We start from the raw sequence: 144,179 nt of genomic DNA, 5'->3' as shown, positions 1-144,179 counted from the left end.
CTCCCCCTCCTTTGAAATTTCTTTTTATAAGGTATGGCTCTCTTTAAGAGGTAAAGGGAGGGATGCATTGGGAAATGTAGGTGATGTAAAAACAAGAAAAATCACCAAAATAATAAATAATGAAATAAGCCTTATTTCCAGAAAGATGTTTGGGTTCAAAAAAGTATCACACACATCAATGACAATTCAGCTTGTCCTACTGTTACTATTCAATTCTGACCCAGCTCAATTCTCTTCTGCATCTACAGGTTCTGTCCATGCTGTGTGTTCATGGGTCCTGTCTGTGAACTGTTCATTCAACTGCATCACTGTCTGGATGACAGATATTTTTCATCCACTTGGTGTTTCCTGTGTGGATACTAATGAATGTTTCATGATTTCTATTGCCATCAACTCTACATGTTGAGTTAAATTCTGTCTTACATCTAACATATCATTACATCTAACTTTCAACTTATGGAGATAAGGCTTGAATCAGTCTTTCTAATTCCCCTCCTCTCCCTCTTTGAGAGAGATTCAGAAATAAATAAGACATTGTTTCTCCCAATGACAAATATAACCCAAACCCAGATAACTATGAAATAAAAATAACACGGTAATTCCAACAGAAAGATGTCAACAAAGTATTATGAATTCCAAGGCAGGAAAGATCGTTTCTATCTGGGAAATTGGAGTGTGACACTAATGTCTTAAAGCTTAGATTTCAACAAGATACAACTTCCCAGTAGGAGAAAATGTACAGACAAGAAAAAACAGGACATAGAACATAGAACTGAAAGGGACCTCAAAAACCACTAAATCTAGTCCTCTTATGTTACAGGTAAAGAGGCTGAAGCCCAAAGAGGGGAAGGAACTCGCCCACAAACACTGGATAGTGAGTAGTCTATTTTGACTAAGCTTAGAGTATGTGAATAAATAAAGATGCATTTATTAAGCTTTCACAATGGGTCTTACTCTTTTCTAAGTGCTGGGAACACAAATAGAAAAATGAGAGAGTCTCTGTTTTCAAGAAGTGCAAACTCTTAACTGGCAGACACAACACATCTCTAGAGAGGGTTCAGCCCCAGGGCAGATGACAAGGCTCAGAATCCTCAGGATACATTGGCAGATTAGACAATAATGCCCAGGACCTTGGACAGGGGATGGATCTGAAGAGGATAGTGGGGACAAGGCAGGGTGCTGTCAGATTCTGACAAGCCCTGAATGCTAGATCAAAGAACTTGGGGTTTGTTTATATACCACAGGGAGCCATGGAAGGGTGGTATGACCAGCACAGTGCCTTAGGAAAATTGCTCTGACAGCAGATGAAAGATGAATTGGAGCACAGAGATGCTAGAAACAGGGAGATCTGCTAGGAGATTTCTTCAATAGTCCAAGCAGGAGGTAATGAGAGCCAGGATCTGGGCAATGTAGTGGGATTGGAAGAGAATGGATCAATGTGAGAGTACTAACACATATGAAATATTCACAAAGGTGAGATATTGACAGAACTGGAAATATTTGTGTCAAAAGTGATGCCTTTCTGTATTTATCGTGATTTAAACAGAAGCAAAGTTCTGGCTTCCATTTTTAATTCATGGTTATAAGAACATACAGAAGTCAACGGCATGACCATGATGGTCTTGGTATCAGATATTAATCAATTAATCAACTAACAAGCATTCATGAAACACTATATTACAGTGTTTCAGACAAAGGTCAAACAATCCTCACCATCAGCTAAGTGATATTCTACCCTCAAGAAGCTCATTCTTCTTATAATTGTTCAGTTGTTTCAGTCATATCTGACTCTTTGGGAGTCTCTATTCAGAGTTTTCTTGGCAAAGACGATGGAGTGATTTGTCATTTCCTTCTCCAGTTCATTTTACAGATGAAGAAACCAAGTCAAGAAGATTACAAGCAAATGAATATGTAGAAACCAAGACCAATAACCAGTAAGTAATTGACTCCCCTGATCCTCTGTTTCCTCATCTATAAATGGGAATAATATTTGCACTGCCTACAATATGGGGTTGTTTGAAAATCTAGAAATACTATGGAAATGTGGCTACTGGGTTGGGAGAGTTGTAGTTTCAATGATTTAGGGAACTCCCAGGTAAGGAAAATCCCTTCACACATGCGAATCATCAATTTATAATCTTAAATAAAAGTACCAAGAGTAGAGAGAGATGAAGGGAACTATCCTAAGAATGATTTTTATTCCATTTGAAACACAAGTTGGGTGACAAATAAATAGGACAGTATAAAAAGCAGGGCTGAAGTCAAAGAGCCCTAGATAACAGAATCTTGGCTCTGCTAGTGGCTAGCAATATGACCTCAAATAAGTCAGCCTCGCTAGACCTCAGTTTCCTCATCTGTAAAATGAAAGGGTTTGGCCAGATGGCTTTGAAGTTCCTTTCTAATTCTATATCCTATTATTTCATGATCCTATGAGATCACTTTCTGAAACAGTGATTCCTTACGGGAAATGTCACTTCTGGAGTTGGAGAGATCAGTAGAAAAAAGGTAGGTTTACAGAATTCAAAGCTGGCTAAATCTCAGTTGACCAATCAGTTCACAGGAGTATCTCAGAAAGCTGAAAAGCAAATAAGAATTCCAAAAAGAATAAGAAATTGGGCCAAGTCCCCATGGCAGAGCACAAAGAAGTAACATGGGGCTGGAGAAACCAGACCAGAAAGCCAATGTAAGAGCATGGTTGTTCCACTTTTTCACAAGATCAATGGCAGTAAGAAATCGTTTGTAGCTCTTATCCCCTGGTAGGGAGAGAGGAATTTAAAGAGAGGAGGCATGAATTTGTCAAGGGTTTGCTTCCTTCCACCTCTATGAGGCTGCGATGCTGGTCAGGCACGCATTTCCGAAGTCAACAAGCATTTACAGAGCACCTACTACTTATAGGCACTGCACTAAGCCTTGGGGATCCAAGGAAAGGCCCTCAAGGACCCTGGCCTCGTTTTAGTAAGGAAGACAACGTGTAAATCGCTAGGAATGTTTCTAACTTTCCCAAAAAATATCAACTGAGTTAAGATAACATGTGTCATCCAAACTGTCTTATACCATCATGCATGCCTAGTACACCGAGTCCCGTGGCTTCTTATCACCAGCATTTCCCTTCAAATAAGAAAGGAAGAGATCTCAGAAAATAGATCCAATTCTAGTTAAGTGGTAAGAAACCAAATCTGTCTAATAGCCTCTTATTGGAGCTCTTTCTGCTTTGGGCTGGGAGGGGGAAGGGGGGTTGAGGATGGGGGTAGGAAACTAGATTGTGGCCCATGATCTCTCTCCAATTAGGGCTCTGCACAGAGCTAGAGGCTGGCCAGTTCCCAGCTCTGTTCCATACTCTCATTCATTCCCTCTCTCTCTGTCTCTCTCTGTCTCTCTCTGTCTCTCTCTGTCTCTCTCTGTCTCTCTCTCTCTGTCTCTCTCTCTGTCTCTCTCTCTGTCTCTCTCTGTCTCTCTCTCTCTGTCTGTCTCTCTCTCTCTACTTGTCCGTCCCTCCCTCCCCCTTTTCTTCTCTCCCCACCCTGCCCCTGTGGCTCCGAGTCTGTCTGTCTCTCACTACCCCTCACTCTTTCCAAGCTACCTTCACTCTGTCCCTTACACACAAGTAATCAATCCTTCTTGCTTTGAATGGACTTTCCCTCAATATTATTGTTCTGTCTCTGTAAGCCAAAACTCAATCACTTGGACCTTAAAAACTAGCTGCTGTTTTCTTTCTTTTTCGCTTTCTTTCCTTCCTTCTTTCCTCCCTCCCTCCCTTTCTCTTCCTTCTCTGTCCCTTCTTACTTCTTTTCTTTCTTTCATTTTAAAAATTCTGAACTTCAGCACCAAAAAAGCTGTCATTTCTAAACACACAGCTGTGTACAAAAGGATGACTGCACAAAACTCTGCCTCTCTATTTCATACCAAAGGTCCCACTCTGGGCCCCACAGGGGAGCCCTCCACTCTTGCTACCTCCAGACACAAAACCTTGCAGATTCCCCAAGTCCTATCTCTAGTCTCGCTGGGGCACACTGATTATTTCCCCATGTCCCTGCCCCTGAGTGGGACTCATTATAGGCCATCGCTGAGTGAGTCTCCTAATAGCCTTCTGGTATGGAGAGTGGGCTAGGAGTGGTATGGTATGTTGTATGGAGAGAGTCTGGGGCTGAAAGGGACCTCAGGGGCCCTCTCATCCCCTCATTTTACAAATGAGACCCATAGAGGTGAAATGACTTGCCCCACTAAGGGGCACCACAGTGCACTGTGCCAGGTCTGGAGGCAGATAGTTCAAATCCAGTTCCAGATGCTTACTGAGTGACCCATGTAACCACTGCTTGCCTCAGTTTCCCCACCTATATAATGGGAATAATAATACCACCTATCTCCCAGGCTCTTTGTGAGAATCAAATGAGATAATAATTGTAAAGGGCTATAAAACAGAAATAATAACATCTGCTCACCAGGTTTTTGTGAGATTCAAATGAGATATGAGACATAAGACATTCCGTAACCCTTAAAAGTCATTTAAACGTCAGCTGTTGTTCCTATGAAGCAGAGTCTAAAACAGAAGCCAGATCATGACAAAGCTCACCACAAAGTCCTCAATTTAAGGGTTCTTCCCCTGGGGTCCACTGTGGGTAGATTTCCCACAAATTCAGATGAGAAAAACAAAACCCTTACATCTTTATTTTCATTAACATTTGGCTTACTTGGTAATCCTCTGTATTTTATTTCATGCATTTAAAATCCTGACTCTGAGGATGGATCCATGGGCAGAGGGGTCTGGGGCACAGAGGGGAAGAATGCTGGCATTTGCTGGTGAGTAGGAGGTGAGATCCAGGCTTGGCCGCAGCAGCTCAGCAGCACGATGAGTCTCGATCACACCTCTGAGCTCCCTACGCTCAGGTCACCTTGAACCACCTATAGGTGAAAAGGCCATCTGGCTCCATCCAAGTGAGTCTCCAAGACTGGTTCCCTTCTTCTCCCCTCCTCCTAATGGCAAACATTAAGCAGCAGCTGTATGCTTCCACTGAGTTGCTGCCTTAGTACATCCTCTCACTTCATCCTCACAACAGTTCTAAGATGAACAAAGTCCAGTCATTTCCATTTTCCAGATGAGGAGACTGAGGTTTGGACGGATTTGTCCCAGGTCACACAGGTAAAGTTGGGATTATTTCTAGTTCTAAATCTATGAAGCTATGGCCATGGGAGCTTCCTGGCCAGGAACAGAGGCAGGGTGAAATCAGTCCATCAGCCTACATCTATTAAGCACCTACTATGTGCTAGATGTTGTTCTAGCCCCTGGAGATACAAAGACAAGAGTGAAACACTTCCCGCCTTCAAGGACCTTACATTCTATAGGGGAAAGCAATACGTAGATATTTATTCTGCATTAATTCTTTAAATGTTTCTATATAGCAAGGATAAAGAAATACATATGTACTCCTTTAGAGAAAGAATTAGGCAGCTAGGTGGTGCCAAAGCGCTGGGCCTGGAATCAGGAAGACTCCTCTCCCTTGGTTCAAATCTAGCTTCAGACACTTCCTAGCTGTGTGATCCTGGGCAAGTCATTTAACTTTGCCTCACTTTCCTCATCTGAAAAATGAGCTGGAGAAGGAAATGGCAAACCGCTCCATTATCTCTGCCAAGAAAACCCTAAATGGGGTCACAGAGTCAGATACAAGTCAACCAACAGAATGAATATGAGAGATTTTAGGGAGGAAAGGCTTTGTGTGCAAGAGAGTACTGTCTTCTCAAACCACTGGAAGGACAAAGACCTCTGCTCAGAACAGATTATCCGGACCTGAGGGAGCTCGAAATAAGATTTCTCTCTTCGGCCTAATCCCACCTACTCTTTGGAACCTGAAATCCCCTACCTAGATATAGTCTGTGCTCTGATCCATCCTCACACCTGAAGCTCCACGCTCAAGATGAGTAGGCAGGGCTGGAACAGTATTGTTAGAACTGTCTGGTATAAAGGCAGAAGTGGAGGAGGATTACAGCAAACACTGCTGAGGAGGTGACTGAACAAAGTGATGAAGAAAATGTTACTAAAGCAAGTTAAACTTAAAAGTGTGTCTTGGAGAGCAATGTTACATATTACAAGCATATCCTTGCCTATAAGCTTTGCCTAAGCTCTCTGAGAGGACACTTGCCTACAAGCCTTGCCTAAGCTCTCTGAGAGGACACTTGGCTTGTGTAGAGCTAGTCTGGGTCAGAGGCAAAGCTTGAACACAGATCTTCCTGGGTTCCAGGCTGACACTACCACTATACCACACTGCCTCTGATATCCAGAATGGGGGAGGTAATAGCAGCTATTGTGCTCTGCCCTGCCTTTTGGAAAGGCAAAGAGAAAAATACCTAGATGGGTACTCAAGAGTACCCAGAGCCAAGTTCCAACTCTTTGCTGACTTCCTGGGTGACTGAGTCAGCCTGGCCTCAGTTTCCCCCTTTGTAAAATGAGGGGGACTCAATGGCTTCTCCCACCTCAAGGTCTATGATCTGATAATTAGAGGGTTGTTGCTGCTAGATTATCTGTTTCTGTGCACCTTGCTTTCTGGTAAGATTACTGATCTAATGATCCAACCATCAATTTACAGATGTTTGAAAATTCTAAAGTGCCAAGCAGTTACCAGCCTGGGTCTATAAAGAGCCAGTTCTGTCAGGCTATTCCACAGCAGAGTGGTGAGTGAGACAGACAGATAGATAAAATCAGAGTCCGTGTAGGAGGAAAATTTGGTGTGTATAAACATAGTTTATATTTGTGGCTCACAAAGCACTTCCATCCATGTGTTACCTGTCTTCCTTCCTCTGTGGCATTGAAGAAACAGAGACTATAAAAGGGAGCATGGGGTACTAGAGAGAGCTGACCTTGAAGCCAGGAGGATTTGGGATTCAGTCCTACCTACTAGCTGAGTGACTCTGGGCAAGTCACATAACTTCTCCCTGCTCAAGGCAGCTCTCTAAGGTTGAGGTGCTGACCTGTATTGGTAAAGGGGTTTTCCTCACATGAGATTTCCCCACTCCAGTGAAATCACAGGTCCAGTTCCTATTCTTTAGTAGGAGAGGAAACAGAAGCCTAGAGAGGTTAAATGATTGGCTGAAGGTCACAGATTTAGTGAGTGACCATGAGTGGGACCCAAAACCAGTTCCACTATTTTCAAGTCCAAGATTCTTTTCCCTAGAATTTGTAAAAAATAAAAAATAAAAATAAAAAAAAAATCTGTCTGTTATATTCTAAATTCCATATCTGCTATAGACTTGGCTTCCTGATTATGTTTTTCCTAACATAATATTTAAATGCACTTACATCCTCTGGTCACTCAATGGCTGGAGGGGGAAAGGGGAGGAGGTTGGGGAAGAGGGAGAAAACTAACTTTGATTCAGAAGACCAAACCAGCCTGGGAATGACAGCAAGCTGGGGGATTTGCCAGATCCACTGACGCCTGAGAGTTGACGCTACCTCTCCGCCTCTCATTTCCTCAGCCATCTTCCATCTGTTTTCCATTTTGCCTTTGGAATCAGTTTCTCAGGTGATTCTAATTATACACCACCTCTTGTGTCAAATTATTCTTTTGATTTATCTATTTCATATGCTCTCTCTTTCTTTCATGGCTTTCTGTATTTCCCTGGGCATCCCGCCTCGAGTCCTTCCTTCCTCAGATGGTTACTTCTCAAAGGTGTTTGATTTGTGGGTTTCCTTGTAATGGACCTTGCTGCTCATTTAAATCTCCTTGTATGATTTATCCAACACTTAGCACCGTTGCCACATTTTGTTTTGTAGAGGCCTCTTTTCAGGAAGAGGGAGGGAGAGAGAAAAGGAGAGTGCAGCCTCATAATCACATGAAGGCAGTTTAGGACAGCGGAAAGACCAGAGGATGCACCCAAATCCTGGTTCCCAAATCACTCATTCCCTGAACGACCTTCAGCAAATCCTTTTCTCTCTCTTGGATTCTATGCTTTTGATTTCTTCATTGTTGTGAGTTTGTGACCCCATTCGGGATTTTCTTGGCAAAAATACTGGAGTGATTTGCCATTTCCTTCTCCAGCTTATTTTACAGATGAGGAAACCGAGGCAAACAGGGTGAAGTGACTTGCCCAGGGTCGCTCAACTAGTAAGTGTCTGAGGCCGGATTTGAACTCATGAAAATGAGTCTTCTTGATTTCAGGCCAAGCATTCTGTGCTTTATGGCGCCACCTAGTTGCACCCAAATTACACTCATATCAAGCCAAAATCTGCCTTTCTGCCCCTTCTGATGATGGCTCCTAATTCTGTCCTCTGGGACCAAACAGAACAGATCCATTCTTTCTACCACCCAATAGCCTTTTAGATACTTGAAAGTAATTACCATGTCCTTCCTAAGTCTTCTCTAGCCTTCAGTTCTCTTGTAATCAGGCCTGGGGCATTTTGTGCATTGCTCCAGATGGAAAGGGAGTTGAGATTCCTCTTTAGTGGAGAGGACACTTCTCCAGCACCAATGCACCTATGTATCTGCCTAAGGGGTACAATTGGTACCTGAGCTCCGTGGGAGAGAGCCACATGGGGTCTGACACTCTTGGGGAGAGGGAAACTTTCAAAGACTTTTGATGCAGCAGAAATGCAGGGGAAGCCAGCTCCTCAACACAGACTGATTTCCAGCTTACCTCCCTGGCAATGATTGATACTTTCCCCTTGGCTAAAGTCGGAGCTGCTCTCTCCTTTTGAAATGAGATCTCATCTCATTTCTAGCCAAGAGCTCACTCATTCCTATGTACTTTCTGATACATTACAATATATAGAATCTCTCCAATTTCTGTTTGTCGTTTATCCTTGTTTAAGTAGGTTTACTCACTATTACTGTTGGTGAAAGTCTTATACGTAACCAGTTTGGTAGGTGTAAGCTGAGGACTTCTCTCCTCCTTAAGAGTGACCAGGGAAGCAGTTTTTGATTCAAACACCTAAAAATCATACCCTAAGATAAGAGATAATTGAGGAGGCAGAGAAATATAATTCTAGCTCTCAGCCATGAGCTTTCTCCTGTTCCCCTGAGGGTGGACATTGGGATCTCAAGGCAGAAGGATGGACCTGAATCGTCGTCTCCTACCTTGGCCCTTGCCTGGCTTTGTTTAGGCCTTAATTCTTTCGAAGTGCTAGTTAAAAAACAAGCTGGGATAGAAGCCTCTTGCTTTGCTTATTATCGGCCTGTCTGAGTCTTTTATAAAACCTCCTTTGAGTCTGGTAATGGCCAGAACAGACCCTGACCTAAGTGCATAGTTTTACATTGCACCCTATTAAATTTATTAGATTCAGCCCATTATTAGAGCATTAAAAAGACTTTTCTGGATCCCAGTTCAGCTATAGGGCAGGATGCTAGTTCTCTTTCCCAGCTTTGTGTCATTTGCAAACATGATTAGCTGACCAAATGGGGGCAATGGCCCTTCCCCATCCAAGGATCCAATGAAATAATATTCACAAAGGTCACTGTAAACCATAATGCGTCATATGAACATAAGGTAGATGGTCTCTGTCTAAGGGTGTATGTGTGTCCCTCTGTAAATCTTGGGCAAGTTTCACGCTTGCCCTGGGATGGTTCTCAGATGGATGAAGCCATTTTATAGTGATCAGGAGTTCTTAACCCTTCTTGTGTCATGGACCTCTGGTAGCCTGGGGAAGTCTATGGACCCCTCCTCAGAATCATGTTGTTGTTGTTGTTGTTTTATTTTTATTTTTTAAATTTATTTATTTAACTTTTAACATATTTTCACAAAATTTTGGGTTCCAAATTTTCTCCCCATTTCTTCCCTCCCCCCACCCCAAAACACCAAGCATTCTAATTGCCCCTGTCACCAATCTGCCCTCTCTTCTATCATCCCTCCCTTCCCTTGTCCCCATCTTCTCTTTTGTCCTGTAGGGCCAGATAACTTTCTATACCCCTTTACCTGTATTTCTTATTTACTAGTAGCAAGAACAGAACTCGACAGTTGTTCCTAATACTTTGAGTTCCAGCTTCTCTTCCTCCCTTTGAGAAGGCAAGCAATTCAATATAGGCCATATCTGTGTAGTTTTGCAAATGACTTCCATAATAGTCGTGTTGTGTAAGACTAACTATATTTCCCTCCATCCTATCCTGCCCCCCATTGCTTCTATTCTCTCTTTTGATCCTGTCCCTCCCCAAGTGTTGACTTCAAATTGCTCCCTCCTCCTATTGCTGTCCCTTCCATCATCCCCCCTATCATGCTTATCCCCTTCTCCCCCACTTTCCTGTATTGTAAGATAGATTTTCATACCAAAATGTGTGCATTTTATTCCTTCCTTTAGTTGAATGTGATGAGAGTAAGCTTCATGTTTTTTCTCTCACCTCCCCCCTTTTTCCCTCCACTGAAAAGTCTTTTACTTGCCTCTTTTATGAGAGATAATTTGCCCCATTCCATTTCTCACTTTCTTCTCCCACTATATTTCTCTCTCACCCCTTAATTTCATTTTTTAAAGATATGATCCCATCCTATTCAATTCACTCTGTGCTCTTTGTCTCTGCATGTGCATGTGCGTGTGCGTGTGTGTGTGTATGTGCGTGTGTGTGTGTTTGTGTGTGTGTGTGTGTGTGTGTGTGTGTGTAATCCCACCAACTACCCAGATACTGAAAAGTTTCAAGAGTTACAAATATTGTCTTTCCATGTAGGAATGTAAACAGTTCAACTTCAGTAAGTCCCTTATGACTTCTCTTTGCTGTTTACCTTTTCATGCTTCTTTCATTCTTGTGTTTGAAAGTCAAATTTTCTTTTCAGCTCTGGTCTTTTCATCAAGAATGCTTGAAAGTCCCCAATTTCATTGAAAGACCATTTTTTCCCCTGAAGTATTATATTCAGTTTTTCTGGGTAGGTGATTCTCAGTTTTAGTCCTAGTTCCTTTGACTTCTGGAATATCCTATTCCATGCCCTTCAATCCCTTAATGTAGAAGCTGCTAGATCTTGTGTTATCCTGATTGTATTTCCACAATACTTGAATTGTTTCTTTCTAGCTGCTTGCAATATTTTCTCCTTGACCTGGGAACTCTGGAATTTGGCCACAATGTTCCTACGAGTTTCTCTTTTTGGATCTCTTTCAGGTGGTGATCAGTGGATTCCTTGAATACTTATTTTGCCCTCTGGTTTTAGAATCTCAGGGCAGTTTTCCTTGATAATTTCATGAAAGATGATGTCTAAGCTCTTTTTTTGATCATGGCTTTCAGGTAGTCCCATAATTTTTAAATTGTCTCTCCTGGATCTATTCTCCAGGTCAGTTGTTTTTCCAATGAGATATTTCACATTATCTTCCATTTTTTTCATTCTTTTGGTTTTGTTTTGTGATTTCTTGGTTTCTCATAAAGTCATTAGCCTTCATCTGTTCCATTCTAATTTTGAAAGAACTATTTTCTTCAGTGAGCTTTTGAACCTCCTTTTCCATTTGGCTAATTCTGCTTTTGAAAGCATTCTTCTCCTCATTGGCTTTTTGAACCTCTTTTGCCAATTGAGTTAGCCTATTTTTCAAGGTTTTATTTTCTTCAGCATTATTTTGGATCTCCTTTAGCAAGGTGTTGACCTGCTTTTCATGCTTTTCTTGCATCTCTCTCATTTCTCTTCCCAGTTTTTCCTCCACCTCTCTAACTTGATTTTCAAAATCCTTTTTGAGTTCTTCCATGGCCTGAGCCTATAGAATATTTGTTCTGGATGTTTGGGATACAGAAGCCTTGACTTCTGTGTCTTTCCCTGATGGTAAGCATTGTTCTTCCTCATCTGAAAGGAAGGGAGGAGATAACTGTTCACCAAGAAAGTAGCCTTCTGTGGCCTTATTTATTTTCCCCTTTCTGGGCATTGTCCCAGCCAGTGACTTGACTTCTGAATTTTCTTTCCACCCCCAACTCACCTCCAGATCCGCCCAGCCAGAGCTTGGGGTCTGAGATTCAAATGTAGCTCCCCAGCCTCAGGGCTTTGGGCAGGGATGGGACTGCTATTTAGTGTGAGATTAAGTTCAGGTGCTCAGGTGGGGGCAGGGCCACCACACGGGGCTCAGTTCCCTCTGGGGGTTTATGTGGAGACCTTCAATAATGAATCCGAGCTCCTGCCTGCTTGGGGAGCCCCTGTCTGCTGCTGCCTCCCGAGGGGGCCGAGCCATGGAGACACCCCGCTCCCCTCTTGGCAAGCCAAAAAGACTCTCTCACTCACCCCCAGCGCCTGTGGAGGGACCTGCACAGCCGCTCGAGATTCTGTCCCTGAAGCCTGCTCGGATCTGCTCCTCTTGGTGCCACGAGGCCAACGCAGGGCTGGGCTCCACTCTGGGTCCGGTGAGCAATGGACCTTTGGTGTCTGTTTTCGGGGCTCTCTGGAACAGAAATCTCCTCCACTCCATTGTTCTGTGGCTTCCGCTGCTCCAGAATTTGTTGGGAGTTCTTCTTTACAGGTGTTTTATGGGCTGTGGGTTCGGAGCTAGCATATGTGTATCTTTCTACTCCACCATCTTGGCTCCTCCCCCCAGAATCATGTTTTTTAAAGAATTGAAAGAAATGCTATATTTCAACAACAGGTTAGTGAACGTGAAAATTTCATTTTTGTTCATCTAAGTTCACATATCCTCTGAAACGACCCCACAAGAATCCCTGCTGTCAATGAATGAGGACTCTGTTAGTAAATGGAGGAGAATAGGGCAGGGTGAGATGGAGAGACAGAAGCGGGCACAGATGGTGCCCATTCACTAGAGAGAGAAATTCCTGTGGCATGTTCCCACCTTGCTAGCTCTGCTCCAAAGTACTGAAAGGAGAGTCGGTGTTTCTTATACCCTAGTATTTAGATCATTGAAATTAGGGCTGGTACCCATAGGATCCTGAGAACACTGGCTGAGAGTAAGCTGGTCCAGTTGGGCAGGGCTGGTGCTGGTCCAGAGCCTCCACACCGTGGGCATCAGGCCTACAGGAAGAAGAAATGATGAGAGCTGTGGTCAGGTCCATCCCAGTAAGGCAGAGCTGAAGGGGAGCTCGCTCCCCAGGCCTAGACAAGCCCACCCAACATCAGGCCCACCTCATTCTAAGCAATTTTAAACCAGGGAGGAAGGAGACCAGTTCATCTTCATCCAGAAGTACAGAAACTATCTTTGCCTCAAAGCAACAAAACATGAGACATTAGTGGGCTGGTGGCTGACCTTAGTGTCAGAAGACCTGGGTTTGAGTCCTACCTTGGACTTGTACAGGCTGATCAACCACAAGTAAGGTATTTCCCTTCTCAGGTCCCCAGGAAAACCTGTAGAACTGAGTTATTGATCAGCGTTAATGAAGGAGGTTTCCAGTCAGTCAATAAGCATTTATCAAATGCTTACTATTTTCCAAACCCTGTGCTAAGTATTGAGAATACAAAGAAGGCAATAGCAACCCCTGTCCTCAAGGAGTTCACTCCAGTGGGGGAGACATGTACATGGATAGATGTAGACTATAAAACTCTGATCTTTTAGTTACAATGTACAAAGTGCTTTGGAGGGACCAACGGTGTAGAATATTGTATACATTGTCATGTCACACTCAGGTGATGTGTTGCTGTTTTTGATGGCTTATTTTTTATTTTTCTTTAATTCTTTCCCACAAAATCTGTTTTGCTGAGTCGGGGAAGGGGAGAGGTAGATTTGGAAATGAAGAGGATATAAAAGTGATCAATAAATTTTAAAAAAATAAATTCTAAATCAATAAATAATATTTGAATCTTCACAACAACCCCATGATGTCAGCCCTACAGGTACATTTATCCTGATTGTGAGAGTGAAGGAATTATCTTAAGAAAGTCACCAGACTTGCCCATCGTCATAGCTAGTGTCAAGGCAAGATTCAATCTCATATCTTTGCTGATTCCAAGTCTAGAGTTTTCCCCATGACTTGGTGCTCCTCTTCTGTCACATCAGTCAATAGATTGACAAGCATATGGGAAGCTCTTGCCATGTGCCAGTTACTGTGTTAAGTCCTGGGGATACCAAAAACACAGCAAAGACCATCTCTGTCCTCTAGAAGCTTTCAGCATGGTGTAGCAGACAGGGCACTGGACCTACAGTCAGGAGGACCACCTCAGATGCTTCCTGAGTGATCCTGGGCACATCATTTAACTGGTCTAGGTCTCAGTTTCCTCATCTTTAAAATGAGCAGATTAGACTCCATGATCTCCAAGGTCCCCAGCAATGATCCTGTGACCTCTCTGGGCCTCAGTTTCCTCATCAGTAAAACTAGAAGGTTGGACTCCATGGTCTGTCTCTAAGAGCCTTAGCTAGAATGCTATGACTTCTCTGGGTCTTGGTTTCCTCATCTATAAAACAAGAAGGTTGGACTCCATCATCTCTAAAGGCCTTAGCTAGGATGCTATGACTTCTCTGGGCCTCAGTTTCCCCATATGTAAAACAAGGAGTTTGGATTCCATAGCTTTAGATGCATGATTTTATGACCCCACGGTGTATAGCTAGCTGATGTATAGCCAAAGATAGATCCCTCTAAGGACTTTCACTGGTAATGATACCTACAACTAAATATTTCCAAACCCCACCTCAGCTTCCTCTCATTATGAAACTGATCTAGCATGAAAGACTGGGGGTCATCAAATGAGCCCCCAGCCTGAGAGAAGCTGAAAAAGCATTGACTCATCAAACTCTGGCTCTCACTAGAATAAAGCCTGCCCAGGGCATATTGGGGACCCCACTTCCATTTAACCAAAAAGTTCATTGTGCCCCAGCCACAATGATCTCATGTTGGGTTGATGTTATGTCATCCATTTACCTGCAAACCAGAGAATGGAAGGAGATGAACCTGAGGCTGCTGCTGGGACAGAAACCCAGGGGCAGGGGGGAGGGGGGAAAATGATGCTCTTCCAGCTTGGCTCCTTCATCCAAGGTACTTGTTCAAATGTCACAGTGATTCATGATGCTCCTTTTAGTCCCAAGCAGCTCCCAGACTGGTGTGTTCGAGTCAGGAACGCTCAAAGCATTGTTCTCGAGATATCAGCTGCAAGGTCTGAACTCCTCTGGAGAAAAAAAAATGCTTACTTTAAAGATGAGAAAAATCACATTCTCATCTTTGTGTCTGAGGCCTCCAAAATTTCTCCAGCTCAGAATTCTAAAGGGCAGACCAGTGCCTTCCTCTCCTTCTCAGCTCTGACAGAGAGTCAGGAAGATTTGGGCTCAGATCCCACCTCAGATAATTAGTAGCTGTGGGATGCGGGGCTCAGCCTATTTCCCTCTCTGAGCCTCAGTTTACCTTTCAGCTCTATGTTCCATTTTTCTGACCTATAAAATGAAGGGATTGGATTCAAGGGCTTTGGAGTTCTCCTCCAGCTATAGATGTCAGAGCCTGTAACAACATGATGCCTCCAGTTCCATCACTGATTCATTTTATAGACTACTCAGACAAGTCATTTAACCTCTTGGGTGTCATCATTTGTAACATGGTGTTAGTAACAAGCTCTCCCATCCTCCCTCCCATCTTTGTCAGTGAGAGAAGAAGGGAGGGAAGGAGAGAGGGAGGAGAAAGAGACAGAGACAAAGAGAGACAGAGACAGGGAGAAAGACAGAGAGAGAGAGGCAGAAAGAGACAGAGGGAGAGAAGAAAGAAGAAGAAAAGAAGGAGGAGGGAGATACAGAGAGATGGAGATGGAAGGAGAGAGACACAAAGAGAGACAGAGACAAAGAGAAATAGAGAGAGACAGAGACAGAGACATTTACTTGAGCACTTTATAGATCTGTCACTAGTCATATGGATATTTCTTGCACACAGTCCTTCCACGGTAACAAGAGAGACAGCAAAGACATATATAAGTATGTGCATTTGATATATTTGATAGCTAGCTAGCTAGCTGGATGGATAGATAGATAGATAGATAGATAGATAGATAGATAGATAGATAGAGAGATAGATAGAGAGATAGAGAGATAGAGAGATAGGTGGATGGATGGATGAATATAGACAGATGTAGTAAATAGAGAATGAATAGTAATAATTATAAAGTCACAAGGTAGGATAAGAAACAAGGCAGTAGCTGTTGCAGAGATTAGGAAAGGCTCAGGGGTGTGTCTGATTCTTTTAACCATTCACAAGATATTTGCTGTATGGTGTCATCTGCTTTCATCCAATGACCCAAAGCCTCTGTGGTCCTTTTAAATTATTAAAAACCTAGTCAAATCTAGTTTATTTTGTTATTGATTGATGCAATTAAAATTCCTGGACCTTGTATGATTATATTGACTAGAACACATGCCCACCTTTAAACAGGCATCTTTGGGAGCTCTCACCATCTCTGTCAAAAGCAGAGCAGCTGATAGATTCTCTCCTTGCCTTAATGATAATCTCATCCTTCAAAAACTGGAGGAAGAAATGAAGGGAGCAGCTATTCTGGACCTGATTTTCATCAGCCAGGAAGAGCTGATTGCTGAAGTACAAATTATAAGAGACTTTGGAGCAAATGACTTGGAATTTGTGACATCTAATGTTCAGGTAATAGATTTCAAATAGTTCAGAGAGGAATTAGGCCCCCCCAAATTAGCCCAAAACCCCATGGCCTCAAATTCTGCAAGTGAAGTTACCCAGAAGGGATGGGAAGGTCTCACAATTGAAGTTAGAAAGAACAATAATGAAGAAAAGAGGGATGTCTAATGAAACTGATGTGAATTCACAGGAAACCCACTGACTTGTTCAAAGATATGTGTAGCACCCCCTTTGGGGCTACTTTTTATTCCCACCTGAACCTGCCATGACAGGTTGAGTCCCTAGAGATAACTGATTATTTCTCCCCTTAGGGTCCTAGGGGTAACCCTGAGGGATTAGAGTGGTTTTTAAATAGTATTATTCTTCATGAGCCCCCTCCTTCTAATCTCCCCACTAATTATCAAATAGCAAAATTAACTAGCTTTTAGAAGGAGGTATTTATTAACTCAGCACAGCAGGTATACCTGATACAAAAACATCACCCTAAAAGCATAGAAAACATCCTTCCACAAGTAAATACAGAGGAGTCCAAGAGAAATTGGATTTAAGCTTAGGGCATGTAGCAAAAGGGTAGCTCATGGGTCCTGGTGGGATAGATGGACTCTTCTGCCTTCCTAGACTTTTCATAAAGTTCCCCTGAAGTGTGTGTAACTCTGTGCTGGGCCCTGAGGGGAGAAATTGAAGTTGTCTTTTCTTGGCATGTCTAAGATGGCTGCTGTTGGACATGTTGCCCTCATTAGCCTCATTAGCCCTCAGCACCATGGACACTGCTACAGATGCTGACCACATCTTCTGACCTTTCAAAGTTTACCTGGTCAATCATTGTTGGGGGAGTGGAGAAAGGGGTGGAAAAAGAGTTTCTCTTCTCCCTGCCCCGCAAGTTATTTCCTCAAAGGAGCTTGGCTAGAGATAGGCTAATAGGCTGGTCAACTATTGGAATGTAGCATCCTGATCAGGCATACTGTTTTATCCAAGCCCCACAAAACATGATCAATTCTCTTCAACCAATCATAAGACCTTTCCTGTGAGATATCATCTGCTTTAATCAAATTCATACCTAGTTTACACCTTTGAAGGAGTGATTGATTGATTCATTATTATCACCCAACAAAGATATCAGAGGTATGGGGCATCTTGTCAGTTACATTCATTGAGGGTTAAGGGGTGTGGTATTTAATGGAGATGGAAGCAATGACCAGTAATGAAGGATAAATACAAAAGCATGAATCTGTAACAATGGTGTCAAGAGCACTAAAATTCAGGATGAGCTAAAGCGAAGACCAGAAAAAAAGTCTTTTGTGATAACCTTGTCAAGAGGAGTAGTAAGAAAGAAATAGGATGACCACTCTGGATGGATGGGCCACTGATACCGAATGACAGAGAGAAAGCAGAACTATCTCGCTCCTATTTTACTGTGGCTTTGTCTGCCAAAGAAAATGATCTTTGGACTGGACAGGATATAACAAAAATAGTTAATGGGAAGTTCAAACCCAAGATAATTAAGGAAACAGCAAGAGAGCATCTGATGCCCTGAGAAGTTCCCATTATCAGTCCTGGAGGAACATTCCAGGGAACTGAATAGACTGGCAGATGTGAATGATGATCACTTACTACTGTTCAATGACTATCAAAAGACTAAAGAGAAAAAAGGAGCCATAAGACCAGAAAAGGACAAATGTTGTCCCAATTTTCAAAAAGGGAAGAAAATGCTGTCTGAAAGCTAAGGCTGGGCTTTTGAACTTGACTTCAATTTCTGGTACATTTCTAGAAGGCATTGTTAAAGAAATAGCCAAAAACAGCTAAAAGGGGAATCGATGATCACAGAGACAATATGACTTCATCCAGGATAGATTATTATTCCAAACTCACTTTACTCCTTTTTTGACAGGGTTATCAGACTGGCATCTGGGGAGGGGGGAAGAGTCTACAGATAATGTTTTTAAAAACATTTATTCTGAACTTAAATCCTCAAAAATGAGAATTTCTATCTTAATACTATTTTTAAATATTATATATTATATTAAAATTATAATTTAAAAAGTATAAAATATTAATAATGCTACATAATAATAAAATAAACCATAATATAATAAAAGCAAAATTTTACATGTCACTTTCAAAACTATCCTGTTTGTCTGTACTTCCTTTTGAAGTTCCTTCTGTTCTCTTCTGGGCATTTAAAAAATGTTTTCAAAGATAAAGAAACAAATAAGCAAGGTCAAGCAAAGCATGAAGGAACAGTTAACTTAGCTTTTACCAAGCATTTGAGAAAATCTCTCATGCTCTCCTTAGAAACAAGAGGAAAAGATAATGTCTTAGTGAGGTGAGTTCAGAAGTATCTGAACTAAACTTTACTTTTTAGTAAAGTTAAATTGGTCAAGTCTTCTAGTCCTCACAACAACATTGGGAAATAGGTGATATTATTATCCTGATTTTACAGTTGAAGAAAGTGAGGCAGACAGGAGTGGTCACTTGCCCAGGGTCATGCAACTAACATAGGTGAGAGCTGGGAGTCAAACCTGGGTCTCTGATCACAAGTCTAGTTCTCTGGACCACCCTGGCTCTCTATTTTGACTTATAGAGGAATTACCCACACTAATTCAATGAGGGATTTGGGGAGGTATTGAAATTTGAAATTTGAGGGATGAGGGCATTCCTCAGTGGCGTTTTTCTAATTTCTTTACTATGTAGTCAGTCTGTGGCATTGGTGGTTCTATTAGCAGCTGGAAAAAAAAATACTACTAGAAGAACATTAGTGCAGGGAATTTTGTTCCTGGAACTTCCCTACATTAATGAGATCACAGGTCCAGCCTACTCTTCCCCCATCTCACAAAAAGGAAAGAAATGTACTACCAGAGTTTAGGCTCCTCTAACTTGCTTACTGGCACACAATAAATTCTTTTTCATTCATTTATTCATTCATTTTTTTCCACCACCATTCCCTTTAGCAACATGCTGGGGTATACAGTTAAATGTTTAATAACAGGCTCTCTGAAAAAATAATATATGTAGTTCAGACTTTTATGTTTCATCTGCATTATTAACCTTTTTCTCCATCATTTCCTTAAGTCTAGACAATAAACAAAATAATAAATCAAATCCTGATCCGTGGGTTTGCAGATTTTGGAAGCACAAATGCTCACACTGAAAATTTAACAATTGGATCTCAAGGGTGGGCTGCAGCTGTCTCCAAGACACTCCTGGCTCTTTGCCACCCCCATCAGACCTCATTCCTTCTTCCTCTTCTCAAAATGTTTATCAGCCTTGTAGCCCTGGGTGAGTCCCTTGGCTCTCTCAAGCCTCAGTTTTTTCCTCTGTAAAGTGGTGATATAATAGCACCTACCCCACAGGGTTGCTGTGATGGACCTAATGAGATACCATCTAAAAAACACTCGACAAACAACTTAAAGCATTATACAAATGTGAATTTATCATGATTGTCATCAAAATCTGTTTTAAATCAGTCATTTGTCAATTTTGTTGCCTTTACCACAACTAGGACAGGACACCCAAATGGAGTTTTGCCTCAAGGCACCAAAATTTAGTGGGGGGTGAGAATAATTATTTGCAATTTATTATTTTGTTGGATTTTTGGCAACACTACTTCTTCAGCAGCATAAAAACAACTGAGCTTAGCATCTACTAAGAAGGAACAATTACTTAAACTAAAAAACTACCAGATGGTTCACCCTCTCACCCTTGTGCCACTGACCAAGTTTGGCTTCAATTCATCCCCCTCTTCCTCCCAGGTGGCAGCCTCCCCAGCAAGTGTCTCATGGTTTCCTAATTTCTGTCTTCTCCACATTGTCCCCCCATCCCTCCCCATCAAAGCACTGGTGTCATAGTCCTGTCCCACTTCAGGAGGCTAGTACCTCAAGGACTACTACATTCAACTGAATTTGTCTTAATTATTTCTTGTATTGTGTTTATATCATGAACTACAAAGTTTATTGATGAGCCTATTTTACACTATTTTAGGGGGACATCAAAATTCCTAGGTATGTCTCTAGGATATCTCCAGGATATTTTTATTGTTCAACTTCTCTCTACCTGGGAATAAAAGCTTTATTCTTAGTCAAAGGGCTTTCAATCCTCAGCAAAATGGAGGAGACATGGGATCATAGAACCATGCAATCATCAATTTAGAACAAGAAGAGACCACAGAGGTCTAGGCCAGGAATTCTTAGCATGTTTTTGTGTCACAGATACCTTAGACAGTACGGTAAAAACCTACAAGCTCCTTCTCAGAATCATGTTTTTAAAAGCACAAAAATTCATAGGATCCCAAAGGAAACCAGTCTGTAAAAAGGAAGACTTCTAATCACGTGCAGTCTAATGGCAGGTCTGATAGCTAGAGTAATTTCAACATAGCAATAAGCATAAATAGTATTTTGAGATATCCACAACAGCCAGAATGTGATAGGAAAATGTGGGTTCTTTCTGTTGGTGACAAAAAGCACAGGGGCTCCTAATACCCCAAGGTTGTTGCCTGTTTTTGTAATTGGAGGAAATGCTGAATTTCTGTTAGAGGTTGGAGAAAAGGAAGATGTGATTTTTCTTCTTCCCCAAGTTCATGGACCCCCAAGCCAAAAACTCCTGATTTAGTCCAACTGACTGACTATAATAGATGAGGAAAATCAAAGTCCAAGAGGTGAATGGTTCGCCAAGGCCAAGACTGCCTTTGAATAATACATTCATCTGGAGTCACTTGTGTGTTTTTTGGGTGGGGGGTGGCCTATATCCTTTTCAGACCCAATGTCGGGTTTCTTTCAGAGCCTGGCATATGAATACATGATAATCGTGTACCAGAAAACCCAGTAGCTGTTAACCAGTTGTTTTTTATTGTGTTTTTCAAAACCATGTATGAATGAAGGGTGACATGAAATAGCACACTATTATTATAACCTTTTCCTCTGTGCCGCTGTCAGTCAAATCAGTCAAACTTCAAAAGTTCGCAGTTCAAAGGACAACCAGTTGGCAGAAGGTAAATCTGATCTTTTCCTTGAGTAAACTCCTAGAAAGAGCAGTCAACACTCCCTTCTGCTTCTTCATCATCACCCATGTACAATCTGATTCCTCTTTTGCGATTGTTGTTGGACCTCCATTTTCAAAAAGGACCAATGACCTTGTGGGGTGATGTCTTGACTTGCTCTTAAATTGGATTTAAGTGAGGCTGAGCTGCACAAAGTCATCAGCCTCATTCTCTTCCAGAGTCATCAAACTCTAGCAGCAAGAATGGCTCAGGATACAGTAGATGCCCTTGGCATCTTTGATGTCTGACCAAGGTCTAAGCTCTCCTGCTTCAGTCACCTTTATGCCATTGGAACAAATTGTTCCCCCATTCCATCGGGGGAAGTCTTCACATGCTTGGGGTTCCTCTTTTACCACTTGACTGAAAGACTTGGCATCAGCAACAACCTTCTAATCACCAAATCCCAAACCCTTTTGTCTTAGTCCTCACCCTTGACCTACCTGAAACACAGGAAACTTGGCCATTGTTCTCTTGCCTTGATGTCCATGGTCCCAGGTCCTTACTGAGTATAAATTGTTTTATTCTTTGTATTTCTTTCCTCAATGATCAGTCCAGTGGCTCTCAATAAGTAGGCATTTAATGAATGCTTACTGATTCTCCTCTTAGCTCTCTGACCACTTCTCCTGTTTGCTCACTGCCCTCGCCCTTTCTCAAATCTCTCATCACCACTTGTCACAGCTGCCACTCTTATGATGTTCTGATAGATGTATTATAAATAGATAATTGAAAGAAAAAAGAAAAATAGATGCCAAGTGGATAGATGGTTGATAAATAGAATCAATAGATGATGGACAGAAAAGGGATAGATAGGAGACTGATAGAAAGTAAATAGAATCAATCAAATAGATTGATAGAAAAATAGAAAGATGATCAGTTATACTGCTAGAGAGAGAGGGATAGAGCATTTAGTATTACTTACTAGGGCACCATGCTAAACACTGATAATGCAGCTATAAGGGGAAATGACAGCACCTAACCTCAGGAATTACTGACATTCTAGTGGGAGAAGACAATATGTATCAGGGATCTAGAAAGGAGAAAGGATTAGAGTTCCTATGTGGGACCCTATCTTGGAAATGCCCAGGAAGTGAGAAAGGAGTTTTCATCCTAGCAAGATACAGTGTGTGTTCCCCAATTGATAAATGGTCAAAAGATATGAACAGGGAGTTTTCAGAGGAAGAAATTAAATATATATGTATATATATATATATATATATATATATATATATATATATATATATATATATAGAGAGAGAGAGAGAGAGAGAGAGAGAGAGAGAGAGAGAGAGAGAGAGAGAGAGGCTATAGATATATAGTCATATAAAAAAAATGTCTAAATCACTATTGATTAGAGAGATGCAAATCAGAACAACTCTGAGGTACCACATCACACCTATCAGGTCGGCTAACATGGCAAAACAGAAAGATGCTAAATGATAGAGAAGATGTGAGAGAGTTGGAATACTAATTCATTATTGGTGGAGCTGTGAACTGATCCAACCATTATGGAGAGCAATTTGGAACCATGCCCAAAGGGCTACAAAATTGTGCATACTCTTTGACCCAGCAATATCACTTCTAGGACTGTATTCCAAAGAGATCATAAAAATGGGAAAGGGTTCCACATGTACAAAAATATTTATAGTAGCTCTCTTTGTAGTGACCAAGAATTAGAAACCAAGGGGATGGCCATCAATTGAGGAATGACTGAACAAGCTGTGGTATATGAATGTGATGGAATACTATTATGCTACAAGAAATGATTAACAGGAAGACTTCAGAGAAGCCTGGAAAGACTTATATGAACTGATGCTGTGTGAAAGGAGCAGAACCAGGCAATCATTGTACACAGTAACAACCACAGTGTGCGGGGAATTTTTTTGATAGACTTAGCCTTTCACAGCAACACAGGGACCTAAAACATTCCCAAAGGACTCTCGAGGCAAAATGTCATCTACATCCAGAGAAAGAACTATGGAATTGGAACGCAGAATGAAACAAAATATTTTCTCTTATATATGTTTTTGTTTGGTTTGGGTTTTTTTTCATGGTTTCTCCCATTCATTTTAATTCTTCTATTCAACATGATTAATATGAAAAGTGTATAATAAGAATACATGTGTAGAACCCATATAAGATTGCATGACATCTCAAGGAGGGAGTGGGGAGGGAAGGGGAGAAAATCTAAGACTTATGGAAGTGATTGCAGAAAACTGAAAACAAATAAATTAATTTTTAAAAAAGATACAGTGAGGGGGGGCAGAGCCAAGATGGTGGAGTAGAAAGATGCACATACGCTACCTCCGAACCCACTGCCCATAAAATATCTGTAAAAAAAGAACCACCGGCGAATTCTGGAGCAGCAGAAGCCACAGAACAATCTCTGGAGATTTCTGCTCCAGAGAGCCTGAAAACCTCTCACGAAAGGTCCCTCACGCCCAGACCCAGAACAGAGCCCAAACCTGCCTCGGGGCACAGCGTGGAAAGGAGCGGATCCGAGCAGGCTTCAGGGATGGAATCTCCAGCTGCCCCGCGGGTCCCCCACCCACAGGTGACAAGGGTCGGTGAGAGGGTCTCTTTGGCGGGTCGAGAGGGGTGTGGGGTGCCTCCATAACTCAGGCCCCTTTGGGAGGCAGCAGCGGAGGCGGGAGCAGACAAGGGCTCCCCAAGCAGGCAGGAGCCTGGATCCATTGTTGAAGGTCTCTGCATAAACCCCCTGAGGGAACTGAGCGCGAGAGACGGCCCTGCCCCCACCTGAGCACCTGAACTTAATCTCACACTGAATAGCAGCCCCGCCCCCATGGAAGCCCTGAGGCTGGGGAGCAGCATTTGAATCTCAGACCCCAAGTGCTGGCTGGGAGGATCAGGAGGTGAGGTGGGTGTGAGGAGAATATTCAGAGGTCAAGTCACTGGCTGGGAAAATGCCCAGAAAAGGGAAAAGAAATAAGACTATAGAAGGTTACTTTCTTGGTGAACAGGCATTTCCTCCCTTCCTTTCTGATGAGGAAGAACAATGCTTACCATCAGGGAAAGACAAGGCTTCTGTATCCCAACCATCCAGAATAAATATTCAATGGGCTCAGGCCATGGAAGAGCTCAAAAAGGATTTTGAAAATCAAGTTAGAGAGGTGAAGTAAAAACTGGGAAGAGAAATGAGTGACATGCAAGCAAAGCATGAAAAACAAGTAAACACCCTGCTAAAGGAGACCCAAAAAAATGCTGAAGAAAATAACACCTTGAAAAATAGGCTAACTCAATTGGCAAAAGAGGTTCAAAAAGTCAATGAGGAGAAGAATGCTTTCAAAAGCAGAATTAGCCAAATGGAAAAGGAGGTTCAAAAGCTCACTGAAGAAAATAGTTCTTTCAAAATTAGAATGGAACAGATGGAGGCTAATGACTTTATGAGAAACCAAGAAATCACAAAACAAAACCAAAAGAATGAAAAAATGGAAGATCATGTGAAATATCTCATTGGAAAAACAACTGACCTGGAGAATAGATCCAGGAGAGACAATTTAAAAATTATGGGCCTACTTGAAAGCCATGATCAAAAAAAGAGCCTAGACATCATCTTTCATGAAATTATCAAGGAAAACTGCCCTGAGATCCTAGAACCAGAGGGCAAAATAAGTATTCAAGGAATCCACAGATCACCACCTGAAAGAGATCCAAAAAGAGAAACTCCTAGGAACATTGTGGCCAAATTCCAGAGTTCCCAGGTCAAGGAGAAAATACTTCAAGCAGCTAGAAAGAAACAATTCAAGTATTGTGGAAATACAATCAGGATAACACAAGATCTAGCAGCTTCTACATTAAGGGATAGAAGGGCATGGAATAGGATATTCCAGAAGTCAAAGGAACTAGGACTAAAACCAAGAATCACCTACCCAGCAAAACTGAGTATAATACTTCAGGGGAAAAATTGGTCTTTCAATGAAATAGAGGACTTTCAAGCATTCTTGATGAAAAGACCAGAGCTGAAAAGAAAATTTGACTTTCAAACACAAGAATGAAGAGAAGCATGAAAAAGTAAATAGCAAAGAGAAGTCATAAGGGACTTTACTAAAGTTGAACTGTTTACATTCCTACATGGAAAGACAATATTTGTAACTCTTGAAACTATTCAGCATCTGGGTAGTTGGTGGTATAACACACACATACATGCACACACGCACACACACATAGAGACAGAGTGCACAGAGCGAATTGAAGAGGATGGGATCATATCTTAAAAAAATGAAATCAAGCAGTGAGAGAGAAATATATTGGGAGGAGAAAGTGAGAAATGGAATGGGGCAAATTATCTCTCATAAAAGAGGCAAGCAAAAGACTTATTAGTGGAGGGATAAAGAGGGGAGGTGAGAGGAAAACATGAAGTTTACTCTCATCACATTCCACTAAAGGAAGGAATAAAATGCACACTCATTTTGGTATGAAAACCTATCTTACAATACAGGAAAGTGGGGGAGAAGGGGATAAGCAGGGTGGGGGGGATGATGGAAGGGAGGGCATGGGCAGGAGGGAGCAATTTGAGGTCAACACTCATGGGGAGGGACAGGATCAAAAGAGAATAGAAGTAATGGGGGACAGGATAGGATGGAGGGAAATATAATCAGTTCTTACACAACACTACTATTATGGAAGTCATTTGCAAAACTACACATATTTGGCCTATATTGAATTGCTTGCCTTCCAAAGGGAAGGGGTGGGGAGGGAGGGAGGAAGAGAAGTTGGAACTCAAAGTTTTAGGAACAACTGTTGAGTACTGTTCTTGCCACTAGGAAATAAGAAATACAGGTAAAGGGGTATAGCATGGAGACAAAGGCAGAGAGGAATGATAGAAGAGAGGGCAGATTGGCACACAGGGGCAATTAGAACGCTTAGTGTTTTGGGGTGGGGGGAGGGGACATAAGGGGAGAAAATTTGGAACCCAATATTTTGTGAAAATGAATGTTAAAAGTTAAAGAAAGAAAGAAAGAAGGAAAGAAAGAAAAAGACACAGTGTGTAGTTTGTCCTTTGTTCTTGAAGATACAGTCAAAGTTTCACCTTTCAGTGGTGGTTCTAGGGGTGGAGCCCAAGTTTCTGATAGGGAGGAGGTGAATTACAGTATTCATCTGCATTATAGTTGTTAGGGTATCTGTCCAATCTCCCTTGAGGGAAAGGACCATGGCTTAACTGAACTTTTTGTCACATGGAATAGGGCATTGTATTCAGTGGGCACTTAATGATTGTATCTGGAATGAATGAATGGCAAATAGCTATGTTGCTCCACAAGTCTATTTTCATGCTTGGGAAATATGTTTACCTGATTTTAAATATACTTTGGCATTACATCTCTTATGGTCCATTGAAATCCTAATTCTCAGGGATGAATTCAAGGCCACTGTCTGTACCCACAGAGACTCATTTGGATGCAGAATACAGCCTAGTTTCAAAGCCAAGGCAGAGCCTGAAAGACATTTTCTCTGCAATGCCTCACACAAGGTGGGTATCCTGAGATTAGCCCTTCAGAATGCCGGAGCTTAGGAAGTGGCAAACAAGCGGAACAAATGCTTGCTCAACATTTTTTTCCAGGGCGCCTAATTTATTCTGCAGGCTGTGGTATTAATAACTTTGTAGAGCAGAGTGGGATAAGGTTATCTGTCAAAATAAATATGGGCTTAGAAGGTGTGGTTCAGTCATTTTTCAGTCACATGCAACTCTCCATGACCCCATTTGGGGTTTTCTTGGCAAAGATCCTGGAGTGGTTCACCATTTCCTTCTCCAGTTCATTTTACAGATGAGGAAACTGAGGCAGAGTCAAATGACTTGCCCAGGGTCACACAGCTAGTAAGTGTCTGAGGTCGGGTTCAAACTCAGGTCTTCCTGACTTCAGGCTTGGAACTCTATCTACTAAACCACCTAAATGCTTTTACTGGTACAGGATCAAGAACAAGTAACATTTATTAATTACTTACTATCTCCCAGGCACTGAGCTAAACATTGGGAATTCAAATACAAGCAGAAAGAAAGACAGTCCTCGCCTTGGAGCAGCTAACTTTCTAATGGGGGAAGATGATTCCCTTTAGGGAGCTAAAAAGGGGAGGCAAGAGGGGTTCAGAAAGATGAAGGTACCCAGTATGGAAAAAGCCCAGGAATTCTCAGGAGTGCAGCCTGGAAAAGAATGAAAAGTGGATTAATATAACAGAAAAATTCAATTCGGTAAGATTTTTAAATACCTGATATGGGCAGAGCTCTTCAGCCTACATACAACTTATATTGACTTCTTGTCCTGCGTAAATCTTATTTGGTCTTCCTCTGAGACCCCACAGAGGATTCACCCAATGTTCTAGGGGCATTTCTATCATCTTTTGGTGGTTTGGGGGTATCAGCAGAGGCCTCCAGCTCTTCATCCTTTCCTTCTGCACTCTGTCCTGCCTACCTTGTTGGCTAACTGCATTATTTCCTCAAGGGTCTTTCTGATCCCAATTCTTTTGCGAGTCATCTCTGCAAATACACTGCAGTCTGCTGGCACATACTCACCACTGGACCACTCAGATGGCTCCAAAGGAGAAAGTGAGGCTGGTGACTTTGCACTGCCCTGCCTCAGTTAAATCCAATTCACCTGCAAGTCAAGACATCTCCTTCCTGATGTCACAGCACTGTTTGAAAAGGAAGGACCAACAACTACAAACTGCATGTGTGTGTGTTGCTTAAATAGGAAACTATAGCCACTAGAAAAGAGATTTGTTGTAACTAGCGCTCTAAAGTACATTTACTTTTATTGTTTTGAGGTTCATCATGAGTCATTCTTTAAATATCTAATTTAGTTTTAAAATTTAATTTAATAATTAAATGTCTAATTTTCTGCCTTCTTGATGCAAAATTAAAATTGAAGAAATCCTTTAAAAAATGAAAAAGCAGCATGTGGGGGAGGGAACAAAGGGAGGGTAGAAAAGATAACTATATCCATCCCAAAGGAAAAAAAAGAAATTCTTCAATGGACACCACCCAAATTCATATTAGAATTCTTTTTAAAGGTCTCCTTTAGTGGATGTGCAGTTCTACCAAAAGCAAAATTGTTGCTAGATCTCAAATTAGATGGGCTCGTAAAGATCATTAAATCCAAACTGCTCATTTTACAGTCGAGGAGACTTCCTTGGGATCACCCCAAGCTCTTGCAACTGAAGAATTTTTAAACCTGGAGACATGAATTTGAGTTCAAAGACCTGCTTAGCTGTCTACTACCTCTGACCTTGGGACAGTCATTTCCCCCTCCATGGGCCTCAGTTGCCCTCCCTGTAAAATGAGGGGGTGGGACTTGATAGCTACTTCTGACCACCCTACCTGATCCTTCCACCCCATCTCTGGCACTCCAACAGCCCCATTCCCAATTGTTCTGGCCTAGACTTGGTATTATCTCCCCAGACTTGGGATTACAGCCTGTGTTTGCCTTCACCTCCAATTCTGATTTTCTGGCTCCTTTTCCATATGACAACCATCAACCACCCTACTTGGACGAGCTCTGCCTTAGCCCTCCTCAAATCATGTGGCAGTGACTGGCAATGAAATTTCCTACCACCTAATGGCAGGATATAACTCTACAACCAAATCTGGTCTTGGTGGCAGAATCAGGACCAAAGCCAATTCTCCTAAGCTCCTGGGCCAGAGTTCTTTCTGCTCCTGGATCAGCTGATAAGCAAATTCTTATCATTAGTGCTGTCTTTGGCTTTTTGGGGCTTCCAAAATGCTTACGCTTCCACATTTTGAAATGAAGAACAAAGAGCAAAGTATAGATTGCGAGTTATTTATTGCCCAAGACTGGAAGTGGAGAGAGAGGGAGTTTCTAGGAACTTTAATGAAACCACAAAGAGTAAAATTAAAAGTAGAAAAGGTTCTATGTCAATATAGCATTATCCAACTCAACAAAGGTATTTTGGCCATTTGGTTTAAGCAACTGGACCAACATATTTCCCATCCATCCATGACATTTTATAAGAATAGCCCAATGTCTTCTAAGGCTCTAGAACTATTTACTAATTCCAGGATTTGGAGTGCTATTTGTGGATAATAATTTATTCAAATGTGCAACTTATGAGCCCCTACCCAATGATAAACATGTTTCAAAACAGATAACAATAACTAACATTTATATAATGTGTTATGATTTGGAGAGCCCTTTACATATTCTATTTCATTTCATCCTCATCACAACTCTGCATTTTAGTTGGCATTATTATCCCCATTTTATACATGGGGAAACTGAGGTTGAGGGAATTTAAGTGACTTGTTCAGAATCACAAAGACAGGATCTGAGGCAGGATCCAAAATCAAGTCTTCCTGACTCCAAGCCAAGTGTTTTAATCCAGTTGTCAATGGAATGTTTAATCAAAACATGAAGCCAGGTTAATCACAAAGGAAATGAATTAGATAATGTGCTCAGTGTCTAGAGTTAGAAATTTGCCCTGCCTTCCCACACCAAACTCCAGAAGACACCTAGTGAGTTATAGTCCCATGAATTAGCCAGATGTCCCAACCGTTCAAAAAAAGGACATAAGCTCTAATCAAGATGTGAAGATACTGTAGAGTAGCAGTGGCAAATGATCTCTGCTCAACCACCTTCCTCCAAGTCTTGGGAAGCAACTAGTCTATGTCATCTCTTTTGGCAGTAGGGCTCCAACCCAAAGGACCAGGCTAGCTCTACCTTCCCCATTTCTTATCCTCAGTCTCCAGCTTCAACTGTCTACACCACACCTGCCCCTCTCAAACTACCAGCTTCCTCTCTCAAACTCTCCACTTCTTTTCTCACCGCTGATAGCTTCTTTGTGTGGCTATTCTCCCATATCTTGCTTCCTCACTTGAAACATCCATCACCTTTTTAAAAATGAGTACTCTGGAAGCTACTAATCCCAAAGACAGGCTTCTAGAGGGATGTGGTTCCCAAACTCGTCATGGAATCTGCCCCCTCAACCTACACACGTAATAAACAACTGGTGTGACATCTGCTTGCCTAAAAGGGCACAGCTGACAATATCATACAGATGTGAAAGGAAAAAATGTCTTACTTCCTCTAAAATCTATAAGATTTTAGTAAATGTCCATTGATGGATAGCTAACTCAAGATCACCATCTTGACACAGCAGAATTGTGTGGTTTCCCATACCGCCCTCCCCTTCCTAAACGTCTGTAGCATCCTAAGAGGAATTTTCTCATTGATTTTGTACTCGTATGAAGTTTTACATCTGTATGTGCCATATTTATAGTCGATATGTGCTGGACCTGGAGTCAGGAAGACCTGAGTGAATCCTGCCTCAGACCTTTACTGTTCCTGGGACCTTGTCAACCTCAGTTTCCTCATCTGTTAAATGGGGATAATAATGGCATATCCTTCAAATGAGATCAAATGAGATAATCTTAAAGTCTTTGCCTATCTTAAAGTACTACGTAAATTCTCTGACTATTAAAACACAAACAAAAACCTCTGGGAGGTAATTAATAAGAAGATATAAGAGAAAAAAAGCTGATTTTCTTTCCCCTCTGGTTGAAAACAAAGTAAAATTTCACACAGCTACAGAATCAATGAGGAAATAAATAAGGAGGGTGGTGTGGAGACTGATGGGAAAGTATCCAAACCACAGAATTCTGTGGTATCAAGATGGTGGCTTTGGAATTAGCAGTCAGTTGATGGTCATTTATTAAGCACCTCCTCTGCTCCAAAGAAATATGTGTTACACACTGATTTTATTTTCAAGGGGGCATCACTGGCTTAAAAGACAGTGTGTGGGATACTGATAATAAATTGACTGGCTGACATTTATACAGTACCACATAGCATACGTACCATGTTTGCATCCCAATAACCCTCTGAGAAGGCTGGTAAAGGTGAAATTATTACTTCATAGATAAGGGAACTGAGGTCCAGAAAGATCTAAACCATTTGCCCAAGCAATCAAAGAACCTGGGTTTCATGGCTCTGCCATGGAAGTACCTGTGGAACTCGGCAAGTCACCAGGAAGCTGCCTGGGCCTCCATTTCATTCTCTTAAAGTGATGAGCTTGGATGTGTCACGATATTAGGAGACACCCTGTTTTCCAGAGCTAAGGTCCAGCAAGCAGGCTGTGCTCTGAACTTGGCACAACAACAGTCCTTTGTGCTTACCTTCTGGCAAAAATCACATAATTGTTGTATTGCTTTGACCAGCACCAGGTGTTCTCTGAGCTCAGACAAGTACCCACGTTCTGGTTATGAAGCCCTGCTATGAATCAAACTTTTATGATTGCTATAATGCCTCATTGTCGGGGCTACAGCTCACTGGGCAGCCACTGGTGTAAGTATTGAGACTGGCCAAACCAAAGCAGCTCCCCCCATTGGGAGCTGGGCCCTGGCACATGGGTCTGGATCTACTCCCTGCTTACAAGTCATTCCCCTTGCCTTGAAATTAAACTTCTGTTTAACTCCTGACTCTCCTGTCTCTGGCCTTCTCTGTTTGGCCCGGGCCATCCAAAAGTTAGAGGCTGGTTTGGTCCGGCTGACCGAATGACTTTGAAGGTCTTGCCAGCTCTCAGTCACTCATCCTCTATGACACAACTGTAGTTTATGTATAGTAAATGACAGTAAAATATAGTAAACACAGAGTTTAAGGTAATTTGAGGGTAGTAGAAAGAGCCCCAGAATGGTAGTGATGAGATAGGGAGTTGTTCCAGGATCAAATACAAACTCTTCACAACCTGATTCCAGCCTTTCCAGATTTATTTCATATGACTTCCCTTTTGACAGCTAAGTGACCCAAAGGATAGAGCATTGGACCTGGAGTCAGAAATCTGTTGTTCCGTCATTTTTCAGTCATGTCTGACTCTTTACGACCCCATTTGGGGTTTTCTTTGCAAAGATACTGGGGTGACTTGCCATTTCTTTCTATTACAGATGAGGAAACTGAGGCAAACAGGGTGAAGTGATTTGCCCAGGGTCACACAGCTAGCAAGTGTCTGAGGCTGGATTTGGACTCAGGAAAAATCAGTCTTCCCGACTCTAGGTGTGGAGCTTTATCCACTGTGCCACTGAATCAGAAAGACCTGAGTTTAAATCCAACTGCAGACTTACTTACTGAATGGGGCTGGGCAGGTCATTTAACCTCTACCTCAGTTTCTTCAACTGTCAAATAGGGATAATAGTAGCATCTGTCTCTTAGGATAGGGGTAGGGAACCTGAAGCCTCAACGTCATATATGGCCCTCTAGGTCCTCAAGTGCAGCCCTTTGACTGAATCCAAACTATCTGTGACCTTGAGGCTGCAGGTTTCCCATCCCTGTCCTAGGGTGGTCATGAGAATAAATGAGATAATATTTGTAAAGTGTTTCACACAGTGCCAGGCACATAGTAGGTACTTGATTTTTTAAAATGCATATAGATAGCACTTACTAAGCCAAAAATACTTTTCTTCCTTTTCTTTCTTCCTTCCTTCCTTCTTTGCACTTTATGTCCAGGCAACCTTGCCTATTTTGTGTTCTTAGAATTCAGCTTTCCTTCTTGTGCCTTTGCCTGGTCACCCCCTCCACACACACACACACACCTGGAGCCTACTCCCTCTTCACTTTTGTCTCTTAGAATGTTCTGCTTCTTTCGAGGCTCAGCCCAAATGCCACCTCCTATGAGAAGCTTCCTAGATTCCCCTAACTGTAACTTGTGTCCCTCCTCTTCAAATTGTCTTATACTGATTTTGACTTATCTAGTCACTCTCCCTAGGATAATCTAGGCTCTGTGAGGCCGGGACAGGCTTTTCTTATGGTGTTTGTATCTATCCCCAATCCCTTGGTCATAGTTGACAGTTAATAAATCTCTGTTGAGTGGTTGGTCGCAGAGTCCCTGTGATCTATTCATTCACATTTTCAAAGTTATCTTTTCTGTGGCACTGTGTATGTGATATGGGGAAGGGGGGAGGGGAGAAGAGAAGGGTAGGGCGAGCTGCTGAGCAGTTGAGGCAGGGAGCAGGGGACCGGAAAGATCTGCTTAGGCAGATTTCTCCATCCAGGTGTGCCTCGTTGGCAAAGCCAGATATGGAAAGTTGAGTTTAAATTATTTTAAAAATTGAATCCTATTTTGAATGAGCTGAGGGAGTTTGCTGGGAATCCTCTCATTAAATAAAATAAACTTTTTATATCTGATCCAGTATAATCACTCCTTGATTTATCTGTTGCATACATTCAGGCCATCAGTTAATGGGTTTTTTTATATATTAACTGTTACTGGGTCATTTTTTTCTCTTTTCTCCCAGGCTGGTAGGCATCTTGATAAATACTTCTCCTAGCAGCATCTTGATACCTCATTTCCGTTTCCAAAAGCAGCATTTTATACTTTTCCTTTCCTAGGGGCAATCTTTGCCTCTTTTACATGGTAAAGAAGATAGAATTGTCTGTCATCTTACCCTGTAAGGTGTTTCTGAAGAACACAAGGTAATATTTATTTTGTATATCTGCATATGAGAAAGACAGAGGCAGAGGGAAATAGAGAGACAGAGAGATAGCAACAAAGAGACTGAAAGAACAGAAACATGGAGAAAATCAGAGAGAACTGGAAGAAACTGCAAGAATCACTCAATTATTCAGTAAGTATTTATCAAGTGTCTCTTCTCTATGACAAGCACTCTGCTAGTCACTGGAAATACAAAGACAAACAAAGAGAGAGTCTTGCTCTTCAAAGGGCTTATATTCTACGGGGGAGACAGCAGGAACATACACACATATATATGTGTATATAAATTATATGTGAAATAAATAACAAGTGGTTTGGAGAGGGAGGCAATGTGTGGGTCATCTATGTCTTTCTAGCAGGCCCATCAGTAGATGCCTATGGCAGCCACAGACAGGGATGATGTTAAAATGACCTTAGAGGTCCTTGGGGAAGGATGGGGTGGGAGGAAATATTTAACACGGGGTCTACTGACCCGCAATAAGGGCTACTTATAGATTTCAGGGAGTCTAAGAACTTGGATGGGAAAATAAAATTACATTTTCATTTCAGTATAAATGGATTCCTTCATGATCCTTTAGACTTTTTGCCTATAAGAACATGATTCTGGGAATGAGTCCATAGGCTTCCCCTGAGAGCCACATGGGTCCAAGACACACTCAAAAGGGATAAGAATTACCCCCCTCATCTAAGGCGGTCCTTCCTTTTACAAAGGTCACAAGGCAGGACAAGAACCCAGGGCTCCTGCCAGCCAGTCGAGGGCTCTCCATCTTTATGACTGAAACTCTCAAGATATTATCAGAGGAACACTGAACCGGGAGGCAAGAGGTCTAGGTTCTAAGCCCCATCTCTACCACCGAGGAGCTAGCTTAGTTTAACATAGTGCTTGGCACATAATAGGTGCTTTACAAATGTTTATCGATTGTGGTGAAGGTGCTTCTGCATTCTGTTATCTCATTGTTCCTCACCTGTTAGAGGAAAGGGCTGAGTAAGATCACCTTCCTGGCCCTTACAAAACCCTTCAATTCTTATGATTGGCTCTGCCAACAAGGTAGAATAACCCAGTGAGTTGCCTATGTGTCCTCTCTGGTCCTCAGTTTCCTCATAGGTAAAATGAGAGCACTGGACTGATAAACCCCATCTCCCTTCCAACTTTCGAATGGGTGCTTTTACCTATGGCCTTTCTAAGCCTTGACAAGTCACTTCCAGTCTCTCTGGGACTCAGTTCCCTCCTCAGTTAAATAAAGGGACTGGACTAAAATGACCTCAGAACCCCTCTTTTTCCATTTGGAAAAAACCTCAGGCCATGAATCTGAAACTAGTTCTTAGAGCCCCATCTATTGGTCAAGTGTATTATAGCAGCATGAGCTCTCAGGGGGCTACATTATTCCTGTCTAAAAAACACTCTTCAAGCTTTTGAATGGAGGGGTGGGGGGAAGAGGATGGGGGCACGGAGGGAAGCAAAAAAACAAAAGAAAGCAAGAAAGGAAGAGAGAAAGGAAGAGGAAGGGAGGGAAGGAAGAAAAGAAAAAGAGGAAGAGAGGGAGGGAGGAAAGAAAAAAGAGGAAGGGAAGGAAAATAGCTTATAAGAATCTTTTTATTTTAGAATTAAAAGAAGAAAAGACACCTCTCTCTGAATTCATGTGCATTTCACTGAAAATCACCTTGAGGAAAAAAGAGAAAGACCCTCAGATGGACGTCCCAGGATGCTGAAAAGGAAAAGCCAAGCTGTAGGTTAGAATCACATGGGGAAATCTTCTGATGTTCAGTTTCAGCTCCAGGCATAACCCCACTAACCCAACGTGGACGTGTTCTCAAAGATTGTAAGCAAATCAAAATTTTGAGACTAAAAACATTTCAAGTGTATTAGGGGTCTCATCACCCAAAGGAAGCCATTTGTAAATCAATCAATACACATTTATTAAGTTTTTACTGTGTGTCAGCCACGTAGGAGATACAAAAACAAAAAAACCAGAAGCAAGTAAATTAGAGGCAATCTGAGGAGAACTGCACACAACTAAGAAGAAATGAAAGAAGCACAAATCAGAGATGCTACCACCTGGGGATGTCAGGAAAGGCCTCTGGAAGGAGGTTGCCCTTGAACTGAGCTCTGAAGGAAAGTGAGGATGCTGGGGGGAAGGGGAGGAGGAAACCTGTTCTAGACATGGCCTGTGCAGAGGCAGCAGATGTGAGATGGAAGGTCTAGTGTGAGGACAATGCCTTGGTCCCCAGAGCGTGTAAAGGGGAGGAAGGCATCATGAGTTTGGAGAGGCAGCACCCATCAAAATGAAGGGAAAGGCCCTTCAGTTTGTATATTCAGGTTTGGGGACATAGTACTTTAAAGCTGGAACCCACCTGGTCTCACTTACAATGAGAGAGCTGTGTGTTCTGAGCAGTTAAACATGACAGCTTGTAACTCACACCAGATCCAATGAATGGCCGGAATGTTTGCATACAGACCCAAAGACTCCAAGTATTCTGAGCCAGAGATGGGCAGGTTCTGCGAAATGCATGAGGAGTTATTTATGAGGTGCTGGATGAGCTGCCCGAGGTCATTCAGCGGGTTTGTAGCCAACTGAGACAGCTCACAAGGTGCCCTCCTAGCTGTTCTATCTTGGCCTTGTCATATGTTTGTCCCAGCAGACACTTCCTGTGGGTATTTCAGTCTAATCAACCAATCAATCACCTTGCTATTCAGCAGAATTTAGTATAAGGTCCCATCTGGGGACTGTGGGTGGGAGTAGGTTACTAAACAAGAAGGCCAAAGAAAAATCATAATTAGTGTTTATACAGACCTTAAGGGTTTGCAAAAATGTTTACATATGTGACACTCACAATAACCCAGTGAGGTAAGTATTGTCCCATTTTATAGATAAGGAATCAGACCCAAAGAGGTTAAATAATTTGCAAAGATCTTAAAGACAGTAAGTTGCAGCCAGAATTTAAACTTATATCCCCTGATTCCAAATACAAAACTTTTTCCACTGTCCCACCTGATCTCCCACTTTCTAACACAACATAGCACAATCAGCATATGTATATGAAATGTCTGCTATGCTGAGAAAGCATAGAAAGGAAAATTGAGCACCACAGAATCGATGCTTCTGAATTTGGGTGCTGGAGAAGACTTAAGATTCCCTTGGACAGCGAGGAGATCACATCAGTCAATACTTAAAGAAATTAATTCAGACTATTCACTGGAAGATCAAATACTGAAACTTAGATACTTTGGTCACATAATGAGAAAACAAGACTCATTGCAAAAGACCCTGATGTTGGGAAAGATTGAAGGCAAAAGAAAAAGGCGACAGCAGAGGATGAGATGGAGAGAAGGTGTCACAGAAGTGGAAAACATGAGCTTGGCCAGACTTTGGGAGATAGCGGAGGAGTAGAAAGGCTTGATGTGCCATGGTCCTGAAGAGTCAGACGAGACTGAACAACAACGCACTGAGAAATGGAAGACAGAAGTAATGAGGACGGCTCCTGTCCTCTTGGCTCTTACAGTCTCATAAGAATTTATGATGTCCAAAGGACCATTACACATGACATGGGCATGAGAGTGTCAAAACAAGGCTTTATGTGAGATCTGAGGAGGATGGTCATTGTCGCCAGGGGGACTGGAGAAGGCTTTCCCTGGAAGAGCTGATTTCCTTCTTTCTAAAATGAGGGCTTTGGACTAAGTGACCTCTAAGGATTTTTTCACTAAGCGCATCATTTTTTATTCTACAAAAGACAGAGTTGACAAATTTACAGATGACATAAAATTAGGAAGATAATAATAATAATAGCATTTCTGAACTACTTTAAGATTTGCCAAGCACTTTACAAGTCCCTCATTTTCTCCTTACAAAGGCCATAGGATGTAGGAACTGTGTTGTATGACACAGAGTGAATCTAAAAAGATCTGGATAGACTAGAATACTAGATCAGATAATTGTGATTAAATATAATAGGATTAAATGTAAAGTCTTACACTTAGGTTCAAAAACTCAACTTCACAAGTATAAGATGAAATCTGAGGGGAGAGCCACATGGTAAAGCCAGAAGAGTTGAGTGACTTTGGGCACAACACTTAACTTCCCAATACTCCTTCCCCCCAATCCCCTCCTCTTCCCGCACCCTAGCTCTCTAAGATCATAAACAATAGAATAAGTGCTAATAATATGCATTTCTCAAGAAAGTCCCCTTACTGAGGAACTCCCAATACCCAAAATCAGTGATGGGCTTCTCCAGTCTTAGAAAATCTAGGAAAAAGATGGGGGTGGGAGTGTGGTTAGTGTACTACAAGCCTGCTCAGTACAGGGGAGTGCTAGAACCAACTCATATTGGGAAGTCAATTGTTGAATTTTCAGCACGAGCATTTATACCTTGTTGACTGGTAAAAGTTACTAATAAAGATTTGATATATTGATTTGTTGCTTGTCTAAACTTAAGAAAGGATGGGAAAAAATGCTTACAATGTTGACTAAAATGAAGACTGTGTGCTGCATACAATTTTGGGGAGGAGAGAGTCAGTTATTAAACATTTACTAGTCTACCCTTAAATAAGCTTCTGGAAGAGGCCTCACTGATAGTCGTGGTTTCTGGGAATAAGAAGGTGACTGTCCCACTGGCCTCTGCCTACCTCAGAATATAACCAAGGTCTTGGGTCACTTCTGGGTGTCTCACACTTTAGGAAGGTTAATGAGGAAGATGATGAGGGAGGGGAAGGACTCTAAACTCATATTGTATGAGGACCAGCTAACTGTATGGAAGGTGTTTATCCTGAGAAGAGATAGTGGGGGGAGGAGGAGGGGGCTGGGACAGGAGAGAAGAGCCATTTTCATCTTTTTAAAAAGAGGCTATGTGGGAGAAAGACTAGAGTCATCCTGTTGGGCCCCAGAGGTCAAAGTTGGGAGCAACAGGAGGGAGGGAGAAAGAGCCTAAATTTAGGCTTGAAGTCGGAAGTTTGCTACCCAGGAGAGCTGCCCCTGAGAGGAATGGGCCCCCTGCAGTAAAGGACCAATACAAAATAGATGAGGTTCTTTCTCAAGTGTGAGCCAGTGTCCACAGCTTCTGAGGACCCTTCCCACTATGAGATTCTGTAATTCTGTCTCCTTCACACACATGGAGGAGGTCGGGCTGAGAGCAGTGAGACCTGGCCAGGCCAGCTTTCTTGACATCCCAAGCAGACACAGCCTTATTTGTGTGCCCTTTTTGGGGGTCTGTTTCCTTATCCATTAAATGATGGGTTTGTACTACAGGGCAAAGGTCCTAGACTGTGACCTATCACCAGCCAGTCAAGTGACCTTGGGCAAGTCACTTCCTCAGTTCCTTCAACTGTAAAACAGGAAAGCTGAACTGGTATCTCCAAGATCCTTCCTAGTTTGAACATTTTGATTCCCTCACAGGATGAGCCATATTAAGCAATTCACAATCATTTATTAAGCCCCTACTGTATTCCAGGTATGGTGCTAGGCACTAGAGACACAAAAGCTGAAATGAAACAGCCCCTAACAGCAAGTAGTTCACACTGGGGAGCAGGGAACAACATGGATATGTACACGTTTATGTTTTTAAAATACTAACGGCACAGATGTAGAGCTGGGTTGATCTCAGCAGCCATCTAGACCCACCCTCTTATTTTACAGATGGGGAAACTGAGGCCCAGCAAATGTATCCAAAGTCACACTGGTGGTGATGATTAGAAGTAGAGTTTGGATCCATGTTCTCTTAATCTTCTGCCAATTAATAAGAGGCAACTAAAAAAAAACTAGTTCCTTTCAATTGCAAAATTAAACTCTGTAAGATATGCTAATTTTAAAAATCTATTTAAAACTCTGCAAAATAACCTCAGGTTGTTGTTGGTTAAAATATTTCGATCAAAACTTTCCTTTGCGGTTTTGTCCTTATCTCATGATTAGAGATAGAGATAGAGAGTTGTGGTAGTCAGCTTGGCAGAGAGAGAAGGAGACAGAAAGCGAAAGAACAAGACACAGACACAGAGACTAATAGAGGGACAGAAATAAGAGACTTGGAAGCAAAAACAGAGATTATGACACAATCAGAGAACATTCAGAGATGGAGAGAGAGACAGACAGAGGCAGAGACAGAGAGAGAGACAGAAAGAGAGAGAGAGAGATAGAAAGAGAGAGATACAGAGACAGAGAGAGACAGAGGCAGAGAGAGACAGAGAGAGAGAGAGAGACTCAGCCTTGGAGCCAGGAAGACATTCATTCTGGTCCTGCCTTAGATGCATCAGCCCCAGGAAAGTCTCTAAGGCAATAAGGTGCATCAGTACAGATTCCCTAATTAAACTTGGGTACAGAGTTCCCCACTAAAATCACAGGTGTGTATACCTATATGTGTGTGCACACAATACATGTATGTACACATACATGTTGTGTGTGTATTTATGTAGTTTATAAATGCAACACAATTCTCAAGCACAAAGTCTTCTTTTTCCATTTTGATTCATCTTGCGGCTTGCAATGAGAGAAGGGAAAAGGTCCAGTGCCTAAATCCAGGGGACTTCGAGGGTGGGAGCTGTCTTCGTCAGTTGCTTTCCTCTGGTCTAGCTCTAAAATTCCCTTGAGGGACAACTGCCAATTGTATTGAGTTATGTCAAAGTGACTGGCTGCTTGTCAGATGAACAAATAATCCTCCAGGGATCTGACTAACCAACAGGTTATGCCTTCGGAACCGGTGAGTACAACCAGTGAGAACATGCGGGAACATGTGGGAACATGACCTTGTAATCGAGTCAAGCTGAGGACACAGCCCTGCATGGAATCAAGGTAAATTTAGCCATCGAATTTATGACCTGCTTGACACCACTGTTTTTGTTGACTTGTGGGGGAAGTAGGAGGAACAGGCAGAGTCACCGCATTCAGGATTTAAGGCAGGTAGTCTGCTGAGCAGGGGAATTATTTTCCCCAGGAAATTGAGGGACTTTGACAATGGATCAGCCAGAGGGCAAGACTTTTTTTTTCTTTAATGGGCCTTTAACCAAAGAATCATTTCAGAATAGGCCATGTGAACAGAAAGAGGTAAGACTTCCAAATGCTAAAAATAAAAATACCAGCCTTTGGGAGCCGTTCAGCATAATAGACTTCTTTTTAGAGGGCATCTTGGGTTTATTTTTTAATGGCAAAGGGGAAAATCTCAGGAACGATTTCAAAATTTAAAAAGATAGAAAGGCCATCTTAGAGCTAATGAGCAATAACAACCAAAATGAAATGGAAGAAGGTTCATCGGTTTCTCTCACGCTCTTGATAGAGCTTTGGCACAAAATCGATTGGTGAAAAATCTACAGTGTTCAGTATTCCATATCTGCAGTATTTAATATGAGAGTCTGAGACAAAAACAGAGTCTGAGACAGAACTGACAGAGACTGAGGCAGAGAGAGACAGCGATAGAGACACAGAAAGAGAGTTGACCTCAGAGCCAGGAAGACCTCCATTCCAGTCCTGCCTCTGAGATTCAGTATTCATGTAACTCACTAGTCATTGTCAAATAGGGTAAAGGACCATGTGGAATAATAATGATGTGGTCAGGTTGACTACCAGGAACTCATTTTCTGACATGTGGCTGATCTAGTAGAGGGAGAAGAAGGGCATTTGTAAAAACATTTGAAACATCTCTGCCAGTCAGAGATTTTATTTTTGTTGCTCTGGGTTGCATTTGAATATGGTCTGGATGAGGCACTCTGTTTGCACTGTCAAGGAAAAGAGAACAGGGACACAGGCATATTCTCAACTTAGTACAAATGTGGAGATCTACCAAAAATACTGAGCTGTAGATCCTGACATCAGCTGTCCAATTACTACCCAAAGCTATGTAGGAATTCTCTACCAATAGGGCCCCAGAAATCCTCATGGGGGCAAGAATGTATACAAATAGCCTGGACATCTTCCACTTTAGATGTGCTCCAAATTTTATACTTATTCTTCACACCCATCAGATGGTCTAGGGACCCATATGGTGTAGTGAGAAAAGAGCCCCTCCCTTCCAGAGTTCGCATGAGGATCAAATGAGAAAATATTTGTAAAGTGCGTTGTTATTGTAGTTGAGTGGTATGACCCCCTTTGGGGTTTTCTTGGCAAAAATACTGGAGAGATTGGCCATTTCCTTCTTCAGCTCATTTTACACATGAGGAAACTGAGGCAAACAGGGCGAAATGACTTGCCCAGGGTCATACGGCTAGTAAGTGTCTAAGGCCGTATTTGAAATCAGGATAAACTCAGATGAGTCCTCCTGACTCCAGGCCACCCACCTGCCCAAAGTTCTTAGTGTTTAATAAGTAATAAAATTCTTCCTTTTTTCCTTCCTTCTCTCCTTCCTTCTTACCTTCCTTCCTTCTTTCCATGTGGATATTGGCAGAATTGTCCCTCAGAAGAGGTCAGGGAAGGACATGTTTTCAGAGGTTCCTTACTTCTTCCAGAGATGATCACACCAAAATTAGCCTTGCTAATTACTGGTATAACAAGAAAACCTGTCTTCAGGTGAGATAGAGACACTGGTTTGGTTTTTGCCAACATGTACCCATTGATAAAATCCTATTACTTTCTTGAAAAGCAAAATTCCTCAAAACATAGCTGCTTGCCTAGAAGAAAGTTTATCCCCCCTCACCCAAACATATGCACACATAGCCCTTCTCACACTAGCAGGGACACCCTCTGTTACATATCCCCTGGAAGAGAGGTTTTTTTTGATGAGAATGAAATCATTTTTCCACTTCATAAAAAATGTGTTTAAAGGAGTCAGATGGCTAGTCTGTGGACCCATATGTTTACAATATATGAAAAGCAGGCACATTGATGTACTGTTGATGGAGATGCAAGTTGATGAGTTGGTACAAACATTCTGGATAAAAATTTGGAATTCTGTGAGAAGAGTTACTCAACTTCACACCCTTTGAACCAGAAATCTCTCTGCTGGGCAATTTTTTTTCTTTTTTTAATTTTCATTTTATCAGGGTAGGAGCTTCTCAGTGAAGAATTCTCTGCACCAAGGAGGAATTGAACCTTCTACAAATATGCTTAGAAGGTTTCCTGGGGACACTGAGAGGTTAAATGATTTACTTTCCTGGGATCCCAAGGTCTGTGTTTTTCAGAAACTAAATTTGAACCAGGGTCGTCTGACTACAAGGCCAATTCTCTACTATGTCAAGCTATCTCTATTCCATGTACCCTACAGAAATAAATCCCCTATGCATGTTAAAACATGTTCACTGCTGTGTTTTTGTGATGATGAAATGTGAAAAAAATTGTAATATATAAATATAATGAAATATTACCATTCTGTAAGAGCCAATGAAGGTGAAGATTTCAAGAAATGAGACGATTTGTATGAACAGACACAGAGAGAAAGAAGCAGGACCAGCAGAACAATATACACAATGAATAATAATGCAAATGTTTATCAAAAGTTATACTAGAGGAGGCAGAGCCAGGATGGCTGAGTAGAAGCAGAGACTTGCTAGAGCTCTCTCCCCAAGCCCAGCCAAATACCTGCAAAAAATGACTATAAACAAATTCTGGAGCTACAGAACTCACAGAATGACAGAGTGAAGCAAATCTCCAGCCCAAGACAGCCTAGAAGGTCAACAGGAAGCATCTATAGCACAATGGTGGGAACAGAGTGCAGTCCAGCATAGGATGCACCAGCTCAGATGGGGACCTGAGCAGGCTTTGGGAGGACTGAATCTCTGGCACCTGTGGTGGTTTCCAGACTTCACAACTCCAAAATAAAGAGACAAATTGGATGGTTAAAAGCCTGTTTGACCTGTGTGAGACAGTAGGGTGGTCTGGCCCCAGCCCCAGGGTGGCCAAGGGGGTGGAGGAACATGTGGCACTTGCAGCAAGGGCAGTGACAGTGACTGTTTCTGGAGCTCCAGGCCCACAGATTGTGGGGGGGTTGAGTAGCTGACAGTATACCCCCCACCCCCACTGGAAGCAGAGTCAAGACACCTTGACTAAGAGCTCAAAAGTCAAGTAAATGGTTGAGGAAAAGAGCAACAATCGAAAAAAGAATCAGACGATAGAATCTTACTTTGGCGACAAGGAAGGTCAAAAAATACAAATGGAAGACAACAAAGTCAAATCTCCTACATCCAAAGTCTCCAAGAAAAATATGAAATTGGTCTCAGGCCATTGAAGAGCTCAAAAAGAATTTTGGAAATCAAGTAAGAGAAACAGAACAAAAATTTGGAAGAGAAATGAGGGTGATGCAAGAAAATCATGAAAAACAAATCAACTGCTTGCTAAAGGGGACCCAAAAAACACTGAATAAAATAACACCTTAAAAAATAGACCAACCCAAATGACAAAAGAAATCCAAAAAGCCAATGAGGAGAAGAATGCCTTAGAAAGCAAAATTGGCCAGATGGAAAAGGAGGTCCAAAAGTTCACTGAAGAAAATAATTCCTTAAAGAGTAGAATGGAACAGATGGAAGTTAAAGACTTTATGAAATCAAAAAATTATAAAACAAAACCAAAGGAATGAAAAAATAGCAGACAATGTGAAATATCTCATTGGAAAAACAACTCATCTGGAAAATAGATCCAGGAAAGATAATTTTAAAATTATTGGACTACCTGAAAACTATGATCAAAAAAAGAGCCTTAACATCATCTTTCAAGAAATTATCAAGGGAAACTACCTTGATATTCTAGAACCAGAGGGTAAAATGATGCTGAAAGAATCCACCAATTGCCTCCTGAAAGAGATTCCAAAAGGAAAACTCCTAAGAATATTGTAGCCAAATTCCAGAGCTCCTAGATCAAGGAGAAAATATCACAAACAGCCAGAAAGAAACAATTTGAATATTGTGGAAGTACAATCAGGATAACACAAGATCTAGCAGCTTCTACGTTAAGGGATCAGAGGGCTTGGAATATGAGATTCCAGAGGTCAAAGGAGTTAAGATTAAAACCAAGGATCACCTACCCAGCAAAACTGAGTATAATACTTCAGGGGAGAAAATGGTCATTCAATGAAATAGAGGACTTTCAAGCATTCTTGATGAAAAGAACGACCAGACCTGAATAGAAAATGTGACTTTTAAATACAAGAATCAAGAGAATCATGAAAAGGTAAACAGGAAAGAGAAACCAGAAAGGACTTACTAAAGTTGAACTGTTTACATTCCTACATGGAAAGATCAGATTTGTAACTCTTGAGACTTTTCTCAGTATTAGGGTAGTTGGAGGGATTGTGTACATATAGACAGAGGGGACAGAGTGAGTTGAATAGGTAGGGATGATACCTAAAAAAAATAAAATTAAGGGATGAGAGAGGAATATATTGGGAGGAGAAAGGGAGAAATAGAATGGGGCAAATTATCTCACATACAAAAGGCAAGAAAAAGCTTTTTCAATCTACGGGAAGAGGGGGGAAGTAAGAGGGAAAGAGGACCCTTACTCTCATCGGATTTGGCTTAAGAAGGGAATAACATGCATACTCGATTTGGTATGAAAATCTATCCTACATTACAGGAAAATAGGGAGGAAGGGGATAAATGAGGAGGTGAGGTGGGGGAGATGATAGAAGGGAGGGCAAATGGGAGGAGGGGGCAATTATGATCTTGACAACTTTCTAAGCCCAGGGATTTTTAGCTCTTTTGTGTATTATGGACACCTTTGACAGTCTGGTAAAGCCTATGGGCCCTTTTTCAGAATATTGTCTTTAAATAATTGAATGAAACATGAATTTGTTAGAAGTTAATGAAAATAAAGATGCAATTTTTCCCATCCAAGTTCACAGGTCCCCTGAAATCTATTCATGAACCCCAGTTTAAGAAATTCTGCTCTAAATCTGTTGCTGAGGATGTGCTGCCTGCATTTGGTAGGAGTTTCCTCACATGTGAGTTCTCTACCCCAGTGAAATAGTCACTATCCCTTTCCCCCATAGATTTAGGAAGCAGACAGATCCTTGACATGGAGTTTTCTAATGATTTTCTGGGTCTAAGTAGTCCATGCTCATTACCACAACAAGGGTGATACTTTATGGAACATGAAATAAGAAACAGAGAATTAATTATATCCTGAAGTAAGCCAGAAGGGATGTGCATGCATGCCTGTAAATGCTTTCATCTTCCTAATACATGCTTTTCCTCCAGAAGCATCCTCCTTTACTTTGCTCCTAGAACACTTCTCTAAAGCATTTAAATAGTTATAAGTTTGTTGGAAAGAGACAGTGCCCAAAGCCTTCAGGAAAAGTAACAAAGACTCCCAGCAAACGTGTTAGAGTGATGGTTTTCTCTCGGTTGGGGGTTTAAAACAGACCTCATCACAACTGGAGCATGTCACACAAAGGCCACGTTGTCCACACTGCCCAGCAGGAAGTGAGACAGAGCTGCTTGCATATCCAGAAATGAATCTGAACATGGAGATGGTGCATCTAGTGAAGACGGCATCTCCAAAGGGCCGTTGAGTTTGGGCAGCAGGGGAAAGCCTGTTTCTCACTCAACTGGAGTAAGCGTGCCACTGGTTCACAGTGGCCCATTTCAGGTGCTAGTAGAAGAAGACTCCCCCAGAGCTCCTCCCCACATCACCATCGCTCCTTTTGGGCACCTTTTCCTCTCCTGTTCCCAATGCCTTTTTCAAAGCATCTGCCTGGTGTTCTTTGGCCCAGAGTTCTTTGAGGATGCTCTCTGCTTTGTCTTTCTTTCTTCAAAGAGGTTACAGAAATATTTATAATGCTGGAGGCTCTTGATGTCCTACTGCTCCAAGCTGCCTAGAGCAAAAAAAAAAAACGGGTAGGCTATCTTTAATCCAAAGAACCCACACTTGAAGTTGGTGTTTACACATTGGCTCATCAAGGCTTCTATCTCCATTTCTCAGAGATGCAGAATTCTGTCTGACTGTTCTGGAAAAAAATTCGAGACCATCCATTCTTTTGAGGATCTATCTTTTGTTTAAACAAAATGTCTTCAATTCAATTCCAACAATATTAAGTTAGGGAAATAATACATTCCCTCAAGGAGCTTACATTCTCCTAATTAACATTATTAATTGTGAATAATGGGAGGATGTACATGGAAAAGGGGAAAGGGAATAAATATTTATCTAGCACACATGCTAAGCACTTTACAAGTATTAGCTCATTTGATCCTCACAATAACCTTGGAAGGCGGGTGCTGTGATTATCCCCATTGAACAGTTGAGGAAACTGAGACTGACAGAGTAACTTGCCCATGGTCACGTAACAAGTAAGGAGATGACATATGAACTTAGGTCTTCCTGATTCTAGACCCAGCACTCTATCCACTGCACTGTCTAGTTGCCTCTAAAAAAAATAAGCTTATATGGTTCACATTCATATAGCTAAGGTTTGCAAACTACTCTGCATACATGATCTCATTGGATCCTCACAAAAACTCTGTGAGGTACATGCTATTTTTTTATTCCCATTTTACATATGAGGAAACTGATACAGAGAGGTTAAATGAAACCACAAAGGTTTACACAGTCAGCTGGCATAGCATTTGAAACCTTGTCTTTCTGGTTTCAATTTTACTGCTCTATTTCTTATACCAAACTGCCCTTCCAGGAATTTCAATGTGTGTGTGTGTGTGTGTGTGTGTGTGTGTGTGTGTGTGTGTGTGTGTGTGTGTGATGGGGGTGCAGCTAGGTGGCACAGTGAGCACTGGGCTTGGAATCAGGAAGACTCATCCAGTCTCAGACCTTTACTAGCTGTATGACCCTGGACAAGTCATTTCACCCTGCTTGCCTCGGTTTCCTCATCTGTAAAATGAGCTGGAGAAGGAAAGGACAACCACATTAGTATCCTTGCCAAGAAAACTCCAAAAGAGTTAAAAGAGATGGACATGACAAAAACAACTCAAGAACAAAATAAATGTATGCATATGTATATATGCATGCTGCATGTGTATATACATGTTTCAGACATATATATATATGTATATTACATATATACAGTTCAGGACCCAGAACGTGAGAGCCCCAGGAATAATGGTGCTCCTCAGACCCTGGGCCTGGCTTCCTGCTCAGCCCCTGCAGCCACCACCCAAAGCAACAGTCTTGGCTCAGGCTTCTCCAGGTTCAATAGCCCTGCAGCCTCAGTCCCTAACTACTGAAGATACAGAAAAGTCTGGTTTTATCCCCAGATGCCTTGGCACCATCCAATGGTTCCATATCAGAAACATGAGAAATTATTACGGTTTTGAAGACGATGCATTACAATGATAAACCCTAATTTCAGAGGCTCAAAGAGTGGGGGGGAGGGTGCTGCTACGGGCCTCTGGCCAGAGGAAGGATCACTGCTAGTGAGGTGCTAGACTGTGTCTATTTGTTATGAGGAAATGGACAACCACGCCAGTATCCCTGCCTAGAAAACTCTCTTCTGTTTTTCAGTATAGGGGGTGAGGATGACAGGGATGGGGGGAAGAGAATAAATATTTATAAAATTTTTTTAAAAAAAGAAAAGATGATGGAGCTCGGTGAGTCATGATAGGATTGGAAGCTGAACCGCGATGGCATCTGCCGACCACGAGGCCTTTCTGGTTTGTAGCTGAAACCTCCTGGGTGGGAGAATGGGAGCTCCCCGAGAGAGAAATGGTGGGACTTTTCGGTTTGTATCCTTTGTATGCCTAATACTATGCTTCTTATATAGTAAGTGCTTAATAAATGCTTTATCATTTCAACAAGTCATTAAGGCAACCCTCTACCTGCCACCTTGACCCAGGTATAGGGAACAGCATGAACAAAAAGGACAGTGTGGATTTGGGGACCACAGCTTGTTTAGGCCAGCCCAGTCAAATGTCACATCACACAAGATGAGGCAGCACTGCATTCTGGGAGGCAGAGGTGGCCAGAGAGGGCACAGGTGATCCCCATCAGGAGAAGGCAGATCTGGGGACCCCACTTCTCTGCCCTCAGAAGGTACACCCAGTCAACAGCAGAGGCACCTGCCTCCTTCCCTCCCCTGCTCCATCCTTCTTTCCTCCCTCCTTCCCTCCTTCCTCTGGTTTTCAACCAGGTTCATTTCAGGTCAATAAAATTTATCCAAAAACACTGTGTGCCAGAAGGCATCATGAAATGAGACCTCGGCCCCAGGTCTTCTTGACTAGGAGAATGACTCATTCAGACCTGTGCTTTAGGGAGATTATCCTGGCCTTGGATCAGAGAGCCCAGAGGCAGGAAGCTTAAAGCAGGTTGGGGCTTGGGGTGGGAGTGGGAGGGAAAGGGGGTGTTCTCAGCAGAATTGGATTAGCAGTTTGGTCTTTGCTGATTGCCCACCTTCCCTTTCATGGTCCTCTCTTGCCTTTGGGTTTTACTGATAACCTCCCTCTTTCCCTTCCCCCTTTCCCTTTCCCTTCCCCCTCCCACTTTCCCTTCTCCTTCCCCTCCACCTTCCTTTCCCCTCCCCTCTTCCCTCTCTTCTGCCTCTTGTGTACCGTTCTTACACGGGTTTGGCCTCTCAGCTGCCAATGAATCCCAACTGTAGTGGTTGGTGGCAGTAGCTTAGGCTGTTAACCCTCCCAGACTTATGTGCATTTACTCATCCATCCACAAGCAAATGAATTAAGGGCTTATTATGTGTACAGGTCCTGTCCTCAGAGAGCTCATGGTCTAACAGCACATGAACAGCTAGGATTGTCCTTCCAAGAAGCAGAGACAGTGTCAGAGAGAAAGGTGTGGGGGCGGAGGAGAGGGGGGCTAAGGAAAGGCCTCCTGCAGAAAGAAGGGGTCTTTGAGCCATCTTTTAGGAAGTCAGGGAGAGCAAGAGGAGGTGAGATAGATCTCAGAGAGGGGGGGTGTGTCAGGACCCAGAGAGCCAGGACAAAGGCCTGAGGTAGGAGATGGGGCATCCCAGAATAGCCAGGAAGTCTGACCAGCTGGAGGCTATTGTGGCCCTTTGCTAAGGCTGTAAAGGGGAGAAAGTGATGGAAACCAGCAAAGGGGCGGAGGGACCAGGCTGTGGAGGGCTGTTAGCTTCACCCGGGTGTGGATCCTCAGACGCCTTGCTTCCGGTAGAGGGCACCCAGCCCTCTTGGGGAAACTTGACCAGAGTCCTTATGGTCCTGTCCCTTATTACTATCCCCTGCCTCTCACACCCTGGGCTTTCAGGCAAGCCACGTCCTCCTCCCTCCAAAGGATCAGAATAGCGGCTTGGGAGTGCCTGGCAATCAGCACCACCCCAAACAAAGGATGTGGCTATAGGCCCTTGTGTTTCTCCTCTTGCCTCCTGACACCGCCCCCCCCCCCCACCTCCTAGGAACCCCTCCCACTTCTCCCTTCCTGTAACTGCCCTAGGGACCCATATCCCTACCCCCTGCAGAGTTCCCTGTCTCAAATCCTAGGCCCAGCTTCCCTGGAAATTCCTGGCTAGGGAAATGAATGGAGAAGCCCAGGAAAATCCTTCTGGCTTCCTACCCATCATGAACGGCACATCCTCCAACTATGTTCCTTCTCCCAGTGATCCAAGGTGACTTGAATGTGGAGCTCCTTCCAGTGTCACAGGTGGTGGCCACTCCTCCCCAGCTTCCTTCAAGCCTCCACCCAGGGCCTCCCTTTTCCTCTACTTTTTAGGGGTTTTTCATAGGCACTCCAGTTAAGACTATAGGTGCCTTCTCAGAATAATGATTTTGAATGCAAAAACTACAAAAGACATATTACATTGAAAAACAAGTTCTTGGACCCCAGAATAAGAGCCCCTACAAGCTGTTCATGTTTCCTCCCCATCTCAGATTTTCTGATCTGTATCAAGGCTGTATGTGTATTCTGTCCCTGCACCCCATATTCTCTATATCCCCAATAACTAGCAGAGTACCTTGTATATAATAGGTGCTGAATAAATACTCCATGAATTGAATTTTCAGGCTCATACTAGCGGTATGACCCTGGGCAAGTCACTTAGCCTATGTCTGCCTGCAAAATGTCATCTACAACATGGGGGTGATAGTAGCTCCTAACTCCTGGGTTGTTGCGAAGCTAAAGTAAGATTGTTTTTGTAAAGTGCTTAACAAACCTCCAAGTACTCTATAAATGCTATTTGTATTATAGTTGTTCTATCCGGACATCTAAACTGGATCAGTGAGGGATCAGGGGTTTAACCTGTAACATCTGGCAATAGGTACAGGGAGATATAAATACCCTTTGACCTAGCAATATCACTACTGAATCTGTATCCCAAAGAGATTTAAAAAAGGAAAAGGACCTATATGTACAAAAATATTTGTAGCAGTTCTTTGTTGGGGCAAAGAACTGGAAATGGAGGGGATGCTCATCAATTGGGGAATGACTGAACAAGTTGTGGTATGTGATTATGATGGAATACTATTGGGCTTTAAGAAATGATGAGCAGGATGCTCTCAGAAAAACCTGGAAAGACTTTTATGAGCTGATTCAAAGTGACATGTGCTTTGTACTGTGTACAAAGTAACAGCAATATTGTAAGATGAATCAGCTGTGAATGACTTAGCTATTCTCAGAGATACAATGATCCGAGACAACTCTGAAGGACTTAAGATAAAAAATGCTATTCATCCCCAGGGAAAGAACTGACAGAGTCTGAATACAGACAGAAGCATACGGTTTTTTACTTTCTTTTTTTTTTTTTAATTTTTTTATCAGTTTTCTTTCACAACATGACTAATATGGAAATGTTTTGCATGACTACACATGTAGAACCTATATGGAATTGCTTGCCTTCTCAGTGGGGATGGGTGGGAAGGGAGGAAGGGAGAGAAGCTGGAACTCAAAGTTTTAAAAATGAATGTTAAAATTTGTTTTTGCATGTAACTGGGAGAAAATAAGATACTAAATAAAAACAAACAACAAAGAAAAGATAAAAATAATGATCCCTGTTCTCAAGGAGCTTCCTTTCTATCGGATGGGGAGGGGGAAGAGTCTAGAATGACTGAAGTTTTGAACCGAGGGAATAAGAGGAGGAGGATGCTATCCTGGGAAAATATGGAAGTGAGTTGGGGAAAAGGTGGTGAAAACTACTGGATGTCTTCAGCTTTGGGTTCCAGCCCGTCCAGATGGAGGCATCCAGTAATGGGTTGGAGTCACAGGGCTGGAATTTAGGAGAAAAACAAGGGATTCTGACCCCTGCATAGAGGTCATCATGGAACCTGCCAGGGAAGATAACAGCCCCAGGTTAGAGTGTTGGGGCTGTCTACCTCTTTACAGGTGCATGGCGGGTCTAGAAGTGATCACTAATAATAACCCCAGGTCCACCTCTTTATAGGTGCATGGATAGTCTACAAGTGATCAATCAGAGCAACCATGACTGGAAAAGCTGCCCCTGGATTCCCAATTCTGGGCACCCTGTGGGTTGGGCAAACCAGGAAGTACTCCATGACTTTCATGCCCCATTTAAGGTAGAAACCTTAAATGTTCTTCAAGGGAATGAATGGAAATTTCAAGCAAGTAAAGGGTAGGAGCACTTCTCTGTGTGGTCATACTCTCCTCATAACAGTTTTATGGGAAATAATGAGAAGTGGGAACAGGTAGCACATGGCTGCCCCACTGATGTCAATGGAGCCAGCGCCCACATCATACAAGGAGTAGAAGGGTGGGAGTGGGTGCCTGGAAGGGGAAGGAGAGAAAAATTTGTAATGTCTCCCAGCCACTCCAGATCTCTGGATTCCCAGGATCCAAGAACCAAATAAGATGGGAAAAGTGATACTGAAAATGCAGATGGGATTCATAGGAAGGTTACCTGGTGGTGTCTGGGTGTGCCAATCTCTTGGCAGAGGGAGTTAGAAGAGAAAATGAAGGAAGGCCATAGAAAGAAGGCTTGAAGATTAATGAATGAAAATGGTGGGCGGGACAAATTCCTGGAAGATATGATAAGGTATAAAATCAAGAGTATAAGAAAAGGCATTTACTTGGACAAGTTGGACTTCCTTCAAGCTAGGAGTAAAGGAGGGAGACAGGTATAAATATAAACAGGTGTTTAGGTACAGATTTGAGGAGAAATGAGAACTGAAGACGGGGGAGATTTAGGAAGTTAGGATGATCTGAGGGTATGGAGACATGAGTATCAGAGTTTATGCTCTGGAACTATTTGAGGATCTATTTGAGGGTAGAGAACATGACTTTGTAGCAGACCCAGACGGCATGATTACACGGCTTCCTCTTCGAGGCATTCTGAAGGATGGCAGAGGACAATGGGAGTGACTCAGGATTGAGAGTCTTCGTAGTGTAAGCGAAACAAAAGAACCAGGGATTCAAGGTACATGACGGAGCCTTGTTGAACTGGTTAACTATAGGGATGAGACAATGAAGGCAAGCAAAGAGCAGGCATAATGTACTGGGGGAAGGGAGTCAGGACTCAGAAAATCAGAGGATGCTGGTGAGGACCAAAATCAGGTTTAGGAGTGAGACGTGGACAATGCTGGAGGATGGGAGATTGGGATTTCAGATCCCAAGATCGGATATCGAGGGAGCACAGTTTGGTGTGAAGGGGGGGTGGGTCTATCCCTTGGATGGAGGGGAGATATTGATCATGGGAATCTAGAGGAGAGTATTGATGGGAGGGGACAGAGGGGAACGTTTATGCTTAATTCCTCAACCATGAGGGCAGAGGGTGGAATCAAAGACTCAGAGATTCCTACGAAAGACGCGAGAGGACCAGGAAGGCTGCAGATCTCAGGGCCACGAGGTTCCAGACCTGATGAGTCAGACCGGAGATGTGAGCCTCCAGGGGAGGCTGCAGAAGCGTTGGAGGGCCCCGAAGGGCATCAGCCAAGGGGGAGGGTCTGCTTGCCCTTCGGCTGGGGAGTTTGACAAGAGCTCGCAGCCACCGAGGGCAGCCTGGGGGCTTCTAGGGGTTAGAAGAAAAAGTGGCCAGGCTCCCCGTCGCGGGAGAGGTGGGGAAGTAAGGCTTCTCAGGTTCGTTTCCAGAGAACGTTCATCCCCCAGAGTCCGACTCGGGGCTACCGTGAGAGGCCGTCAGAAAGAGGTCTGGCACCCCAAGTGGAAGCGGGCCGAGCTGGGCGAAGCCCCCGGGGGTGTCACAAATGGATGCGGGTGGGGAAGGGGTATCCCCGATCCTGGAGATGGGGTGTAGGAGAAGGGGAGTCACGCAGCCGTTGATGAAAGTGACCCCCGGGAGTGTCTGGGAAGAGAGGGTCACCCGGGGGTGCCTCTGGAGAAGTGGGGCTCCCTGAGGCCCCTAGCATTTAGATAGAGCCTCCCACGTGCCGGGCACTGGGCTGAGTAAGTGCTTTTTACAAACACTATCTCCTTGGACTCTCCATAACAATGCTTGGAGATAGGTGCTGACTAGCCCCATTTTACAGGTGAGGAAACTGAGGCAGAGGATGACCCAGATCACGTGGCTAGTCGGTGTCCTGCGCTCCGGACTTTCTGGTCACCTTGGGGATAACTTCTGGGGCCCCCTGAAGACCCTTGAGGGCGCCTTGAAGGGGGCGGGGCACGAAGAGGGTGGGTCAGGCCCAGACTTCAGTAAGCCCCTAGCCCAGCGCTCTGCTGGGGCAGGGGCAAGGGCAGGGCGGGAGCGGCTGCGCAGGCTCACTGCTCAGCACGGGACCACGCGCCGGGCGCGTGCAGGGCCGCCCCGGGAGCGCGCGCGCGCGGCTGCCGCCGAGCTCCTCGCAGCCCCGTGCTCATCCGGGACTCCACCGGCTCCCGGACTGTCAGCAGCCAATCGCGGCCCTCGGGGGCGGGGCTTGGGTGTTGGCTCACGCGGTACGGGGAGAGGTCGCCACCGGCTCCGTGGGGGGGAAGGGGGAGGCTGGGACGCCATCGATACCCGTGAGAGCGAAGGACGGGGAGCGCCGTCAGCTACGACTCACGTCTGCAAAGCCTGCGGCGGCGGCCAGGGGCCGAGCGGCTGCTTCGGGAGCGCGAGGCGCCGCCATGGGTCCCCGGCTCCTCCCTGCCGCCGGTTGCCGGGTGTAGTAAACACACTTCAGAAACGTGACGAGCTGGCGGTCACGTGGCAGGGGCTTCAGCCAATGGGCGTCCGGGGGCGGGGCCTGGGCTGCTGACGCGTCCGCCCCAGCGCGAGGAGCCAGAGTCCGAGCCGGAGCTGGCACTGACTCCGGGAACCCAAGAGCAGGCGGGCCGGAGCGGGATCCGGCCTCGGACCAAGGCCGGCGCCAGAACCTGAGCTTCCCCTTCTTCTCCTTCTCTGTCGGCCCCGGCTCGGGCCGGCGCGGCCACGTGACCCCCGGGGCGTCGGCGCGAGGCTCCCCCCCACCGGTCCGCCGGGACGCGATGTGGCCGGGCGGCCGCGGGCTTCGCTGGGTCCTAGCGCCCGCCGCTCTCTAAGGCCCCTCCGGGAGACGGGCAGGCTGCGAGATGGGAGTGAACGCCGTGCACTGGTTCCGGAAGGGGCTTCGGCTCCACGACAACCCCGCGCTCAAGGAGTGCATCGAGGGCGCCGACACCGTGCGCTGCGTCTACATCCTGGACCCCTGGTTCGCGGGCTCCTCCAACGTGGGCATCAACAGGTGGAGGTGAGTCCGGGCTCGGACAATGACTGGGAGGGAAGGAGGGTGGGGAGGGGGCCCGGCTCCCAGAGCCACGTGTCGATCAACGTGTGATGTCACCGTCTGCTTCCCTCTCCGTGAGAGCCACGAGTCGGTCGTATTGATCGATGATCTATATGGGATACTGTAATTTTCTCGGAGCCTCAGTTTCCCCCTCTGTAAGGGGGAAGGATGGACTCCGAGGCCCTTACCCCAGAGCCACCCGTCAATCATGTTGATTGGCAATCAGTGTGGGATACTGTAATTTTCTCGGAGCCTCAATTTCTTCCTCCGTGAAATGGAGGGGGTGGGCTCTAGAGCCACAGGTCAGTCAGTCAGCATGGGATGTTGTAATTTTCTGTGAGCCTCAGTTTCTTTCTGTGTAAAGTTTGGAGATGCCAGCCACCTCTTCATCCTTATGTGAATCTCTGAGCCTCAGTTTCTTTATTTGTAAAAGGAGGACGTTGGCCTAAATTGGCTCCTGAAGTCCTTGTACCTGAGCCTCGGTTTTCTTTCTCTGTACCTGTAAGGGGGGGTTGCACTGGGTGGGCTGTAAGAACCCTATTGTCCCTAGAACTCATCCTCCGAGCCTCAGTTTCTCTGCCTGTCAAATGAGCAATTTGGGTTACATGGGCTTGGAGGAGCCTCTGATCTCTGGATATGTGACTCTGTGATCCCTCAGGGACCAAACATTTTATGAGGGGTCTGGAGAGGTGACTATGATGTATGTACAGCCTTTTGCAAACTTGAGAGCCCTGTATAAATGATCCCAGCTCTTCTTAGGTGCCTGCAGTGGGGGAGGACTAAGCACTGAAAGAGCTGGTCTGTGGGTTTGGGGGGGAGGGACAGTTTGGAAGGGTTAGAGGTCCCTACCTACAGAGAGCAAAGTGAGCCCCCTTCTCATTCAGTGACTTGGCCAAGGGCACACTGGTAGCGAGAGCCAGACCTCTTCTGGCTCCAAAGCAAGTCCCTGCCATCAAGGAGCTCACTTCCCTGCTGGAGTTGGGGGTAGGTAATGTGCCCCATGCATAAGTCAGTGCATTTGTGGTGGGATGGGGGAGATCTGTGATTTCTGGTATAGGCACAGGCCAGGCTTGGGACTTCAGATCCCACTTGTGACACTGATTCACCTCCATGGGCCTCCCTTTTCTCTAATATAAAAATGAAGGTGTTGGACCCCCTTGGCCCTTCTAACTGTATGTCTGATCCTTGTGTGGTGTTGAAACTCTAAGTATAGAGCAGCAGAGGGCTGCTGGGCAGATGGGGACCTCCTCTGTGCTTATTATCAAGGATCCTGGAAACCACCTCCCTTCTCATTTCATAGAAGAGGACACTGAAGCCCCCCAAAGTAGCAGAACCAGGATGAGACATCCCCTCCTCTCTCTACAGGATCAGAAAATGGTAGCTCTGAAGTTTGCTGAGTGGCCCCTGTTGCAGCCCTCTTTAGCCCCGTTTTATAGCTGAGAGACTTGAAGCAAAGAGGTGTCAGATAAGTTGCATGGAGTCAGGGGGCTAGGAGGGGCCAGAGCTGGGACCTCAGCCTGAATGCCCTGATGCCTGCCATCTCCCAGGCACACGCCACAGCCCTGGGCTTTCTAATCAAGTCTGCGTTTGAGAGCAGGAAGGAAGGAGTGCTATTACTTAAGAATTAAACCAAAACGACCAGAGTTCTCCTGGCCTCTCTGCTCCATTCTGTGTATTCCCCAAATCCAGTCCACCCCAAGCTTGTGGCTTCCTGCTCTCCCTGAGTACAGCCCTGGCCGCCAGCGCGTCTCTGTGTGTACTCTTTGTTTTGGTGCCAGAGCCAAGACTACGGGCATTTGGGGGCTTCTCCACCTTGAGGCTGATGTTGGAGCAGCAGCAGGGCCCGGCTTGTGGCTCAGCTTTTCCTTACTCCGCCTTGTGGCTGAGAAGATCCAGCACACTTGGACTTTATAGGCACCTCAGAAAGAGATCCTCCCAGCCCATCACATGGGAGAAACCTAGGAAATGATGCTCTCCCTTCCTTCCCATCATCCCCCTGAAATATCAGCTTCTAGCCCTACCCTCCCTTCATGGGGAAACTTTCCTTAACAGCCCTTTTCCCTGGATTCCCAGACAGGTGATGATAAATGGCAGAGGAGATTCAGAGCAAATGCTCGCCTCACACCTGGCACTGAGTCAGTGCTAATGGCATCAGACCAGTATAGCACAGGCATTTATTCCTCCAGGGAAAAGAAAACCCCTTAAAAATGGCCAGACCGTCAACTAGAGAATCCTCAGAAGAATCATATCAGTGTCATTGTGTGAGGGAGGAGGGAGCTGTGACAGGATAAAAGAATGCTAGAGTCCCAAGATCTGAGTTCAAGTTCTGACTGCCTCTTCCTAGCTGGAGACCTCCCTCAGTCCCGAAATAGGTTTTGCATACAGTAGGTGCTATATAAATGTCTATTGAATTTGATTTGTGCTTTGACCTTGGATATGCCGATTATCTCTAATCCTTAGTTTCTCCACTGGTAAAATGAGGATCACAAGATTTGAAGTGTTTGTCTCGGTTTTGAGGCTAATGCTTTATAACCTTCGCCTGCTAGATTTCCTCATGACCAGGCTCCATGGAAGCCCTTTTCTGATGCCTCATTATGGTGTGAGGGTAGCCCTGAGTTCTTGAAGACTGTGCCAATAGAACATTCACTCTCAGAGGCCCTTTGAGCATCTGGTGACCAAAGACCAGCAACTTTACACAGGCTAAAATTGCATCAGGAGAGACACAGGGGTGAAGCTTTGGCCCGAGTTGGCCCTAGTAGCTCATGAGATATAGAGATGGGCTGGGAGGCCCCACATGTAAATTCATACGTCCTTGATGTAGAAGTATTTTTATTATCATCAGAGTAGCTAGAACACATATATAAACCTTAAAGAGCTCTATTGTTAGCTACAATTGATTGTAAATATGGAACAGCTCTGAGCCAGAAGGGAAGAGAGAGACTAACTGAAGCGCTTGACCTGGGTTAATAATTCACCTCTGCAGTTTCCCAAGCCTGCAGAGTAAGGTCCACATGGCCATTGAAGGCTTTTCTGGCCTCCATGAGCCAGCCTCCTCAGGTCATTCCTCTGGACTCTGGCCAGGCTGACTCGCTCCTTCCCCCCTCCCCGCCCCCCAAACCAAGCTCAGTCTGTCTCAAACCAGGCTCATCTTCATTTCAAACCCTCTGCCACTTCTTGGCTTGATTATTCTCTCCATGGCACTGCCTTTCATTCAAACACCTATGCTTACTTAAGGCCTTCAATTCTGCCCTGTTGTTCATATATATTTAGTTCTCAAGTCCTATATATTCTTCCTCTGGGTCTTTGACCCTGTCCCTTTCTCTCTCTTCCTTCTGCCAGCAGCCTGGCAGAAGCTTCCTAAGAGATCTTCTCCACCCTCTCTGCCATCCTCCTTCCCCCTCTCTGCACTATTCACATCACCTCCAGGCCCATCTTCTTTATGTTTCTGGGCTGCCACAAATCCTGTCATCCTGCATAACCACCCTAATACCATACTGAGAAAACTGAGGAAACTTTAAACCCTCAGCTTGACAGTCACGGCCCTCTGCCGGTTGGCACCACTCCACCTTGCCAGGGTCACTCCTGTACTTGAAGCTCTGACCAAACCTTGAACTCCCCCATGTCAGTGATGGGCTGTCTCCTCTCTGTGCCCCTGTCCACATTGTTCCTTTCCTGGACACTGTCACCGCTCTGCTTGGTGAATTTCCATCCATCCCTGAAAGCCCAGCTCACCCAGCAGCCACCTTCCCTCCCCTCCCCAAGATAATGGTCTTGTTCTCCTCCCCCTGGCATTTGGGATCTCGTAATGTTAATATGTCCTAGCCCCCTACTGGACTGGAAGCGTCCTGAGGGCACAAGCTATGTCTTAGCAAAACCTTGTGTTCCCCCAGCACTTACTTGGCTTAGGATGCTGCATGAAGTCAGTACTAAATACAACTTGAATCAAATTTAAGTCCTGTTCACCTTAAATACCACCTCCTCAGAGAATGCTCCTTGGCGCTTACTAGAGGTGTTCTCACATTCTTTGGAGCTGGGATGTTGAAAGGGACTCTGCTCCTTCTTTTACAGATGAGGACACTGAGGCCCAGAGAGGGCCAGGGAGAGGTGGCCAAGGGCAGAACTGGGATTTGGACCTGGGTCCTCTGACTGCCCATAGTGTCTGTGCTTGTACTTGTTTGTGTTCTTCAGAGGACCCTGCCCATAGTAGGTGCTCTGCAAATGTCTGTAATTTCACTTTAAGAATCCTTAATTACAAATACCCATGCAAGAGGTTTGTTTTGGTTTTCGGTGTTTTTTAGGAATGGGGAGGAGGATATTCCAAACAGGCAACAAGTTAACTTAGTCTTTTTATTATACTGAGAAGGGGAGTTGCCTGGATAGGCTTTTCCTTCTGAGATCTAATAAACTAAAAGGTGTCTACACGGAGAAGCAGTCTTTTCCTTACAAAGATACCATTAGAAGGTGAGTAGGAACATTCAGATTGGGAGCTTCTGAGTATTTTTAAAGTTTCTGATTTATAAAAGAGAAGTTGAAGGTAGAAGAAATTTCCCTTTATTTAGCAGTCTTGACATGTTGAGCGAGTAGAATGAAACACAAGCTTATATATTAGTTCAAAATTTTCAGATTGGAAACTGTATTTGGTAACCTTCAAAACTGAGTTCTTTCCTCAAAGATGTAGAACTGTAGCCTATCTGCATTGATGAAGGGAGTTTTCTCACTGGTAATTCCCTGCACTTTGACACCGTAGCTCTGGATATGAGAATATATGTCTACATATATCTAGGCATATACAAACACTTCACACATAAATGTATACACCAACGTTCATATGCATATCTGCCTCTGTGTGTAGAAGTGGTGAGTTTGTAGCGTGGTAGATAGAATGATTAAATGCTAGGCATAGAAACAAGATTATTGTTCATATCCTGCCTTTGGTACTTTTCTAGCTCCGTGACCCCATATAAATCACTTCACCTTTTTATACCTCAGGCAACTCTCTGGAAGTTCTCTCTTAAGTTATAAGCTGGTTGTCCTCTGTGTGGTGGAGAGATTTCTCATATCATAAGTTCTTTGTGCTGACAAAATCAAAGATTTTGAATCCTTGTATATACATTTCTTTTATTGTAAAGCAGATAAAATTATAGGAAAGAAAAGGCATTTTGCCAAGAATAATACTCTTCTTTTAAAAGCAAGAAAAAAATATTTTTCAGAGGTTTGTTTTGTTTCATTATTTTCAATAAATGCTGATATATTGTGGGCCTAAAAAAAAAACAACTGAGTTCTTTCTATAGTCAAGAGATGGCATTGAAAAATGTAGTTTGAAGAAGTAATCCACGGGTTGCATTCTTATTTGAAAACATTTGTCTATAGCAGATTATTCTGTGTTTTTATTTTGCTTTCTGAGGGGAGAGAAAACCAACAATTTGACAAGCTAATTTTTTAGACTGCGTGTTCAGCATGTTCTAAAGTCATCTTTGAAATATTAGCTCCACAAGGCACAATGAACAAAAAAGGACTGCTTATTAAAGCATTGGTCAGGATGTACATTTATTCCATTTTCCACCATTTGGGGCCTGACTCTCTATAAAAACAAATGTGGTGGATCTGATCCGTATCATTGATAGGGTTGGAGAAGCCTTCCTTCTATAGCCAACACATTAGGAATTAGTCATACTTCATTCTTAGGAACTGACTGCCTAATGAAGTTGAAATGTTGCAAATGTGTATTTGTTTGAGAAAAAAAATTGAAGGAGAAAATGTCTTTTTCTAAGGGACTAGCATAACAGCAAATTGATGGTGAATGGAAGATGTGACTAATACCTGCTTGGGCAAAAATGACTAAGGAGAGCACAATTTCATGTTGCAAAGCTTCTAGGAGAATTGCCTAGTAGCCATTCATGGTCATTTACTTTGCATTTGACTTTCAGAGGAGATGCTTACTCTATTTTTCTTAAATCTGTTGTGATAATGAAAACACTTTTCAGCACCTAATGGGTGATCATTTTAGTGCTACTTGTAGTATTGGTCCAGCTTTAAACATGATTCAGATTTCCAAAACATAGGCAATTTGGGAAATTTTGTTAGGATATTGATTATAATAAAGGTCTGTGTTTGTCCTTCGTTTTTGAAGAAGACCATGCCATCAGAGAAATGATGACCTGACTTGCACTTGACTTTGTTTTGAGTGAGGGAGGGCTGTGCAGGTCACTGGCCTCACTTTCTCCTCCTGGGCCATCTGGGTCCAGTGACCAGATATTTATCAGGATGATTGGAAATGTCCAGAATGCAATGGGAGACCTTGGTCTATTCAGGAACTTACTTAGAGTGAAGTATTCAATGAATAAGCCTCTTTAAGAAGTAAATAGAGAATGGCCCCTTTAATGAGCAAAAGAAAGGAAAAAAATAAGTAAATGGAGCTGGGAGGGAAAGAGCAACATTTACTACTGATAGTCATTCTGAACACAGGAGTGTTCCAAAAAGAGCCCTCAAGTGAAGTTTGGGCAGGGACTTATTGTTGTCCAATGTGTAGTTTTCTGAGTGCACTGGGTTTAAGGTTTTGTCCAAGATAAGAAGGAAGGAAAGATGGAGGAAGGGGAGGGAGGAAAGAAGGAAGGAAGGAGGGAGGGAGAGAGGGAAGGAAGGAAGGAAGGAATCTGGCCTGTAAACCCCAAGTTAACTGGGTGTCCTCTGGCCATCCAAATTTACCTTCCCTTACCTGGAAATAAAGGAGTAAATTATTGATTATAATAAGTGAGATTATGATAAATGGGGGTAATCTTTTATAAAGAAACAGGAAAAGGTCTTAAAGTCAAATATTGCTTTTTTTACGCTGTATTTCTAACCAACTTTTTATTATATGTTCTTCCCTTTCCCCTACAAAATACATAACATTTCCCTTAAAAAGTACACATTTGTTAAATCAACTTGTCTAGTTTTATATTTTTAAATGATATCAGCCAACAAGTTTACAAAAAGCTTTTTAAAATGTACCGCATGTATAAATTTAAATCTCAGTTGCTAGAAGACATGACACACTGGACCTCAACTGGTAGTAATTTTTACTCAGTAAAGTTTGATTTCCAGCCAATGGGGCTGCTAGAATGGAAGGAAACTGTTCAGCAGTGAAAAGCTGAAATTTACACTAGAATCAACTGAGTAATGATTTAAAAATCCAATGAGGAACAATAGTAAGCTAACCCCAGCACCCACAAGCAAAGCAGTCACCTCCCAGCACAGCCAGAGACAAACCAGGGAAGCCTGTAAGCTTCCAGGCTTTGTTTCTGAAGGCTGAAAGAGTGGAGGGTTCCCCTGAGAAAGCCCCCCTTAGGGGCTGGTTGAAGCCCCCATCTTGTACCCCGGGGAACTCAGAAGTCGTCAGGAGCAAGAGTGTAGTCAGGCAGTGCTCCCTCCAGGGGTACCTCCCAGATAGCGAGGGTTCCATCCCATACCACCACAAGAAAGCAAACATTGTAATAAAGGCAGTGAATATACAATTCTGTTTACATTTATATTCTAGTGTTGTAAGTGTGCAGTAGTATTTTGTCTAAAAAGACAGCATACATACCTTAATTTAAAAACTTTATTAAAAAATGCTAACCGTCATCTGAGCCTTCAGCAAGTCGAAATCTTTTTGCTGGTGGAGGGTCTTGCCTCGATGTTGATGGCTGCTGACTGATCAGGCTGATTGTTGCCAAAGGTTGGGGCAGTTTCTTAAAATAAGACAACAATAAAGTTTGCCGCATTGATTGATTCTTCCTTTCGTGAAAATTTCTCTGTAGCATCTGATGCTGTTTGATAGCATTTTACCTGTGGTAGAACTTCTTTCAAATTGGACTCGATCCTCTCAAACCCTACCACTGCCATATCAATCAAGTTTATATAATATTTGTCAGTATTGTTGTGTTTCAGAGAATAGGGAGGCCTGAGGAGAGGGAGAGAGGTAAGGGAGGGGGGCCAGTCAGAACACACACAACATTAATCAGTTAAGCTTGACATCTTATATGGGTGTAGTTAAGGGTACCCCAAAACAATTACAGTAGTAACATCAAAGATCACCATAATAGGCTAATGAAAAAGTTTGAAATATTGTGAGAATTACCAAAATGTGACCCAGAGTCATGATGTGAGCACATGCTGTTGGGAAAATGGCACCACTAGACTTGGTGGATGCAGGGTTACCACAAACTTTGAATTTGTGAAAAACCGCAGTCTCTGCAAAGCATGAGAGAGCCCTTACCATTCTGTTCTTTGGCATCGTAGAGGACTCTAAAGACCTGGCTCTTGGAACTTCAGAGATCTAAGAGGTTATAGGTCAGTGCAGGAAGTCTAGGGCACCTAGTACAAAACCAAACAGGGCCAACTGCTCCCACTCCAAAGCACAGCAGGGGCAGAGCCTGATGCAACTCCTCAGGAACCACAACTGGAAAGATGAGTAAATCAAGGAAATCACTCAGTACGGCAAAAATTGTAGATCCAGAGTGTCCCCAAAACCAGTCTAGAAAGGATAATAACTCCATAAGTGCAAGAAAATGCATTTTCTACAAGAATGCTACATGAGTACCTAGAAGAAGTAAAGTGAGAGATAAAAAATGAAAATAAAACTATGGAGGAAAGAATTGGAAGGAGAATAAGTAGGTTAGAAGAGAGAGACTAGTGTATCCTACCCAAGTATAGACTCTCTGTAAACTAGAATAGACCTAATAGAAATCATTGCCTCTAGGATAAAGCAAACCATATTGAACAAAATGAAAAGACTCAGAAATAGAAGACAGTATAATATAGCTGATAGAAAAAAAACAACTGACCTGGAAACAGTTCAGAGAAAGATAATTAAACAATCATCAAACTCCCTGAAAATAAAAAACAAAATGACTGAATGCTAGATTTCAAAAAATCCTAAGTGAAAGTGGAAAGATCCTGCTGATTACTGTCCCTCCGCCCAAAAGGGACAGTCTCAAGAGAGTCACAGCTAAAACCAGAGCTCCCACATCAAAGGAAAAAATACTGTAGATACTCAGAAAGGAATTAGACTCAGTCAAGACTTAAAAACTCCTATAATAAATGACGTCAGATCTTGGAATACAGTATGTCAAAAAGCAAAAGATAGAGGCTTGCAACCAAGAATACCTTACCCTATCAAAAAAATTTAAAAAAAAATATATGTATATATACACATATACATATACAGAAAGGGAAATTTTACTACTTTTGTGACTTATTCCAGTATTTAAAAACCAGTGGTATATATTGACCTATGCTTAACTTTAGAGCATCAGGTAACTCTTAACATTCCTTTACTAAATAATAACTTAGTAATAAGCTATGCCTCTGTTGGTCTTTTGTGGACAAAAATAACAGCTTCTTGACAGACCAACAACTTTCACCCTCCATACATGAGTATTTCTGGTTATACTGGTTCCTTAGAGTCTATAAAATAATCATTATAAAATACAGATTTCAGTGAAAAATGAGTTAAATAAATTTTATATTTTAAATCTTCACTATATTACCAAGATAGTGTTAGTGTTCTGAATCACTTAAAATGCCTTTTAAATATTCTTTTTATGTACTAGATTTTATGAAGTTTAGTAATAACCTCCCAAACAAAATCTGTTTTTTTTTCTGCTGAATTTCTCCCTGCCAGATTGTATTTTAAAAGCTGCATTAAGTTATGTCACAGTTAAAAAATTTTGATGTGGCCAGTGATGAGGCCAGAAATGTTCAGCCCGACATTCTGCCCACCACAATTAGAAATGAAATGTTGGTAAAGAGCTGAAGCTTGTGGTCACCTCAGAGACTGTGGGAAGAAAGAACTGTGTGCAGACTCTTCCTGAGAATGAAGCAGAAAGAAGGTCAGGAATGACGATTTGCTGGAGGTAATTTATCAGTCAGGTCATTGGGTGAGTCATGTTGAAAGAATGATGGACCATAGAAGGACTTAGACTAGATCTTATAGGACCACAAATAGCCAGTTAGGCCATTGGATTATGCCAGTGAAAGAGCTGCTAAAACAGAAATGGAAATGACAAGTACAAGATGATCAGTTCTAGTTTTCAGCACTTCTGTGCATGTCAAACAACAACAGATATGAATGGATCAGTGAAATCATAGGTACTGAAAGCTGAAGGACATCACGTACCAATGAAGTAGAAATCTAATTTTAGCAACTCACTTCTCCTTTGGCCGATTTTTAAAATGCAAATGAGAAAGAAAACCATCTGCCGAGGTGCCTTCCCTTTAATATGGCTAAGAATCAGCAAAATAGTGTAAATTAACTGACCATCCCTCTGGATAACTGGGTCACTCTCTCCACTAAGTTGTTTGGGATAGCAGGGCAGGAAGGGAATGAGGATGTACGAAAGGGAGCACACTGCACTTCAGTCACTGGACAGATTGTGTGCCAGTCAGCATATTTTCCCCATTCTCTTCTGTTATACAAAATTTTTTTGTGTCTGAACACTTTGTTTCAACTTTGATAAAAGTTGTATTTAAGAATGTAGCCAGCTTTTTTCAAAGGAACATTTACATAAAGTTAAGGATGTCCAGGTCATATGGTAACAAGATGACAGCCCAGCTCAGGGGTAGGGAACCTGCAGCCTTGAGGCCAGTGTGGCCCTCTAGGTCCTCAAGTGTGGCCTTTTGACTGAATCCAAACTTCACAGAAAAAAATCCCCTTAATAAAAGGATTTGTTTTATAAACTTGAATTCAGTCAAAGGTTTGCACCCAAGGACCTAGAAAGCCACATGTGACCTTGAGGCTGCAGGTTCCCCACCCCTGGGCTAGACCTCTTTCTTCAGTCACTCTAAACCCTTTACCCCCATAAAAAATTTTGCCTCATGTGTAGAACAATTACAACTGAATACACATGATCAGAGACAGAGAATGAGAATTAACTCTGGAAAACACTAGTACTTAAAGTGCTTATTCAGCACCCTGTCCTCCACTAGCTTTCACATACCTGGCAGAGATGCACAAGTGTACACAAACCAATCCTAGACTTCTTTACTAGGACCCACCGTAGGCCATCCTCCTACAGAACCACATGAGTCTGAGCCCCTTTCCCATCCTTCACTGACTTGACGTTCGTTCTGAACAGCCGCCTGAAGCAGGATTACAGAGTCCTGGGGTGGGGTGGGGGATTTGGTTAGGGGAGATGCAGAAAGGCAGAGAAAATGTGTGCCATCTGCTAGGGCCAGTCTGAAAATTAGAGACCCCTCCCCACGGCTGCAGAGACTCTACTGGAACATCTTCCCAGTCCTACAAATAATGGCAGATGCTGATTCATACTAGACAAAGGAGGAAAGGATAAAGTAAACAGCTTCATTGAACCTGAAGGAGAGGGGACTGAAATTCAGGTGAAGCCACGTAGGCCATTCTACCTCCCAATCCTGAGAAGCTGTTTAGGAAAGTGAATCCTCCATCATAGGAGAGCATTCCCCTTCCCCATCAAAAGGGGAGGTCAGAAAGTGATTGATGGGGAAATTAAAGAAAGAGTGAACGATTTCAATGGGTTAAAAAAAAAAAACAACTCAGTAAAAACAGCACAAACAGATGAATTCACAGAGAGTATCCTAAAACTAGAAGAAGAATAAGTATTAAATCCTCATAAAAGAAGAAATTAGGAAGGAACAATGTCAGAATTTAGCAGATTAGAAAAAAATGTGTCCTTGGTGGAAGGTACCTCCAATCAAAAGAGAAAATAACAGAGTTGGAATTGCAAACAATGAAGTGGAAGAAATCCTGGCAGAAGAGAAGTAAAAGGTAACACCACCAAGAGAACACAGAGTAGCCATGTGCCTTGAAGGCAGGATGTACAGAGACTGTGGAGGAACTCTGGGTATCCCAGGAGAACCTGATGGATTAAAACTCTTAATGCCAGGAAAGGATTCCAGAAAATGGCTCAGAACCTCTGAATACCAAAAACAAGGGACCAATCCGAAGAATCCACACGTTATCTATGGGAAAAAACTCCTACACTTCAGATCCCAAGACACATAGTGGTTAAACTGAATAATTCCAGTGGCCAACAATATCTGAAGGAATGGAAACTTGAATAACACCAGATGATTTTGCAGTCACTAGAAACTGCAGAAGGGAATAAAATGATATATTCCAAAAAGCAGAAGAGCACAAGATGCAGCCCAGAATGATTTTCTTGTCCTCCTGCCCCCACCACTTGGGGCGGGGGAAGGCATGAGCAGGATATTTGACTGGCAGATGCCTCAGATAACACAACCCCAAAAAAATGGATAAGTATAATTACCAAGGACATATTGAATGATGAAGTAAAGTACCTAATTTTAGTGGTTGGTTTTAAAGAGAGACTCAACCTATGGAATGAAAAAAGACAATGATAAAGAAAATTAAATACAGTAGTAATTTTTTTTAATGTTTCCTATAAATTATTTTCTCTCTCAAGAGTATTTAACCATGGGGCGGAGCCAAGATGGCGGAGTGAAAGCAACGACTCACCTAAGCTCCTGGACAAACTCCTCTGGATATCTCTGAAAGGAGAATCTGACCAGACTTTGGAGGTGTAGAATTCAGTGGGTGACAGACTTTGACAGATTCGGAGCCCAGGTTGGACTGGAAGGTCCACGGGAAGGATCTGTTCCGCGGGGGTAAGCCCCCAGCGCACAGCGCAGTGCGGTCAGCACAGCAGGGCAGAAGGGACCTGAGAAGCCCGAGAGTGGCAGGGGAAACCAGCGGAGCAGGAGACAGGCCAAACCGAGCCGGTGAGAGCCGCTGAGCGCCAGATATCAGCGCAGCAGCCCTTGAAACCTTCAGCCTGAAGACTAAACTTCGGTAAGTCACCTACTTGAACTTCCAGGAGCTAGGATGGCGGAGTGATCAGTAAATGCTCTCTCCTCCCCCCTGATGACCGTGAAAGAACCATAAAATTCTTCCCCAGATAAATCCTGGATCAGCGGGAGCAGCAGAAGGGGGCAAATAGTCTCATAACACCAGAGGCTAGAAAAATAGCAAAGGGGGATTCTTCCTACTGTGGCGGAGGCGATCTGGAAGGACAGACGACCCAGGGCAGAGAAAATTCTCACTGAGACCCAGGCAAGCCTCAGAGCCGGGAGACAAGCCCCAGGAGGGGCGGGAACATGCATTAGCTTCTAGGCGTGCCCCAGCCCTCCAGGGGAAAAGGGAAGACAATAGGGAAGCTGGGATCACCATCCCCTGACCTTGCCTTTGCCTCAGGTCAGCTGAGGAGATCTCCTGAGACCAGACCACCCCTCCCACACACCTAACAAGCTAACCCCAGGGTTGATCTGGGAAACAAAAAAAAAAGCCTGCTTTTAGCCTAGACACACATCAGCTCAGTTTAAAGATCCGTACCTTCTGACTGAAAGAACCAGAAGCTACAACACTCAGCCAACATCATGAATCGGAAAAAGCAGACGAAAAGTGAAAAAACCATAGAATCTTTCTATGGGGATAAGGACCAAAACACAAACACCAAAGAGGTCAGAGCTGAGACTGTACTTCCATCTGAAACCTCAGATGGGACTATGAATTTCTCGCAAGCACAACTAGATTACCTGGAACATCTGAAGAAGGATATAAAAGAAAAACTGGCCAATGATTTTAAAATTATAAAAAAAGAATTCACTGATGAGAACATCACTCTGAAAAGGAAAATTGAACAAATGGAAAAGGAAGTTCAAAAATTAACTGGAGAGAATAATTCCCTAAAAGGAAGAGTTAATCAAACGGAAAAGGAAACCCAAAACCTAATTGGGAAAATTGATCAGATGGAAAAGGAAACCCAAAACCTAACTGGGAAAATTGGTCAAATGGAAAAAGAAGTACAAAAATTAAATGGAGAAAATAGCTCCTTAAAGGGAAAAATTGGTCAGATGGAAAAGGAGATGCAAAAGCTAACTGAAGAAAACAATACGATGAAGATTAGAATTGGGCAAGTAGAAACTAATGACTCAATGAGGCAACAAGAATCAGTCAAACAAAATCTAAAGAATGAAAAGATAGAAGAAAATGTAAAATATTTAATTGGAAAAACAACTGACCTGGAAAATAGATCCAGGAGAGAAAATTTAAGAATTATTGGCCTGCCAGAAACCCATGATGAAGAAAAGAGTCTGGACAATATCTTCCAGGAAATCATCAAGGAAAACTGCCCAGAAGTACTAGACTCAGAGGGCAAAATAGTCATTGAAAGAATCCACCGTTCCCCTCCCGAAAGGGATCCCAAACTCAAAACCCCAAGAAATATAGTTGCCAAATTCCAGAGCTATCAAGTGAAGGAGAAAATACTACAAGCAGCTAGAAAGAAACAATTCAAATATCAAGGACACACAGTCAGGATCACACAGGACCTTGCAGCTTCTACATTAAAAGATCGAAAGAATTGGAACCCAATATTCCATAAGGCAAAGGAGTTGGGACTTCAACCAAGGATCAACTACCCAGCAAAGTTCAGCATAACATTTCAGGCAAGGAGAAAGTCATTCAACGAAATAAGGGATTTCCAGAGCTTCCTGACCAAAACACCAGAACTCAATAGACAATTTGATCTTCAAATGCAGGTCTCCAGAGAATCATAAAAAGGTAAACAGAGGGGAAAAAAAAAACAAAAACTTGCTACTCAATTAGGACAAACTGTTTACCTCCCTATAAGGGAAGATGATTCCTGTTAATCTTGAGAACTGTGCAGCTATTATGATAAAAGGGATATATGTAGAGGGAATGGGCATAAAGTAAATGATGTCATGTCAAAAATATGATTTAAGTATGAGAAGGGATTGTAATAGGAGGTGTGAAAAGGGGGAAGCAGAAAATGGCAAATTATATCACAGGAAGTACAAAACTATAGTAGAGGGAAGGAGGGGAGGGAGATGAGCATTGTTTGAGAGGTACTCTCATCTGATTTGTTCAAAGGAGGGAACAATAATCTTAAGTAGATAATCCTAACTAGCTCTATAGGTAGTAGGAGGGGAAGGGGGAAGAAAGGGGAGGGTGGCTAAAAGGGAGGAAAGAAGCAATAAGAGTAAAGGGGAGTAAAAGGGAGGGGGGCTAAAAGAAGGAGGGGAAGGCTGCAGGAGGAGGGGGAGAAAAGTGAATACTATTGAGGAGGGGAAGGGAGACGGGAGAGCTAAAAGCACAAATGGTGGGAAAGAGGTTGGAGGGAAATACACAGATTGTAATCATAACTGTGAATGTGAATGGAATGAACTCTCCCATAAAATGGAGACGGATAGCAGAATGGATTAAAAGCCATAATCCAACAATATGCTGCTTACAAGAAACACATTTGAAACGGGGGGATACACATAGGATAAAGGTCAAAGGATGGAGCAGAATATATTGTGCTTCAGCTCATGTAAGAAAGGCAGGAGTAGCAATCCTAATCTCAGACAAAGCGAAAGCAGAAATAGATCTAATCAAAAGGGATAAGGATGGAAACTATATCCTGCTAAAAGGCACCATAGACAGTGAAGCAATATCATTACTAAACATGTATGCTCCAAGCGGTATAGCATCCAGATTCTTAGAGGAGAGGTTGGGGGAGTTGAAGGAAGAAATTGATAGCAAAACTATACTAGTGGGGGACCTCAACCTCCCCCTCTCTGAACTCGATAAATCCAACCTCAAAATAAACAAGAAAGAGGTTAAGGAGGTAAATAAAACTCTGGATAAGGTAGATATGATAGATCTTTGGAGAAAATTAAATGGGAATAGAAAGGAATATACCTTTTTCTCAGTGGTACATGGAATATTTACAAAAATTGACCATGTACTAGGACATAAAAATCTCACAATCCAGTGCAGAAAGGTAGAGATAATCAATGCATCCTTTTCAGATCATAATGCATTAAAAATTACATGTAATAAAAGAGTATTTAACCATATCTGACAAGCAGCTATTGTATCTGGATTATACTTAAGTACACATTTTTTGAAGGTGTAAATACTATTATTAATTAAGGGAAGGGAGTAAGCATTTATGTAGTTCCTATTATATGCCAGGCTAAGTAAGCACTTTACAAATATTATCTCATTTAATCCTCAGAATCATTCTGAGAGGTTGGTGCTATTATTATCCCCATTTTACAGTTGAGGAAACTAAGGCAAACCAAAAGAGGTTAACTGACTTTCCCAGGATCACACAGCTACTCAGTATCTAAGGCTGAATTTGAACTTGACTCTAGACTCTGCCTACTGTGCCACCAAACTGCTTCATATAGCTGGTAAATAGTAACCAGTAACCAATTAGGGAAAGTTAAACTTGTTGCTTTCTTTTGAACTTGGTCATGCTTTAAAAAGATATCTTGGATAGAGTGTCCTGCATGTTATTGTCTCATTTCATGGCTTGTAGGTGTTGATGCCTATAACTAACCACAACAAAAATCTTAGAACAGCCTGACCTCCTATATCCCTTGACATTTCAGATCCATTCTTGAGCACTTGACACTGTAGTGCCATATCTTTCAACTTAGAATGCTTCCAGTGACAGGAACCTTATTACCTTTTATTAAATTTAATTTTTTTAAATTACATGTAAACAAAAATTTTTAACATTTATTTTTTAAAATTTTGCGTTCCAAACTCTCTTTCCCTTCCCTACCCACCTTGATAATGTAAGCAATTTGATATAAATTATAATATTTCCATCTTGCACATGTTGCAAAAGAAAACACAGACAAAAAAATACCCCAAGAATAATAAAGTTTAAAAAGTATGCTTTAGTCTACATTTGGACTGTCAGTTCTTTCTCTGGAGAGTGGATAGCATTTTTCATCCTAAATCCTTTAGAGTTATCTTGGATCATCATATTGCCGAGAATAGCCAACTCATTCACATTTGATCATTTTATAAGGCTGCTGTTACTGTGTACAGTGTTCTCCTGATTCTGAGACCATCCAGCTTGTCATTTCTTAAAGCACAATAGTATTCTTTCTCAATCATATATCATAACTTATTCAGCCATTCCCCAATCAGTGGGCGTCCTCACCATTTCCAGTTTTTTACCACCACAAGAGTTGCTGTAAATATTTTTGTGCATGTAGGTCCTTTTCCTTCTTCTTTGATCCCTTTAGGGCACAGACCTAGTAGATTTACCACCTTTTAAGATGGCCCATTACATTGCATGGCATTGTGGGAAGAACATGGAGTTTGGCTTCACATCTAGTCTCCAGTATCAATCAGCTCTGTGACCCTGGACAAGTCACTTAACCTTTGTGAGACTATTTCCCCATCTGTAAAATGAGGATAATGTGCTACTTGTTTTCACAGAATTGTGGACAGAGCACTTTAGAAACCATGAAGTGCCATATACATGTGAGCTCTCACTTCTACATCCAGGTCCTAGTATTTGAAATTAGGAAAGACCTTAGAGACACTTTTTTGTTCATTCAAATGCAGAGGCTCAGAGAAATTAAGTAAGTTGACCAAGGCAACAGAAGCTATAAATAATGGAGCTAGTATTCAAACCCAGGACCTCTGACTCTTGAACCAGTTCTGTCTTCATCGCGCCATGTTGCTGTGAAGTGTCTGAATCTTGCTAGGCCATAGAGCTGTCTGTGTGTCTGGAGCATGTAACCCATTGTGGAACAACCAGCATTGTAAGGCCTAGTATAGGTAAGGCAAGGAGGGAACCCTTCTCGTTGCTGGTCCCATGACATTTCCTTTCTCTTTGTCCAGGAGAACTTGCACAGTTGGCATGATTAACACTGCCCATTTACCTCTGGCTGCGATCTGTGTGCTTATCAGCACAAAGTGGCTTGAGCTATTTCTGAGAGTCAAACCTTCTGGCCTGGATGTCCAAGGTGAAGAAGCTATTTCCTAAAATTTGCACCTGAGTGACTATCAGGTGGCTTTGCTTCTTAATGATTCCAGAAGTGAGTGTCCTTCTATCCTCTAGAAAAGGGCTTAAGCTGAGAGCTATTTTAATACTTTATTATTTGTTTTGATACATTTGTTGACATAATTTAATTTTTAGTTTAATTTAAAAGTGATAGAGGCTATGTCTTTTCCCACTTAGACCTGGAGGGAGCTTCAGGGATAATTGACTACAATATCCTGATATAGGGCTTTCTTTTGCAGATTCCCTGCAGATTCCCTTTTAGCCTCTGATTGACAGGAAGCTCATATCCCGTTGAATTTGTGCATTGCATTGTTGAACAGCTTGCTTCCCTTTGGTCTACCATTCCTCCCTCCCAAACTGTCTGGGACACCATACTCCCTCCCCCGATACTTAGGAAGGAGAATGACTCAAGGAGGAAAGACCTGAGCCCAGCCCCCTCTGCCGCTTTGCTCAGTCTTTACTGGAAGGCTCCCCAAAGTTGTCAGAGTGGCAGCCTCTCTTCCAGCCATCGGTCCTCACCCAGCTTTTGCATGGATATTTTCTTTTGTTCCCCTCAGTGTTGTGGCAACAGGTTGGGGTTTTTTTTCATGGAACTTCCCTAGCAACTGTGGGAAATAAGGTAAAAGGAAGCACTTACAAAATGTGAGAGTCTGACCAAGTTTCCATGTCTAGCCCTCTTCCATTTACCTACATTTGGACCAGACCACACCATGGAGCCAGCCACTGTCTAGCATCAGGAAAGACTTGGTCCATCCCTTTTTCAATCTGGTCTTCTATCCACCTCTGTTTTCCGTGTACTTACTTCCAAATTGGTGCCCTTTCTTGACAGTTCCCTATTTGCAAAGCTGGGCCGGTTGAATACCAGCTGGGTCCAATTAATATTTCACACTTAACCTAGGGGTGCTTTTAATTTCTCCCACTTTGCTAGCTTCAGACCCCATTATGACTCATGCTGTCCCAACAGGGAAGTATTGACCAGAAGCTCTTGTAGTTAATAGCATCTGAAGTACTTTACATACACAGTCTTCTCCAGGACAGTCATCTAAAATTCCCTCTACCATTCTTCATGTGACATGGTTTCTAGAATCCTAGAACCTAGAACTAACTCTCAGTTTTGTGCTCTTTTTCTTGCTCATTTTCCAGAATCAAGCTCAAAATTGCAGTTCCTTCGCTTATCTCCTGCAATCTTTATTAGGAAAGCATGCATCTGTGTCCTCATCTGGCAAGCTGGTCTGCATTATTTTCATGTAACAATGTCATTTTTCTTTCTACTATGTGTCTTATTCAGACGCTCTCTCCTCTTTCTTCTGTGGGCGTCTGCATCCCTGCTGTTAACAGAGAACTATTTGTTCTCATGTTTATTAAGGATTTTAAAAATATAAATATTAAAAAAATAAATATTACTTGGAAATTTTCCTTCCCTAGTGTTCCAGAATATTTTTCATGTTGATTGATCTGCAATTTTATCTTCCTATAGTAGCCACTATTCATTCACACTCCCTGCAAAATGGATATTGTGGTTGTTATCTATTAAATCCTCAGGGTCTGTTAGTATTTTTTCTTCATAATATAGGAAAGCATTTTAGATTTCAGCGTTCTCTAAACTCTTAGGTCACCTGGCTTAGGACCCAGGGAGACCTGAGACAGAATGACTAAGTGAGTGAGTAGAGTGGAAAGAATGGTAGCCTTAGGCTAAGGAGAAACCTGGACTTGAACCGCATTGCATCTGTTGCCTTCCCAGGGCACATCTCTGCCTGTAGCTGAGAACTTTCCAAGACTTGTCCGACCTGACAGACGTGATCCACTTGTAGAGATTCATGTGATGACAAATGACCCAAAAGCTTTGCTCAGGATTATGAGGTCTGGGTGACATTGCCATTAGCATTGATGCGGAGTCTACAGAAGAGAGGCAGATTTGGGAACCAACAGCCAATTAAGAAGGTGGTGGCTAAGAAAGGAATTTGAATTTCTGGACCTTGGCTTCCAATATAAGAATGAGGGTCTCTTGGCCTGGGATAGCATACCTAGGAAGGCTAGTAAAAATACATTTGCCTGAAGACTTGCAAATCTAATCGGAAGGGATTTAACTTGCAAATGGGCTTGCCAGGAGAACTATTTGCCTAAATACACTAAGCTAGAAAATATAATGTAGGTACAGTGTAAAAAACGCAGTAGAGCTACCTAATTCACAGACAGCCAAATCCAAGAAAAAAGTAACAACACCCATAACCTCATGTCTTTATGCAAAGAACCAAGGTGATACTGGGATACAGACCACCTGGACAGAGGGAGGAATTAAATGAGTTTGGTAATCTGATCACAAGATTGAAGTCAAGGTGTGATACAATAATGATGGGGGACCTAACTTATCTAGACATCTGCTGAAGCTCCCTCTGCTTAAGGCAACAGAGCTAATAGAGTCTTAGAAATGGGAGGAAATTCTGTTCTGGATCTGATTCTCACCAATGGAACACTCTTTGAAGCAGAAAATATAAGATTATTCAGGAGTATTGGCAGCTCAGTCTGGGCATTTGTGTCAGAGGAGAAGAAAACCAGGTGGAATTTCATGTGCCCTGAGATATTCCTCTGTAAATCAGGTAAACATGCTATCTGAGGACTCACTTAAGTCACTGGTTAAAAATGTCATCTATCAGAGGGCCAGGCAAACACAGATAGATTCCAGGTACAGTCCTGTAACCAAGAATATTCTCAACTGGGACAAAAACAGTTGTGGGGAAGTAGGGTGGTCATGTAGTTTTGGCCTGAGATGGAAGGCCAGGTTTGTAGGAAATCCATGTGGGGTTGTTGAAAGAGGTGGCCCAAAGGGGCTTATGGTAAGTAGCAGTGTGGGCCAGCAGAGTACCCTGGGTTGGGCAGCCTTGTACAATGAAACCCAGGTAAGAAGCCTGCGATTACACATGTGGAAGTTGGCACACTGAACAAAACCACATTCTCTTGCACTTGGAATGGGAGGAGAGTAGATCTGAAAGGTTTGAATAAAGAACAGGGAGCATGCTGGGGTTTAAAGTTTTACAGAGGAAGTCAGCCCAGGAGTGATGGGAAACTTAATAAAATTTTGAAGATACAAACAAGCCATTCCAATTAGGAAAAAAGGGGAGGAGCTATTTAAAGAGGCCTATAGGACAGGCCAGTGGCACAGTGGATAGAATACTGGGCCTGGAGTCAGGAACATCTGAGTTCAAATCCTGCCTTAGACACTTACTAGCAGTGTGACCCTGGGCAAATCACTTCTCCTCTGTGTGCCTCAGTTTCTTCCTCTGTAAAATGGAAATAATAGCAGTGCCTTCCTCCTAGGGTGGTTGCAATGATCACGTGAGATAATATTTGTAAAGCACTTTAAAAACTTTTAGTAACTGTATATTATTGCCAACATGGATGCCCAGGGAGCTCAACAGCCACTTTAGAGTTTTGACCGTTTATAATGGAGCGTGGAGGTGAGAATGGGTCATAGAAATGGATAGTGTCAGGAGAGCTAATGCCCACAGGACCTGTGGCTGCCAAAGAATCCTAAAAACGAACAGCTGTAAATAAGAAAACTCTGTTGGTACAAATATGATGATATCAGCAAGGATGCCCTCTGCCTATAGAGGGCATCAAGTGAGAATGGAGGGTGATGAAGAGGATGCAAATAAAGGAGGGGACTTATTTCCTGGCCATGGGGCACGTTGTTAGTATGGCAGTGTTTTGTGTTTTTGGGTTTTTGGGGGGGGGGGGTTTGGTGCTGGCAAGCCAAAGACTTTTCCTTTATGAAAGCCACTGACCATCTTTAGTAGTCAGATACATTTTGTCCTGGCTCGAGAAGTGAGACCAAATAATAATTGTCTTTCAGACTGCTGTAGGGGTTTGATGAAAGGAAGACCATTGTCTAACAGGCCCAAAGTTGCTCTCTCCGTGATCACACCAAAGGCTCTGGACCAGAGTGCAGCACGTTGTTGTACACATGTCATACTGACCTTGTTGGTTCCCTCTAAATCCTGAGACCCAGAAGGAGATGTTTTATTTGGTTTTAGCCTGGTGGTGTCATAATATCAGATGCTTCAGAAATTGGGACGGGGAAAAAAGCGAGATTATAAATACCTTTGTGTACTGTTGGGATCAGGGAGGTCTAAGTTACACAGAAGTCTCCTCTAAGGCAGCTCTAGCAGTTATCTGATATGTTGGTAAAGGTCAGGCGTGTCAGGCTGTATCCACACAGAGGATGAATCTGAGACTTACGTAAGTGGTGATGACAATGTCGATTTTAAACTATTTCCATGTGATCTTCCAGAAGAATATTTACCATAAATTCTGAAGTTATTAGAACATGCTCTGTAGAGCAGAAATAGTCATTTTGATACTGCTTTTTTTTCACAAGGATCCAGTAAAGGAGCATGAGTGAGGAAAAGACAGGAAAAACCAGGGTACTGTTTAAAAGTATTGCTAGAGCTTTTCCCACCCCCTTTGATTGGACTGGTGGTAACATGGAATTGTGTGAAGACCCAGTCTGATGTAACCCGGGACAGCAATAGAAAGGATGCTGGATGGACCAGTCCCCAGAAAAGGGTCCAGATGTGCCAAGGCCTGATGAGCCTGAGAGGGTGGAATCACTGTGTTGGAAGTTAATCTTTGATTGGAGGAACTCTTCAGGCTCCTGTCAAATCCTAGAAGGGCTTGATCCATATGGGTGGAGAAAGTGATGACATATTCTGGCCCCACAGGCCCCCCTTCCATCATTGGACAGCTCTTGCTCACTGTTACTGAACTGAAATTTGCTGACTTAGAGCTTAATTATCACTTAATTATACCACTTTTAAAGTGCTTTAATGTTTGCAAAGTACTTTCTTCTCCACAACCCTTGGAGGTATCAGTCACAGAGGTCTAAATGAGTTACCCAACAACACGTGACTAGGTCTCCTGACTCCCCCAGCGCAGTTCTCAGAGCCCCTCAAATGTGGAGGCCACTCCACTTTTCCTCCTCCTTTAGGCCCTCATGTGACCTAGAAGGAGAAGGACAGCCCTCTGGTGGTCTTTACTCATAACTTTCCTTGTATTCTTGTGCTTAGGAATTCAGTCTTTTTGAATCTGTGATGGGAAGCATGGCTAGGTAGTAGCTCGTCTGAAAAAGATCTGGCAGTTTTATGGAACTGCGCGCTAACCATGAACCAGCCCTCTGGATGATGACAAGCCAAGAAGTACAGTACTGCTCACCATACTTGTATGCCATATGTACAAGAAAGATGCAGCATCCAGGACGAGGGAGGCCACAGTCCCTCTGCCTTGTGCCCTGGTTAGCCCCCCCATCAGGAATTCTACCCTCAGTTTTAGCTACTGCATGGTAGGAAGGACAGAGATATGGTGTCCAGTGTCCAGAAAAGGCTGGGCCAGGAGCTAGGGGATGGAGCAGTACCTGTCTGAGGTGTGGAAGAAGGATTTGGTGGGTTCTGCTTACCCCCAGAGCACAACATTGAGCAAGAGTAGAAATTGTGGGGAGGCAAATTTAAACTAATAAGGAAAAACTTTCTAAGAATTTGAGATTTCCATAAAAGGATTTGGCTATTTGGAAGCAGTGGGCTCCCACTCGAGAGAGGCATTCAAGCAAAGTCTGGGTGACTTTGTCTGGGATGTTGGGGCAGCAGTTATTCAGACCCAGGTGCAGCTGGCTCTCTTTAGGGCCTGGCCCCCTTGGCAGGCAGCCCAGTGAAGCATAAAATTGCATAAAATAAAATACAGAGGATTACAAAGGAAAACACTTAAGTTGAAATACAGTTACAGCCATCGATGTTTTAAAAAAAACAACCAAGGTTTCAGACTCCAGGTTACAGTCCCCTGGATTAGATGGCCTCCGAGGTCCTTAACAATTTTGAGATTCTATAGAGGTTCGTAATAAAAAAGACAGGAACTTTATGTGTGGCTTGGGAATGGATTAGTATCTGTGAGATAAGGAAAATTATTATTCCTTCCTCACAAAATTAACAAGAATAAATAGGAGAAGTTAAGTTAAAACAAACACTTAGAGACTTGATTGTGAATGATTTTCATTTCCCTATTTAAAGAAAAGTGGTTAATGAGTGGATTGAAAAATACAATCCAATAGCACATTGGAAACACATCTAATGTAAAAATAGATACCTAGTTTTAAGATGATAAGGTGGACTAAAAAAATCTATATAACTAATGGCCCAGAAACTCAATTTTTAAAAATTTTGTTTTATATTTTTTCTCAACTACATGTAAAAATTTTTAACATTCATTTTGTAAAATTTTGAGTTCCAAATCCTCTTTCTCCCTCTCTTCCCTCCCCCTTCCTTAAGAAGGCAAGCAATTTGCTATAGATTATACATGTACAGTTATGTAAAACATTTTCATATTAGCCATGTCACAAAAGAGAACAGACCAAAAAACCAAGAAAAATAAAGGAAAAACAACTTCGATCTGCATTCAGACTCCATCAGTTCTTCCCCTGGATGTGGATAGCATTTTTCATCATAAGTCCTTTAGAATTGTCTTGGATCATTCATTGTATTGCTGAGAAAAGCTAAGTCATTCACAATTGATCATTGTACACTATTGCTTACTGTTGAAACTTAGTTTTTAAAGGGAAAGTTAAATTGCTAAAAAGAATTGATAGAAAATCAATAATAGTAGAAGTTTGCGACAGCCCTACTAACAGAATAAATGAGACAGTGTTGGAAAAATGGAATTTGAAGATTACTTAGGAATATTAAGGGTTCTTTTCCCATGAAACACAAATGGGTCATGGAAATTGATTACATTCTAGGACACAGAAATTATGAATAAATAAATTTTAAATGCTATATTTGCAAATCACAATGTAATAATAATCTGTAAAGAAAATATTACAACGTTCAAATCTATCTGGAGACTGAAAAGGACGTTCCGAATAATGCCTGGCCAGGTACATTTTAGGCCCCTGCCACCCAGTGTTAAAGGTGGGGCTGCCTGTCCCATTGGCCGCACCTACTAGGTGTGTGATAAGTGCTTCCTGCATTGGAATGGAGTGAAAGTGAAGTTACCAAAATGAGAACATGACCTCGCCTCCTAATTTTTCCAACTGCTTCTAGTCATTCGCCTTTTCAATCCATCTTCCCTAGTTAAAAAATAATCTTCTAAGGCCACTTCCCCCCCTCAAGAAGCTTCAGGTGCTCCCTATTGCCCCACAGAGAAAGTACAGGCTCAGCCTGGCATTTAAAGCCTTCTGCAGTCCAGCTCCAGCCGGCCTTTGCTTTGTTATTTCATGTTACTCCGCTTCCTGTCCTCTGTGTTCCAGCCAGACTTACCAGTCTTTCCCTGTCTGTGCCTTCCTTCCAGCCTCAGCTCAAGCGTCCACCTACCTGCTTAGGGAAGCCTTTCCTGACCATTGCTCCCCCCCCAAATTACCTCCTACTTTCTTTTGTACACGTTAGCTCTGTGCCCCCAAATAACAGAAACTTCTTGAGGGCTGGAACTTTTTTTTTTTTATCCCAGAAGATGGCTTGGTGCTTTGCCGCATAATAAATGCTTAATAAATGTTACTTAATTGGCAAGTTGAAAGGCAGACACAAAACAGAAAATAATTAAGAGGAAAACAAAATAGAAAATAAAAACAGTTGAACTGATAAATTTCATGTTGTGGCTTAAGTCCATCTTCCCAACATGTCCAAACCAAATTTGCTGTCTTCCCCCAGCTTTGACCCCCTCTTGATTCTCTTATTTCTGTGAATGGCTCCAAGGTCCTCCTAATCACTGTCATGGAGTTTGAAAGTCTCCCTTCACTTTGGCATCCAGACCTTGCAGGTTCTCCTTGCTCTTTCCTGTGCACCCATTGATAACCAGTCTACTTTCAGGCCCATTTACCTCCTCCAATACTGCAGTCATTTTCTGACCCTCTGAACCACATTCTGTGGTTTCCAGATTAATCTTAGTGTGCAGCTTGGAGGATGGAACTCACTCTGAGTTCTCCCAGAAGGCGCTAATAATGGAGCCATCTTTTCAGCCTTAGTTCACCCCACTCCCTTTATATCTCCTAGACAAATGCATCATTTCCTAAGACTGGCCTACACTTCCTTATCAACCTGCCTTGCTCGAGCTGTTTGCTTTTCCTGGGATGACTTCCTCCTGAGCCCTGTTGAAAGTCCCCTTTTTAGCAGGCCTTCCCTGCCTCCTTCCACTTTCATCTCACTTCCATTTCCCTCAGCCTTTCAGTGGAGCCTTGCCTTTGACACTTGATATCATCTGCCTCCTTGTATTTGAGTACCTGCCTTATTGTGACAATGAGATCAAAAGCTTGTCAAGAGAAAGAACTCTGGCGTAAGTGCATGACAGGCTTGTTCTCAGTATTGATTGTGAATATTTTGAAAATCGGAGACTTGGTAGTGCCAAAAATGCAGTGGCCCAGGATACACCAAGCTGTCAGATGCTGGCAGGACTCCTCAGAGCAAACATGTATTATTTGCCATTACTCAGACACCATCATGAAAGAGTTGCCCCAAAGAGCCTCGTAACTCAAACAAATGATCATCCATGGGAGGGGACTGATAGACCAATAGAAGTGACTGAGTGAAATTTTACATCTTTAGAGAGTGTAATTGCTAGCTGTCATAGGGTGTTTTCAAGTTTTTACCTTTTCAGTACCAACCCTTAAACTGTGAGTGGAGACATTTCTTTTAAGTTTCCCTTGTCTCGTGCGTTTTTAAAAACCATTTTCTACATAGAGAGTAATTTAAGTTGTCATCCTTCACTTCAAAGAAGATGAGGGAAGAAATGTTTTAGGGGAGACGTTTTCCATGCAGCTCTCTCAAGGTCACCAGGAATTGTTTTGGTTTAGATAACCTAAGTATAGTTTTCATTACTGAATTAATTATAAACCAAAGCATGGGACCATATGGTTTTATTCTGGTACAATACTTGCTTCTTCTTAATTCCTTGTTTTCAGCAGCGATGGGATTATGTTGTAACTCGCCATTATCTTTTCTTGACTTTTATAGACAGAACTAAAAATCCTAGTTACATAAAGCTGTTCTAGCACGAGGGAGAAAGTAGGTCATTGTGACGGGGAATAAACCAAGCCGCCCACTGGTTGCTAGAGCAACGACCTACTTTAAGAAACTATTTCTGTTGATTCATATTGAAATGTTCTTTTGGAAATTGTATAAGGAAGCTAACCTTGTGTCGTTTTTTCCTAATAGCAATTGATGTTGCGGTTGGGGGAACAAGGGTAGGAACTCAAGAATATTGGAGGTTTTTGAAGGAGGTAGATCCATTTTCTCATCCAGACCTCATCAAATTGCTTTAAAATGGGTACAATCAGACAATGTAATTAAATGGTATGAGAATTGTGCTTCCACAGAAATAGGGCTGTTATGTCAGGGGATGTATTGTAGTGTGTACTGCCAAGTGGCCTATTTGAAAACTAGCCCTGTTGCACATGAGGACAGCAACCTGACAAACTTTGGGGGCAGATGTGATAGCTAAGCTGAATTGGAGAATGTCCAAGTGCATGCATCTATTTAAATACATGTTTGATTAAGGTTATATTTGGAATGAATTAAATTATCCTGAGAGGTGAACAAACCAGAGCCCTTCTCAGTTTGAGAGAAAAGGTGGAAGAGCTCACCTCTCCATGAAGGCTTAGGTTTTTGCCAGTGTGTTGTAATTAACCTCATACTATCAGTATTTGACTGGTGCTCCGGTTTACTTTGGCAATGTTGTAAGCTTTGAGAGTTAAAATTTTATGAAAACTCACTTGTGATTACTATTGGGAGAAAAAAATTATCTGTAGAATTAATTTTGAACCTTAGTTCAGAGAATGTTAGGAAGTAGAAATCTAAGAATGCTACCATACTGTCAAATTCATCTTTCCTATAATATTGCTACATAGGTGAATCAACTAAACTTAAGTTTTAAGAGGTTATCAATTTAAATTATAAGGATCCAATTTATTTTACTTAAAAAATTAAATAGAATACTAATGAAAATCTTCATTCTGGTAAAACTTCTACCCACAAACTTCAAAATTCACATATGATGTATGAATTATTTTGACTTGAGAGTCTATCTCTCTGCTCATCTGTCCCACTGAACCAGCTGTTGCACAGGCATCTCAAACTCAATAGACCAAAAAGAGAACTGTCTCCCCACAGCCACCCCCTTGACAGCATTATTGTTGAGAACATTACCAGATTTGCAAGCACCCAATTCAAGGCATTGGTCACTCTTCATTGAGTTTCCACTCTTCCTCACATACCCTCCTCCCATATCCAATCAGAATTTGAGAGTTGGAAGAGATCTTAGGAACCCTACAGAAGGGTATCCCCAGTGTAGCATACCCATCCAGTGTTCTTCAGCCTCGATACAAGGCCACAAGGGGGGAATAGCTGAGCACCTCTCAATGTTTCTTGGTATAGAAGATCTGAGTTCTAATCCAGCCTTTGATGCTTACTAGCTATGACCCTGGGCAAGTCACTGAACTTGTTTACTTCAGTTTCCTCATCTTTAAAAAGAGGATAGTAACAGTGCTTACTTCTCAGTGTTGTAGTGAGCATAAGTGAGATCTATTTGTAAAAAGTGCTTAGTACAGTGCCAGGCACATAGTAGGCATTATATAAATGCTTATTCCGTCCCTTTACAAGGGACCATGACCAAATTGGCTTCCTTGTACCTTTCCTCCATTGCTCTTGGGTTGTCCAGAGGAGCCAAATGGAATAAATCTAATCCCTCCTCCAAGCCTTTCAAATACAGAAAGACAGCCACTGTCTCCCCTGGGTATGTGTGTGCCCTGCTTCCCCCCATGGTAGAACATAATAAGTTCCTGGAAGGTAGAAGCTGTTTTCTTATCATCTTTCTATTCCCAGTGCCTGGCATAGTGTTGGTAGTTAATAAATCTTGTTGAGCTACGTGTGAGTGTGTGTGTGTGTGTGTGTGTGTGTGTGTGTGTGTGTGTGATTGTAGGCCTGTAAATCTGAGCACAGTAGGAAAGCAACTTTGCCTCCTCCATTTAATTGATTGTCACTTCTTAAACTACCCATAAGAAGGAATAAATACCATTGAAATCTTTTTATTTCTTCCTTGTAGATTTATTGACTTGCCCTATCTCACAAAAAGGTGATTATGTAATTTGTCCCTGGAAAATCCAATCTGGGGTCATCTTTTCTGTGAGCAGAGAAGTTATGTAGGGTGTCTGTGCCATCTATCTGGAAAGGGTAACTAATCAAGCATTTATTAAGTCCTGTTATGTGCTAGGCAGTATTAGGGAAACACATACAAAGAATCCCTACTCTTCAGGGACTTATGTTCTCATGGAAGAGACAATGTATGTATGTAACAAAAGGAGAGTCAATCAGCAATATTGGTTAAGTGCCTCCTGTGGACCAGGTGCTGTGCTGGGGGTACAAGAACAACAAACAAAGAGAAGGATTGGAGAGGAGAGGGTCCTAGTACTTGGGGGGATCAGATAAGCTTCTTGTGGTGGGACTTGCACGGTTTGTTGAAGGAGTCTATAGAGAGGGAGTTTAGGAGGCGAAAGTGAGAAGGGGATGAAAAGTGGAGACAGGAGAATGGAGTGTCATGTGTGAGGAGTTGGCCGACAGCCAGTTTGACTGGAAAGACAAGCATGGGAGAAGGGTCAATGTTCAGTGAAGCTGGAAAGAGCTATTGGGGCCAAGTGATCTAGGGTTTTGAATGCTAAATGGGCAGCAGTATGGAAAGCCACTGGAGCTAGACTGAGTAGCAAAAGTCAGATGTGTGCGTATGGACAAGTCATTGCCATACGTGTGAAGGGTAGAGTTAAGTGGAGAGACTAAAGGCCAGGAGGTGAGTTAGGAAGCTGTTCCAGTAGTCTAGGTGAGAGGAGTTTGGAGCCTACAACTGAGGCATGAGCTGCCTGAGTGCAGAAGAGCTTGTAGGGTAGAAAGAACAAGATTTGGCCACTGATTTCAAATGTGGGGAAAGGGAGAGAGTAGTTAAGGAGAATACTGAGATCACACACCCAGGAGACTGGTAGGGTAGTGGTGCCTTGACAGAAACTGGGGAATTTGGAAGAGGGGAGGATTAAATTTAGCAAGGGGCAAGGTAATGAATTCCGTTTTGGAGATGTTGAGTTTATGTCTACCAGACATCCAGTCAGAAATGTCTGAAAGTTTGTCAGAGGCTGCAGAGAGGGGTTTGGCAGTTAGGGGCTCCTTGGCATGTGAGGAAAGAGCCATTTCAGTGGAGGATGAGGTCAGAATGTAGATTCCAGGGCAGGAGAGGGAGAAAAGAGGAAGTGGAGACTCCCATTAGAGATGGCCTTCTCAAGGAGCTTAGCCACACAGGAAGAAGAGATATAGGAAGATAGTTAGCTGATCAGAAGGATGGCCTAGGGTGGGGGGAGTGAGGATGCAGAGACATGGGCATGTTTGTAGGCAATAGGGAATCAGCCAGGAGACAGGGAGAGGTGGAGAATAAGGGAGAGACGGATGGTAGAGGAGACAGGATGGAATGGCAGGATCCCTTGTGGAGTAGGGCCATCTCTTTATGTGAGACAGGACTGGAGGAGGAGAAAGTAGCAGAAGGCATGTGGTGTGAAATAAATAAGAAATGAGAAGAGCAATGGTCTCCATTGTTCTGTAAAATAGGAGGCCAGGTTCTCAGGTGAGACAGTCAGGGAGCAGAGAGGAATAGAGTTGGACGTCACTGTGGAAAGTAGAATAGTGAGCTGATGAGGGAGATCTAGTAAGATTGCCAACCAGCAGTGAGGGCCCAGTTGAGGTACTATAACATAAATTGGTAGCAGACTCAATCAGAATAGTGGTATGATTTTCTCCTTTTAGCCACATGTATGTGGAAGCAAAGGTGGTGGGGTACCCAAGGCTGAGACTTGGCAGGCCAAAATATGATGAGGGCCAAACCTCAAGAAAGCAGAGAAGTGTAGAGCTGAACTGGTTCACCAAGAGTCAAGATGGGGAAAGGACGAGAGAGTGGCTAGAGTAGGGATGGTGACCTGGGAGAGAACTGAAGCATAAGAGACTGGAGGTCACCATGTAGACAGTGTTCAGTCATTTTTCAGTTGTGTCCAATTCTCAGTGATCCCATTTGGGGTTTTCTTGGCAAAGATACTGGAGTGGTTTGCCATTTTACAGATGAGGAAACTGAGGCAAACAGGGTGAAGTGACTTGCCCAGGGTCACACAGCTAGTAAATGTCTGAGGCTGGATTTGAACTCAGGAAGATGAGTCTTCCAGACTCCAAGCCCAGTGCTCTATTCACTGTGCCACCTAGCTGCCCACATGAACAGAGAAGGATTTAGTAAAGGGAGGCCAAGGTAGAGGGGGAGAAGAAGCTCCAGCCAGATAAAAGACTGGTCAGATAAGGGGATTTCAGAGATTTTGAACAGAGTTGGTGCATTTGTGGGTGATCTCTTTGTGGCTGAAGTAGGAAGGGTGGATCATGAGAAGTACAGTGTGTGAGGGAATGGCACTTTGTGTGCTGAAGTCCTTTAGAATGAGGACAGGCATTGGGGAGGAAAGATCATGAGCCAGAGACTGAGCTCAGTGAGGAAAGAGGGAGGGGTCTGTAGAGAGCGGCTGCCAGGATTTTGATAGGGGGCCATTGCTCTCCAAGGAGAGGCTGCTGGGTGGTGGAGTTAGGGGGAGAACCTAGAAGAGGCTGTGAGGAGCAAGTATTCCAAAAGCCCCCTCCCCCACTGATCAGAGGGAAGGAGGAAAGGTGCAGCCAGTGCTGTCGGGCTGGAAGATGGAAGGAGCCAAAGAGGAGAATTGACTCCTTCCCCAAGGCTCAATTTTGTCCCTGCCCTTAATCAGCCAGTGTTCCTGCCTCTCCTTCCAAGAGCTAACACTATAGACTGTTTTTTCCTTCTACTTCCTGGCCATCCATCCATGCACCTGGGCTTCATCTAGCCCACCACTCCCTGAAATGTCCAGGGACTGAGGTTGGGTTTAGTTTTGTTATTCCAGACCTATGATTTCCAATTTCCCTCTATCCATACATATTGGTGCCTGAAACAGAACCCAACCTCAGGCTTACCTGACTCCAGCTCTGTCCAGAAGCTATGCCACCTCTCCACACATGGCTTCTTTCTATGGCCTCTTCTCTGTTCTCAGCCTCCTGACCTTTCTGCCTGCTTCACTCGCTTCCTCCTTCAGCTTCACCCACCGTTTATCCTCCTGGACTTCCTTCTCCCTAAACACGGGCCTGGTCCACATCAGCCCACATGGCATTCCCCTTCTCAGTAGTGATCTCACCTACAGTCAGCTTCCAAGCCTCTGTACTCAGACCTCATCTCACCACTGAGGCCCAGTCTCACATCTTCAACTGCTTTTGGTGGAATCATTTTGGTCAGAAGGAAGAACAACCACCAGATTGATAATTGTAGTTCTGTTCTGAATTCTGTGTTGAAGGTCTTGGCTTAAAAAAATGCTCAGGATGAGGAGAATGGGGCTTAAGGCTTTATAACTTGCTATAATGAAATTTAAGATGTAAAATCTAACTCTTTTTTTTGTTGTTGTTGTTTGCTAATGTGTTGTAAAGAACGAGCATATCTAACAATAGATAGGGAGATTGCCGTGGGCTTCTGACCTTTTGGTTCTGGCTCTGAGATCTGTGCCCTGTGACGCAATCACACTGCTGTGTAATAGCTGGTCTGCCTTTGTTTCCCCTGAGGCCTTTTCATGTGCAGCCCTTGGTACTGCTTCCATTTGAGGGCTTTTCTTTCATTTGGACACTGTGGTCTGACCACTCTCACTCACATGTGTGTTAAGTGGGACCAAAAACAGAGAATTCTAAAGTTGCAAAATTGCTTTGGTTGTAACCTTCCTTTCCACCTGCACATTGTGTTGTGTTGTATGCTCAGTATTAAGGTGTTTGGGAAGGAGGTGAGAATGCTCATTTGACTGTTACCAGCATGAAGGCACAGTGGTTCATTAACTCTGGTCTTTGTCTGTTCCTTTTTGCCTTTTTTTCTAATTGTTCACCTGTTTGTGTGATAACTTTGGTGAGGAAAGATGTCAGTAGGGGCGATGCCAAGATGTGACAGCAACTGCTCACCTAAGCTCTTAGACAAGCTCCTTCAGATACCTCTAAAAAGAGAATCTGAATGGATTTTGGAGGGGCAGAATCCAGTAGGAGACAGACTGTGGCAGATTCACAACCCAGGACAGACTGGAAGGTCGACGGAAAGAATCTGTTCTGCGGGGCTGGAGGAGCACGCTGCGCACAGGCTATACCAGCAGGGCAGAGCAAGAAGCCCCAGGTGGTCTGAGGCAGAGGCCGCACTGCGGAATCTCAGGCATATCAGCCCAGGATGGGAGTCAAGCAGAACAGAGCAAGTGAGAGCCCAGAGCCCCAGGTATTTGCAGCAACTGCTCCTGAGACTATCAACGTGCAAATTAAATGTCTGTAAGTCACCTACTTGAACTTCCGGGAGCCAAGATGGCATAGTGATCGGTAAATGCTCTCCCTCTCCCCTTTTTGACCTTGAAAGATCCATAAAATATTTCCCCAGAAAAATCTTGAAACAGTGGGATCAGCCGAAGGGGCAAACAGTCTCTTAGCACGTGAGGCTAGGAAAATTGCTAAAGAGGTTCCCTCTTGCTGTGGCTGAAGGGGACCAGTGCAGGACCAGAGTTGTCCCAGACAGCCCCACCTCAGCAAACCAGGAGGAGATCCTGAGCCCAGTGGGGTGGAGCCCGCAACCACCAATACCAGGAACCCCAGGCATGCCTCAGCACCCCAGGGGAATTGGGAAGACACTAGCGCAGACAGGTTCACCAACCACTGAGCTTGCCTATGCTCTAGTTTAGCAGAGGAGACCTGCTATAACCAGACCACCCCTCTTCTACACTTAACACAGCTAACTGCAGGGTAACTGGGGAAACCCAGAAAGATTTCACTTGGCCTCTCCTTTCTCACACCAGCTAGATCAGTACCAGTTTAGCTGCAGCATTTTAGCTTCTAGCTGAAAGAACCAGAGGCCACAGCACACAAAGCCTCAAGTTCAAGGCACAAGAACTGTGGGACAGAGCCCCTTGTGCCCTAGAAACAGAGATCTACTTTAAAAGCCAAGAAAAGGGTGCTTATCATGAGTAAGAAGCAAAGCAGAAAAGACCGTAGAATCTTTCTGTAGGGACAAGGACCAAAACACGAATACCGAAGAGGTCAGCATTGAGACTGTACTCCCATCTGAAACTTCAGAAGGAACTATGAACTAGTTGCAGGCCCAAATAGCCTTCTTGGAAGAGCTGAAGAAGGATTTTAAAAGCCAGATTAGAGAAATAGAAGAAAAACTGACCAATGATTTTAAAAATATGAAAAAGGAATTCACTGAAGAGAACAGCTCCTTAAAAAGGAAAATTGGACAAATGGAAAAGGAAGCACAAAACGTAACTGGGAAAATTGGACAAATGGAAAAGGAAGTACAAAAACTAACTGGAGAAAATAACTCCTTAAAAGGAACAACTGGACAGATGGAAAAGGAGATACAACAGTTAACTGGAGAAAATAATTTGATAAAAATTTGATTGGGCAAGTAGAAGCTAATGACTCTATGAGACATCAAGAGTCAGTCAAACAGAATCTAAAGAATGAAAAGATAGAAGAAAATGTAAAATATCTCATTGGAAAAACAACTGACCTGGAAAATAGATCCAGGAGAGAAAATCTAAGCATTATTGTTCTACCAGAAAGCCATGAGGAAAGCTGTCAACAATGGCCAAAAAGAAGTGTCAAGATTGCTCTGCCCTTGCTAGTTAATACTTTGGGGGATAATTCCCCCAACCAAGTTACTGAACATTATTTTTTTTAACTCTTGGTTTTATTTGCTTCAAGGTCATTAAAAATGTTATGCTCAAGCATGCAAAAACTTCTCTTGAACGGGTATTTATTTATTAGCTTGTTTTAGTGCTGGCAATTAAATTTGGTTATAAATAATTATATAGAATGTAGATGCTTTGATGCTGCTGTGGTAAAAGCTTCCTTTCCCCCAGAAGTGATAGGAGGTTCAGGGAACCCCCTACACATGCCATGGGAGAAGAGATGAATGAAATATGAAGCCAAAGGTATTTTTTTAATGCTCTTTAAGGAAAAACCACCCAGAATGGGCAGGATGAAATGCTGGGTGTATGTGATGTGCTCATTTGTATTTGAGTGCTCCTGCTCCTTGAGAGAGAAATACGCTGACCGCTCTAAATCAGGATAAGAAAACACACATCCCCAAGTACTTATTTGTGAAGATCTAAAGCGTTATATTTAGGGAATTGGTTTCTAAGGGGGCTGAGAGAACAGTTTTCTAATAGCCCTTAAAATCGCGTACAGAAATTAGAAAAAGGAAATAAAATTAGTGAAATTGGGGGACTAGATCCCAAGGTACACTGATAGAAGTGAGTTGTTAGAAGGAGTTTCCTCTTTTGGAATTCTCTATATGAATATAATCACTATATCTATCTGTGTAGGAAACAATAGTGGTGACCCTGGATACCCGGGATATTGTTGGAGAGGTCTAGAGCATTTTTCCATTGTAGTTAATGCTAGCTCTTGGTTTTAGAGAGAGTATCATATATAAGGAAAGGTCCGTTTATTTCAAGACTTTGTAACACTTGTCATTAGTGGAGTGCCTCATGTTTTTACAGTTGCAGATGTAAGTTGTCTCCTTTCTGAATAATCATTGAATATGGTAGCCATTTTCCATTGCTGCCTGTAGGGTACAAAGAAACCTGAAGTAGAGCAACTATAGTCCTTGTATATGAAGCCTTCTCTGACCACCTTAGCCCCTACTGGTTATTTCCCTTCTCTAAACTCCTGTTATAAGTAATACTTAATTTTTCTCTAGTTATTTCATGTGTGTTAGGCTTGTTTTTCCAGTTTAGGGGCAGCTCTCTCAGTGGAGTGATTGCCATGCCTGGAGTCAGGAAGACCTGAGTTTAAATCCAACTTCAGATACTTATTAGCTGTGTGACCTGAGCATGTCACTTTAACCTCTGTTTGCCTCAGTTTCCTCATCTACAAAAGGGGGATTAAAGGCCCCTACCTTGTAGGGATCAAATGAGATCATGTTTGTAAAGTGCTTAGCACTGTGCCTGGCACATAGTAGGCTATTAATTGTAGCTATTATTAGATTATAAATCCTTTAGAGTTAGGGACTGTGTTTTATGTTTTGGTGTCTCTTATAGCACCAGCACTCTGGACAGAGTAACCAACAAGTACTCACTGGATAAATACTTATTTCATCAGTTTATAGTTAGAGTTTATAATTATTATAAATAATGTGGAATTTTTATAAGATAGAGTTTATTATTAATAAAATTTACTAAACAAATATATGAAATCCTTGGCCATGAATAGGATGCAACAAATCTTTTCCAGTAGAAAAAATGCCAGACTATCCATACATATCTAAACTGGTTTTATTCTCCAAAAATCTAAGTTTAATTCTACTATTCAGGATTTTATCTTACTGAAGTTATATATTGACAAATTAAACATTTGTGATCAATCATTCTTTAAAAGCTGTATTGAGAACTTTCTCTCTGTACCTTCTCATTTAGAAATCCGTTATAATTCTGAGTGGTTTGTTGTAGTTATAATAATAATAGCTAACTTGTGTGTTAGGCCTCAAGGTTTGCAAAGCACTTTACAGATATCTCATTTGAGTCTCATGACAACCCTAGGAAGACATCTTACATCTACAGATCTACATCTTACAAATGAGACAACGGAGGCTGAGAGAAATTAAGTGCCTTACCCAGAGTCACAGAGCTAGTAAATGCCTGAGGCCAGATTGGAACTTAGACCTTCTTAACTCCAAGTCCAGCTCACAATCCACTGTATTATTATTATTTGCCTCTGATTTTCAGATTTTTAAATGAATATGATTTTGGGGAAAATATGTCAGCTTCTTTTATATTTTGCATTTCTAGAGCTCTTGCAATGCAGCATACCTTTTTTTAAATGAATAACTCCTTCTTTCTAGATTTCTGCTGCAGTGTCTTGAGGATCTTGATGCCAATCTAAGAAAATTAAATTCTCGTTTGTTTGTAATTCGTGGCCAGCCAGCAGATGTGTTTCCTCGACTTTTCAAGGTATGTTTTAAAACTTTGGACAGATGTATTAACGTTCTCTCGACTATGAAAATGGTATACTTGTTGTGTAAGTTTTAGCCAAGGACAGAAGTTTAGGGAGTAGAAATTGCATTGGTGAATCTTAATTCATAGAATTTTAGGTCAACTAATCCAGTTGTTTTACTTTACTCACAAGAAAAGTAAGTCCCGGAGACGTAGTGAATTTTGTTCAGATCGACACAGTTTGTTACTATTAGGATTAGGATTACAAGCCAGGTGTCCAGTCTGTCCTCCTCTATTTGACCCCTTCCCTTTCCTGTTGGCCCAGTAATGACAGTAAGTCACATTTGCACAGTGCTTTATGGTTTATGAAAACACTTTCCTCACAAAATCCTGTGAAATAAACAGTGTAGATTTTGTTGTCCTCACTTAACAAATGATGAAACTGAGGTTCACAGTTTTCCACTTCTCTGGAATGTACCCCTGATTCTCTTAATCTTCTTATAACTGTTTATCTGGCTGTCCCAGTCATGGGCCCAGACCATTTTTCTGCTCCCAGTGTGGGAGTGGGAGAGGAGTAACTATTTTCTCACTGATGACAGAGCCATTGTTGTGTGTCAGATGGGGCCAGTAGGACTTCCTTATTGCTTGCTAAGTGCAATCAGAGATACAATCTGAATTGGTAGTGGTTTTCTCTCTGCTTCCCCTCCCACCATTCTACCTCACTCTGGCCCTTTGTCCATGGCCTTCATGGAAGAATTCTGGCCATTAGTCTGAGCATGACTGTATCTGTTCATGAGCCCTGCTTGAAGAGTTTCATGTAGAAAGCAAGCCAGAAACAGTTGTGTGTACATATCCGTGTATGTATGTATGGGCTAGTGTGTGCAGTAGCATTAGGAATAAAAAGCCTTTCATTTCAACTAAAACCAGACTTTAAATGGATTATTTTTGAATGCAGTTTTTTCAAAAATATGGTACATTTGTATTCCCAGCATTTAACACAGTGCCTGGCACATAGTAAACATTTAATAAATACTTGTTGAATGACTGGCAGCATCAGCGTTGGGAGTGGGGGCCTTGTGTGAACCTCTACAGTTTCTCTCCAAACCTGGGTGAAGGTGAGTGAGGGCATCTCAGCTACAGTCTTACTTTTCCTGTTGTTTAGCTGTGTGTGTATTCTTTGTATCCCTAGCACTTAGCACAGTGCCCACATGCAATAGGTGCTTAATAGAGTCTTGTTGCCTTGGTATGTATGTGAGAGGGACAGAGATAGAGACAGAGACAGCCTCAGGCGTCCGAGTTAGGAAGTCCCCAGGGGTTCACTTGCCCAAGCCAAATGGAACATTTGTTCCCTAGCCTCATCTCCACATGGTGGGCATAAGGAACACCCACAAGATACTGTGGATGTTAGAGAGACACTTAGCTCCCAGTCTTTGAGTAAACAGGCTGTTCTCTAGCTCCCTGGGAGAGAAGATGTGTCCAATGGATCTGCTTCAGATTCTGAAGGGTGTGATTCTCCTTCAGTCAGACCCTTTACTGAAAGAAAACGTTGGCAATGATTTTGTCTGTCCAGAAATTAAATGATCTCTCAGGATCAGGGGTAGTGAATTCCCTGTCACTGGAAATGTTCAATTAGATGCCTCGCAGCCACTTCTCAGGGACCTTCCATTTCCTCTGGTAAATGGAACCAGACAACTTTGGGTGTCCCTTCAACTCTTATGCTTCTTGGATTCTGGGATATGTGTATAATGAATACATACTCTGACATTTTAATGCCTAAGGTCCTCATTTCATTCTGGAGATAAACATCTGATATTGCCCTCAATGTAAGGTTATTCAAATGGAAGCATCAGATAAGCATGCTCAACATACTAGGATAAGCTGTTCTAATGGGCTGTTTGCTCTCCCACCTGTCCTGGGACATAGCTTCAGGTTTCACCTTCTCATGGTCTTCTGCCTCCTGTGGACATCCAGTGAAGCACCTCCTCAGGCCAGCCTGCCAGCCCATTGATTTCTCTGTATTCCTTGAGATAAAATGCTTTCAAGAGATACCATCACCATGAACAACGTTAATCCCATAGACGTCATAACATATAATACACTTCTGACTGTTGTGAGGAAAGGTCATCATATAAGCTGCAAATGTGAGCCACAGTTGTTAGAGACCTACAAAGTCATTAAAGGGAATGAATCAATACAAATTAGTGGTGTTTCGAATGTATCTTTATGGAAGGATCTTCCCTAATTTTATTTCTTTTATTGTTATAATAGGAAAAAAAAACTTTATTGAAATCTATTTGCTTTGTCTACATTTGTTTATTTTAGGAATGGAACATCACTAAGCTTTCTATTGAGTATGATTCTGAGCCCTTTGGGAAGGAACGCGATGCAGCTATTAAAAAACTGGCCAGCGAGGCAGGGGTGGAGGTCATCGTCCGGATTTCACACACTCTGTATGACCTTGACAAGTAAGTTCTGTGGCAGGATCCTAAAAATGTGCCTTCCCATGAGAAGTAGCAAACAACATAGCAGGGAATGAGTGAACATTTAGTAAACACTTGCTGGGCGACCAGCACTGGTCAAGAGTAATAAGCATGAGTTAAACCTTCCTTGCCCATCCTGCACTTTTGCTCCCTCCATCCCCCTGCTTAGAATACCCTGCCCCTCCTCTCCATTTGTAAGTCGCCTTCCCATCCAAAAAAGGCCATCATCAGGAATGTAAAGTCAACCCTCTGGGAATTTCTTATTGTGCAGCTAAACCAGTGGCTATGCTGTTCATCTGCTGAGCTGAAAGGAAATCACCAGCTGCCATCTGAAAGACTGGCCTTCCGTGGTGGGCTTGTTTGCCTGCCTGCTGGCTGAAATCGCAGAACGGTGATTGGCCACATCTTTCTGACCTACAGTGATCACTCCTTCCCGTCCAGTCATAGTACTTGTCTCTACATCATTGGACAGTTGTGCTGTATTACCCTAAAACATACAGATGTCCAGTAAGATAGAGACAGTACCTTGGGCCATACAATATGTCTGTATCCCCTTATAGGACTTAGTACAATTCATGGTTAATAGGAGTAAGTCATTCAACATTTCTTGAATTAATAAGTTCAAAATAACATATGGTGCAGAAAAATCTTATAGTTCTTCGAGGTCTTTATAGATGAATTGGCATTGCTTTTGTTAGATAATCATTTTCACAAATCAGTACTACAAATGCTTTGCCTTACCAGTCTGCATTTGGTGTGCTTTATATCAAAGTAATTTATTCTACATCTTTGCAAAAAGAATTATAGCAGAAAATAATTACAGTCTTAACCTACCACATGTTTTCATTTGCATGTAGAATTCAGAATACCTTTGATAATGAACTTCAAGTTTGCTTGTTAGGAGCAAGCTTACTCTTGGTTTCAACTGATTCGGGTCAGCAGAAGGATAGGGAAGGTAGTAAGCATTATTGAACCATTTTGTTTTCATGTTCTGTATGTGTAATTGTGTATATATTTAGAGTAAAGTAGCGTTATGGTAAACCTTTCAAAATAGTACATTTAATTTATAGTCTGAACCATGAATGATGGTAAGATTAGCTGGCTACATGAACAGACACACAGACACACACACGGAAGCCCTTTACACATTCCAGTAGATTACAGAGGGACAGACAAATTTATGTTTATGTTTTTGGGGGAAACATTTCGGGGACCAAAAGAAAATCAGAAGGGAGATTTCTTTGGCCTCACCCACCCCACACGGCCATCTCTGTCCTGAAACACCCACTCCCTATTCATGTTTCAGATGAGAGTGTGTATGGGAGACAGAGAGAGAGAGAAAGTGTGTGTATGAAAGAGAGAGGGAGGATCCTGTTAGGGGTTATTATAAGGATTTTACTCACTACCATGAAGGACTTTTGTTGTCCTCAATCTGACTGGAGACATCTTAGAAGTTGTTTGGGGATTAGTTTCGTCTTAAGGGTTTTGATATATTCATCCTAAAAGTAGATTTTTTTTTTTTATACTAATACAAGCCATTGTTTGTCCTTATATCACAGGATCATAGAACTGAATGGTGGACAGCCACCTCTGACGTATAAAAGGTTCCAGACTCTGATCAGCAAAATGGAGCCGTTAGCCACGCCAGTGGAGACCATAACTCCTGAAGTGATGCACAAGTGTGTCACTCCCCTCTCAGATGAACACGACGAGAAGTATGGTGTGCCCTCCCTGGAAGAGCTAGGTGTGTTGAAGCAGTGTCTCACCGGGCCAGGCCGAGGCCGATGTGGGCTCAGGTTCTGCTTGGCTGTGTGTTGGTCACCAATGTTTTGTTTTCCTTCTCTTCTTTTTTCTGACAAGGAGTGGGTAGAGGAGGTGAGAAGGGACAGAGCAGCAAGAGGAGGAAAGAAAGATGGTCATTGAGGCTTCTTTCTACAAAATGCAGAGAACAGACAAGCAGACATTGGGAAGCTGAGCTGAGCTTTTAAATTTAAACAAAAAAGCTGGTTATTCAGTCCACCTTTATTATGTGCTGGGCATTGTGCAGAGCAGAGAGATGCAGCTTCTTTTACTTTGTGTGTGGAAATCCCCATTTTATTAATGTTTGTTAAGTTTAAAATAAAAATGTTAAAATGGAATTTAAGAGGCAGACTACAAGTCACAGCCCCTAGTTGCTTCTGCCGTCTCACCCATGACCCTGTCTGCCTAGGAAGGAAAGTGAGCAAAGCTAAATGAAAGTTGAAAACTAAAAAAATGGTCATTAGAGGTGTCTGTATCAGTGTGCCATGTGAAGACTGATCCAGCCCTGCAGCTGTCCGATGCAAGCCCCAAGGATGGGCCATACCTGCACCAGTGTTCCTTAAAGTGCTTTCTCTGTGTCAGGTCTGAGGAAGCCCCCCAGGAGCTCCCACAGGGTGGGAGGACACACGGAAACAGATGCAGGGTCAACTGGCAGCCTCTTGAAGGGAAACTGCTAGCCTTAAGAGGAGCTGGGAAAGGTTTCCTGTACAATATGGGATTTGAGCTGGGACTTGAAGGAGTCTGGGAATCCGGGAGTAGAGAAGGAGGGAGAGCATCCCAGGCCCAGGCATGGAGCGTCTCATGCCAGGAAGAGTGAGGAAGCCCAGGTCACTAGGTCACAGACCAGGGGCTAAAGAAGGTTCCAGAAGACTGGAAGAGGAGGAGGGCCAAGCAGAGGATTATACATTTAAGTCTGGAAGTGATAGGGAGCCAGTGGATTTTACTGGAGAGGGCTCAGATTTGGGGTTGAGGACAATCGGATTTGTGGAGGAGGGAGACCTGAGAAGAGAGGCCAGCAGACTATTGCATTCATGAGCTGGTGAAGGCCGGCCCCTCAGAGGAGGTGAAAACGTCAGCTCATGTTTCTAGAATAGAAAAGAAAGGATGTGGCAGCTGATTGGACATGAGGTGAGGGGGGTGAGAGGTAGAATGGATGACACTGATGTAGACAGCAGTGGTGCCTTCTACACTAATAAAAAAATTGAGAAAAGAGGAGGCCTCGGGGGCAAGAGTCCAGTGTTGGATTTAGTGAGTTTCTGGTAGCCATGGGACGTCCACTTTCCAGTGGCCAATAGGCTCATTTGGAGATGCGAGGCTGGGGCTTAGGAGACAGGTTAGGGCTGGCCAAGCAGATTTGAGAAACATCATCCTAGAAATGGTCGTTGAATCTATGGGAGCTCGTGAGGTCACCAAGTGAGGTGGTATAGAGTAAGAAGAGAAGAAAGGAATCTTCAGCTTTATTCAGCAGCTTCTTTTCATGAATAAAGTAGAATCAGGGAGACCTGAATTCCAGTCCCACATCTGACAGTATCCGTGTGACCATAGGCACTTAATCCAAGCCTCAGTTTCCCCAAGTGTCACTAGAGACAATACGTGTTGTATTTATTTTACATGGTGATTATGAGAATATGTGTGCAAAAGCAAATATGTGTGCAAAGCATTTTTCAAATATAGGGCAGCTAGGTGGTGCAGTGGATAGAGCACCAGTGCAGGAGTCAGGAGGACCTGGGTTCAAATATCACCTCAGACACTTGACACTCACTAGCTGTGTGACCTTGGGCAAGTCACTTAACCCCAACTGCCTTATCCTGGGTCATCTTCAGTCATCCTGATGAATATCTGGTCACTGGATTCAGATGGCTCTTGAGGAGAAGTGAGGCTGGTGACCTGCACAGCCCTTCCTCACTCAAAACAAAGTCAAATGCAAATCATGTTGTCATTTCTCTGATGGCGTGGTTGTCTTCAGCAACAAAGGATGAATATACAATTTTTCAAACACTACAGTGATTTACAAAGGTCATTTTACTTATATAATTGCTGAGGTTACATCAGTCAGTCATTTAACCTTTGCGAGGCACTGGACTGAGGGCTTCCCTCTTGTCTCCAGCTGGTTTCCTGACTTCTAAAGCTGTGTTTTCTGTGTTTCTGTAGGTTTTGATACAGATGGCTTACCTTCTGCGGTGTGGCCTGGCGGGGAGACAGAAGCCCTCACACGCTTGGAGAGGCATTTGGAAAGAAAAGTATGGTGATCTCTGCTCTCTTGCTAACCTGGCATTTAAAAATGATTTCTTACCTTTCACTAAAAAAGAAAAATAGACAAGAGCATTGCAGGAACTGGCTGCCAGATCCCTGTCATTTGAGCAGAGAACTATAAGACAGCCTCACTCTGACTGGGCAAAGCCACACCTGGTTGAGCGATAGGAATTTTGGCTACTTTGATCTCTGCTGTGCAGATGTCTGTCCCCCCTTCCCTGGGCTCTGAGTGTGTCCTCATGTACCCGCAGTCCCTTTCCTGAAGGAGATAGCTCATCTCTGACTTGGGGCATTGTGCCCAGTGTGTGCCAAGTGGCATCTGGTATCTGTGCCCGCAGGGAGCCCATCTCTCTTCTTGTCTCCTAACCGTGATAGCTCAGCCCATGCGGATTGCTGGGTCCCCACCTCGCTTGTAGTCCTTACTTCTGCCACTTGGTCAGAGTGCGGCTTAGGTGGTCAGTTCTGTGGAACAGCCGTGTAACATAATGATTTTGAACTCTCCTGTGCACTCAGGGAAAAACAAGTAACTCTGGGATTCCTTTTGACTTTAGGCTTGGGTGGCAAACTTTGAAAGACCAAGGATGAACGCGAATTCCCTTTTGGCGAGCCCTACGGGCCTCAGTCCTTACCTGCGCTTCGGCTGTCTGTCCTGCCGTCTGTTCTACTTCAAGCTGACAGACCTTTATAAGAAGGTAGGACCCTCACTCTGGCACCGGGGTGTAGGTATCAGTCGCTGCTGACCATCCAGGCGCTCCTGATACTCTGCTTTCTTCTTGTCAGGTAAAGAAGAACAGCTCACCGCCCCTCTCTCTTTATGGGCAGCTCTTGTGGAGGGAATTTTTCTACACAGCAGCCACAAACAACCCGCGCTTTGATAAAATGGAAGGGAACCCCATCTGTGTTCAGATTCCCTGGGACAGAAACCCTGAGGCGCTAGCCAAGTGGGCTGAAGGCAGAACGGGCTTCCCCTGGATTGATGCTATCATGACCCAGCTGCGTCAGGAGGGCTGGATTCACCATTTGGCCAGACATGCCGTTGCTTGCTTCCTGACTCGAGGGGACCTTTGGATCAGCTGGGAGGAAGGCATGAAGGTGGGTAGTGTCCTTAGTAAACTTTCCATTCCCCAGCAGTAAGCTTTTTGCTTGAGATCGCTGCCCTGGTAAGAGAACACTGGGCTTTGACTCTAAAGTTTGTCCCCAGCAGACCGTAGGACCTTGGAGAAGTGATCTCCCTTTCAAGGCCATAGTGTCTTCCCCTAAAAAATGAGGAAGATAGGTGAGATGATCCATAGGGTCTTTTGTGCTATGCTGAGATGCTAAGAATCTATAGTGCTTCAGAATCAGAGAGACTCGGGGAGGGGGGGATCGGGTATCAAGTCATTGAGCGTTAATTAAGTACCTCCTTGTGCCAGGCACCATGCTGAGCCCTGGGGATGCTCTCAAGGAGCTCCCCGTCTGATGAAAGAGATGACATGCAAACAGCTGTACACACAAGCTATTTACAGGAAAGGGACAGCACTCATGTTATGCCAGTCAGGACAGGCTTCCTGTAGGAGGAAGACAGGAGGAGGAGATGAAGAGGGAGAGTGTTCCAGGCACAGGGGAATATGTGCCAGTGAAACCCCCAGCGTCCGTCCAGAGATTGACTGTCATGCTCCAGAACACCCAGGAGACCTGGGACGCTGGACCCAGAATGTGGCAGGGGGAGTGTAAGAAGACTGGAAGGGCAGGAAGGGGCTAGGTTACAGGGGCTGCAGAAGCCCAGCAGAGATGTTCTGTTGATCCTGGAGGTCACAGAGAGCTGCTGATGTTTTTTAAATGGGGCAGGGGTAGAGGAGAACCTAAATATTAGAGAGATCAGTTTTCTGATCACTGGTGCAAGATGGACTCGAGGCTGGCAGACCTCCCCCCCCCCAAGAACTGTCAGAGTGGGCCAGGTATGAGGTGATGGGAGCATGCACCAGGCTTGGGGCAGGGACCATATTAGAGATGCTGAGAAGGGAGAAGTAATAGGCCACAGGTGAAGAGTTGTGCCCTCTCCAGCTTCCCTGAGGAGTGGCCAGCCAGTTCTCTCCAGGAAGTCAGGCATGGCCTAGGGCAAAGTCTCTGAAGACCCACTGAAGCCCTTGCTTCCATGTACTCTCCAGTCTCAGGCTCCTGGCTGCCATTTTCCCAAGCACAGTGAATGGTGGGCTTATGTGGCATCTGGCTAGGACTGCCTGCCCCCTCTTAACATCCATGTTGGTAGAGAAGCCCATGTAGCCACAAGGATGTCCCTAGTTCATGAGGAAGCCTGTCCCTCTTCAGGACAGCCCTGACCTGCCCCAGGCTTCCTCCTGATCCTTACTCTATGTGATAGCCCCTTGGGCATTTAAAGACAAATGCGCTACCCGCCACCCCGAAGGTTCCCCTCCTCAGCATTTACACCCCCAGATCCACCTCACTGCTCATTAAACTGACAGGGCTAGAAAATGCCAGGTGTTTTTCATATGAACAAGTTTCCCCTTCTGTGCCTGTGCAGTAACATTCAGATTGTTTTCCTCAGTATGAGACTTTTAATTGGGTTAAAGTGTGTACTGTTTGCTTTGGAGCCGTGTTCAAACCTACTGTGATCTTTAGAAATCCAGATTCTGTCATGTCTTACACACTAGTTATCCTTCTCAGTGTTTCATCATTGGAAAATCGGATAAGCACAGGGCCCCAGCCTCTTTGTTTAGCTGAGCAGGGCCCAGGGCAGGGTGCTGGGCCACCCAGTCCAGGCTGACATCGTTCCTGTTGTCATGAGTTGGTATTTGTACAGCATTGAGCACAGTGCCTGGCAGAGAGGAGGCTTCCTAGAAATGGGTGCTGCTGGCATGATTTGAAGCCAGTAGTGCTGATTTTTAATAATAACCGTTCACGAAGAGAAAACTGCAACATTTACAAAGTTTCTTTACACCAACCCTGTGAGGTTGGTGGTGTGGGTTTACTGACCTTTATTGTACAGATGGAGACTGAGGCTCAAAACAAGGGAAGTGATTTGTTCACCCACAGCTGGGAGGGGGCTCTTCCCACCAAGGCCATGGCCTGTTCTCCAGCCCTGCCCTCTCTCTTATTCCTATGGAAACCCCGTAAACTCAGTCCTGTGCCTCCTGAGCAAGTACATTAACTACCCCAAAAAGGAAATCAGATTAGTTTGGCAAGACTTCAGCAAGTTGTGAGTGGCCACCATTGGGCTGGGCAAACAGCAACAGTGACAACAAACTTTGTCAAGGACTGTGCTTAGAAATCCTGCTGCTGTAAAGAGGGGGGGGTGTGTGGGTGTGTGGGGGGGGGTGGGTGTGTGTGTAAGAATGTGTATGTATGTGTGTGTGTGAAAGAATGTGTGTGTATAAGTAAGTGTATGATAATGTGTGTGAGAGTATGTGTGTGAGTGTATATTTGTGTGGGAGAGAGAATGTGTGTGTGTATGTGAGTGTATGTGTATGATGTATGTTTGGGGGCATGTGTGAGAGAAAGTATGTGTGGTGGGGAGAAGGGGAATGGGCATAAAGAGGGGGAAGGAGAGGGCAGAGTTGGAAGGGCAAGGAAAGACCCCAAGGAGGATCCCATGCTCTTCCCAGAGCTCCTAGACATCCTGTGAGCGGACATATTCCTCTCATGTAGAGATAGCAATCACGAGAGCTAACAGCACTGGCTTCTGGTTGTCTGTACAAAAGTGCCACTGGCTGCACCCGTGGGTACCTGTGTTGGGGCAGGGAAGCAGCAGAGAGGAGCAGACAGGGGCTCAGGGTGGGCAGAAGTGAGAAGGGGTCAGTTCTGGGGCAAGGGCAGACGGCCCCATTACTCTCGTGCCCATTTTTGCAAAGCACTTTCTAAACAGTTTTAAAATCCGCTCACTCCTTGTGGCAGCTTCTCTCTCCAGAAATCATGGAGAGAGATAGTGACCGGCCTTGGTGCATCAGCAGCTCCTGGGGGAGGCCTCTTCTGTTTGTAAGACCCCAGCCCCTGCTTTCCCTCTATCTACCTGGGGCTCTGCCCCCTCCCTCTTTCCCAGAAACAGAGAAGGGTGCCTGATCTTTAGGTTGTTCGTTCCTCGCTGCACCTGTGGGTGGGCAGGGGCTCTCCTGACGGCTGCTGTTGTTCCCAAAGGTCTTTGAAGAGCTGCTGCTCGATGCTGACTGGAGCATCAACGCAGGGAGCTGGATGTGGCTGTCCTGCAGCTCCTTTTTCCAGCAGTTTTTCCACTGCTATTGTCCCGTCGGTTTTGGTAGGAGAACTGATCCCAATGGAGACTACATCAGGTAAGTAGCAGAGATGGCCTGCCTAGCTAGGATAGCTGTCTGTGAGCACAGGGATGCAGACATGTGGCCCTGGCACCTTGTGGGGAATGCAACATTGGCCAGGACTCAATCTCCACACCTTTCTTTCATATCTCTTCTCTCCTTTATTCTCACCATAGACGCTACCTGCCTGTCCTGAGAGGCTTCCCTGCAAAATATATTTATGATCCTTGGAATGCACCAGAAGGTGTCCAGAAGGTGGCAAAATGCTTGATTGGTGTGAACTACCCTAAACCAATGGTAAACCATGCCGAAGCCAGCCGTCTGAACATCGAGAGGATGAAGCAGATCTATCAGCAGCTCTCAAGATACAGAGGACTGGGTATGTCCAGAGTTGTCTAGTAACAGCTGCGTTTGCCTCTGACTCAGATCTCAGTCGTATTTTAACAGAGAATCCTTCCCCTTCCCCTTCCCCCACTTCCTACAGGCCTTCTTGCTTCCGTGCCCTCCAACCCGAATGGGAATGGTAGCCTCATGGGCTACACAACTGGAGAAAACATTCCTACTTGTAGCAGCAGTGGCGGAGGTATGTACTCTCTGGAATACACTTCATCAAGAAGACTCATTGGTCACATGTCTCTGCAGAAAAGCTGCCTTCCTCCCACAGTGGAGGTGGTGGAGGTGCACTGGAACTGCCATTGGTCATTGATCCAATTCCTAGAAGTGACCTCATGTAGTTTAGCTTGGGTTGGATGAGGGGTTGTTGCAGTTTGAAGATGGAAAGTATTTCCGTGATGTAAGATTTCCTCAGATCATCTGTAATAATAGGATAAGGGGTCATTCACGTTTTTGAATGTCCACCCCACCCAACCAGCCACAGCTTGTGACCGATCATTTGAATGGGAGCTTTAAGAGCAAAAGTATTTAAGGGAGGCTTGTCTTGTAAAAGAATGTTAGGCTTTGTTGTCTGTAGTTAAAAAAAATGGCAGCCTTTTTGAATCAAATATTGAAATAGAGAGTAAACATAGTATTTCTTTGGTTTTCCAAACAAACATTTATGTTCTTTGACAATAGAATGATAGACACGCCTTAAGAACCTAAATATTCTTCTAAGAATTTGCTCTTTTGGTCTCTAGGAGCTCCAGCGGGTGCCAGCGATGGTCAGATACTTCAGGCCTGTGTGCTCCCAGAGCCACCAACAGGAACCAGTGGTGTTCAGCAGCCAGGTATTTCAGATAACATCTTTCTGACCTTGACACAGAGCAGGGGTTCTCTTGGAATTCCCCACCAGAGCACCCCAAGGAGGCTGGGGAGTGCTGATCAGCCAGCAAGGAAGAAGAGACCTCCAGGGAGGGGAATGAGTGGGCCCCAAGGCGCCGAGGTGGGTGTCAGTGCGGGGTCTTCCTTGGGTTCTCCCACGGAGCTCTCTTTTGTCAGAAAGGACAGAGCAGAAGGGCAGCCTCCTGAGAGTGGCTGGCCATCCATAGAGGCCCCCTCTCATCTTCTGCTGATCTAAAAGCTGAAACACGATTCTCATGTTCTTTTACTTACGTTGTCATGGTCATTGCCTGTGTTCTGGTGTTGCGTCTGTTCCCTTTCTTCTGTATTACTTCAGTCGTTAAGTTCTGGACAAATTTCTCTGAATGCCTTATTTCGCTATTTCTCACAATGCAGAAATATGCAATTGTTCGGCCACTTTCTGGTGGACGTGTTTCTAGTTCTTTGCTACTTCAAAAAGAAATGCAGTAAATAGAGCAGTAGAAATGGGGCCGTTTCATCCACCTTGGAGTGCCTCTGAGTGCATGCCCGCTAACTGAGCACCCACTGAGGCAGGACTCCCCTACTGGGGGCTGGAGCCTCTGAGGTGGATGCGCTGAGGCTCTTCTCATGCTTGGCCCCCAGCACCTGCCTTCCCTGCTTCTGCAACACCACCTTTGTCTCCCCTGCCAGGCTGAGAGGCTGGGAGTTGGAACCTTACTTGTTCTCCATTTCTCTTCCATTCATCATCTGTAGCATCTTCCACACAGCTCATCCCAGTCTGCATCTCTTTTGAAAATCATGTACGTACCTTAACTTCTCCATTAGCCACTAGCTCTGGGCCACAGATGGTTGTGTTAGCTCCCCATGTATCTTGGATATCACACGGTCGATGAGATTTTTTCCCCCAGCTGATACTTACACTGAGTTTGTTCACGAACAGCCTTTTTAATTTGATGTGGTCAGAATTGGTGTTCAGTTTTTGATATTCTCTTCTGTCCCTTGTTTGATGATGAATTTTCCTCCCAGGCAGATCTTCGGAAAGATTTTCTGTGTTCTTTCTTAGATTTTAATTGACTGGAGATCATTTCCAACCCCTGTGCCATGCATTAAACTTGTACAGTTTGCAGATGTTTCCTGATTAGAAGAGGAATGTCCAATACATTGGGTGTTTTAAGGCCCCTTTGTACCAAACATCTTGGCTAAGGAACCTTTTAGCTCAGAACCTATTCAGAGGTGAAGTATGTGTAGAAACATTTATTGTCAGTGTTTGCCCATACATGCAAAACTAAGAGAATAGCTTTGTTCAGACAAATAACCAAAACTTTTATAGAGAGAGCAGTGTGAATATTCTTAATATGTTGCTTACCTAAAAAAATTCAGTACATCAAGAAAGCTTCCAAACCTTTTATTGAAATCAAAGACTGCAGAAGAAAATTAGGTTAAATTGAGGGAGAGAGTGACAGGAGATGTGTTTACACGTTCGTCACTCATAACTGAATGAAAGCTGTTGCTTTGTAGTCTCCCAAGCATGTGTATTTCTCCTTTTTGTTACTCATCATTTAAATCTTCTTCAGATGAAAAGAATTGTCCATAATACTTCTTGGGTTGAACACTGGTCATGGGCTGAATTGGAATGTTTCCACCATTTGGATAAATAAATTTTTGTTCATTTGAATTTTAATTCTGCTTCATAAGGAACCCGTTAGCTGGGGAGTAAAGTGAGTCCTTTAGCTCAAATAATGTCTCTTGTTTTTCAAATACAACTAGGTTACTCTCAGGGGAGTGGGATTTCACATTATTCTCACGAAGACAGTCAGCAGGCTTACGTGTTAAAGCAAGGTAAGAAGCAAGCAGAATGAATGTAATGTTCTCTTTGCCTTTTCTGCCCTAAATTTACATCTCTAAATGTATAGGAAGGAACTCCCTTGGTGGCGGGAAGCGGCACAGGCAAGAGGAGGAGACTCAGAGCATTGGCCCCAAGATGCAGCGGCAGAGTGTGAACTAGGCTGAAGAGCCTTGGCCTGTCTCCTGGGATGATAGAGGAGGATGACATGGAGATGCCTTCAAGAGTGGGCGGAGTCAAGATTCAGTCAGCGAGTTGGAGATGGTGCAATATGGTCTGTTAGTAGATGAATCATGAACTTGCAAGTTCTAATTTTCTGGCAAAAATAAATGTGTAGCGACAATGATCAAACCATCCCATTTTCCTGACTATGTAAAAACAGAACAGGGCTGCTAGCTGTAGGTGTTTCTCACAGGCTTCCTTCTAGAAGCTCTTCCCTTTATGTCATTTTTTTCCAGATTCCTTCGTTTATTCCACCATCTTAGAAGCAGAGAGATCCTTTCAAGTTTGGAAATGACTGGGGTCGGGAAGGAGGGAGTGGTGCTGGCCTTTGTCTGAAGCAGCCGACACAGTCACCCCCACAGTCCCATCCTGAGGCTGCCTTCCCCATGCCCTTACTTCTCTGAGACTCTGAAGGGTTTTCAGAGGACTTGGTGAAGCCAGGGAAGACATCTCATAGCCAACATGCATTTAATTATGTACACTTGAAGTTAGCTTCAGAGGCACACGGTGACTCCGCTTGAATTTGGTCTCTAAGACAAAAAGCCTTCTTTGCTTTCTCTTGGCCTCCATGACAGTGACTGACTGACTGCTCACCTCGTGAACTGATCTTGTCCCTTTTATTTGCTGTTGAGCAGTTCCTTAAGTCTTTCTGTTCTAGGTGAGCTTTCCACACATCCGTGGCATCTTTATCCAGCTGGATTGCAAACCCCTTGAGGGAAGGGGTGATTGCTCCGATTCTGGAGAAGCTGCTGGGCCTCAGCAGCAGAGCCCGAGTGGTGGTGTAGGTGGGTGGGAAGTATCGATATCTGTGGTGGGTTTCTTGTAATCAGAACTTTGGCTTTGTGGGTTTTTCCCTCCATTCAGTAAGGAATGCTGTTGCATTTGAGATTGGAGTCTACAGTAATTGAAAGAGTTTTCAGTAAATTATTTCACAGTCTTCATTGAAGGAAACCAGTTACATTTTTGAGATGCGTTATTTCCAACGGCATTTCTGCGGTTTTTAACTTTTTATTGAATTTCACAAAGGACAAATGGTAATTTGTATATAAAGTACTTGGTAACGAATTTGTTTAATGTAAATAGAAATATTCATGGTTAGTGCTAGAGTTCTCAGTATATTTTTGATAATCTTTCATGTATGGAAAAAGTGAAAGTTGTAACGGAAACATGGAGGTGTTCAGACTTTCTGAAGACCCTTTGTTAACACGTTGAGGCACAGTTTTCTTGACTTCCTTGTATGATCCAACTTTGCATACTTTGATAATATAAAGTTTAGAAAACGTATGTAATCCTAGTTGTTGGGTAGAGCGTTCCCAGGCGTAGCTGTGTGTATTTGAAAGCTTCCTGGGCTATGGTGCATTTCCACCCTTGTGCAACGCATCGTTTTTACGTCCCTTTTTCCTTATATCTCTATTTTTGTTTACCGCTCAAGTGGCCTTGTCAATAAAGTGTAAATACAGAGACCCACCTTTGTGAGTTGTTGTTTTGGAGGGTCTGGGAGAGGTGATGACCAATGAGACCAAGGGCAGAGGCCCCGCGGACACTTTTCCTCACTTACACCTGGTGTGCTCCACCTGGGAGCGTTGGCATTTGAACAACTGATCATTTTATGGTCAGTGCCTTTCTTTGTGTCAGCCATTCTGATTCCCACTCCTGTGGTTTACTGGTGGTGGTTGTAACTTGGTCCAGAAGCTGGGGGAGGGGAAAAGGGTTGGGAACAGGGGTTTTTTCCAGTTTGGAAGCCTCAATGTTACCCCTCAAGGGGTCATTTCAGACCTCTTCTGTTGCCAGGCCCTTTCAGCAAATGATTGAAGGTCCTCCTTCCTCAGAGGACTGAAGATATCCACCTTGAGCTTCCTTAACTCTCCTGCAAAGCTCAGAACCTCTCTGGGTTCACCCAACATCTCCATGCACCCTTCTCAGAGAACGAACATTGCTCTTCTCTTTGCCAGACAAAGCTGAGTCCTGGGTACCATCCCTTCCTATCTCCTTCATTCAGGAGCTTGCTGCAGCAACTTTTCCCTCACTGTTATCTCCCCCTCCTTACTTCCTGGCTATTTCTCTGCAATTTACAGATGAGTTTTGGTTTCCCTTTGAGACCCATTCTAGCTCTACTGGGGGGAAAAATAAAAGCACAGGTCTGATAACTAAACCATCCTCTGGTCTTCAAGAAATGACAGTAGATTGTAGTGAGGCAAATGTCACTCAGCTTTGAAAAAGTCTAGGGGAGGCAGGGATTTCAAACTGTCTGCCACTGAGATTGAGGTAAATTTCCTGCAGAATTCTAAAATAATCCTTTAAGGAACAATTTACATGTACTGACAAGGGGAGAGAAACATAAACAGACGTGTTCATTAAGAATCAATTGGTCATGCCAACTTCAACTCATTCCATTTTTGGACAGACTTGAAGAAGGAAAGGGAATAAGCATTTATATAGCACCTACTATGTGCTTGCTAAGCATTTATCTCATTTGTTCTTCCCAACAACCCTTGAGAGGTTTATGCTATTATTTTCTCGATTTTACAAATGAGAAAACTGAGACAAACAGAGGTTGTGACTTGCCCAGGGTCACACAGCTAGTAGGTAACTGAGGCTGAATTTGTACTCATGTCTTCCTGACTCCAGGCCCAGGGCTCTGTCCACTGTGCCCCCAGTTCCAATACGAAGTTCAGTGAGTACAGTGTTCAATGAGGTATTTAACAGATTTTCTCAGAATCTCCTTGTCAACGAGATGGAAAAATATGGATGGCGAGTGGATTCAGAATGATCGACCTGACCCCAGCTTGGAGAGAGAATGCAATCCTTTGGTCCCATTCAGCATTCTGACTGAAGAAAACAGCAGGTACCCATAGCACAGTATTAGATGACAAAAACTTGGAAAGGACAGCTAAGTAAGTTGAAGGAAAAAACTGGAAAGAGCTGCACAGGATAGAATAGGGCAGGGAAAAAACCTTCCTGACAAAGCTGCATAAACATGGAACGTTACTTACTCTGGGATTCTCCCCATCAAGAGGAGTCTTCAAGTGGCATATGGTTGACTTCTTTGAAGGTGGCATTATCTATGAGGTTCATGATTTAGGTAAGGTAAACACAATATCCCTCTGCCTCTACCCTTTCCCCTCCTCCTGCTCCACCCTTCTGTCTCTATCCTCAGTCTCCTGATGGATAGAGAGAGGGAGAATCGTGATCCTCTTCTAACTCTGAGTATTACGTAAACATTTGCTATGTACAGTCTGGTCTAGCCCCCTTGTTGAGCCTAGATTCTTTGAAGATTTCTGGCGTGTATAGAATTGGTCTTTTAAAAGTTTGGTAACTTTGAATATGAGCAAAGGAGTTTAATAAAACTACAATCTGCATTTAGGCACCAAATCCAGAACCATAGTACAGTAATCTACCTTCATTCATATCATTTTTACTGAGTCAAGATGATTTTAAAAAAATTTTTTTTGCTTCAAATCATAGGAATTTGAGAGTGACCAAATGAGAGTTTGCTGTAAGTATGTGTAGAGATGTCCCTTCCATATGATAATTTACGATGCCCTCACCAGTTACCTTGGAAGGGCCTTGGAAGATCCTGATGGGACCACAGGATACTGTTCTGAAGTTTACAGACTTAGGGAAATGAAAAGGACATAAGTGAAGTCTGTTCCTTTCCACGGATTGGGTATTGGTTTAATGTGTGGCAGTGACATGTATTTTATCATGATCAGACATACCAAAGTCCTTTCAAGGCAGTGGATAGAATTTGAGTCTAGAGAGTCAGGAAGACCTGTATTCAAATCCTACATCAGATACTTGCTTGTCACTTGTGTGACTTTGGATGAGCCATTTAACCCCTTGGCCTCAGTTTCCACATCTATATAATGTGAGTAATAATTGCACTGACTTCCCATGATGTTTTTGAAAGCTATGGATAAATGCTAGCTATTTATATTTATTGTGCTAGACTTGAGAAAATATAGTACTCAAGACCCAGAAAATAAGAGTTCATGGCACCCAAATTCTTGTTGGCTGCTTTAATGTGGCCTTATTAATGGAAGTATTCAAGAAGATCCTTGGCCACTGCACCCTAAGGACCATGAGACTTCCCATTGTAGAAACCCCCTCTATGCCCTGTTTGCCCCTGTAGAATGGCAGGTCATGGGGGGAGCTCAGCACCCCCTCTCTCTGAGGCTAGGAGAGCAGAATGGCTGAGAATTAAAGTCCCTTGGAGAAGGATGGATACATAATGGCACCACAAAACCACACACCATGTTGTGCCCTAACCTCTTCCTCACCAGAGAGCAAGAACCTTATCTGTGATTTTTGTATCTTTCCCTAGCCCTTAGTTGATTGGTTGATTGATCGATCATAACCAATGGAGATCAGCAACTCTTCTGAAACCTTGGGAGAGTTGCCCGGTCGCTGAGAGTTTAAATGATTTGACCAGGGTCATGGTGCCACTAAGTGTCGGAGGCGGGACTTGAACCTGCGGCTTTCTAACTGTGGCTCTATCCACTTTGGCGCTCTACTGGGTTTAGCAACCGTTCAGATTGGGGATTTGATAAAATGTGATTGGTACAGTCCAGTCCCTCTTTTCTCCGAGGCTCCCTCCCCTCTTGAGAAGTGTTTGGAACATTCCATAAGGGGCGTAGTCTGTTTCCCGTCCCGAAATGCTCAAGCAAGGCTATGATAGGCTGAGATGAGGATAGCTTCATCTATGATAGGTTCATGTCAGGCTATGTTCAGCTACGTGATGGGGGGGGCTAAGGAGGAGGCTACACTGAGTTGTGATAGGGTCGCAATGCTAGGCGGGGGAAGAGCCAGTCTGAGTTATGATAGGCTGAGGTAAGGCAATACTGTCTGAGCTGTGATAGGCTGACTCGAGGTTCGTTGAGCTGTGATTGGCTCAGGCGGCACCTTGGCGGAAGTAAGGGTTAGCTTCCCGGAAGAGAGGAGCCCGTCTCCACCGACGGAGCTCGGAGAGCGGCGTTTTCTCGCGCTGGGGTCTCCCGGGGCAGGTGAGGACCTCGAGGAGTGCCGGCTGTAACTCAGCTACTGCTCCGGCTCACCCGGGGTGGGGCGGGGTGGCGCAGGGTATCCTATAAAATCCGGGGCTTCAGGCCCCATTGCCGAAGCCGGAAGGGATCTCGACCCCTGGCCTGAGGTCACCCGCCCATCCCCCTCCTCCGCTCCTGCTCTAGTCTTTCCCTGATTCCGCCCATCTCCTTCGCACGTGCCGCTCACTTCACGCCGCCCCTCCCCGCGGAGACCAATCAGAGCGCGCTCTCCTCTGACGTCACCACGCGGCCAGCCCGGCCCTGCTCCACGTGTTCTCCGGCCGCGGCCCATCCCCCTCTTCTCCTCGGGCTGTGCCCTCTGCCGCACAGTCTGAGCGTGCCCCGTGCCTTCAATCCCAGGGCTCCCTCGGTTTGGCTTTTAAAGCCCTTCCTGATGTATGCCGTTAGAGCTCCAGATCCTGCCCTGGGGGTCTGCAGGCTGCCCAAGCCTCTCCCGTCGTGTCACAGCCGAGGAAGCTGAGGCTCGGGTCGCGGGACTTGGCCAGGATCACATGGGTGGTGAATAACAGGACAGGTGCAGTTGTTTCAGTTAAAGCATTCCGCAGACTGTACGAGGGCTGCAGCTCTGTAGGTTAATTTGTGGGGCAGAGGAGCAGGTGGGAGATCGGAGAGGTTTGGGGGACCCCGCGGCCATGCGCAGAGCGCCCATCGGAGGGAACGTGCAGCCTTCTCGGGGCAGAGGAGAGGAGGAATCAGACCCACGGGAAGGGAGTTCCGGATGGAGCCGGTCAGTGTTGTACAGAATAACTCTGGTGATGATAGTTTATGGAGCAGGGCGCCCTGCGCCAGCCCGGACCGACCGCCTTAACCCCCACGTTGAACTGAATCACCTTCTTCCTCCTGTTCCCTCCGTCTGCAGACACTGATACTGTTACAACTTCAGTCTGTGGAAGGGCTGACTTTTCGGTCAGTCTGGCTTCCTTTGGAGCTCTCCACGTGTGCTTTGTCCCCGTGGAGAGCTCAGGAAGCGTCGCTGACAGGCTGGAAATCTTTCCGTAATGCAACATGGTTACACCTCGGGAAGAGGAAAGCCCGCTGATCTAGAGACAGATTCTGAACCACAAGAGCCGAAAGCCCAAAGGGAGCATTAAGTGTTCAGTTTTCTTATGTGTATTTAACAAAAAATGCTTCCTTGATTTCTTTTAATGGCAACACTAACATTAACATTCCTTAACATTCTGACCTCTTCACCTTTCCATCTCCCTTCTAAAAGATGTTTAAAAAAAGAGAAAATCCTTGTGAGAGATATACATAAGCCGAATGCTGCGTCCCATCCTGCCCCTGGGTCCTCACCTTTCTCTTTGAGCAGCTGCGTAGCACTGTGGCACCATTGTTGACTTCCCTTACCCTGGTCCTGCTCACTTGCAGTAAGTGCTGTGTAAATGGTAGTAGTTATTATCCAGGTTTTCCCAGGTTTCTCTGAATTCATCTTTTACCATTTCTTACAGTGCAGTAATATCCCATTATATTCATTTACCATAATTTGTTCAGTCAGGACCAAAACCCTCTTATAATTTCTGATTTTCTGCTACCACATAAAGAGTTGCTGCAATTATTTTTTGTGCACATGGGTCTTTTCCTTTTGCTCTTTCTGGGGTATAGGTGTGGCGGCATGACTGTTTATTGATGTCCATCCTGGTTTCTCTTCTTTATAATATACTTTTCCTTTGTGAGGTCATCTGCCCCATGGATCAGTTATCACCAATGCAAATTCACAGCAATCCCTTCTCCATATATTCCACCCTCTCCCCAGGTTTCCATTCCTGTATTTTCAGACCTTCTGTTTGCTATCTCTACCATCAGAACCCTAAATAGGAAACTCCACATTCTTCTGGCCCACAGATCCATCCAGATGTATGTGACTCCTCCCTCATCTCCACTTCTACTGCAGTCATTCCTGCCTCCATCACCCCCAGGGCTGCCAGAGTAATCCTCTTATAATATTGTGGTCTGGTTATTGCACTACTCTAAAGTCCTCCTCAGTGCCTGCTGGATCCAACTTCACTTCCTGAGCCCACCTTTCTGGTCCACCGTCTGTCTGCTTATGTCAGACACTATACGTTATGGCCATTGTATTCCAGACAAAGTTCCTGCTCATGCCATCCTGTAAGCCTGGCAAGAGACTCCTCTTACCCGGTGCTCATAGGTGAAAATTATCTCTCCTTGGGCTTCTGAGAGAGACAAAGGAAAGGAGGTCCAAGGTACTGCCACCATGTTTTAGATTACATCATGCTTATTTGTGTGTGAGCCCTTTCCCTTCATTACATTCTAATGGTCAGGATGCTAGCTGAGCCTCTGCTTCCTCTTCTCTAAAATGGGGATCAAAGTAGCTGTGGCACCTATATATCTTCCAGCCTGTTTTGAGTCTGTTTTGCCCTTTGCAAAATACAAAGTGCTGTGATGGAAATGCTGGTTCCCAATAGTCCCCATCACCTGCCCTAAGGGCAGGCCCTACTTTGTAGGCCCTTTGTTAAATAGGATCAGCCCAAGGTTCTTTTAATCACCTAGACTAGAGGCAAAGCAGTGTTAGAAAGGCCATTTCAAACCCCATGGCCACTGGGAAGGAGCAGGATTAAATGACTGTATTGTAAGAATCTAATCTCCCCTCTCTGGACTCAGTAATGGGGGGAGAAATTCACACCAGTCATAAAGCTGTCTTCAGGCTTTTTTTCCATGCACGTGGAGGGGGTTAGCTGGGTAGCTGTGCCTTGAAGGGTTAATAACTTTCTGGAGTTTGTTTTTTAATATGCTCAGCATGTTCTACAGGAGACCAACCAACAGTAAGCTATGGTCGGGGATCCTGAGGACATACTGTTTGCTCTTTATTCTCCTTACTCCTGTTAACCTGAAAACTTGGTTAAGAAAAAGGCAACAGGCTAAATGCATACATTTTATGATTTAATTAATTAATTGGTCAATTCCCTATTAAAGAAAACGGTAACATGATACATTATGGAGCCAGAAAAATGTTCTGGCTATGGATACAAAGAATTGGGCAGCCTTAAATCTGTTTTAGGACAAAGAAGTGTTCAGTGTCCTTCAGATTTATGATCTCCATAAGTGATTAACTAGACCATTAGAAAGGAATTTCTTAATTGCATAGGTTGTAAATACAATAAAATTTGACAAAGTTTCAAATAGAAATTACCACCTAAGATGTTTGTATTTACTTTACCATTAACATGCCATAACATAGTATATGTCTACAAATATTAAGATATGGAAAACGTCCCATTATTCAAGATAGTGTCTTAGGTTAAAGGTCTCTTAAGGAATGTTAAGTCAGCCCTGGCTGGCTTTTGTTGACATAGGAAGAGGCATTCTCTGAGTTTGCTTCAGAGAGAGCAAAGAGATTATTCCAAAATTTTATATTAAACATTATCACTCCAAAAGGATTAGGTCTAGGCCATAAGTTTCTTATAAAATAGCATTTTCATACGCTGTGTCTCTTCATCGAAGGGGGGCTGTAAAAATCTTTGTAATCTTGGGGAGTACCCACTGATTCCCTACCCCCAGCCCACTCCATGAGTTGGGCACAGGTCCATAGTATGAATATTTAGTCTGGCTTTGGGGGTCTCTGCCTTATCCCCAAAGGAGAAGGAGATGTAGAGCACAACACAGACCCTCAGTGGAGTGAGCTTCTGTGCTGGAGAAGGGAAAGGAAACTAGGAAATCAGCTGGTGCTGGCAGCCCCCTCCCCCCTCCAGTGGAGACCACTCTGAGCAGGTACCAGGGCTGTGCTCCCATATTCCCCTACCCCCCCCCCCCCTTTCACCAGCATGAGGAGGTGAAGGACATGAGTAACTGGGAACATCAGAGAAAGTCCAGGGAGAAAGCTGAATCAGTTACGCTAAGTTCCCAAGCAATAGATCCATAATTACATAAGGAAAAATGAGAAAAAATGCAGAGAGGCCATGGCACAATGAATAAATATTATACAACTAAGACAGTAAAACAAATACACAGAAGCGGAAGCAAATTTGTCAGAAAAGAAGCAAAAGATAACTTTAAAAGAGCAGGGCCACTAATGCCCTATTGGTGGAATTGTGAACTGATCCAGTCATTCTGGAGAGCAGTTTGGAACTGTGCGCAAAGGGCTATAAAATATGTATAGAAGCTCTTTCTGTGGTGGCAAAGAAGTGGAAATTGAGGGCATGCCCATCAGTTGGGGAATGGCTGAATAAGCTGTGGTCTATGAGAATGATAGAATATTATTGTTTCACGAGAAGGGATGAGAAGGGATGGTTTCAGGAAACACCTGGGAAGACTTAGATGAACTGATGCAAAGTGAGCGGAACAGGGGTAACATGTAACAGTAATATTGTAATGATGATCAACTGTGAAAGACTTTGCTATTCTCAACAGTACAATGATCTAAGATATTCCAAAGGACTCATGGAAAAATGCTATCCACCTCCAGAGATACAGAAATGATGAACCCAGAGTGCAAATGGAAGCAGATCTGTTTTCAGAACAGGACTGATGCAGAAATGTTTTGCATGACTTCATTTGTATAACAGATATTGTATTTCAATGCCTTCTCAATGGGTGGAGGAGGGGTGAAGAGAGGGAGAGAATTTGAAATGGAAAAATAAAATTGAATTAAAAAAACAAGATTGCCCGCACATTCTTGCAACACCAAATGGCTAAATCCTATTGGTGAGAGGAAGTTGTTACTAGAAACAGCAAAGAAAACGATCCAGCAGAGACCCTCTAGCAGACAAAGCCTCTCTCTGCTTCTGTCTGTGAAGGGAAAGGAAGAAAGCAGGGTACAAAAGAAGGAAGGGCTGGAGCTGAGTGTTTGATCCTCACTTTAATCAAGGTTGAGGAAAGAAACCTACCTACTTGGAAGCAGCCAGAAGTGGGAGGGCTTTAGACTCATTTTACAGATGAGCAAAGAGAGGCACAAAGTGGTGGATGACATGATTTACATGTGGTCACACAGCTTAGTAGAATTGGTTTTTCTAAAAAAGCAGAAAACCAATAATTGCTAACCATTAGGTTGTTTCCTGTGACCATTTAGCTCGGGCTCCTCATCTTACTGGTGGAGAGGACCAGAGTAGTGACCAGTCTCACTTATAGTCTGGGACTAAAACCCAAGTCTCCTGCCTCTTGGTCCACTGGTCTTTCTGCTATTAAAAGGCTGCCTGTTTTTAACTTGATCTTTAAATTGACTGTATTCAGGCTTCCTTTCACAGGTAGCTACACTAGCAGGAAAGCCATGCATTCCAGATGGTAAACCAGGGCACTACCAATAACCTGGTGACAACTTTCCCTAATTTCAAGCTAACTGCCATGGAAGAAACACAGCTTTTTAAAGGTTGACCCTTGCTGGTCTTGTTCTTATGACAATTATATTTCTAAAATGAAAATTTCTTTAATTAGTAAGGAAATAAAGAGGAAATTGGCATGTTAACAAGGAAACACCCCCTTCCCATATAATTCTGATATAATATTCTCATTTTAACCAGCCTTAAATTAAAAAAAAAAAAAGTTAGAAATGCATGTTTTAATTATGCATTATTGGACATTTCCCAGAATTGATTTAACTGAAATTTTATGCTGTTTGGTAATAGTGGCTTTCTTCCTAAGGAATAGTAAAGATGTTCATACAATCTGCTGCTGACCTGTTGAATCAGGATGCATGTACCTTAATGACTTGAAAAGCATCTGCTTTTGCATGACTTCATTTGACTGAAATTTATAAAGCTACTGCTTTATAAAGAATTGTGCACATCTCAAAATGAAGCGTGTGGGGAGCTGTCCCATATCAGAGGCTACAACTACCGGGGTTCCCATCTGGTTCCCACACTTAGCAAGGTGTAGGGTAAGGTCATTTAACTTCCCTGGTCCCTAACAAGAGGATGATAACGTCAACAGTATCCTACCTCTCAACGACTCAGGGCTGTTTTGAGGAAACAGCTTTTTGTACTGGAAGCACTGTGGAAAAGCGAACTGTTAAATAACTTTGGGTAGGCAATTGGATTATCTTGGGTCTTTCAAAAATTTCATCATGACTGCAATTGGCTTGTTTTAAAGTCAAACTAATCCTACCTAGAATTGGAAAATATGTGGCATCATTGATCTTATGTTTTTGCTTTCTTCTAGATATTAAGTACACTACAAACTCCACCATGGTGAGAGGCATTGGCCAAGGGATTACAGGCATGTTTAGGATGTTTCTGATGAGATCCCAGCCATGCTCACTGTGTTCTTATAAAAAGACTGAAGCATTCAAGTATGAACCCTTTTTAAAGTACTTCACCTCTATCCCTGACAAACAACCACCCAAAGATGAGAATGACATGACTGTGGGAAGCCTCTGCAGATTATCAGTTGACATCAGGAAAATCCGAAGAGTAAAGGGATGGGTGCTTTTCAAGGAGAAAACTTATGTTGAAGAAATTGCTGACATTTTACAAAAAATAGGCACTCATAAAACTGCAATACCTCACATCTTGGAACGCTGTCCAGAAGCCATCCTTTGTAGTCCAATGGCAGTTAATGCCCAGATAGACCTGTGGCAGTCTGTCTGCCGAAATAATAGCGAGTTAGTGGCCTTAATAGAACAGTTTCCAGAATCTTTCTTTACTGTTAAAAACCAGGAGAATCAGAAGCTTAATATTAAATTTTTTCAAGAACTGGGACTCAAGAATGTGATCATCAGTAGGTTCCTGACAACTGCACCCAACATTTTTTGTAATTCTATAGAGAAGAATAAACAAATGATCAAGATGCTACAGGAAACTTACTTGAATTTAGGGGGCTCCCAAGCCAACATGAAAGTCTGGCTACTAAAACTGTTGAGTCAAGACCCATTTGTTTTGTTAAATTCTTCTACTCCTGTAAAGGAAACACTGGAATTTCTCCAGAAGCAAGGCTTCACAAACTTGGAAGTTCTCCAACTTTTGTCCAAACTCAAAGGATTTCTTTTTCAGCTCTCCCCTACCAGCATACAAGAAAGCATCTCATTTGCGAAGAGCACTTTTAAGTGTACTGATCAGGACCTGAAGGAACTGATTTTAAAATGCCCTGCCCTTTTGTATTATACTGTCCCAGTTCTAGAAGAGCGAATTCAGGGTCTGTTAAAAGAAGGGGTTTCTTTACCTCACATAAGAGAGACACCAATGGTACTTGAGTTAACACCACAGATTGTACAGTATAGAATTAGAAAACTAAATGCTTTAGGATATAACATAAGGAATGGAAATCTAGAAAACTTAAATGGAACCAAAAAAGAGTTTGAGTCCAACTTTGGTAAAATACAAGCAAAAAAAGAGAGACCATTATTTAATCCTGTAGCACCCCTAAATATTGAAGACTGAAATAAGGCAATTAGGGTACTCCGTACAACTGTATAGAAGAATAAACATGGCCGACAACATAGTGACTGGGAACTCTGGATCCTCCCAACACACGTTTTGTGGTCCTGTTTTCATGGGCTGTTAATGTGTTAACAAGGCTCTTGATCACATCATCTACTATGGACTTTGAGATACATCATGCTTTAGTGATGAAATGTATGTTCATGAAATGTAAATATATATATAAAACCTTTTGAGCCATGTTGCAATAAAAGCTTATACAATATTCATCCAGTAGCATGTTAGTTTTTTATTGTTTACTTTGGATAGCAATGAATCTAATGAAGCTATCAGGGAATCCTTTGAGAGAGACTTGAGAGTTATCTCCCCAAGATTTCAAATTTAACTCTATCTCTATTTATGTGGTTTAGTGCTATTAAAACCAGTGAAGAAATCAATACAAATGGTGGTCATCTGATATGATTATTTAAAATTGCATGTAATTTGAAGCTACTCCGCCAGCTAGATGTCCTACTTTCTTTGGTTTAAATACTGGATCAGCTGAAACCAACTCATTCCAAGTTTCTTTTTTTAGCCTGGATGCCTTGCTTTTAAATTCAATGATGTTTTGATTATACTTAAGGTGAGAATCGCAACTAATACTTATAAACTATATTACATTGTAAATATGACCCACTTCTAAAAAAACTCAATATGCCAAAAAACCCAACTGTATACAACCATTTTTAGGAAGAATATTTACTCCTAAAAGAGGTCATGTAGTTCCAAGACTCATGATGGAAAATGTTACCCACGTACAAAGAAAGAACTATGGAGTCTGAATGCAGACCGAAGCATGCTATTTTCACTTTTTTTGGTTTGTTATTTTCTTTCTTGTGGTGTTTCTTTTTCCCTTTGGTTCTGATTCTTCTTTCACATGACTAATGTAGAAATATGGTCAATGACTGTACATGTATAACCTATATTAGACTGCTTGCTGTCTTGAGGAGAGGGGAAGAGAAGGAAGAGGGGAAGTGAGAAAAATTTGGAACTCAAACTCTTATAAAAGTCAATGTTGAAAACTAAAATAAATAAAATAAACTGAGGGGGAAAAAAGAGGTCTTGTCACATGGGTCCCTAAAATAGAAGCACTCAGATTTAAATCCTTCCACTTACAAAATTGAAATCTGATAAGCCTATTATGTATTATGCAAAGCAAGAAGCTACCTATATATTTTATATGATTTGCATAGCAGGAAATGAGGATCCTGCATCTAAATACAATCCTTTTTTCTCCCGATTTCTAGCCCTGCTTGTATTAAAGTATATGGTAGAATCAGAAAACACTGTACGTTACTTACAGATATTCAACTATAAAGCAGGTCATATGTCCCTTGTAAATACTGACAGATCAAAAGTCTTTCAAAAAATACTTAAGCCCACAGTGTGTCTGAATTTTCTTCTTCAATACAAGCATTATAATCATATCACTGGAGGTTGGGGAGAGAAACGATGTGGCCTTGCCGATTCAAAATCTACGTAAATGAAGGTTTCCTTCTTTTCAAAACAAGACCCTGCTGGGTATGTGCTTATCCTGAAAGGTCCTTTAAAACCATAAAACACAAACAACAAACGTGCATGTGTCTGACAAAGGCATGATCCTCACCCTCAAGGAGCTTATGTCTAAAAAGGAAAAATTCCTGGATGAATGTTTCCGACTGAAAGATTATGAGGAAAGAAGTCCGCGCATTCAAAGACTTCAGAACGGTGCTGCACCGGCACCTGTCCTTTGGAAGGAACTTGTATTAACTCTTCTTTCTTCTTTCCTGATACACATTCTAGATGATTACATATTAAAGTATATAACAGCAGAAAGTAATGGCACCTGGCTCTTCCATGGAGTCACTAAACAGAAACCATCCATTATATGTGGTTTTATCCATTGGGAATGGGAGCCCCTTGAGAACAAGGATGACCTTTCCATTCATTTCCACTGTGAGCACTTGGTTTGTAATAAGCCCTAATATAAATACTTTTCCATTCATTTCCCACTCCATAAAGTGTCATGTATGACCAACTGAAAAGAGAAATAGCTTCAGTGGATCTGCCTGTTAAGGAATTATGCCTTCAAAAACAAAATCAAGGAATAATTCTCACCATACACTTATTTTATGTAACGACTTCATTTCTGTAGTCAAATGTCATTAACTGCCTTAATAAATGAGTGCAAGTGGAAAACTTCCAGGTAGCTCAAGGTGTACCCTGCACAATCCACTGTCTACACCAAGAGCCAACAGGTGAGTGAATGCTTAACTGAACACTATCCCACTCTTTATCAGTTTCCTCATCTGTTAAAGGAAGGAGCTGAATGAGAAGACCTCTTGGGCCTCTTTCCACTCTAAATCTATGATCTGATTCAATGATCTGGCCCTTCCTAAAGAAAATAGGGACTGATTCAGAGCAGGTATGGCAGGAACCATCCCTTCTTGAGTTGACTCCAGGCATTCCTTAATGAGTCTTAGGGACCAAAATATTACTGTTTTCTTACAAATTTTTACCTTCAAACTGGTTATCAGGAGAATGAAAACACTCACTGTCTCCTTAAAACCCTCATTTACATTATGCGATCCTCAAATTTGCATTGTTTAATAACCCAAAGTTAACAGAAGACAATATTGTATACTACACGCTGGCAAAAGCCCAAATCAGAGGAAAAGAGTCTTCCTTAAAAAGCTTTTTTGAAATTCTCTTTATTTTCTTATGTCTTTATGAAACATTTCCTCTTTTGCAGATCAGAGTGCTTTCTTCCTCTATTCATTTGGGTTCTCTTTCCCATCATCTTTTGTAGAACCTTCATTCCATAAGTAGTTACCAAGTCCCTCAATCCCAGATCCATGATGTCAACGGTGACAACACACCACTTGAACATGATTGTCTCAGTCACTGAGGTGGGTGGGCACAATTCTGCATCTTCATTGTTTCAATGATCACTCACCAGGTTGGGTTTTTCGAGCCATCCAATCACAAACGACAGATGCCTCCAGGGATAATGTCCTTAGTTTCTTGAAATGAGCTCCTCCTGTTTAACAGGTCAAATTGCTAGTCTATGTAAATAAATTGGAATACAACATCAAGTATGTAGTTGTACACATCATCAACTGGCAAGTTCATGCCGACAAAGACATCTACACTAACCATACCTTTGCACTGTTTGCTGGAAACCCTTCCCTGAAATATATGTAAATGACTTAACATACTTGAAGGTTAGAACATGAACCAAGCTTTACAATATAGTACATAAGACAGGTGGGTAACTTTTCCATAGAAGGAAATTTCAACACTTTTTACTGCAAGAAAATGTTAGAGGCAAACACAATTGAAAATAAATATGCAAACAAATCCTAAAATTCTATGTATAAAAGAAATTTAGATACAAAGCATTGAAGGTTATGACTGCAGAAGATAAATTAGGAATAAAATAAACTAGGTAAGCAGAAAAGAATTTCCCAAGGAGCAGTAAATAAATTCTCCAATACAGGTTTTTTTAAGTCAATCCAATAGTGTTCATGTCTATTTTCCAAAGCTTTTCAAACTATTAGTGCTAGCAAAGAAACTTGTAACCAGTGAGTACATCCTAATACTCCAAATAGCAAACTATCATTTAACTCCTGATAGACTGGGCTGAATGCTCTACTTCAGTATTAACAGTGTCCAATATGGAGTTTTCATGGAACATTCTAGATTCACTTAAACTGTGATGGTGCTGATGAAAGCTTAAAAAGAAAAAAAAAGCTTATGTATTAAGGAACACAATCCTCAAGCTATGAGTAGACTCACACTAAGGTAAACTACTTCACTGTAAACAAACATTTAACTCCAGATGTTGAAGTGGTTTGGCTCAAGTCCCCTTGGACATCACTTTAACACACCACATGACACCTCCAAAAGTAAGCCCAAAGCATGGCTGAGGACTATAATCTGGACACAGAAGACCAAGGTGCAAAGATCGGAGACAGAACATCAGGTTCAACTGTACAGATAACTGCTGAACTTCTCTAAACTGTCATCTCCTTGGGTAACATCTAACAGATGGTTTATTTAGTTTGTTTGCACGAAACTGAATTTTGTATGAATAGTGAATGTTAAAAATCATTCTTGGGAGAAAAAAGGACGATGAAGAGGCTATGTGATGCGTGAAACTAGTATTTCACTAAGAAGAATATCATTCACTGGCTGAAAATTTAAAAGAAAAAAAGCGGAAAGAAAAATGAGAAAAATCCTCCTTCTGTCTCTAAGGTTTAGAATTTATCTTGTATTCTGTATGTACAAATCTTCTCAAAGGAAATGTCTGAACCCATTTCATGCCTCAGGGCTCACCTGGAGAGTCAGAAAGTATTTCTCAAAAACTGCTGCTTTTACAATGTCTTTAAAAATTGGTGGTAGTACTACTGTGATTTAAGCCAGCCTTACAGATTTGTTTTGTAATAGGAGTGAAGAATTCTCTGTCTATCTTGGTTGATGCACCTAATTCTTAAAGAACAACTATAAAAGTTATTCATCACACATTTTACATCTCTTAATAAGAAACTCATCCACCATGACTGTCTAAGTGAACAGCTAAGAAATGTATCTTTAGGCACTACAAGGTATACTTTACTCCAGAGATTGCGGAACATGGGTTTACATACTGATTTGTCTACCCTTTTAATTTTTTTGGTAAGTGACAGTTAATCAAAGAATGAATTCTTCTTATCTGCTGGCAACAATAAGTGCCTTTACTTACTCCTGAGATTTTTTTTTGTTAAATGAAAAAAGTCTTAACTTCACTTAGGGACTGAAATAGTCAAAAGCTAGGAAATGCAATGATATTTAGGGCATCAGAAAACATGTCCTCTTGTAAGGCATCAATGATTAAATGAACATAATGCATATCTAACAAAGGATAGTTAGCGCTCAGAGATTATCACATAAAAGTTTACTTTTGAACATCTCCAATTCCTATCTTACCAGCTTAAATGAGCAAAATATGCCTCTTAGCCTAAATATAAGACAGTTTGAAAAACTAAGAGACATCCGAAACTATTAGGCACATCAAAGGTACAGTTTATAGAGTTTACAGCTCTCAGAAGGGCCATGAGTCCCCTGGCACATTATCAGATGGATAGAACGGCAAAGATTATCCACTAAATGTAATTTTCACATTTTTAACTGAACTGAAAGACCTACAGTAAATATTGAAACATACTATACCTTCAGTTACTACTGAACGAGTGTAACATTTCACCAGTTAAAAATCTGGAATCAAAGTCTGATGAACTTTCACAAAGTGTGAGAGTCTTGGCATCTTCTCTTTTCAGATGAAAGGAAGTCATCGATACTTCCAACGCAGCACTTGAGAAGAGAAACGTCCCCAAGAGCTGGCTTTGTGGTAGTCCCCACGCTGGCAGCTCAAAGACACTGGCCTCGTGGCGCTGCGGAGAGCAAGGCTCATCTTTTCCATCCTTCTTGCCCTCTCTCAGTCAGACTTATCTTTCTTTTTTCCTGTTAAGGGCACTTTGTTTACAACAGCAGACCCGACGGCTGTGACCCCGCCAGCCACAGCAGACACCCCTCCTTTGACCAACCCTAGGCCCATGGAAGGCACTGTGGTAACAGCTGTTTTGGTCACCTCCAGACTCTTCCCTCCAATCCAAGCCACGCCACCAATGGTGGCGCCGACAGCTCCTTTTGTTACATTGAAGATGCCACCAGTGACACGGGACAACATGCCAGGCTGTTGCTGGGGATGGTCTTTCATTGAACCTAACAAGAGAAAATGTGCATAGCACCCAAGTCAGTGTCTTTAAAGGGAACTGTACACAATCATTAGGTAAAATCCAAAACACAAGTCAGTCTGAAGGTTTGCTGTCACTAAGACCAGAGGTGCCCCTCAGAGTACCACAATTAAAACACTCCAGCACTGTGATAATAAATCACCTTTCAGATCGAGGCTGGATGAGGTGAGGAAGTTACATCATCCTTTCCCTGAGTCCAATATTTATAAAAGAGAAACTTCTAACGAGAAGCCCTTCAGTCCCATTTGGGACTGAGAAATCTGACCCAACAAACATATATGGGGTATACAGGAAGGCCCTGTGCTGGGGGCTGTACGTCAGCTTCACCATACATAGAGTTAATGACTCAAGTTTAACCTGCTAAGCATTAATAGCTTGAAGAGGTTATAATTCAGCATTATAAGGCTGAATAAAACAATCACATTTTCCCTAACTTAGGTATAGTAGTTTCCTAGAACCATCTCAATCCAGTCTAAGAGCTAAACTTTCTTTCTCAGGTTATGCTCTGGGTCAAGGGTGGGGAATCTGTGACCTCAAGGATACATGTGGCCCTCTAGGTCCTCAAGGGTTGCCCTTTGACTGAATCTTCAAGGTGCAGATTCCCCACCCCTACTCTAGGTTCTATTGCACTCATTTAATGACCGTATAAGACGTCGACAAACTCTATGACACTGGGACAAAATTCACCAGGACTCCCCCCACCTGGGTACGAGTTTCCCTGCTTAAAAAAAAATGAAAAGGCCAGACTAAACTCCTAAGGCCCCTGCCACTTTTAAGGTCTGGTGACTCACATGGACTGCAATCCATACTCTTCTTCTAATATAGTCAAATGAGCATTATGTCCTGCCTATAAATAAGGGCCTGAAACCTAACAGTGAGTCTCAAAGAAATTAAGTAATCACTTCTCTTCCCTATTGCCTTTATGTTATATTTTCAAAGGCTCAGATAAATGTATATTTAACTTCTGTTAGACCATCCACTTGCAGACCATACACACACATACACACACGCACACAAACACAGGAGGTTATTTAAAGGATGTGCAAATGTTTTCACATAGTTTATCTAAGACAACATTATATGCTCAAAAGAACAGAGAAAGGTGAATTTTGTAAAAGCTACTACCTTACCAGAAAGAGATTAATAAAAAAGAAAAAAAAGATGTGAGAATTTCTTGGGAAATGGATACTATTCAACAGAGAAAAGCATTCTGAAAATAATTATTTTCTGATATACAATAAGAACAAATTCATCCTGAGGTACCCTCCCCATCTTTTATTAAAGAATCTTCCTCACTGCTATGGATAGAAAATCTTCATTCAAACCAGCACACATTAAAGAATTGTTTGTAGTCCAGCCTAGCAAGATTTCTTGATAAAGCTGCTTGATCCATCCCAAGGAAAGATAATACACATTTTACCAATTGCAGGAAGAGTGCCCTGAATGACTCAGCATTGGAATATATGAATGAGGGAATAATCCTAGCCAGTTCCCTCACAACTAAGGGTGATCGGTATTAAGAGAAGAGAGTCCCGATCTAAGTCTCCCCACTTGTGACCATTTCCAAACATGGATTATTACAAGTATTAGGAGATGTGAGAGACAGACATAAGTTTTCCTAGTCAAACCAGGTCAACATTGATAACCTCGATATAGTGACTTATAAAAAACTCTCCACTATTCTATGTGGACCACCCATGCTGCACACAACCCACGCTTCTTCTCTCCTTGCCCAGCACAGTCCCTTGGTCAGGGCTTTTAGCATCACCTTCTTCCCTCTCTTTTCACAAAGCCTGTCAGTTTCTCAGTGGAAATACCCCTGTAAACCATATCCTTCCCTTTGTTACCATTTACTGCACCACCAGTTGCCCAAATCTAATTTTTATAAAGATGAAGAAGGGAAGGCAGGACTTGAGTCAACAATTTCTCAGTCAACTCCACAAGCAAGTGGAAGGCAGCATGGCATGGGATTCAAATCCTCCCTGTGCAGCCTACTAGCTGTATAACAAGTCTGTCACTCTCTGAATGCAGAGAGCAAGTACTGATGCCGACCTCACAGGACTGTTGAGAAACTTGACTGAAATCTGCACCTAAAGCACTTTACAAACCATGAAGCACTATGTAGATGTCTGCTATCATCACTATTAAGCAAGAGTAGCCAAGTTGTTCAATCTTATCTCTGTTTCTAGGTTTGAAAAAAAGAAAACTTTTCAAAAAGAGACAGTGCATCCCAATGGATGCCACAGCTGGCCTTGGGAGCGGACAGCCTGGTTTCAGGGCTCGCCTCTGACACAAACTGACTGACTGCGCAACCCAAGGGAAGGCACCAATCTTGTGGTGCCCCCACAACAGTGACTGCAGTCCCTCAGAACATGCCCAGGGAGTTTCCTATATGACATCACAAGTCTGCTCTTTATCCCTACCCTAACCTGTTTTTAAAAACCTGATAAAAGAAAACTGTTCTGTCTTCCCACAATCTCATTTTTGTTTCTTACTGGAAGATGTGGTTTCTTTCCTCGTCTGATACCTTTTCCAGGAATGAAGACTCTTGGGCTAAGAGATCCCCCAGTGGATGATCCAACACTTAGGATCATCTTAGGCTTCCTTCCATTAGGGAATGAGGGCATGCATGGAATTTATGTTTTTAGAGATCATTCTGGAAGTGAAGTAAGAATCAGGCTCTTAGCTGCTTTCTGATCACAATAAAAGAAAATGCTCCATGATACACATTTAGGGCCCAAAGGGGTAAATGAAGTAGTAGAACATGGCCACCAACTGTGGTACCATGAATGAAAGAGCTCAAGAAAACCCAAGGGGCATTTTCATAAAACCTCTTAAATTCTGCTTGCCAGCTGTCTTTTTGGTGGACACTTCCAACAATATTCTTCAGTAACTTTCCCTACTCATCTGTGGCACCAAAGAAATCACAGAGCCTGGAAACTGTACTGTCACAAGGCATTGTGGATGCACAAGCCCCTAGAACAAACCACAGTTTCCTTCTTAGATTAGCTGCACTTTCTTATCACAAGGCCAAACACATCTTTGGTTACATTGGGATGAAGCAACTAATTAACCTACTTTAAGATTTAAAAGATCAGACACCAGTTAGGAGAGAGTTTCTATTCTTAAGGATAATGCGGAGGTGGCCAAGGGTCCTAAAGATCAGTCCACAAGCAAGGGCCCAGTGACCAACTGTGTCCGCTATTATGGAACCAGTTTGGCTTCATTCAAAGGGCTGGCCAGCTGGGGACAAGGTATTGGCTGACTAACACATGAATGGACTGACCAAGGTCAACAAAGAAAGTACTAAAACCATGGAAATCCTCTCTTGGAGGTTTTGAAGTAATAGTTACCTTCTGGTGGCTCATCAATAAGGTACGAAGGAATTTCTTGTTGGTTTTTGTCCGTCTGATTCATGGTTTCCTAGAAAAGATATGTAATAGGCATTATACTATGATCCTGTATTGTGAAAATAGTTGATATGGAAAGTACATTTCAGAACTAATCAACCCTATCCATTTATGAAACAATACTCTAAGCCACCTACTAGACTAAAACCCACCCCTCTCTATTTCTCACTTTAAATTTTGGTGATTATGAAACGTTTTAAATCATACCTACTGGAGCAGTTAATGCTGGAGAAACAGGAACTAATGCATTGTTGGTGCAGCTGTAAAATCATGATCATTATGGAAAGCAATTTGAAATTATGCAAATAAAATGATTAAAATGTCCACACTCAGATTCCACTACACACTTCACTGTAATGAAAGGAGGCAATTGACACAAGAAAGGCTCCACAAAAGCAAAAAGTCGGCAACACTTTCTGTAGAAGCACAGAATGGCTACACAAGCTGTGGCACATGAATATAATGTGATATTACTCTGCTGCAGAAACGATGAGCATGCTGACTACAGACAAAGAAAAACGAGTCAGGTTGGGCAAACAACCCTTTTGTGAGCAGACTACACCCCAGGGCCATCGGCCGCCAGGGCAGTTGAGACCAGATCTCCCCTGCATACAGGTGGGTGTCAGGCTCCATGGAGTGGCTGTATGTACATGATGTCATTGTTTTCAAATGGGCTGATCGGTTTTACCGATTTTTTTTTCCCCAAGTATTATACTCAATGAACAATGAAATGTTTTGACCTGAGGCCCAAGAAGAGAAAAGAGGTACAATCCCAGCCTTTCTCCACTATCCCTCCTGGCCTAGCAGCCAGACCAGACTCCCAGTCGCTCCCCGCACCTGGCATTGACAAGAGTCATCCATCATGCCTGTAACAGTCAGCCATGATTTCCGAGGCTCTACCTATCAGACAGAATCCTCTCCTTCCCAAGTGGTCTCCTCCCTCAGGAAATCTTCCCTGATCCCTCCAGTTGCTAGGCCTCTCTTTCCCTCCTCAGATTCCTGGTTATTATTGAGCTTTGACAGCTTCAAAGTGCATTAAGACTTCTGGGACACCATGAACATGTGCATGTCCAAATACATGCTTCTCTCAGCAGCCCGTAAGCTGCAACTTGTGTGTTTTGCACATAACCCTAAGGACCACTGACTTCTGCCTGACTTCCAGCTGACACCTCCCCCCTGGGTGGTGTGCCCCTTAGGACTTAAGCTCCTGGAGGGTATGGACATCCCCAGCTTTCTACGGGTACACACAGCACTTGGGACAGTGCTTTACACGGTACTTTTCCTTCAATCTTTTCTGTCCAAAGCCTCAAGAAGAGCTTTTTGCATAAAGCAGAATAAATTAATGACAAGTGAAGTTGGGGAAAGACAAGCTGGCTGGTGAAAGTTCTGGTGCCTTCTCTAGTGCGATTAATAATTCTTCTTTGACCACAACTAAAATGAAGATCATCCTGCTATCTCATTTGATAAAGTAAACTGAAGGCCCTTTTCTCACTGCCCTCTATCCTGACCCCTCTGCAGCCTCTGACACTGTCACAGTCTCCTCGACCTCCTTTGCTGGACCTACGCCCAGACTACACTGACAGTGGGTGACCCCCACGGTTCTGTCCCCACCTTTCTCCATTCCCTCAGTACCATCTCCCTTGGTGATCTCCTTAACACCCCCAGACTCAATTATCAATATGCAAAAGATTCTCAGATCTATTTACCTAGCCTGAATCTATCCTCTGAATCTCTAACTGCCTACTGAACATCTTAAACTGAATGTTACACAGATATCTTAAACTCATTATGTCCAAAGATGAACTCATTCTTTCCCCCAAAACCCCACCCTCTAAATTTCCTCTTGCTGTCCAGGCCCTACTACCCTCCCAATCCTCAGGCTCATAGCCCAGGTGCCATCCTTGACTCCTTCTCTCACATCTCATCAGACATCTGTTGCAAGAGTCCTGTCCAATCTACCTTTACTACATCTCTTAGTATCTGCCCCCTTCTCTCCTCTGACAGAGCCCCCCAGTGTAGGCCTCATCATCTCATGCCTAGACTGCTGCAGGCTGCTCCCCCGTCTGAAGGCTCTCTCCACTCAGCTGTCAATCTGACCACTAAAGCACAGTCTGACCATGCCATCTCCCCACCCTGACCCCCCTTCAATACCTCCAGCATCCATTACAAATCCTATTTGGCTTTTAAAGCCCTTCCTAACCAGGGCCCAACCTAGAGCTTTCCAGTCTTCTGACCCCTCACCACCCACCAGTCTGAGAGCCAGTGAACGGACCTCCTTTGCCATCCTCACCCCATAGCTTCAGCTCCTGTCTAGGGCATTTTCACAGGTGATCTTCTATGCCTAGAACACTCTCCCTCCTCATCTCTGCCTCCTGGCTTCCCTGGCCCCTTCGAATCTGCTAAAATCCCACTTTCTACAAGAAGCCTTTCCCAGCCCTTCTCAATCCTTGTGCGTTCCCTCTGACATCACCCCAATTCATCTCAGTTTATGGAATAGTTGCCACATGTCTCCCCCACTGGAATGTGGGCTCACTGAGAGCAAGGGCCTTTTTCTTTGCCTTGCTTAGCTGAGACAAAGTAAATGCTTAATAAATGTTGTTGACCGATTTTGTGTCACAGAAATTTGGCTAAGTTCAGAAAAGTTCCTCACAAAGGATAGCCCCCAGGTAATGAGTTTTTCAGTCCCAATAGTTCGTGAAGATTGTCCAAAGTGGAGGTGTCAAACTTGGGACCCACACAACTCCCAAGTATGGCAGATGCAGATTAAAGTGTAATTGAGGAATGTTTAAAAAAATGGATAACATGGATAATGTTAATCTGTGGTCTTCTATCTACTTCTACTTGAGTCTGACACCACTGATCTCAAGCACAGAGAAACTGCAACTTGCAACAATGGAAATGGTTCCCACATGTCAGAGATGGTGTAATGCTGAGGCAGTGCAGGATCATTCATGCAGAAAGAGGAGACCACCAGGAAAACAAAGGCCATGAGCAACTGGGCTCTGGTCTGACCCCTCATTTGACCAAGGATGGGGTGACGGTGGATTGTGAGTGTTGTCTATGGCTATGGAAGGGAATACTAGAGTGAATGAATGGCCCATAGGAAACCCACGCCTGAACTCCGCTCCCAGCTCGGTGTAATCCCTGGTGAGTCACTTAACCTTTGTAACCTCTGCAAGACGTACAGCAGAGATCATAAAAGCGAACACACCCCTGTCCAGGTGAAATGCTGCCCCCGTGGCCTAAGAAAGTTCAATCTCCTCCCCTTACCTTGGCAGGGCCAAACTGCCCAGGCTTCTGCACAGATGTCCAGCTTCCTCCAAAGTCCTCCCCTGCCCACATGCACTTTGGTGAGAGGTTTTAAAGAAAGACTGCCCCATTTTTCACTACCTTTATGCTTCCAGCCCCATCCTCACCCAGAAACTTTGCTTTTCCTTACATAACTGAAGAAAGGGACTTCTTTGTCCTGCCCCTTTGTATATTTCCAGCCACGCAAAGACCTGCAGGCTCCTAGTTATGGAAACCAACGTACCTTGATGAAGAAAGCAGACACCAGGCTGATAAAAAATTATATACAAATTCTCTCTCCTATTCCCATCAAATTTCAATCAGCATTTACGTTGAAGGGAGAAATCAGGCTACTTGATCGAAGCACACACAAAAGGGGAGTGGCTACGTGGTGGGGCTGGAAGCTCCCTAGTAAGGGTTTGATGTTTCAAATGTTAGCAAACGAACGGCTATTTCTTCAGCTAGAGGGACTGAAATAAGTTGGCATTTAGGGTTAAGTCCATGACACCCTTAATCTTCTATGTGTGTGCTTTTAAATTATATGCAAGTCTGAGGGTAAAGAATATGCCTGGGGATGCCCTATCGGATACCAACTGAATTAACAAGTGACTTGTCCAAGGTCACATGGCTAGTCAGTTGAATAGTAGGAGTTACAATTATAGGTCCACCTTCTGCCCTGTCTTAGCTCTTGTTCTACTGTCACACTCACAAGTGTGACCAAGGCAGACTAATAACAGGGAGGGAGATTGTATATTGTTATTCCCATTTTACAGGTGAAGAAACCAAGCTCACAGAAGTGAAGTGACTTGTCTGAGGTCACAGATGGGACACAAAGCCATTAGGACCCCAACTCCTTCTTTCTGCAGGCTTAGTCTTTTCCAGATAAAAGTTTCTGTGTCTTTAGAACCTGGCCATTTATTACAAAGAACACAGAACCTTAAAACTGGAAGAAAATGTAAAGGTTAACAAGAATCACCCCATTTTATAGATGAGGACACTGAGATCTAAAGGGCCCGATTCACAGGCCCAAGTGGCAGGAGAGCTTATCTCCAGGGTCACAACTCCTTCCCCACACCACCCATATATACTGAAGATGCAACTAGAAACAGCTCCTTTAGTATTTGACACTCTAGCAATAAACTTCAAAATTTTTGACAATATTATTTTCCTAAACCAGTGAGTTTAGAGTAGACTGTGAGAAATTCATAACAGTTTCCAAAACTCTCTTCTCCAACCCAATAGTAGACATCCTACACACAATTACAAGAACCATTAGAGAGGACAGTTTTTTAAACCATAATGCTTAGGCTTTGGGCATTATCATATCAATTAATAGGAAACAAAAAAAAAATCTAATGTTAAATTTCTCTAAGATGGAGGTTTTTAACTGGGGGTCTGTGAATTTGGTTTTTAAAAAATTTTTCTTGATGACTTCATTTCCAAATAATAGGCTTCCTTTGTAATCCTTTGTCTTTCATTTCCTGCATTTAAAAACATAATTCTTAGGAGGAGACCACAGGCTGCAGATGGACAAAGGGGTTCAGGCCACAAACCAAAAAGGTTAAGAGCCTCTGACTCAAGAAGAAGTTCACTTTGAACAATACTCCTGAGTTAATAAGCAGCAGCCACTTAACAAATTTAGCTGATGGGCCAGCACTCACCTCAGAATCCTACTTTCAAAGAACCTAAATATGAATCAGTTAGGAAATTTCAATTTTCTCCTAGGCCTAAACCATGTCCCTGAACTCCTTTCCAACACATGCATAAGTTTCTGGGTGAGGTTTCGCCTACCCCCTTTTCTGGAAGATCACTTCAGTACACACAAGGAATAACCCTTTCTACTCTGCCATCCCAGAGTTACATTCTCCATGGCTCCTTACTTAATTTAGCCTGCTGCTCTCAAGATCCAGGAGCACAGGACTCAGAACTGGGCCTCAGCTAGGGGAATGCAAAGCCACTGTAACATACTGAGAGCCTGTGGAAGCTCTCACTTACAATTAGTCTTAGGGATACAAATACAAGCATCAATAATGTGAAAAGCATCCTTTCCTGCCCATAATTAGTTCCAACCTTATGTCTTGAAATATGGACAAACGAATTATAACTTCATCCCTTTAAAAAAAATGGACAAGTGATTTCAAGAAGCTCTCGGAGCAGAACTCTCACCCATGGCAGTCAGCACCTTCTCCAAGACTTCTAGTCTTCTAGAGGTGCCTCGAACACTGGGACCTTAAGGGACCTTGGACAAAACACTTACCAGAAAGGGTGGTGGGTTCATCTAATTTTAGCACTAATGTCCCCTCTACATAAAAAGAAACAAGCAGAATCTACAGATGGCCATGGATAAGAACTGAACAGAATGAGAACACATGAACGGGTGGTGAGGAGCACCTCTGGAGAGGCTAGGCACCTAGATGTCACTGGATGTATGACTGTGGATATGGATGTTTGATGGAAAGGCACCTGGCAAACCTAGTGATCCAGAAAGAACAGCCTTGTGCCCTAGGGGGCAATGTATTCCACTAACGGACTAGGTAAACAAGGGCTTCTGGGGAATTGTTATTTTTGTTAGGGGTTTTGTCTTGTGGTTTTGCTTTTTCATAGAGAAAAGGATGTTGGGAGAGGACAGTTAAGTCAATGTTGTTTTGAATTTGTACATCTGCCAAACTCTACTCAATGCACACCAGAAAAGAAACTATCCTTTAGAAAAATAATTATAAATGAAAATAACGATGAATCAAAGGAATTTCCCTACAGGCATCACTTCTCTTCAGAAAGACAAGTATTAGCTAGCAAATGCAGCAGCTCTTTTACAGCAGGTACAATGTAAAAGCCGTATCTAGTCCAAAGGGCCTGTGAAAGCAAGACTGCCAGCTTTCCTGTACAAGAAAATATAAAAGGAATTGTCGGGACTAGACCACCTTGGCTCAGAAAGGCTGGGCCTGCTTGAGTACAACCAGACCTCCCCAAGGCACATCTGAAAGTGCCCAGTTTGCAGCCATCTCCAGTGGGCTGTGGATGGCTTTCTGACGTGGCCCAGCCCACTAATTTAACAGCAAAGAGGGATGAGACGGCAGTCTTAAAATAGTCTGGAGCTACAAACTACCAGTCTGGAGATAAGAAAAAGGATATCTGAGTGGGGGGAGCCGGGGTAAGGGGGAAAGAGGAGGGCACTGCTGTGGCATGGACTGGACACCGGAACAAGCGCCAGGCTGGCAATCTACTTCTGCACCGTTATCTTTGATCCCGTACTGGCCCAAACTGCACGGCTCTGAAGTCCGGCGGGCATCTCTCAAAGCATGGAGATGCCCCCTGCTCACGGACAAGGCCAGGACTTGGGGGCTGCCAGGCTACATCAGAAAGGCGCATCGTCGCCCGCAGTTGCACCCCTGGGACCCCAGGGTGCCTCCTACGGTGCCCACATGTATTTTAAACAATCTGGCTTTGGTTTCTCCCCAGGTGCACCTGGCCCCGCACGGACTAGGGGCGCAGGGCGCCACATCAGCATTCACCCCCTAAGGGCTGCCCCCGTGGCAAGGAAGACGGCAGTCGGGGTGCCATGCAGGCGGCTCTCCCTGGGAATGCGGGGCTCCCTCCCGCCCCCCCTGCCCCGGACCCGGACCTGCCCTGGAGTTGTCTCAGCGACAGGGAGTGACGTGGCAGGAGGTGCGCACAGTGACCCCCGCTGAGCGGGCACCTCCTCCACGGTGCCCCCCTCCATCGGGGGTGTCCGCAGGGGGCCCAACGATGGGGACAGAACCTCCTGGAGGGGAAGGTCTTGGGGGCTCCCGGGAAAGCAGCACCCTCGGAGGCGTGAACCCCACGGGTCCCCACCCGGACTCTGCAAGTCTGCGAAGGGAGGAGAGAGAAGGGGGATACCTGGAAAAGGGGAGTCCAACGACGGGGAACCCCTGGAGGGGGGAAGAGGGGAGGAAGGACGGGCCCAGGGGGGGCATGGGAGATCCCCGAAAAGAGCAATACAAGGGAAATGAGGGACCCATAGAGAAAGAAAAGGGGATCACTGAGAGGGACCCAAGAAAGAGGGAAATGGGGGACCCCCGGAGAAGAGAGGTGGAGAGAGGGGGATAGAGACCCGTGAATGGGAGGGGCGGAGGAGAGACTGGGAGAGGAGAAGTGGGGGTCTGGGGGGGATGGAGCATAAAGGGGGACGCCCGGAGAAAGGGAGTCGGATGGAGGAGGAAGGGGAGCATCCCGGGGGGCAGAGGGATGGGCAGGAGTCCTGGGGAGGGGTGGGGGTCCTGTGCGGAGGAGAGAAGGGGGACTCCGAGGGAGGAGGACGGGGGGACCCCGGGGAGGGAAGGAGGAAGACAGGCACCCCCCAGGATGGGGAGCTCCGGGGGAGGTTGCAGGGCCCCGGCAGGGCTGGCTGGCCCCGCTCCGCACTCACCGCTGGCCTGGCCCGGCGGGCTCGGCGCTCGCTGCTCGGCCTGGGGCCGGGGAGGCGGCGGCGGCGGCGTCTGGGCTCCGGGGCTCGGGCTGCGGACGTGGCGCCCGCGCGGCCCGCCCTCCTCCCGGACACACGCTCAGCCTCCCCTCCCCCCGCCCCGACCCCCGCCCACTCGGCCGCTCGCTCCGCCCAGCGCCGCCGCCGCTCGCTCCCGCGGCAGTGCCGGCGGGGGCGCGCGTGCGCGCGCGTTCCCCGAGGCTGAAGCCCGGGCGTCCCTTCTCCGCGCCTGCGCGGCTGCGAACGCGAGCGCGCACGCGCAGCGTTCCCATCTCTCCCACCTCCCCCGCCTGCGCTCTGGCGCGCGCCCCCGGCCTCCTGGCTGCCCGCTTCCCTACCCCCCGCCGCGCGCCGCCATTGGTGGGGCGCAGCCTCCGTTTGGGGTTCCGCCCTAGAGCGCGCGCGGCGGGGCTCCGCGGGGAAGGGTGGGGCAGCGTTGCCGGGCAACGGAGGCGCTCGACTAACGGTCGCCGTCCCTGAGTAACGCATCACCCGAGGGTTTGTTCATCTAAGTGCCCGGAGAGGGCCAGGGGGCGGGGCGAACTACACTTCCCGGGTTCGAATCCCGCCCCCGACACTTCCGGCCGGGGCACCCTGGGCACTGCCACCGGCACCTGCCACCCTGCGCGTCCTCACCTGTAAACCGGAAGCGGGTGCCGAACCCCGCTGCGAGGCCTGTGAATGGGATCTGGGGAGACAGGACCATATCCGTCCACACCTAAGTCCACATGGATGGTGTGCGCGTGCGCGGGCACAGGCGGACAGGACCGCCCTTGCTGGCATCCCCTCCCGCAGCGCCCCCCAGGACCCCCCAGGGCGCATTCTCTCAGCGATCCCCGCCCTTTTACAGATGGGGAAACTGAGGCCGGCCCTCCATTTCCCCCCTCGGGGTGCACCCCCTCCCTTCCGAGCTGTCGGACCTCCTGCCTCAGTTTCCCCGTCTGATCAGCAGTCCTCCGCAGAGGTACCCGGGCTCCTCCCAGCCCCCACCCCAGGGGGCCTAGGGCACAGAAAGGCGGACCTGGCCCGGCCGGGGGCCCCCGCCCGCGGCAGAGGCTGAGGGAAGTGAGCGCCTCCCGTGCGCGGGCTGGAAGGATCCCCACGCGTGCCAGCGGTCACGCACCGACGGGACAGCGAGGGGACCGAGGACCCGGAGCCTTCGTGCTGCCCACGGGGCCGCGCCTCCTCTCGGAGAGACCGGAGAAAGGAGAAAACCTGAAGAGCCCGTGCCTTTGGTCCACACCCGCCGGACCAGGGCTGGGCAGGGAGTGGATGGAAGAACCGCGTGCTTGTAGCCCACGACGGACAGCGTGTGCGCGAACACGGGCGGGGAGGTGGCGCTGTGTTCCTGGGGAGCGGGGTTCCTCCTGCATGTACTTGAACACCTGAACTTAGGAAACTTTCAAAAAATGATTCCAAAAGAAAAATGTCCCAAAGTACACGCTGAACCCGCAGGATGAGTGGAGAGAGACTGGGGGTCAGAATCCTGGAGGACGTGAGCTGGAGGCTACCGGACAATGGCCTGGCAGCACTGGTGGCTTGGGCGGCTTGGATCTGTAGGGGAGATGGTCCCTTTTACCGTGAAGGTGCCATAGGTATCCAATTAGGAAGTGTTGTTATAACTTAACAAGTGCCTATTGATTGGCTGACTGGGTAATTGAGCATTCCACTAGGAGAATCAGAGTACCATGGCTCTTTTTGGAAGAGATCATCTGACCCAATCTCCTCCTTTTACAGATGGGAAAACTGAGGCCAGAGAGAAGAAATTATTTGCCCAATATCTTATAGCTATTAAGTGGCAGAAACAGGATTTTGAAAGCCAAATCCAGTCCACCCCGCTTAATGGAGGAAAGGGATTTCCTCAGATAATCTGGATTGTTGCTGGGGAAAAGAGGGGGTTTTCAAGCAAGTGAAAGTCTGAGAATCTGGGAATTTTTGTTTATTACCAAAACTCTACTGGAGTCCTCATTCTGTCTCTCCTTGCATGAAGTTGGTCGGTTCAGCCTCCCTGTTTTCTGTCTCCCTCTGTGGTACCCTTGCTCACTGCCCCATACCAGAAAAGGAAAAAAGGATCTGAAACTCTTTCCCACCTTAGTGAATGAGTTTTTAAAATACATCAGCTAACATGCATGAGGCACCGTGGGGGGTACAGGTGTTGCTCAGTGTCATCTCAACAGTGTGGGTGTTCTGATCCGTTTACAGAGCACAGCTTAACCCTGCCAGGACGAGCAACCTGTTGTAGTGGAGAGAGTCTTGGACACAGAAAGCAGGAAGACCTGTCTTCAGATCCCACCTTGTGGTTCCACACTAGGGGTGGGACTTTGGGCAAGTCAGTTTCCCCTAGATGGTCTCTAGGGTCTCCTCAGTCTCTAAATTTAAGGTGTCTGCCCACCCTGGGTGCCTCTGGTCCATATCTTCCCATAAAGTCCTCAGGGTGCTGAAAGAGGTCTTTCTTACTTTCCCTTAAAATCAAAGGATACTGGTTGGCATGGCTGAATGGTGCTTCAGTTATCCACAGATTTGACAAGGACCTCAAGAGACATCGACCTCAAAGCCCATACCTCAAAGAAATCTTCTACAAATGTTCCATAAATGGTCATTCAGCCCCTGCTTTAAGACCTCAAGGAATTAAACCTCATGGTGGGAGGGAAGTAAGGATGGGGATGTAGATACTTGTAGATGGTTTTAATGGTTAGTAAAATTCTTCCTCGTCTTGTTCTGGGTTGAACGCCGTAAGGCAAATCTGATCCCTCTCCCATGTGAAAACCTGTCAAATCTTCAGATATTTCATCTCCCCACATCTCTTCTCTATCATCATTTCCTCCAGTTGATCCTCACAGGACATAGAATCAAAGTCCTTCCCCAACTCTGGAGGGTCTCCTTTGCCTTTGCCTAATAAACAGCCGTGTCAACATGGTGCAATTCAGAGACTCTCAACATTTTTTGTGTCATAGATACCTTTGGAAATCAGCCAATGCCTATGGACCGCTTCTCAGAATAAAGTTTTTAAATGTATAAAGTATATAGAATAAAATGGAAACCAATGGTGTTGAAATAAAATTCAACCAAGTTCAGGGACTTGAGGTTACACTGAAGGGTCCCTTCCAACTCTGAATCTTGGATCTCTCTGTGCTAGCCAAATCAGCACCTTGCCTGCAACTCTATAGTCGTGGAGAGTCATCAGGGACACTCTAAGAGTCAAAGACCAGGACTTGAACCCAGTTTTTCTTAGCTCCAAGGTCAATTCTCTCCCCTCTCTGCCACCTTGCCTGGCAGATCGAGATGTTTTTAAGAACATGAGGAACAAATAACTGAGTTGCAGTAGGACAATAGGGGCACCATGGCCATGGACACCACCTTCACGGTGAGAGGACATTTTTTTTGTCCTTTTGAAGAGCAGAAAGACGATCAGATGATCACAGCTGTCCATCACCTATTGAACTTGACCATTGTTTGGCCATCCTCAGCTCTCTATTGAAGACTGTCAAATGAGGATAGTAAGAGCACCTACCTCCCAAGACTGTGGTGAAGATCAAGTGATACTTCTTTGTGAAGCGCTTAGCACAGGGCCTGGCATGGGGTAAGTAGGTGCCATGTGAAAATGCTTCTTTCCTTCCTCCGTTGTTCTCACTCCTGGAAAAAGAGGAGGGGGAGTGGAGGGGGAGATGGAAAAAAAGAGAAGGAGATGGAAGAGGAGATGAAAGGAAAGGAGGAGAACAACTTTTCCTTTAGTATTTAAAATGAAAGTGTTGAAGTCTGATAACAAATACAGCTAAAGCTTGCTTTGTATAATGTCTATCCCTGAAAAACTATGTATGGGACCAATTTTTTGAAGTCTAATGCTATTTTCCTATTGATTTGCACTATAAGAGCTTTTAAAATCTTGATTTTTCATTGATCCTCGGTTGTCATTAAGTTCTAGAACTTTGTTTTTTGTTTTTTTTTTAATTTCTCAACCACTATGTATACACTTTGCATAGTTGTATGACTATGCAAAGAATGAATGAGCATCAGGAAACTCCCTTGTGTGGGCACCATCTCTGCCAACAGCAGTTCTTTCTAGGAAGGTAAATCAGAGCACAATGCTCCAGCTAAGGTGCTAAGAGACTTGCCAAAGTATAGTCTTAGAGAACTGAACGTCGCAAAGCTAGTATTTGTCAGAGGCATGATCTGAACCCAGGTCTTCCATCATACTATCCAACATCAAACTGCCTTTAATTTGGAAAGATTCTATTTTTGTTTTTTTGTCTCTCCCTGAGTTTTCATAGGCACAAGGAGTTTCTGGTGTGGGAATTCCTTTCACTCATGCAAATGGGCAAGTCTTTGACAATTTATAACCTTAAGAGAGTTGTCTGAGTCACTGAGAGGTTAAATGATTTGCTCAGGGTCTCATAGATGGTATGTGACAGGGTTTGAATTCAGGTCTTCCTGGCTCCACAGCTAACTCAGCAACTTGTTAGAGAGTCTTAGTTTTCTGGCACAGTGAGAGGTGATGTGACTTATCAGTATATGTCAGAGGAAGGCAAAATTTGAATTAGTCTTCTAGACTCATTATTCATCTGTAAATAAGCATTTCAGTACAACTTTTCTGCCTTAGTTTACTCATCTATAAAATGGGGTGGTTTATATTTGATGGCCTTTAAGATAGTTTTCAGCTTTAGATCAGTGATTTTATGATCCAGTGTCAGGTTTTCTTAAAGTCAGAGAAACACTTTTAAGGATGAAATAAAAGACAGTAATTTGGCATCTCTCTCCCACCACTTTGATTCTAAGTCTATGATCCATAAGAAGGAACCCAATTATTTTATTTCCCCCTTTAGATTTAAAAGTCTTTGACCTTCTTCCCCTTTCTTTTCTCCCTTCCCAACTCCACTGGATTCATGTACATGGGTGAACTATAGTGCTGCGGTCTATGCTGGACTGCAGCTACACACCCCAGAGTGCAACCTAAATCAGATTAAAATGTAATTGGGAAGTCTTTAACAAAGTAAATAAAAATGCAGTAGAACATAGATAATGTTGCCACATGGATTTCTAAGTCAGCATGGTGCCAGCGGGATCCTTAGGTTTCTCTTGGAGTTGGACCCCACTGGTCCACCCTGACAGGAAGATGGCACACTTTCAGACCAGCCCTCCCCCTTTCCAGCATCTTCCTGAGGAAGGAAGTCTCCACTGAAATGGCAGCATCGTGGTGGAAAAAAGCAGCAACCTCTTTGGCCTGTGTCCCTGCAGCTGTCGGTCTGGGCCACAACTGTAAAAAGACATCCTTCTACCCAGAGAAGGCGTTGCTCCCTGTGGGCTTCCTGATCCCAGCAGAAACCATGTTGCTACGTGGGCAGGAGGAGGGGAAGACAAGAAGGTAGGGTGACCAGACTTAAAGAAACCCTAGAGTTCTTTACTTGGCTCATCTGGAGTCACAACACGTTGGCTGGAGAGACGTTTTTGAAACTTACCATCAATTAGAGAGAAGCTGACTGGCTCTTGGGCGGCCACTCCTAGGCCTGGGGGTAGCATCTGTTTCAAAACCAACAAGCAATTGGATAAATATCTAGTCTTAGGGAAGTGAGCCCTCTGCCCTGCTCAGTACACAGTGATCCTACTATCCAAACCAATTTACAGACCTTGGCAGGATAATCACTATACAGGCCAGCTTCCCCACACATCCCCGCCCCAACACGTATGCACACAATCCCCAGCGTGAGTTGGAAAGAGGGCAGAGTCAGACTTTGGCCAAGATCTTTCTAGTCTCCAATACTATATTCTCCCGTATAAATTGGACTGCATGTGAAATAAGACCTGAGTTTTGTTTGAATGTGTTAGCTTTTTAAAAAATGGTCTTCACTTCTGAAGGAGTCATGATGAAAAACGCTGTCCACCCCCAGAGAGAGAACTGGTGAACTCTGAGGACTTGCTGTGTTTTTATATGTTCTAAATATTTTAATATTCAGTTTCTATATTTTTTTCACCTCTGTATTTTTCTATATTCTTTTTATCCTTTTTCACTTTCTGTATTTTCTTGCTTTTTTGATAACGTGACTCATGGAAATATGTTTTACATGATTTCACATGTATAATTGCTATCACGGTGGGGGAGGGGAGGAAGGAGAGAATTTGGAAATCAGAATTTTTTTAAAAAATGAATGTTTAAAATAAACAATCAAAGTGACTTTGTTGTTTTTCAATCGCTTTTTCTTTACCTGTGCCATGTCCTGGACCTGTTGTTAGTCAGTCTGCGGAAGCCAATGGGCCCCTTCCCAGAATAGTGTTTTTAAGTACATAAAATAAAAGATGTAAGACTGCAAAGGAAGTTAACTATATTGAAATATAATAATCCAAATATTTTTAAAAGCAAACAAATTCGTGGCCCCTAGGTTAAAAGCCACTACTCTAAAGGTAAACAAGGAGTATTTTCCATTCTTTTTTTTAAAAAACAATTTCCTTCTTTTTATTCTGAACTTAACAAATAAGAAAAGTCATTTCTCTATGTAAAATGGAACAGAAAGGATTATGTGTGAAATCAAGACTCTCTGCTATGTATAGTTTGTTTTAAAAAACTTTTCATGCTATTCAGTTATTTTTCAGTCATGTCCAATTCTCCATGACCCCATTTGGGGTTTTCTTGGCAGAGATCCTGGAGTGGTTTGCCATTTCCTTCTCTACCTCATTTTGCAGGTGAGGAAACTGAGGCAAACAGGGTGAAGTGACATGCCTAGGGTCACACAACTAGTGTGGTTTGCTGTTTGCTTCTCGAGCTCATTTTACAAATGAGAAAACCGAGGCCAACAAGGTGAATTGACTTGCCCAAGGTCGCACAGCTAGGAAGTATCTGAGGCCAGGTTTAAATTTAGGAAGATGAGTCTTCCTGATTCCAGGTCCAGCTGTCCATCCATGACACCACTGTTAAAGCTTAAAACTGTACTGAGCATTTTGAGATTCCCTATAAATAATACATTTAACATTCTACTTTCAAAGCTGTCCTTCCTCTCTGAACTCTCCTCTTCGGGATTTTAATTTTTGGAAAGTGACTGAATTAGGAAGCCAGAGATTAGGGAACACAGGATTGGGAGACAGACCAAGAGCTGGTCTTGGACCTAGACCTGAGTTCAAATTTGGCTTCAGATGTTTCCTAGCTATATATGTCTTCCTCAGTTTCCCCAACTGTAAAATAAGGATCATAATGACATCCACCTGCCAGAACATTGTATGAATGAAATGAGATATTAGTAAAACAATTAGCTCAGTGCCTGACGCATAGTAGGCTCTTTATAAATGCTTATTTCCTTCCATCTTAGCAACCATAGCTACTAATAACTAGGAAAAGAAAGTTCTCACCTCCCAAGTCTTCTCAAATGGTCCAATATCAGACAGCTCTAAGGTTCACCACTGGAAATGACAAAGAGATATGACCTCCTTACCTGCTATGCCCTAGAAACCATTTGTCCTTTATTTTTGAAAAGGACCAGAGACATCACAGGGTGCTGTCTTGACTTCCCCGTGAATTGGATTTAAGGGAGGCAGAGTTGTGCAGAGTTTCAGCCTCACTCTCTCCTCCTGAAATCTATCAGTGGACTCCCTGGGATTCATGAATTCAGGAATGATTGTATTATACACTCTATGCCAAGTCCCATGCTAAATGCTGGGCATCCAATTAGAAAAGCAAAACTCACACACACACACACACGCACACAACCTTATGGAGTTTACATTTCAATAGGAGGAGACAACACACACATCAAGTGGTGGCCAGGAGTGGGGGACACTTTGGTCCAGAGAGTAACAGAGATGGTGATGGGCCCATAGGGAGAAAATGGACATACCCCTTTGGGAACAAGGGCAAAGTTGGTTTGATCATGGTTCGGGAGCCAGAAGGTTGTGGGGGACAGAGAGGAGGGTTCATAAAAAGATGGCTGGGGAGTAGGGAGTCAGATAGTGCTACCCTGGGGCTTGCCTGGTCTCCACCTCATTGGGGCTGGAGCTCCACTAGACGCTTTTGGTTCTTAATGGTCAATGACTCCTATTTAAATAAAGTTCCTGTTATGCTTCTCTCTCTTATCACAGACATCAAATATTCTCCAGGTACTTTGCATGCCTCACTGTGCAAGTCAAGCAAAGCAAATTGTTAGCTTGAGAGTTTGTTATTGAAACAGAACAAAAGTTTTTATGAGCCAGTAGATACATAGATGGCAGTGCCAACCAACCAAAAAACTTAATGTAGTATAGACAAGGATGTATGGTAAATGTTTAACAATGGGTTCTCTTAAAATCAAAAGATACATACATGCAATACACTTTTAAGATTAATCTGCATAATTGTTAATAGTTTATCCATTACTTTCTTAAGTCTAGACAATCAACACAAAAATAAATCAAGGCCTGATTTGTAGTCTTTGTCAATGCACATACTTAGAATTTAATAATCAGTTCTCTAG

General features: G+C 43.5%; 3 protein-coding genes across 8 annotated transcripts; 2 read left to right on the top strand and 1 right to left on the bottom strand.

Moving 5' to 3' along the window:
* Positions 1-54,634: 54,634 nt before the first annotated feature.
* Positions 54,635-107,849, top strand: CRY1 (cryptochrome circadian regulator 1). Of its 2 annotated transcripts, XM_072655830.1 has the most exons (13): positions 54,637-55,351; positions 92,176-92,284; positions 94,589-94,731; positions 96,306-96,490; positions 98,698-98,786; positions 99,351-99,491; positions 99,580-99,891; positions 102,931-103,082; positions 103,241-103,443; positions 103,549-103,647; positions 104,198-104,287; positions 106,089-106,160; positions 106,235-107,849. In XM_072655830.1, exons 1-13 carry the CDS (start codon positions 55,194-55,196, stop codon positions 106,324-106,326), a joined length of 1,845 nt encoding a protein of 614 aa, XP_072511931.1. In that variant the 5' UTR covers positions 54,637-55,193; the 3' UTR covers positions 106,327-107,849. The 2 variants fall into 2 exon arrangements, with proteins under 2 accessions (XP_072511932.1, XP_072511931.1); XM_072655831.1 differs by lacking the exon at positions 106,089-106,160 and having other exon boundaries at positions 54,635-55,351.
* Positions 107,850-111,279: 3,430 nt separating this feature from the next.
* MTERF2 (mitochondrial transcription termination factor 2) lies at positions 111,280-119,043 on the top strand. Of its 2 annotated transcripts, none has more exons than XM_072655832.1 (2): positions 111,280-111,389; positions 117,558-119,043. In XM_072655832.1, exon 2 carries the CDS (start codon positions 117,584-117,586, stop codon positions 118,772-118,774), a length of 1,191 nt encoding a protein of 396 aa, XP_072511933.1. In that variant the 5' UTR covers positions 111,280-111,389; positions 117,558-117,583; the 3' UTR covers positions 118,775-119,043. The 2 variants fall into 2 exon arrangements, with proteins under 2 accessions (XP_072511933.1, XP_072511934.1); XM_072655833.1 differs by having other exon boundaries at positions 111,304-112,176.
* A 3,021-nt stretch (positions 119,044-122,064) lies between these two features.
* Positions 122,065-141,911, bottom strand: TMEM263 (transmembrane protein 263). 4 transcript variants are annotated; one of them, XM_072655835.1, is made up of 3 exons: positions 139,262-141,911; positions 127,941-128,010; positions 122,065-124,555 (listed from the first exon to the last, which is right to left on the bottom strand). In XM_072655835.1, the coding sequence occupies exons 2-3, from the start codon at positions 128,002-128,004 to the stop codon at positions 124,269-124,271; spliced, it is 351 nt and encodes a 116-aa protein (XP_072511936.1). In that variant the 5' UTR covers positions 128,005-128,010; positions 139,262-141,911; the 3' UTR covers positions 122,065-124,268. The 4 variants fall into 4 exon arrangements, with proteins under 4 accessions (XP_072511936.1, XP_072511935.1, XP_072511938.1 ...); XM_072655834.1 differs by lacking the exon at positions 139,262-141,911 and adding an exon at positions 136,387-136,484; XM_072655837.1 differs by lacking the exon at positions 139,262-141,911 and adding an exon at positions 135,694-135,833.
* Between the last annotated feature and the right edge of the window lie 2,268 nt (positions 141,912-144,179).

The sequence above is a fragment of the Notamacropus eugenii genome, chromosome 3 (genome assembly GCF_028372415.1).
Source record: "Notamacropus eugenii isolate mMacEug1 chromosome 3, mMacEug1.pri_v2, whole genome shotgun sequence".
Taxonomy (NCBI): Eukaryota; Metazoa; Chordata; class Mammalia; order Diprotodontia; family Macropodidae; genus Notamacropus; species Notamacropus eugenii.
The sequence above is the reverse complement of the archived record's forward strand: the minus strand, read 5'-3'. Positions and strand labels throughout refer to the sequence as shown.

What these genes read in the sequence shown, in the direction of transcription:
- CRY1 (XM_072655830.1), top strand. Translation starts at nt 55,194, where the DNA reads ATGGGAGTGAACGCCGTGCACTGGTTCCGGAAGGGGCTTCGGCTCCAC. An exon ending in ACTCTGTATGACCTTGACAA is followed by an intron (nt 94,732 to 96,305) that starts GTAAGTTCTGTG and finishes CTTATATCACAG; the next exon opens with GATCATAGAACTGAATGGTG. An exon ending in CCCAATGGAGACTACATCAG is followed by an intron (nt 103,083 to 103,240) that starts GTAAGTAGCAGA and finishes TTCTCACCATAG; the next exon opens with ACGCTACCTGCCTGTCCTGA.
- MTERF2 (XM_072655832.1), top strand. Translation starts at nt 117,584, where the DNA reads ATGGTGAGAGGCATTGGCCAAGGGATTACAGGCATGTTTAGGATGTTT.
- TMEM263 (XM_072655835.1), bottom strand. Translation starts at nt 128,004, where the DNA reads ATGAATCAGACGGACAAAAACCAACAAGAAATTCCTTCGTACCTTATT. An exon ending in TATTGATGAGCCACCAGAAG is followed by an intron (nt 124,556 to 127,940) that starts GTAACTATTACT and finishes TTCTCTTGTTAG; the next exon opens with GTTCAATGAAAGACCATCCC.